We start from the raw sequence: 144,179 nt of genomic DNA on the forward strand, positions 1-144,179 counted from the left end.
GTGGAGGAACTGTACGATTGGTAGAGCGTTCGGCTCGTTTTCTTACAGACACTTTGCGACGTTGCCGTATATCTACATGGATACTCCGCAAATCACACTTAAGTATTTGTTTTGTAAATAAAAATGCCTTCTCTTGCTGGACTGTGTTTTATTTTCCCAGACGCGTTTCGGCTTTTTTCACTTTAAGGCATCATCAGCGGGATCTGTAATGATACAGTTATGATACACTTTTGTTTTGACATGTATTTATTCCTAAATTATAAAACAGTTCACAATTAGCTTCTTATGTAAATATGTGATTACTTACGGTTCTTCCTGTTTTCATCTGGTCACATGAAGGTCGCACTACAGCACTACTTACGAAACGTAAGCGCCGGCCGGAGTGGCCGAGCGGTTCTAGACGCTACAATCTGGAACCGCGCGACAGCTACAGTCACAGGTTCGAATTCTGCCTGGGGCATGGATGTGTATGATGTCCTTAGGTAAGTTACGTTTAAGTAGTTCTAAGTTCTAGGGGACTGATGACCTCAGAAGTTAAGTCCCATAGTACTCGGAGCTATTTGAAGCGTTTTGAACGAAACGCATGTCTTTTGTGTTTCGAACATATTCCTTCCCACTTTCATTTTGTTTGCACTTGTTCTTTTGATGCATTATCAGTCTTCCGTCACTGTTATAGGCGTAACACTAGTATAGACATAACTGCTTTCAGTTCACTGTTTAACTGTATCATTATAGGTCCCACTGATGAAACCTTAAAGTGAAAAAAGGCGAAACGCGTCTGGGACAATAAAACACAGTGCAGCAAGAGAAGAAGGGGTTTTTATTTACGAAACAAATATTTCTGTGTTTGCTGCGGAGGATGGCCACGCAAAGAAACTCGTCACACTTAAGTGCCTGGCAGAGGGTTCATCGAACCATCTTCACAACAATTCTCTCTTATTCCACTCTCGAACAGCGCGCGGAAGACACGAACACCTGTGTCTTCCCGTGCGGGCTCTGATTTCCCTCACTTCGTTAGGAAGATCGTTTCTTCCCAGGCATGTCAGCGTCAAGAAAATATTTTCACTTTCGGAGGAGAAAGTTGGTGATTGAAGTTTCGTGGGAAGATGCCGCTGCAACTAAAACCGCTTTTGTCTTAATGATGACCACCGCATATCCTGTATCATGTCCATGACGCCGGGCAGGGTCTGAGGGCGCCATGCCACGGTTCGCGCGGCTCCCCCCCCCCCCCCCCCCCCCACACCGTCGGAGGTTCGAGTCCTCCCTAGGGCACGGTTGTATGTCTTGTCCTTATCGTAAGTTAGTTTAAGTTAGAATAAGTCGTGTGTAAGCCTAGGGACCGATGATCTCAGAAGTTTGGCTCCATAGTTGTTGTTGTTGTTGTGGTCTTCAGTCCTGAGACTGGTTTGATGCAGCTCTCCATGCTACTCTATCCTGTGCAAGCTTCTTCATCTCCCAGTACCTACTGCAACCTACATCCTTCTGAATCTGCTTAGTGTATTCATCTCTTGGTCTCCCCCTACGATTTTTACCCTCCACGCTGCCCTCCAATACTAAATTGGTGATCCCTTGATGCCTCAGAACACGTCCTACCAACCGATCCCTTCTTCTGGTCAAGTTGTACCACAAACTCCTCTTCTCCCCAATCCTATTCAGTACCTCCTCATTAGTTATGTGATCTACCCATCTAATCTTCAGCATTCTTCTGTAGCACCACATTTCGAAAGCTTCTATTCTCTTCTTGTCCAAACTATTTACCGTCCATGTTTCACTTCCATACATGGCTACACTCCATACAAATACTTTCAGAAATGACTTCCTGACATTTAAATCTATACTCGATGTTAACAAATTTCTCTTCTTCAGAAACGCTTTCCTTGCCATTGCCAGTCTACATTTTATATCCTCCCTACTTCGACCATCATCAGTTATTTTGCTCCCCAAATAGCAAAACTCCTTTACTACTTTAAGTGTCTCATTTCCTAATCTAATACCCTCAGCATCACCCGACTTAATTCGACTACATTCCATTATCTTCGTTTTGCTTTTGTTGATGTTCATCTTATATCCTCCCTTTACTACTTTAAGTGTCTCATTTCCTAATCTAATACCCTCAGCATCACCCGACTTAATTCGACTACATTCCATTATCTTCGTTTTGCTTTTGTTGATGTTCATCTTATATCCTCCCTTCAAGACACCATCCATTCCGTTCAACTGCTCTTCCAAGTCCTTTGCTGTCTCTGACAGAATTACATTGTCATCGGCGAACCTCAAAGATTTTATTTCTTCCCCATGGATTTTAATACCTACTCCGAATTTTTCTTTTGTTTCCTATACTGCTTGCTCAATATACAGATTGAATAACATCGGGGAGAGGCTACAACCCTGTCTTACTCCCTTCCCAACCACTGCTTCCCTTTCATGTCCCTCGACTCTTATAACTGCCATCTGGTTTCTGTACAAATTGTAAATAGCCTTTCGCTCCCTGTATTTTACCCCTGCCACCTTTAGAATTTGAAAGAGAGTATTCCAGTCAACATTGTCAAAAGCTTTCTCTAAGTCTACAAATTCTAGAAACGTAGGTTTGCCTTTCCTTAATCTTCCTTCTAAGATAAGTCGTAAGGTCAGTATTGCCTCACGTGTTCCAGTATAACTACGGAATCCAAACTGATCTTCCCCGAGGTCGGCTTCTACTAGTTTTTCCATTCGTCTGTAAAGAATTCGTGTTAGTATTTTGCAGCTGTGGCTTATTAAACTGATTGTTCGGTAATTCTCACATCTGTCAACACCTGCTTTCTTTGGGATTGGAATTATTATATTCTTCTTGAAGTCTGAGGGTATTTCGCCTGTTTCATACATCTTGCTCACCAAATGGTAGAGTTTTGTCAGGACTGGCTCTCCCAAGGCCATCAGTAGTTCTAATGGAATGTTGTCTACTCCGGGGGCCTTGTTTCGACTCAGGTCTTTCAGTGCTCTGTCAAACTCTTCACGCAGTATCGTATCTCCCATTTCATCTTCATCTACATCCTCTTCCATTTCCATAATATTGTCCTCAAGTACGTCGCCCTTGTATAGACCCTCTATATACTCCTTCCACCTTTCTGCTTTCCCTTCTTTGCTTAGAACTGGGTTTCCATTTGAGCTCTTGATGTTCATACAAGTGGTTCTCTTATCTCCAAAGGTCTCTTTAATTTTCCTGTAGGCAGTATCTATCTTACCCCTAGTGAGATAAGCCTCTACATCCTTACATTTGTCCTCTAGCCATCCCTGCTTAGCCATTTTGCACTTCCTGTCGATCTCATTTTTGAGACGTTTGTATTCCTTTTTGCCTGCTTCATGTACTGCATTTTTATATCTTCTCCTTTCATCAATTAAATTCAATATTTCTTCTGTTACCCAAGGATTTCTACTAGCCCTCGTCTTTTTACCTACTTGATCCTCTGCTGCCTTCACTACTTCATCCCTCAAAACTACCCATTCTTCTTCTACTGTATTTCTTTCCCCCATTCCTGTCAATTGTTCCCTTATGCTCTCCCTGAAACTCTGTACAACCTCTGATTCTTTCAGTTTATCCAGGTCCCATCTCCTTAAATTCCCACCTTTTTGCAGTTTCTTCAGTTTTAATCTACAGGTCATAACCAACAGATTGTGGTCAGAGTCCACATCTGCCCCTGGAAATGTCTTACAATTTAAAACCTGGTTCCTAAATCTCTGTCTTACCATTGTATAATCTATCTGATACCTTCTAGTATCTCCAGGGTTCTTCCATGTATACAACCTTCTATCATGATTCTTAAACCAAGTGTTAGTTATGATTAAGTTGTGCACTGTGCAAAATTCTACCAGGCGGATTCCTCTTTCATTGTTTAGCCCCAATCCATATTCACCTACTACGTTTCCTTCTCTCCCTTTTCCTACACTCGAATTCCAGTCACCCATGACTATTAAATTTTCGTCTCCCTTCACTATCTGAATAATTGCTTTTATTTCATCATACATTTCTTCAATTTCTTCGTCATCTGCAGAGCTAGTTGGCATATAAACTTGTACTACTGTAGTAGATGTGGGCTTCGTATCTATCTTGGCCACAATAATGCGTTCACTATGCTGTTTGTAGTAGCTTACCCGCGTCCCTATTTTCCTATTCATTATTAAGCCTACTCCTGCATTACCCCTATTTGACTTTGTGTTTATAACCCTGTAGTCACCTGACCAGAAGTCTTGTTCCTCCTGCCACCGAACTTCACTAATTCCCACTATATCTAACTTTAACCTATCCATTTCCCTTTTCAAATTTTCTAACCTACCTACCCGATTAAGGGATCTGACATTCCACGCTCCGATCCGTAGAACGCCAGTTTTCTTTCTCCTGATAACGACATCCTCTTGTGTAGTCCCCGCCCGGAGATCCGAATGGGGGACTATTTTACCTCCGGAATATTTTACCCAAGAGGACGCCATCATCATTTAATCATACAGTAAAGCTGCATGCCCTCGGGAAAAATTACGGCCGTAGTTTCCCCTTGCTTTCAGCCGTTCGCAGTACCAGCACAGCAAGGCCGTTTTGGTTATTGTTACAAGGCCAGATCAGTCAATCATCCAGACTGTTGCCCCTGCAACTACTGAACAGGCTGCTGCCCCTCTTCAGGAACCACACGTTTGTCTGGCCTCTCAACAGATACCCCACCGTTGTGGTTGTACCTACGGTACAGCTATCTGTATCGCTGAGGCACGCAAGCCTCCCCACCAACGGCAAGGTCCATGGTTCATGGGGGAGAGGGGGGCTCCATAGTAACTTACCACAAATTAAAAAAGCACGACGCACTCTCGATATTACGAAACATGCGGTACTTCTTTGAACTTTCTCCATGTGCTCCATTAATCCCACACTGCGCAGTAGCATTCTAAAAGAGGACGGACAAACGTAGTGTAGGCAGTCTCCTTAGCATATGTGTTAAAACTTCTAACTGTTCTGTCAATAAAAACCAGTCTTTGTAATTGTAATTCGTAGGTACTTAGTTGAATTTACGGCCTTTAGATTTCATTGATTTATCGTATAACGGATTCCCTTTATCATTCATGTGGATGACCGCACACTTTTCATTATTTACGCTCGGTTCCCAATTTTCTCACCAAACAGATACCTTTTCTAAATCGTTTTGCTATTTTTGTTCTGATCTTCTGATGACTTTACTAGACGATAGACGACAGTGTCGTCCGCAAACAATAGAAGACGTCTACTCAGATTCTCCCCTAAATGGTTTATACAGGGTGGTCCATTGATAGTGACCGGGCCAAATATCTCACGAAATAAGCGTCAAACGATAAACTACAAAGAACGGAACTCGTCTAGCTTGAAGGGGGAAACCACATGGCGCTATGGTTGGCCCGCTAGATAGCGCTACCATAGGTCAAACGGACATCAACTGCGTTTTTTAAAAATAGGAACCCCACTTTTAATTATATATTTGTGTAGTACGTAAAGAAATATGAATGTTTTAGTTGGACCACTTTCTTGGCTTTGTGATAGGTGGCGCTGCAATAGTCACAAACATATGGCTCACAATTTTAGACGAACAGTTGGTAATAGGTAGGTTTTTTAAATTAAAATACAGAACGTAGGTACGTTTGAACATTTTATTTCGGTTGTTCCAACGTGATACATGTACCTTCGTGAACGTAGTATTTCTGAGAACGCATGCTCTTACAGCGTGATTACCTGTAAATACCACTTTAATGCAATAAATACTCAAAATGATGCCCGTCGACCTCAGTGCATTTGGCAATACGTGTAACGACATTCCTCTCAACAGCTAATAGTTCGCCTTCCGTAATGTGCGCACATGCATTGACAATGCGTTGTCGGTGGATCACGATAGCAAATATCCTTCAACTTTCCCCACAGAAAGAAATCCGGGGACGTCATATCCGGTGAACGTGCGGGCCATGGTATGGTGCTTCGACGACCAATCCACCTGTCATGAAATACGCTATTTAATACCGCTTCAACCGCACGCGAGCTATGTGTCGGACATCCATCATGTTGGAAGTACATCGCCATTCTGTCATGCAGTGAAACATCTTGTAGTAACATCGGTAGAACATTACGTAGGAAATCAGCATACATTGCACCATTTAGATTGCCGACGATAAAATGGGGGCCAATTATCCTCCTTCCTATAATGCCGCACCATACATTAACCCGCCAAGGTTGCTGATGTTCCACTTGTCGCAGCCATCGTGGATTTACCGTTTCCCAATAGTGCATATTATGCCGGTTTACGTTACCGCTGTTGGTGAATGACGCTTCGTCTCTAAATAGAACGCGTGCAAAAAATCTGTCATCGTCCCGTAATTTCTCTTGTGCCCGGTGGCATAACTGTTCACGACGTTCAAACTCGTCGCCATGCAATTCCTGGTGCATAGAAATATGGTATGGGTGCAATCGATGTTGATGTAGCGTTCTAGACACCGACGTTTTTGAGATTACCGATTCTCACGCAATTTGTCTGCTACTGATGTGCGGATTAGCCGCGACAGCAGCTAAAACACCTACTTGGGCATCATCATTTGTTGCAGGTCGTGGTTGACGTTTCACATGTGGCTGAACACTTCCTGTTTCCTTAAATAACGTAACTATCAGGCGAATGGTCCGGACACTTGGATGATGTCGTCCAGGATACCGAGCAGCATACATAGCACACGCCCGTTGGGTATTTTGATCACAATAGCCATACATCAACACGATATCGACCTTTTCCGCAATTGGTAGACGGTCCATTTTAACACGGGTAATATATCACGAAGCAAATACCGTGCGCACTGGCGGAATGTTAACGTGATACCACGTACTTATACGTTTGTGACTATTACGGCGCCATCTATCACAAAGCGAAAAAAGTGGTCCAACTAAAACATTCATGTTTCTTTACGTACTACACGAATATGTAATAAAAATGGGGGTTCCTATTAAAAAAAACGCAGTTGATATCCGTTTGACCTATGGCAGCGCCATCTATCGGGCCAACCATAGCAGCATCTGGTTTCCCCCTTCAAGCTAGGCGAGTTTCGTTCTTTGTAGTTTTTTCGTTTGATGCTTATTTCGTGAGATATTTGGTCCGGTCACTACCAATGGACCACCCTGTATAAATAAGAAACAGCTGAGGGCCTCTAACACTACCCTGGGGAACAACAGAAATCACATCTGTTCTACGCGATGACTTTCCATCAATTACTACGAACTGTGATCTTTCTGGAAAGAAATCACGAATCCAGTCGCATAACTGAGACGATATTCCATATGCTTGCAAACTGATTACAAGCCGCTTCCGAGGTAAAAGCCTTCTGGAAATCCTGAAATTCGGAATCAACTGAAAGTCCCTTGTCGATAGCACTCACCGCTTCTTGTGAGCAAAGAGGAAGTTGTGTTTTATAAGAACGATGTTTTCTAAATAGCTGTTGACTGTGTGTCAATAGACCATTTTCTTCGAGGTAATACATAATGTTCGAACATAACATTTCGTGTCACACTAAAATTGCCTCTAAGGCCGAAACGACTCAGTTGTAAAATGTAACAAATTTTAGTTTTCCGAAGAAAGCTCAGAATCCCAATTATTAACTTTAATCAAAGTTTAAAAACGTGTTATCTACGTTCTTGGCGTAAGTTGACTTCTCTGACACATTTCATATTCTGTTCAGTTTTGCTGTCATTTAACATTGCATGAAATTAAAAGAGACGAGACTGTCAAATTCAGAATGGCGAAAAGCTGAACAAATGTCCATCGGCGCTGACATTGTTCTCGCTTTGGGACCTTCCCCGTGGAAGCTAAACATCTTTTGCAGTGCTTGCAGTTTCAAAGCTCGCGACTGTCGATAGAGTAATAAAATTTATGCATTGCACTCTGCTTCGATGTTAATGAAGTATGCATAAACATGAAGCTGCCCTTAGAAAGCCTGGAATACACCTTTTTTTCCTCTGAAGTGCCGACGGGAGCCGCTTCTGCAACAATAATTGGATTTTGTTCAGTGTACACAGGCTTGACTTCCGTCGAAGGAAAGAGCGGGAACTATGTTACGCAAGGAGCTTACGAAGAATTCGACTTCTCTTTTTAAGTCACTAGTCTCTCGACTGTTTTGATGCGGCCCTCCATTTTTTTCCCTTCGTGTGTAATCTACTCCTCTTATACGCCCAACATCCACTATAATCTGTTTCTAACATTCCACTCACTGCTTGATTCCTAGTATTTTTCCCCCTCTATATTCATATCCATATCTACATACGTACTACATTAGCAACCATACGGTGCGTAGCGGAGGGGACTTGTACTACCACTAATTACTTTCTTTCTCGTTCTATTCCGAAATAGAGCGAGGGAGAAACGACTGTCTACATGCCTCCGTATGACACCTAATTATCTTACCTTCGTGATCCATACGCGAAATGTAAAATGGCGGCAGAAGAATCGTTCTGCAGTCAGGCTGGAATGCCGGTTTTCTAAATTTTCTCTGTAGTGTTTCTCGAGAAGAACGTCGCCTTCCCTACAGGGATTCCCATCTGAGTTCCCATACCACCACCGTAACACTTACGTGTCGTTCGAACCCACTGTTAACGAATCTAGCAGCCTGCCTCCGGATCGATTCAGTGCGTTCCTTCAGACTGACGTGGTACGGATCCCAAACACTCTAATACTACTCAAGAATAGGTCGCACCAGCGTCCTACGTGCGGTTCCATTACAGATGAACCACACTTTCCCAAAATTCTCCTCAACCGAAGTCGACAATTCGCCTTCCCTATCACAATCTTCACATGCCTGTTCCATTTATTATCGCTTTGCTACGTTAACCCTAGATTTTTAAGAGACATGATTGTGTCAACCAGGGCATTAATAACGAACACTGCGGATTTGTCTTTTCCTACTCGTCCGCATTAACTTACATTTTCCTGTATTGAGGGTTAGATGCCATTCATCACACCAACCCAGAAATCTTCTCTGTCATCTTTTACCCTCCTACAGTTGGCTAACTTGGACACCACAGCGTCAACAGCAAACAACAGCACACTACACTGCTGCCCACCCTGTCCACCGGGTAATTCACACTTCTGGACATTAAAATTGTTATACCAAGAAGAAATGCAGATGATAAACGGGTATTCATTGGACAAATATATTATACTAGAACTGACATGTGATTACATTTTCACGCAATTTGGGTGCATAGATGCTGAGAAATCAGTAGCCAGAACAACCACCTCTGACAGTAATAAAGCCCTTGATACGCCTGGGCATTGAGTCAGACAGAGCTTGGATGGCGTGTACAGGTACAGCTGCCCATGCAGCTACAACACGATACCACAGTTCATCAAGAGTAGTGACTGGCGTATTGTGACGAGCCAGTTGCTCGGCCACCATTGACCAGACGTTTTCAATTGGTGAGAGATCTGGAGAATGTGCTGGCCACGGCAGCAGTCGAACATTTTCTGTATCCAGAAATGCGGTCGTGAATTATCCTGCTGAAATGTAGGGTTTCGCAGGGATCGAATGAAGGGTAGGACCACGGGTCGTAACACATCTGAAATGTAACGTCCACTGTTCAAAGTGCCGTCAATGCGAACAAGAAGTGACCGAGACGTGTAACCAATGGCACCCCATACCATCACGCCAGGTGATACGCCAATATGGCGATGACGAATACACGCTTCCAATGTGCGTTCACCGCGATGTCGCCAAACACGGATGCGACCATTATAAGCTTGGAAACAGAACCGGGATTCATCCGAAAAAATCACGTTTTGCCATTGGTGCACCCAGGTTCGTCATCGAGTACACCATGAAGGCGCTCCTGTTTGTGATGCAGCGTCAAGGGTAACCGCAACCATGGTCTCCGAGCTGATTGTTCATGCTGCTGCAAACGTCGGCGAACTGTTCGTGCAGATGGTTGTCGTCTTGCAAATTTCCCCATCTGTTGACTCAGGGATCGAGACGTGGCTGCACGATCCGTTACAGCCATGCGGATAAGATGCCTGTCATCTCGACTGCTAGTGATACGAGGCCGTTGGGATCCAGCACGGCGTTCCGTATTACCCTCCTGAACCCACCGATTCTATATCCTGCTAAAAGTCATTGGATCTCGACCAACGCGAGTAGCAATGTTGCGATGCAATAAACCGCAATCGCGATAGGCTACAATCCGACCTTTATCAAAGTCGGAAAAGCGACGGTACGCATTTCTCCTCCTTACACGAGGCATCACAACAACGTTTCACCAGGCACCGCCTGTCAACTGTTGTTTGTGTATAAGAAATCGGTTGGAAGCTTTCCTCATGTGAGCACGTTGTAGGTGTCGCCACCGGCGCCAACCTTGTGTGAATGCTCTGTAAAGCTAATCATTTGCATATCACAGCATGTTCTCCCTGTCGGTTAAATTTCGCGTCTGTAGCACGTCATCTTCTTGGTGTAGCAATTTTAATGGCCAGTAGTATATGTATACAGAAAATAACAGCGCCCGTATCAAACTTTCCTGGGACTCTGTCTTTGATGAACACTCGCCGTTGAGGACAACATAATCGGTTCTGTTTCTTGAGAAGTCCTCGAGTCACTCACATGTCCGAGACCCTATTCCATAGTTCTGTACCCTCATTAACAGTCTGCAGTGGGGCACCGTGTCAAATGCTTTCCGAATACCCAGAGATATGGAATCTGACAGTTGCCCTTCCCCATAGTTCGCAGTATATTACGTGAAAGGGGCAAGTTGACTTTTGTACGAGCGATGCTACCCAAAAGTGTGCCGTTTCTTCTCGACCTCAAGGTAATTTATTGTATTCGAACTGAGAATATGCTCAAGGATTCTGCAGCGAACCGACGTTCGGGGTCCTGATCTGTAATTCTACTGGTCACTTCTTTTACCTCTATGATATACAGGAGTCACACGCGCTTTTTTTTTAACGCTTGGGCCTTACCGCTGGGCGAGAGATTCGCGACAAATGTAAGCTAAGTAAGGAACCAAAGCCGTAGAGTGCTCTTTCTGAACCGGGATTGGTATTCCACCTGGAGCAGGCGACTTGTTTGTTTTCAACTCTTTCAGTGGTTTCTTTAGACCAGCTATGTCGTCCATTCGCGAGTGTTCGATATCACGCGACGGTATGTTTGTACGATTATTCTTCGTGAAACATTTTTTAAACCCGAAATTTAAAACTTCGGCTTTCGTTTTGCTAACATCAACCGCCACAACAGACTGGTCAATAAGTGACTGGATGGAACCTTATACCCCCCCCCCCCCTCTAAGCGATTCTACATAGGACCAGAATTATTTCGGTTTCTCACCCAGATCTTTTCCTAAGATAAGGTGCATTGAGTAACATTTCTCTACATTTACAGCAAGCTTACATTAATCACATCAAATAGAAATTCTAAGTCATTCTGTATCCTCCTGCAGTCACACAACGACGACACTTTCCCGCAAATTACACAGAGTCAAAACAAGTCATAATAAACATCAAAGAACCAATTGTCACTAAAACCGCTCCTCTCATTTATCACCCGTTCACGGTGTCACAATGTATCTCACGTTCCACAGTAGATTCCGTCATTGTATATAGTTGAGCACATGGTCTTTAGGTGTTTTATGCAGTATTTTGACGATTTCCGTGTCAGTATCTAGACTATGCTTCTCGGAATTTAAATGGCTCCCCAATGCAACCCTTCTCAGATTCGTAGGAACATTCGCTACAACTTGTTGCAAAATTCCTGGCATTCTCGTATATGTAAAATTTATCGGAATCGCTTCACTTCAGTTTATACGCTCTAGATCACGATAATTTGTTTTCATTGTTTTCTGAAGGATGACCTAAATTGCTGCCCACATTCCTACCGGTATGTATCCTTCATCAGTTTGTGAGCACGTCTCCTTTGTAGTGATATATGGATTGAGGCATATCCCTTACTTATTTCTTTTTTTTACTTACGACAGATATGATTATGGAAATCTGCCAAAGCGCGAATGTAGAACAAATCAACTGCGACATAGACAGAAAGCTTTTCATATAATAACTTTCAGTGAATAAAATTTTTTCTTCCGTACCAATCTGCTTATGAAATCTTCGTCGTTTCGGTCACCTTGATGCTGAAGTGTGTCTTTTTCGATAGTGATCACATTTGTTGTGATACTGAGTTTCGAAATACCATATCGCATTAATTTGAGAAATTTACAGCAAATAATCTGATCGCTTGGTTCGTTTTATGCACTGCTGTGTATTAAATGTAGCTGTTATATGGAAATGGTTTTTAACGCTGTAACGAAAGAATTATCTCACTACAGCATGAAGTGTTTTATGTGAGCACACTGCCTGCAGCTCAGTCTTTGAGCAGTTCGTGGTAGCAGACGCACTTTTCTCAAAACGAGTGATGTCGATTTCTTGTTCTACTTATCGGAGGAAGAATATGATGATGATGATGAAGACATTCGTCTCCAGCAGTGACATAATGGAAAAGCTTTACAAATGTTTCTTTACGGCACTTATCAATCGTCATTTTTTTTAATTGACGGCAAAGTTTCATGGTTTCTTGAGCTTACACGTAGCTCAGTTTAACTACATACTAGACCTCGTCAAAGAATATCTCAGGAAAAATCATGAAACAAATTTTTGGATCCAGTAACACCTGACGAAAAATTAGCTGTAACACTATGCTAAGATGCAGTCTGGTCCCATCAAGCCCCACAACCCCCCGCTATGGTAAGAAAAGTCAAAATACTTTGAAGCCTGCAGGGGTTTATTTAACGTCTGCTTCGTTGTTGAACAATGAAAACCAAAACCATCAAGAATGAACTGAAATTTGTGACTGTCTTCTTGTGAGTAATCAGTTATGCTCAGCAGCCTTGTAGTACTGGTAACGCCGGTTCCCGTCAGATCAGCAAAGTTAAGCGCTGTCGGGTTTAGCTAGAACTCGGATGGGTGACCGTCCGGGTTTGGCGAGCGCTTTCGGCAAGCGGGCTGCACTCAGCCCTTGTGAGGCAAACTGAGGAGCTACCTGATCGACAAGTAGCGGCTCCGGTCTCTCTGACATACGGCTGGAAGAGCGGTGTGCTGACCACATGACCCTCCGCATCCGCCTCCAGAGACGCCTGTGGTCTGAGGATGACACGGCGGCCGGTCGGTACCGTTGAGGGTTCAGGGCCATTTCGGGCGGAGTTTAGTTTTTAATGTATCAATGTTAACTGTTAGCGAATCATCATGTCGCATCCTATTTTAACGCAATTATGAATAATTTTCAATGCCATGTGCATCTTATTTTCTGTATTTTAATTTAATTTTGTTTTGTTTTTTAGGTTCATGACAACAGGTTAGTACAAAGCACCCAGTACAGATTAGTGCTTGTGCTTTCGCAGCCACCATCATCTGATGATTTGGAGACAAACACTGAGGAATTTGAACGTAAATGGAATTTCCTAAATTGTGTTGGAGCTATCGTTCGAAAGCATGTGCGTTTTTCCACCTGCCCATAGTGGCCTCCTGTTCCATAATTAGATTTGTTTTCCGTTGTGTCGCTAGTTAACTTCGACGCCAATCAAAGGTTTGTGTTCACTGACTGGCTTTCATGGCACGGTTGGCGGTGGCGTGTTTGTTGTTGTTAGTAGTAGTTTAACTTGTCGCGAAATTGAAGTACATACTTCCTGTGAGTTAGTATGGGCAGAGGTCATTGTTGGCAACCTGAATAAAATAATAATTGGATCCTTTTACCGACCTCCCAGTTCAGATGATACAGTTGCTGAAAGGTTCAAAGAAAACTTGAGTTAGATTTCAAACACGACCCGACTCATACAATAGTAGTTGGTGGTGACTTTAATTTACCCTCGATATGTTGGCGAAAATACGTGTTTAATTCCGGAGGTACGCACAAAATGTCATCCGAAATTGTGCTAAACGCATCCGAGCAGTTAGTTCATGAGCCCACACGAATAGTAAACGGCTGTTAAATCACACTTGACCTCTTAGCAACAATAATCCTGAGTTAATAACGAGCATCAAAATCGATACAGGGATTAATGAATACAGGGTTGTCGTAGCGAGATTGAATATTGTAATCCCCAAATCCTCGAAAAATAAACGAAAATATACCTATTCTAAAAATCAGATAAGGATTCACTTGACGCCTTCCTGAGAGACAATCTCCACTCATTCCAAATTAATAATATAAGTGTAGGCCAGATGTGGTTTAAATTCAAAGAAATAGTATCGGCAGCAATTAAAAGGTTTATACCAAATAAACTAGCAAACGACGGATCTGATCCTCCTTGGTACACAAAACGGGTTAGAACACTGTTGCAGAAACAACGAAAGAAACATGCCAAATTTAAACAGACGCAAAATCCCCAAGACTGGCGATCTTTTACAGTAGCTAGAAATTTAGCGCGGACTTCAATGCGAGATGCCTATAACAGTTTCCACAACGAAACTTTGTCTCGAAACCTGGCAGAAAATCCAAAGAGATTCTGGTCGTACGTGAAGTATGTTAGCGGAAAGAAACAATCAATGCCTTCTCTTCGCGATAACAATGGATTTACTATCGAAGACAGTACTGCCAGAGCAGAGTTACTAAACGCAACCTTCCGAAATGCCTTCACAAAAGATGACGAAGTAAATATTCCAGAATTAGAATCGAGAACAGCTCCCAACATGAGTAACGTAGAAGTAAATATCCTCGGAGTAGTGAAGCAACTTAAATCACTTAATAAAAGCAAGTCTTCTGGTCCAGACTATACAAATTAGGTCCCTTTCGGAGTGTACCGATGCATTAGGTCCATACTTAACAATCATATACAACCGTTCGCTCGACGAAAGATCCGTACCCAAAGACCAGAATGTTATACAGGCCACACCAATATTCAAGAAAGGTAGTAGGACTAATCCACTGAATTACAGGCCCATATCGTTAACGTCGATATGCAGCAGGATTTTAGAACATATATTGTGTTCGAACATTATGAATTACCTCGAAGGAAGCGTTCTATTGACACACAGTTAACATGGGTTTAGAAAACATCGTTTCTGTGAAACACAACTACCTCTTTATTCACATGAAGTGCTGAGTGCTATTGACAAGGGATTTGAGATCGATTCCGTATTACTGGATTTCCAGAAGGCTTTTGAGACTGTACCACACAAGCGGCTCGTAGTAAAATTGCGCGCTTATGGAATATCGTCTCAGTTATGTGACTGGATTTGCGATTTCCTGTCAGAGAGGTCACAGTTCGTAGTAATTGACGGAAAGTCATCGAGTCAAACGGAAGTGATTTCAGGCGTTCCCCAAGGTAGTGTTATAGACCCTTTGCTGTTCCTTATCTATATAAACGATGTTTCAGTTCAATAGAGGGCTGACGGCAGCGGAGGCAGTCAGAGGCGGCCGGAGTGGCCGAGCGGTTCTAGACGCTACAGTCTGGAACCGCGCGACCGCTGCGGTCGCAGGTTCGAATCCTGCCTCGGGCATGGATGTGTGTGATGTCCTTAGGTTTAAGTAGTTCTAAGTTCTAGGGAACTCATGACCTCAGAAGTTAAGTCCCATAGTGCTCAGAGCCATTTGAATCATTTGACGTAGTCAGAAACATTTGCACTGTGTATGGAGGTAATGACATTGGACAGAGCAAGGCAAGAAAATGGTTTGCTCGTTTTAAGGAGGATCGTTTTGACATTCACTCTCTATGTTCAGGAAGACTTTCTGTGTGTCATGGAGATTGTTTCAACGCATTCATCCACAGTTATCCAGGTCAGTTTATTCGAGAGCTGGAAATGGGATGAGCTGTGATCATTGCATCATTGTGTGAATTTTCATGCATTACGGAAGGTTCAAAAATCGGGTGTATGGGTACCGCGTGTTTTAACCCAAAATCACCAAAATTAGCCGGATGTGCATCTCCGCTTGCTCGTCATCAACAGGTTCGTGAACAACACCGATCATTCCTAGAAGTGGTGTCTTTCTGCTAACATAAGGAAAATAAAGGAATCGTTGAGTCCAAACAAAGGAACGACTCCCCGTACAAAAATCTGCGCCCATCCACAAAAGACAATGTTACGCATCTCGTGGAACAAAGGGGATGTTCTGTACTACGAATTGCTTCCCCGAGATGTAACCATCACTGCTGAAATTTATTGAGGGCAAAAGTAAACTGTTCCGTACGAGGTGGCGCAGTGGTTAGCACACTGGACTCGCATTTGGGAGGATGACGGTTCAAACCCGCGTCCGGCCATCCCGTGATTTCCCTGAATCGCTTCAGGCAAATGCTGCGATGGTTCCTTGGAAAGGGCACAGCCGACTTCCTTCCCCATCCTTCCCTAACCCGATGAGACCGATGACCTCGCAGTTTGGTCTCCTCCCCCCAAATCAACCAAACCCAACTGAGACGTCTTGTAGCCGCAGTCCAAGATCAACGACCAGGAACGCTGGGTGAAGCTATGCTACTCTACGGTAACGCCCGCCTGCATTCTCCTAGACTAGCAAAAAACATTCTTACACGAGTTGAGCTGGGAAGTCATTCCGCACCCACCATATTCATCTGATATAGCACCCTCAGACTTTCAGCTTTTCAGCCATGGAACAAACTTTAAGGAACTTCCTTTCCGGATGCAACTGCGCCTCAGAATCGCGTGTTTTCTACAGTCGCGTAATCGAAATTCATATTATGTGACGTTTGGTTTGTGGGGCGCTCAACTGCGCTGTCATCAGCGCCCGTACAAATTCCCAGCTCTTATACAGTCCAATTTTTACACAACCGAATCTAACCACTGTCACGAATGAAGCTGATGAAATGATGAGGACAAGACAAACACCCAGTTCCCGGGCAGAGAAAAATCCCCAACCCGGCAGGGAATCGGACCCGGGACCCCGGGATCCAGAGACAGCAGAGCTAGCCACTAGGCCAGGAGCTGCGGACGCGGAATCGGAAAGTTACCCCAGCGTCGTCAGACTGTCGTAAACAGCTGAGCAGAATGTGTTATTGTTGACTAACATCTTTGCTGTGTGTATCTGTCGTGTTTATTAAACTTACGGAAAAATGCTACGAATTTATGCACCACTCTAATACATGGAAACTTGTGCGCCATTTCCACTATCTGCTCGTCTTGTGCAGCATTAAACGTCACTTTCGTAGCGGACGTTGTCAGCGCCTGGTTCTCTAACAGCAGTGTGTGTGCTCTGCTGTGATCAGCGGCTTAGCATTAATTAGTGTCAGTTCCCTCTGCGCGTTCATGCGTTGTCCAAAATTTTCTTTTTAGTTTTCTTTTTGATCATCATAACGACACTGAACCAAAATCCGAAATAGCCGACGAGAACTACATTAACGCATTTTTAATAAATAATCTTATTGTCATATAATGGAAACATCATACAAGCTGAAATCGTTTTTCGTTTCCACATACTACAGCAAATTATTTGCTTTCAACAATGAATATCGTAAAAACAAAATACACGTCTCGATGTAGAGGTGGAAGCGTCGTCTCGCGTCCGGCCGACCGCCGTGTCGTCCTGTGCTACGGCGTACCGTCCCCGAAAAATGAACTTCTAAACAAATGGCGATTACTCCGTAACAGGTGCAAAACAAAACGTATGGTTATAGGTAGGGAATAGTTGCATGAGACACGTTTGGCTGTTACGAGAGCAATGAGTGAAGCTTTCAATGACTACCGTATCAGAATATTATCGAAAGATCTTTCACAAAACCCGAAGCAGTTCTGGTCATCTGTAGAGGTTGTTAGTGTAACTACAGTCAGTGTCGATACGCTCATGGCTAAGAGAGAAACGTAGTGTAGCAAAGCAAAATCACAAATGCTTACCAGTGTTTCCAAATCTCCCTTTATAACATAAATCCCGCGACTAACGAGCAAGTTTAATTCTCCCACCACTGCAAAGAGGACTGAAATATAAATTAGTATCAGTGACCTTGAGAAACAACTGAAATCGTTGAAAACTGAACAAAGCTCCCGAGCCTGAATATTCTATACTGAGATTCCGGATGAGTTAGCATCCCTCACAATCGATCGTAGATTCCTCGAACAAAAATCCGTACCAATAGTTGGAAGAAATCACATGTCACACCTCCCTATAAGAAGAGCAGCAGAAGTGATCGAGAGCACATTCCGGAAACGCTGATTATGTGAAACACAACTCGCGCTTTTGCCACATGTCGTCCTGAAAGCCATGAATCAAGGGAGTCAGTCAGGTGCTGTGTTTCTTTAGTCCCGAAAGGCACTTGACTCAGTACCGCACATACTCTTACTATCGAAAGTACTATCATATAGGGTGTCGAGCGTGATATGTGACTGGATTGGGGATTTCTTCGTGAGGAGGACACAGCAAGTTATGTTGGATGGAAAGTTATAGACAGATGTAGAAGTAATTTCAGGAATGGCCCAGGGAATGTGATGGGACTTTTGCTGTTCATGTCGCATATTAATGAACTTCCGGACGATTTCTTAGTGACCTCTGACTTTTCTCTGGAAACGCAGTTCTCTATAATGGCTCAACTGGATCAAATGGCTCTGATCACTTAACATCTGAGGTTATCAGTCACCTAGAACTTAGAACTACTTAAACCTAACTAACCTAAGGACATCACGCACATCCATGCCCGAGGCAGGATTGGAACCTGCGACCGTAGCGGTCGCGCGGTTCCAGACTGAAGCGCCTAGGACCGCTCGACCACGGCGGCCGGCACAGTTCTCTACAATGAAACACTCTCTGAAAAGAGATACACAAATTTTTAGGCAGATCAAAGTAGTACAAAAGACTGGTAACTTGATTTAAATTTTCTGAAATATAAAACTGTGCGCTCGACAAAACAAAAAAAACATAGTGTCATATGACAACAGTACTAATGAGTCACGGTTTGAAATGGTCAAAAATTTGCAGGGACGTCAAATGGAACTATCACATAGTCTCATTCGTAGATAAAGCAGGTGGCAGACTTCGGCTGAGTGGTAGGACAACAGAGAACTGTAATCAGTCTACAAATGAGATTGCTACAAAACACGCGTATGACCCACTCTAGAATATTGCTCAAGTGTGTGACAGCCACACTAAATACGAGTAACAGAGGATACTGAGCATGTACACAGAAGGGCAGAACGATTGGTTACAGGTTTATTCGACCCACTAAGATACTGAAAGAACTTAATTGGTAGACTCTTGCAGGTAGAAGGAAACTATACCGAAAAGACTGCTTAATAGTGCCTTGAAGCAACGTTCTGTGATTAATCTAGGAATATGCTACATACGCCTACGCATAGCCCCTGTAGGGATCGCGAGTACGAGAATCGACCTATTACAGAACGCTCAGAGGAGGCGTTTAGACTGTCATTCTGCCCCACTCCTCCGCCTATCCCCACGTGAGCCATATGTCGATGGAATGGGAAATAATCCCTAATAACTGATACAACGGGAAGTACTTTTGCCGTGCACTCCACAGTTGGTCTGCAGAGTACAGATGTAACAGCAGATGTAAATGACTACTTACGAGAAGCAGTTTCGTCGTGCTCTCCTGAGTACAAATAATAGACCAATGATTTCCTGAAAATGACACTAAGATTGAGATTTTAAATGTCTTATGAATAATTTATATTCCAGCTTAGCCATTCTATGTGATATATATAGATATCACTTGTTTCCACAAGACTATAAACAAGAGTCATTATATGATGAAATTATGGCTTTTGAATTTAATTTTCTGTGTCCTTTGTCCAACGACAAATTCACCTTATAAAAGTAAAGTATGACCAATTTTGGTAAACATTTTTGGAATACAGTGATCAATTACTTGTTATATTTTTATTAAAATTCAGTCTTGATCACATTATGTCTGTTTTAATGAGTAACCGGTTTCGGTTTTTTTCTATAAAACCATCATCAGACCCATTGGCTCGCTTGGGTTGGTAGGTGGAGCCCTCCTTGTTGCTGTGTAGTCAACTGATCAGTTGACTACACAGCAACAAGGAGGGCTCCACCTACCAACCCAAGCGAGCCAATGGGTCTGATGATGGTTTTATAGAAAAAAACCGAAACCGGTTACTCATTAAAACAGACATAATGTGATCAAGACTGAATTTTAATAAAAATATAAAGTATGACCGTCCCCCGTCTGATATTCCGGAATGTGTTCTTGCGCATAAAACCGACGTAGACCCCTGCTGTAGAGATAGGTGCACTGGCGCTCTTTCGGACATTTACACACGTCATTCTTCAGCACAACAATGCCCAGTGACACATGGTGAAACACCTGTATCCCTTCATTGAATAAGGACAGCCACTGCTGTAATTGTGGCTTGAATGCTCGCATTACATGTCGCTCATCTGACATGTCCCGTATGTGATTGCTTCAAGGATTGTTAGTTTGCAATTGCGCAATGCCGCAAATTATTGACTAGAGCCAGATAGCTAGGACTGTTAAATTTATGAAACGGCGTCCCCTGCACCTAATTTGGTTAGTTCAATGAGACCAGCGGCACAGTGACTGTCAACTAGTTCTCGCTAAATTTCGTAATAGGCGCAGACACAATAAGAATGAAGATTAAGTGGAGAACCAGCGATAACCTGTTAATTGACAGCTTGTGGGCAACACACAGGTCGCTGAATATTCCGCCATAAATTAAGACGAAATCCGTCAGTCAAACGAAAATTTGCATATATTCAGTTGTACATAAACAGTTGTACGTAACCTAACAATCATCGGAGTAAGAATGTTGAATAAAGATTCTGAGAGATTAACTTCTAATTATCTCTCGGTCATTGTTGCCAATAGTTGGCGAGGTGAAGGTGTGGGGAGTGCAGTGGCTATGGCTTCGTACGACACTGAATACTCAGATCTAATGACGTCTGCGCCTGCATCCCAGTTTTGATTCGTGGCTGTTTGCAGTTTTACACCAGAGCCTTATTCCAGAACTGCACATCACTTGTTTACCTTCACCATGACCTTAAATTACGTCATAACCTTTCATTAGAGTATTGTCACCAATCATTACAATTCATCATTTTACAAGCACGTTACGCCAGAGCTTTAAGCCAGAATCTTACACCATAATTTTATGTTACAACATTACACTACAACCTGACACAAAAACCTAAATCAGTCGATCAGTTGTAGAATTCTGGAACACGTATTATGTTCGAGTATAATGACTTTTCTGGAAACTAGAAATCTACTCTGTAGGAATCAGCATGGGTTTCGAAAAAGACGATCGTGTGAAATCCAGCTCGCGCTATTCGTCCACGAGACTCAGAGGGCCATAGACACGGGTTCACAGGTAGATGCAGTCGTTTAATGAACAAAGTAGGAGCATATGGACTATCAGACCAATTGTGTGATTGGATTGAAGAGTTCCTAGATAAGAGAACGCAGCATGGCGTTCTCAATGGAGAGAAGTCTTCCGAAGTAAGAGTGATTTCAGGTGTGCCGCTGGAGAGTGTCGTAGGACCGTTACTATTCACATAATACATAAATGACCTTGTGGATGACATCGGAAGTTCACTGACGCTTTTTGCGGATGATGCTGTGGTATATCGAGAGGTTTTAACAATGGAAAATTGTACTGAAATGCGGGAGGATCTGCAGCGAATTGACGCATGGTGCAGGGAATGGCAACTGAATCTCAATGTAGACAAGTGTAATGTGCTGCGAATACATAGAAAGAAAGATCCCATATCATTTAGCTACAATATAACAGGTCAGCAACTGGAAGCAGTTAATTCCATAAATTATCTGGGAGTAGGCATTAGGATTGATTTAAAATGGAATGATCATATAAAGTTGATCGTCGGTAATGCAGATACCAGATTGAGATTCATTGAAAGAATCCTAAGTAAATGCAGTCCGAAAACAAAGGAAGTAGGATACAGTACACTTGTTCGCCCAATGCTTGAATACTGCTCACCAGTGTGGGATCCATACCAGATAGTGTTGATAGAAGAGATAGAGAATGTCGAACGGAGAGCAGCGCGCTTCGTTACAGGATCATTTATTAATCACGAAAGCGTTACGGAGATGATAGATAAACTCCAGTGTAAGACTCTGCAGGAGAGACGCTCAGTAGCTCAGTACGGGCTTTTGTTGAAGTTTCGAGAACATACCTTCACCGAGGAGTCAAGCAGTATATTACTCCCTCCTACGTATATCTCGCGAAGAGACCATGAGGATAAAATCAGAGGCATACCGACAATCCTTGTTTCCACGAACAATACGAGACTGGAATAGAAGGGAAAACCGATAGAGGTACTCAAGGTACCCTCCGCCATACACCGTCAGGTGGCTTGCGAAGTATGGATGTAGATGTAGATCAGAACCTTATACCAGAATCATTCACCAGAAATTTACACCAGACTATTACACCATACAGTTATATCACATTCTTACACAACAACGTGACACAAAACCCTTCCACCAGAGCATTACACCACAGCCTTACATCGGAGCCTTACACCAGACCCCTACACCAGAACCTTACACCAGACCCTTACACCAAAACCTTGCACCAGATCCATACACCAGAGCCTTACATCAGCCTCTTGCACCAGAACCTCATTCCAGAGCCTTGGGTCAGAACTTCACATCGGTGCTTCCTGCAGGTGTCGTCCAGCCAGGCGCGTCACTCGGTGGCCTCTGCAACTCCCGGTGGCTGGACGGCCGGACTGGGTCTTCCTCGGTCGCTGTCCTCTATGGCGGCGCCCCAGCACCAGAATCCACAGCTGCAGCAGCAGCTGGTCCTCTACTATCCGAGCCCACTGGTCGAGCGCTGTCCAGAGGACCCCTTCCAGGGTGAGTGGAGTGGCCGCCACACTTCTGTCCAGAGCCTGTACTACACATTACCACTTCATCCACACTTTACTCTAGACAGGCTCCCAAATATTCCAATCATGCTCAATTTCGGTCACTGCTTTACTAAGCTGATAATACAATCTGATCTGGTCGAGGCATACATGTCCCTAGCCAGTTGAAGAATAAATTCACAGATTTCCCTCAAAATTATGGCGTATGTGCTTGAGGACCACTTCAGCAATGCTTCCTTCTTCCCCACAACTGATATCGCATGCGCCTGCTACACATTACATGTGTACAGGATGTAGGGAAGCTGACGGATACATAAAAGGAAGCTCCTGGCAGCTTCAGAGGAACGTCCACTCTTTCCTGTTCTGGCACCAAGGTGCTTCCTTGCTTATGCCTACATGGGCCTAGCTCCCAGAGGGTCCATTTAACCTGTGGTCACCTAATGACCCTGTCACAAGTGGCTAGCGGGCTGGCAGTCCACATAGGTTGACCCAATTCTCAAGTAAACTGGCATTTAGAAAAGGAACAGTTCACCTTCTCCATCAAGACCTCGTACAGACCAGAGGGTTTTATAAAGTTTGATGAACAACAACCTCAGGCACTGGTTTGGAGATTGCTTGGTTTCATAATCATCAGGGTGGACTCACGAAGGAGAGATGGTATTCCCAAATATTTTCGACAAAAATTGAACGGAAAGGGAACAGTTAGGGAGGATAAAAAAATGCAGATTTTTTTCTACAAACCTTTACCACACGGTTCGCTGGTGGTGATGTGGTGTAGGCGTTGCACAAAATGTAGTGCCTTATGTGTATAAAGAAACATTTAGCTCAAAAATGAGGCAACATTTGGCAATCTGTACAAAAAGCTCATACTTGAGCATACACTGATCCCAGTGGTACAGTTCTTGCTAAACATCAAAACTGATTCAGACCCAATGTCTGGCGTTTAATTACCAGCTAAACCTATTAACGCTAACTAAGCTACACCTGTTACCATCCTATGTAGCCTTGCTAGCCCAACATTTAATGAATTGGATAGTACACCCACAATTTCTATAGTAATTACTGGGTGCCTGAACGTGCAGCTATATCCCCTGATCACTTACTAGCTAAAATGGAATCTACTTTGAAATAGTTAAATCTCATCTCCAGGCATGTAGAGGATCCCAGCACCCAATCTCATAAGCACAGTAGCATTGGAGATCACAGGCCCACAGAGGTCCTCGAGACTGTGACAACCACCAGCCACGTAACTGGAGAGCTAGTGGCCCGGGTACTGACGAGCGCCTTTGGTTTCCCGGTGGCAGGGCGCAGCGTGACGACGCCCACCGAGGAGCCACCCCCAGCCTACGAGGAGGCCCTCCGGCTGCCCGTGCTGACGAGGCTGCGGAGGTCGCTGACGGAGCGCGGCGACATCTGCCGGCCGGGGTCCCGCTTCCGGTCCTCGACGCCGTGCAGCTCCAGCGTGGTGGCCAGGGCCGACAGCGTGAGGGTGGCGCAGCCCGCGTCCCGGGCGCTGCTCACCATGGAGACCAGCCTGTGACGTCGCCAGTCGAGGGCCAAACTCCACTCGTCAGCCTGCATCTGGGAGACGCGCCACTTGCTGCTCGTCAGGGGCTGACACCTCCCGGACAACAGCTGCCTGAGGGTATCTGAGGAAAATGGTGTCTCGAGCTCCAAACTGATTCTAGCTGCGTTGTTAATACAACTGTGCTCTAGGCCGACACGAGTCGTATTTTGTCTCTGAGTAACGTGTTCACAGACGATAATATCGCAAAGGAGAGTCTATGTGCCACCCATAAGAGACACCCAAATTATTTTGTTTGGATATACCTGAAGATAGCCACCTAATGATCCATATTTGGCTGAATTCTCCACTTGTGAACCAGTACCTCAGAAACCCACCACTTCCTACACATCGTAAGCTGGCACAGGCGTGGCGAGAGCAACTTGAGAGCTTCCAAGAGCTCCAAGAGCTCCTAACTGGATCTCACTGTGTTGTGAATCCAACTGTGCTGGGAACCAATATGAATTGCATTTGTTCTCACTCTCATGTGAGTCAGACGCAAATGCCTTTGTTTTTGTACATATGTAGCGATAGAGTATTGATGAAATGGTACCTCGAAATGAACCATGCCTGTTCACTCACGTACATGATTCACAGAAGGCTCATTTGAAAGGGAAGATGCCTCATCTCCAGTTTATACCTGCCAACCAAATTTGACACCCAAGTTGCTATGTTTCGGACGTGCGTGAAAGTAGCCTACTAATGAAATTGGCGTGGAATCATATTTGTCCCCTCAGCTGTGTGATTCACGGATCACTGTGCCGAACGGAGGAGACAGTGAATCTACAGTGTATACCTGCCAACCACGTTTGACACGCGAACTAGTTTGATTCGACATACCTGAAGGTAAATGGTTGAAGAAATTTTATCTAGAGCCGAAACCCATTTGGAAGCAGACTATAGGATTGCTGTCAGTGTGAAACATTCCTTGCTTTGATAACGAGCGTCAGAGAAAGAAGTCGGACCCTGCAATGTAATAATAATTCCTTAAAACGACTATTCTTACAAAACGAGACAGATTTTTCCATGTTACGGTGTTAAATAATATTCTCGAAAACCCACGGGTGCTAGTGCGCAACCAGTGCTTGAAGAGTACCCATTCTTTCCACCAATCACATAGGAGTATCTCTCCCAATTCCTTCGCCCAGTATTTCAGTCGGTAACTCTTACAGGAGTCGCCATATGCTACCAGAGGACCACGGACGACTTAAAGTGTCCACTCTTGATTACACAAAAATGAACATTTTCTGAGAGATATAAACAGATCGGTCTCAGTGATCATAAAAGCATGGGGACCCAAAGAGATAGAAAGTAAAAATACAAGTAATGTTTTGCACTGTGCCACCTAACATTTTGTAGATTCACGTAGAAAAATAACCGTACCGCCTGTTGTTTCGCCTCTTGATGCCTCAGAACCCTCTAGTCAATGTACGAGTACTTGTTTATGAATGCATGGACATAACAATTAAATGGCTGCCAATGTCTGTGAAACAAATGCTGATCATTCCACCAAAATAATATCTTGCAATTGCCACATTATGCTGTCGTTACCTAAATGGAGCTTTTAGCTACCGTCGAAACACTTCTGCGTTACCATCTTGTATCTACATACACATATGTCCCAATGGGCCATCGAGAGTTGCAACCTGAGTGCTTCGACTTGCTTGGATCTTCAAAAGAGAGTATGACATAGAGGATAAGTTGTACCAACCCTAAACTATTTTCTGCTGGGAATATATCAGTTATAATGTCACTGCAAGTTGATGCATACTGTCAAACTGTAGCTACAGTTATTAAACACTGACTTTTTTAGCAGTAAGTCGGACTCATGGTATCGTAGAGTGGTTAAATTAGAAGAAAACTGAAAACAAATCTAGATTCTGGTCTCGTAGAATCATTCACACTTTTTGACCATTCCATTTATTTGTATCACAGAATTATAGAAATTAAGCAAGTTGTAAAGGATAAAAGATACTCAAGAAGTCACGACACTACAGAGTAGGTTTTAGTTCCATAATCTATTTCCTTAACGTCTCATAATGTGTCCTATCAGACTGTCGCTTCCTTTAGACAAGCAGTGCCATAATTTTTCCCCAAATCTACTCATTATTTATTCAGTCTACCCATCTAATCTTCTGTATTCTTCTATAACACCACATCTCAAAAAGCTTCTATTTTGTTGTTGTTTCCACTGATAGTCATCCACCTTTTACTTGCCTTTCAGACGGACAATTGCAGAAAAAAGTTCCTTAACACTTAATGACGCTTTATATTATATACATTAAGTATTGCATTAAGACACATAAATTGTTCTGGGAACTATTACATTAAATTGGAAACAGTATCATTCAAAACCATCATCTTTCGTCACATAATAAAATGTAACCATGAATTTGCGTTCGAAGTTAATTTATAAATCTTTTTCAGAAAAGCTTATCTTTCTGTTACCAGAGAGCATTTTCACACTTTTTTGCATCTTTCCACATTAGTTTTTTTTTTTCTAGGTAAATAGCGAAACCACTCTACTACTTTTAACATCACATTTCCTAATCGAATACTTTAGTGCATATAAATTTATATAGAGTGAAAACAGATATTTTAAAATCAAACTCAGTAAAATACTGCAATTACTATTACTCTTCTCTAAATGTGTCACAGTTGAACTTGGAGCTTCATAATGGTACATTTTCTTTATCTCACAACCAAGCAAGACAAATAACACGACTCACATACAGAAGGCGCCGTATGTTTAAGCCCTTGACACAGTATTCACATTAGGTTTTCTACCCTGCCCAAAAATTTCTTGGCAGTTTTTGGATGGATTCTTTTGAAAAGATGCTTTTAGTTTTCTTTGCCACCCTAGACCTATCCTTGTTTTTTGGTCCGTTTTAACTATCTCATTGTCAATGGGATGCTAAACTTTATTTTTCCTTCCTCGCTTCTTCATCTAATTCAGTTTTTAAGGTATGATCTCCTAATTTTTAAAACTTAATGGTTATACAACCTTAGCGACATTAACAACTTATTGTACACTACACAGTCAACTTTGGTGGAGTAAGGAAGTGCTTTGAGATTTTTACGGTGTAAATCATGTGAGAACTTGGGCATAAATAGATCTAGAGATGAGAAGCTGAAACTTCTGATAAAATTATACAACTGTTCGGAGAAACCCAGTAGTTCGAAACATCCCGGTATTATCACCTCCTACAACCGAAACTGACAGGATGCTGAGTCGCTAGTGCAAAAACGGCTCACCTAGCTGAAACTTCTTATTCAGGTATTGTTCGGCAGGTGCACTGCTACTTTCTGCCCCTGAGCCTTCCTGTGCACACTTCTACATCTATTTTAAATCATAATCACATCTGTTTTATATATGACTTGCATCACCATGCAACTCAAATTATTGACCTTTTTCTGACAGACACAAGTCCACACATGGACATTTCAATATTTCTACCTCTTGTGGCTGAAATTGGTACCAGGTACAGCAAGTTACTTATTATTTCCTTCAGATGTATTTTGCTCAACGAAGCTCTGATGCACGACATTTGAAAGAAAATTACGTATTACATTAAAAACTCACTCCCAATGCACGTAGAAAGCCCTTTTGCCTCACGAACAAACTTCAGACGTGTAGTAACATACCATTACAAGAAGGAATTTTGAGTATTTTTGTCGGAAAAACATATTAAACTATAGTGTCTCGTTAACACAGAAAAATTATGAATGTTTCTTATTATTCTCAGTTTAAATAAACTATATAACTCGCAACCTTCGCGCATTTTTGTTTACTTCAAGAGATCGTGTTTTGGCCATGCAGACATCATCAGCACCTAAAAATGCAGCGACACAGAGGATGTGTAATCATGAACTGTGAGCTTACAACTATGAGCCCTCTGGTGACACTACTTTTTTGGGAACTGATGGTGATCGCAAAGCTCAAACCAGTTACCCATTCGAATAAAGTAAAATGTTAGCAACATTGCTAATTTTATAGCTTATTTATACTTAAAAGCCACGAGTCCTCTCCAAAAAATTACATAAGTTACATGAATAATACCTTCATGGGGAAAGTCTGGTATACTAAAATTACAGAGAAAGGCATAGTAAACATTTCTTGCTATATGTGGGTATATATGAATGTGTTATCTAATGAATCCCACGTAGTATATTATCATAATGCGAACACTAAATAGGATACCAACATTAAATACATTTTGATAAGTTAACCATCTGGAAAACATATCCCTGTCCTAGACTGTATTGTCCAAGAGAATAGCTGAACATTCCAACTGCACTGGGCACTTTTTACATCCTTTTATAATAAAAATTTCTTTATTTACAGTACATCTCAGATGATTTTAGGCATGAAATCACAATAGATTCTTATAGTAAATAACTGAAACATATCAGATCACAACAGCACAAACGTAAAGTTAGTTACAATAAATTAAAGTACACAAATTCTCTTAAGAACCTGTAGCATACACTGATTTTAGCATGGACATTAACTACTCATTACGAAGACAAATTTTTCCAATATATTTTCTGCCTAATACTTCTAGTATTCCTTTATTTTAGTTGTCAGATGGATGACAAACGATATATCAAGACCAAAAGAACTTCAGTATAATTTGTATTAATGGCTTACATAAAAAATATAGGAATCATGTTTTCAGTACATTCTTTTCTCATTTTACTATCATTATTTATTTGTTGTTGATATGAATACTATAATTGTGTTCTCAATGACGATCTTTTTAAATATATTTTATCGGTAAATAATCCAAAATGAATTTTTTATGTTGCATACATCATTTATTTACAAACATTACATAATTTAATTAATTATTTAAATTGACACCAACTTTGAATGACAGAAGTCACTCTGTCCTATGTATTACAACACTCACTCTCAGCACTTTTAGGTAACTATTGAATTCCATTTTCCTCTCATTCATAAGGTGTGTGTGTGTGTGTGTGTGTGTGTGTGTGTGTGTGTGTGTGTGTGAGAGAGAGAGAGAGAGAGAGAGAGAGAGAGAGAGAGAGAGAGAGAGAGAGAGAGAGAGAGAGAATTAGGATGAGGAAACTGACTCTTGAATTTGTAAATATTTGTGTGGAATTAATCCTATTGTTCTGTGAGTAAATTTGATTTGTGATATGACTTTACTTAGCAAGTTGTGGTTACTTGAAAAATGAATATTAGTATAACTAGAGCAGTGTAAAACAAACCAGGTCTAACTGAACATACTGCAAATGAATTACTCCAGTTAGTGTGACAGAAGCAGCAATGACAAATGTAGCAAATTATGAATGGCTACATGACAGTCCTCATTGAATCCATGTACATTGATTTCTGCAACACTATACACTTCTGAAATACTACCAGAAAATATAATCTCAAATAAAATCAAAGTGAAACCATTATCCAATTCCATTCACTTAAGAAATTACTAGAAACTAAGACTCCTGAGATAAAGCAATTACTAAACGAGTAGCAGTAGCCTGTACAGCATGTCAGGTTTGTTAGTCTCCAACCTGAAAAAAGAGAATTACATTTGTCGATATATGTGATTTCTAAAGTCATTACTTGCCACTTTTCTGGGGCTTTTAAGTCCACACAGTTTATCATGTTTGGTATGTAGACATCCTACATATGGTTTCACTTACCAATATACTACTCAAAAATATTTGTTTCAATTTGAGAAAAAATTGTATTCCTATTCATCATCAGCATGCTGCATCAAAATCTCTGATACATCTTACATTAAATCGAGATAATTTGGTTCAATAATTTTATCACATAATGGTATTTGATCACCTAGTGGAACTTTTTGTTCGATTTCCCTGTGAAAAGTCTTTACAGCTCGTCAAACATTGACGTATTTAGTACTCTTTTTGGTTTGTTTGGTTCTCAAACCATCCAATATAATATTCACAAATTTCACTTCCGTATTTTAATTACATTGCACAAATAAAATTGAGATTGAAATTTTTGTACTATTTGTGCTCTATTAATGATCAGATAACACAATCACCAAATATAGACCCATACATATGCTGCATCATCACACCTTATTTACAATCACTGTTTCACATTTCAATTACAAGATCACCAGTTTCAGTCTATATGATGATCTTTCGTCTCCACAAAGTTGTATGATACATTCGCAGCATGACATTGATCACAATTAATTTTCATTCTACTGTAATTGGTAACCCTGTGAAGACTGAAGATCTCAAGATAATCATGTCTGCTAAAACTTGTAAATCATGTGTACATCTGCAGTTATTAGTAAACGATAGACAATACACTTAAGGTGTACCCCTAATTGAGCTCCTTTAAATGAAAATTAAATACTTTGTCATTGGAATGATCCATTCATACTACAGAGTTTCTCAACATTATAGGTATAAGCATATGTATGTCCTGTAGTATAACTCTTTATTTCTTACATTAGCCACTTTAATGTCAAAGGTCCTGCTTGTTTTTCAGCCTCTCTTTCATGTCATACGGCAAGTCAAAATTTCCAAATTTCTTATTTCACACGTTAATACAATGTTAAGAGGTCATTTATGCTCTTATTCATGGCTCAGACGCATCAAACTAGAAACCTATAAACTAAATTTTGAAATTGAGATTCATTCATTTCTGTCTCAATGGAGAGAATTACATTAACATCCTAAAATTTATGTGATCTGCTACACTGCTATTGTGTAACAGTAGTCATTCGATTCATTAGTGCCTGGACATTTATATTCTGCATAGCACGTCAAAGATGTTGGAAAATTTTGTCGAATCATAGATTTGATGCTTGCAAACGGATTCTGCCTCTGATAGACTAGGTAAGTTAATAATAATAAAATTTAGCGTGCAAAGCTGTATGTCTAACTGCTACTGTCATACTTGATGTGCGATGGTAAATTTAAAGCAAAAGAAAGTTACTTGCACATTCGTATATACTAGTGACATAGCAGCACTTTCAACATACAATTAAAGCTCTGAATATTCTGGGAAAGTATACTTCCAGAAAATAGTAAATATGCTCAAGTAAAGCAAACTGTATCAATCTGCAGCTCTTGTAGAGTTTTTCGTGTCCTGATGAGGGGAAACATCTCAGAAGATAATGATTTCGCTGCTTGTGCTTCAGATTGGAAGATTTTATCTTGCCATGTAAGAGAAACAGGAATTTCTTTGATGAAAGATGAACAACTGAAAAAGAGCTTACTTTTTATGATTGCCACTTTCAGTGCTTGGCAAGAGTGTATTTGTTGTTCTTCTTGTGCAGTGTCTATATTTTCTTTTTTTATGATAAAGATGCATGTAAACTGTGTCAGTTGTGCTACGAGACAATTTTTATATTCACAGAGTTCCAACAAATATATCATTTGCTGGATATATGTATCTGGAAGCATTTAAATATATCTTGTTGCAACACCAAGTCATGGATAATATTAAGCATTCATTTGGCTCCAAGAAAAATTAAGAATACAAAATAGTGAAAATGCGATTGAATGAGCAGTTTATGTTATGAATAAAATATTTGTCTGTGATGTCTAGAGGTGCGAAAGATGCGATGTTCTTATTAAGCAATCAGCAACAGATGAGAATCAACAAAACATTTTCTTGATTTGTAATTTGCACAATATCCATGTATTTACCTTCAAGTATAATCAGATTTTGAAAATCACATTCTAGTTTGAAAGTTTTCTATTGCCATATTACACAAAAAATGTTATTCAATAAATAGCTAATAATGGAAAATGCTGTTTGTTTTTGCAGTTATCCATACTTTCTAAAAATAAACCTAATAACAAATAGAAAAACTGTTTTGCAGCTTAAGTTTATATTTGTTATTTTCTTCAGCCATGTAATTTCTGGAGAAAACAAAAAAATTCCTTGTAGTGACACTTTATTTGCTGCATAATAGGAACTCCTGATTAATTTGTGACAGTTATTATTGATATAAGAAATGGTAAGACTGGAAAAAGTAGCAGCATTGCATTATTTTTATGGTATTGAGAGATTTTATATTATATATACCTTCTAAAGTACTATAACGTTTTGTTGTATGGGAATTTTACTCATGCACAGAGAAATATAAACAGGAAACAATCTACAAAAAAAGATTTCAGCGATATTTAGGCAATGTCTAGACACTGTAATTCTAACAATTATAATTTTTCATCAATTGAACAGTTACTAAATGTGATTGCTAATACTTTGCTAATTTTAAATCTTTCAGATTGTTGAAATTACATTTTCTCCTACCAGAGCACTAAAGGCTGTGATGTTGTAACAAATCTAGTACAAATATGTAAAATTATCTTTCAAATGTATTAAATCTTGTTGAATTTCCGATTTTGACATTCATGCTCTAATTCGTGCTGTATGTTTTGTCTGAATCATTCCTGCCGTTAGTGAGTGAGTAAAAGAAAATGTTGATAGTAACTCTCGTTGCAAAGCTGACACAGAGATATTTTTATATCGTGTATACAAGAGGATTATTCTTGGTGTTCAAAATATCTGTTTTAATATAAAAGAAAACAAAAATATAAATTGCTTGTAATCACATTTTTATAACGCACAATGCCAAACGCCTTAACAACAGCAGTTATTGCACAATTTTAATTGATTTTTTTGTGTGTAGTTTGTAAACAACAACCCAAGTCTTCTAAACCCTCATCTGCTGTAAGTTGCCGTGGGAACATTTCTTCATACATTTGTTTACTTCATACTAAGAAACAAACTACTGTGAAAGATGTGTTCAGAAACATACGTTTTGCTATTTCTGTAACTGGTTTTTACAAGTTAAAATACTAATTTCTCCAAAGTCAAGATGTAAATAAAGAACACTGATTATTCACAGTAATAATTATGCTGTTATTTCTGTTTCTCTCATTTTATGTCCTAAACTGTTGTCCCTGACTACATAAAAATTACTTAATCAGTATTTGTCATGTGTATTCAACAATGAAAAAGATCATCATCTTACTGAAATGGGTTGCCAAATATTGAAATGTGTACTGTAGATTAGTTTTACTAGGGAACATGAATGTATAGTAATCGTTTTTTCCAGCAATGTTATCGAACGATAAATGTGAGGCTCTGTTTAGTACAGTACAGACAGTTACAAATGTCTGGTAAACTTAAATATTGATAACCGCATTTGTGTGTTCACTGGAGGTAATGAAAATAGTGAAAATTTACAACTTCGGTGAAGGAAGTGCGTTTTGTCTTCAGAAATAATTATCTTTCTGTATTATTGCATGAGATGTGTGCCTTGAACACTATTTATTACTTATAACATTACTTTTAGTGCTATAGAATTTATGCCAGTTTGTGCCAAATTTTCGGAAGCCAACCACCAACTCGAGTGCTATACCGTTTTTGTCAGCCTAGGCATATTAGGCTGCTTGTCTTTGAATGACGTAGGATCATTTCATAAGTACTGCAGCACCCACGATACGAACCAGCAGTTCATTTCGCGTATTCATATTTCCCAATAGACTTCTGTCATCTCCGGACCCCTGTAAATAGCTATAAAATGGAATGAGGTAAGAGATATTGGTCGCCTGTGAATAGTGGAAGGAATGTGCAGCCGAAATGAATAAAGCGGTTCTTCCACAGTGGAGAAAGATTGCTTGCATTCCTTGAGTCGAACAGTATATTCTCTCCTTCTTACAATAAAATATTACGAAAAACGAATGAATTACTGGGGCGAAGAGAAGATATACATGGTCTAAAATTTACCTAAATTACCTTAAAAATCACAGGAGGTTCAGTAAGAAATGGCACACAACTAGACAACGCGAAAGAGTTTCAGTATTTGCCTATTCATGACTCTTGAGTTCAACAGCCAATGCCGTCATATCTCGTAATATGGCAGATTTTTCCTTCGCCGCATTACATGTGTGAAACATTAGGAGACAAAAGTAAAGGAAAGCTAAAATTTTATTAATATCTGAGAACGTCAGAAGTTAGCCTGAAAAGAGCACTAACTGCAAGGTGTACAACTTGGCTTCCGCTGTTTTCCCCAACATTTGAGGCTTTAATGAAACAAATTCGTTAAAGATGTATCATTTGAAGTATTTCCCATCGCTGGCCACTACTTTCTCCCATCATTCGGGCATTGTACGAATCCCGCGTCGAAAAATTGTTCATCTTTTGAAGCGATACACGAATCGATCGTGACTTCTTCATGAGATCGGAAGTGTTGGTTAGCCAGGCCACGCGCGATTGATCTAAACAGGTGATAGAGGGAGCAATGTCTGGAGAATACGGCGGCTGGGGTAGGACTTCCCATTTTAACGTTTCCAAGTACGTTTTGACCTCTTTTACAACGTGGGGTCGAGCGTTGTCGTGCTACAAAATCGCTTTATCGTGCCTCTCGCTGTATTGCAGCCGTTTGTCTTTTAATGCTCTGCTCAGACGTATTAATTGCGTTCGATAACAAGCACCTGTCATTGTTTCACTTGGTTTTAACACCTCATAGTACACGACGCCGAGCTGGTCCCACCAAATTCAGAGCATGATCTTGGAGCCGTGAATATTCGGTTTGGCCGTCGACGTGGAAGCATGTTCGGCATATTCCCATGATTTTTTGGGTTTATGATTATCTTAATGAACCCATTTTTCGTCCCCGGTCACAATGTTATGCAGAAATCCCTTCCGTTTTTGCCTCTGAAGCAACTGTTCATAAACACACACACGCCGTTCAACGTCTCCTGGTTTCAGCTCACACGGGACAGAAGTTCCTTCTTTCTGGTTAGTGCCCATAGCCTTGAGACGTTTTGAAATGGCTTTCTGTGTCACGCCCACTAATCGTGCCATTTCTTCTTGAGTCTGACGCTAGTCTTCACTCAGCAATGTCTCCAGATTAGATTAGATTAGTACTTGTTCCATAGATAATGAATACGACACTTCGTAATGATGTGGAACGTGTCAGGTTAATAAAAGGTGTCTATACAAGATATTACATTAGACAAAATATTACATGACACTCAATATTTTTAATTTTTTGTGGGGGTTGGGAAATTACCCACTTACTATATCCAAAAATTAATCTAATGAGTAGAAGGAGTCGCCATTAAGAAGTTCTTTTAATTTCCTTTTAAATGCTATATGGCTATCTGTCAGACTTTTGATGCTATTAGGTAAGTGACCAAAGACTCGCTACGGTCGCAGGTTCGAATCCTGCCTCGGGCATGGATGTGTGTGATGTCCTTAGGTTAGTTAGGTTTAACTAGTTCTAAGTTGTAGGGGACTTATGACCACAGCAGTTGAGTCCCATAGTGCTCAGAGCCATTTGAACCATTTTTGAACCAAAGACTTTTGTGGCAGCATAATTTACCCTCTTCTGAGCCAAAGTTAGATTTAACCTTGAGTAGTGAAGATCATCCTTTCTCCTAGTGTTGTAGCCATTTACACTGCTATTACTTTTGAATTCGCTCGGATTGTTAATAACAAATTTCGTAAGACTACAGTGAATATTTCTAGCTCTTTAAGTGTCTGCAGGATGATCTTGGATGAGCTCCAGCAATTATTCTGATTACACGCTTTTGTGCAATGAACACTCTTTTACTCAATGATGAGTTACCCCAGAATATGTTGCCATACGAAAGCAGAGAACATTCTCTCTTCCACCACTATGCCGGTCTACGACGTTAAAATCACCGTTCTTGAAGCGTTGAAACCACTTACGGCACGTTCTTTCACTAATAGCGTCCTTACCATACGTACTTCAGAGCATTCGATGAGACTCAGCCGCTGCTTTCTTCACGCTGAAACAAAACAGTAACACCTCCCGCAAATGACGAGAATTAGGCTCGTAAACTGACGTTTTCAATCAAGAACAACTTTATGACGCAGACGGAAATCGACAAATGTTTGAATGAGGTTGTATTGACCGAGGTCCAAGCTAACTGCCTGACGGCTGCGATCTGTTTCTTTCGGCCGCTACTTACCGTGGTCGCCACCTATCGACAAATGGCGGAAGCAAAGTTGTACACCTTGTAATAAAATTGTCATTGCGAAGCTAGTGCGTCATACGCTGCCTGGCAATAGTGAGGGAAACACCCAGAAGGGGTGGAGGAAACGAAATGAAACTTCATGTGTTGAGAAGATGTTTGCCGTTACTTTAGCGAGTCAAGTTTACGAGCAGCTTGGCAGTTCATAGTGGCCACTTATGAGGATGACGTCACACTGTCTCTGGCATGGATGTATACAGTGATTGATGTCAGAGATGGTCCCACACCGTTCCAGCTGGGACAGATCGAGTACCTTAACATCACTCAGACAGTTCGTAGGCATACGTGTCAGGTGTGAACGAGCGCAGGCCAACTGAAAATGTCGCCACGTTACTACCGCACTAAAGGTAACACGCGATGACGTAGGATGTCTATGACGTACCGTTGCCCCATTAAAGTTTCTCACTCACTATTAGCTGTGACCTTAAGTCGTACGCAGTGGCTCCCTTAGGATCCAAATTGGACAGACTGGTCATACCACGTGACATACAGGTGTTATGAATGTCAGTGGCCACCTTTGGCGTGTTGCGAGTTACTATAACATACTCTGGAGTTTCTTTGTTTGGTATTGTGCATGCGCCGCTGCAGATACACAGCCCGCTGCCACCAACCTAAATTCAACATTAGTTGAGATCTAGTAAAAGACGAACCTTCGAAGTTGTGAGACCTTGTTATTTAACTGATTTTACAAAAATATTTTTTGAGGTGTCACTGTGAGCCTGGAGTACACACTGTAACTGTTCTGCCGCTGAGTCTGAAGTTCATTTAGGTGAAACTGAGGGAACGGCGTTTTACTAACAGAAGATGCTATACGGGAAGTATTTTTAGTAGAACTCAATTGTCTCAATTGTCAAAGTGACGTAAATAAGATTAGTGATGAAAGTGATTCTGAAGGTGGTGATCGTGGAGCAGTTATGGACAATGGTGGAATTGGTCAGTTTACGGAATCTTCAGGCGGCGATGAAGAAAATACAGCCCTCCATGGCAAGAATGGTCATTGCTGGAACATTTCTGTCCACAGTAATTCAGCCCTACCAGCTGCCGACAACATTGTCAACATTGCAGTCCATATTCCAAGAGCAAGGAAATAACTAACGAATGTGTTTATCAATAATTGGAAACACGTTAAAAAATACAGGGTGAATAAAAAAGAATTATCCGATTAAAGAAAATCATAACTATTACGTTGTTTGAGATCGTGAACACCGTACTGTTGGAAAGAGGAAACTCCAGTTTCACATGTTTCCCGCTAGGTAGCAACACTGTGCGTCCACTTCAGTTCTAGTTAAAATGGTGTCCGGACAACGGAAAGCGTTTTGATTTCTACTTTTTGCGCAGTGCGGGTCAGTAACAACTGATCAACACGATTTTCGTACTAGGTATGGTGTGAATCTTCCTACAGCACAAAGGATTAGACAATAGTATGAACAATTCCGAGAAGCAGGCTCTTTCCGAAGAGGCAAATCGCCGCGCCCTCCGTGAGTGACACAGACGTCGAACGAATCCGCCATATTATTGATTGGCGACTCCATGTTGTCTTGTGCACAACGACCAGATAACAGGTATACTTGAAAAAAGAGACAGCATTGGTCGTATTTTTTTTATACTATTGCAAAATCGATTTTCTGTCACTGAGTGACCATCTTCAGTGCTATATTGTATAACTTAAATTGGGATGCACTGTTGTCACTATGTGGTGTCACAGCCAGACACCACACTTGCTAGGTGGTAGCTTAAATCGGCCGCGGTCCTGTAGTACATGTCGGACCCGCGTGTCGCCACTGTGTGATCGCAAACCTAGCGCCACCACAAGGCAGGTCTCGAGAGACTGACGAGACCTCGCCCCAGTTGTACGGACGACATTGCTTGCGACTAGACATACGAAGCCTTCCTCTCATTTGCCGAGAGACAGATAGAATAGCCTTCAGCTTAGTCCATAGCTACGACCTAGCAAGGCGCCATTATACTTACAGTGATTGTAATTAAAGTCTCCTTTGTGTGATGTACCACAACACCAGATTAAAGTTAAGTATATTATTCCAGCTACGTACTTTTCTTCACCTCATTAATTACGTATCCTGTTCCAGTACTTCACGCCCGTCTGCGTTAGTTTAGCGTGCACCTAGCCACTTCGATCTACAAGGGGTTGGCCCAGCTGCCGACACATCACACTATGCTTACGGCGATCACATAGACTGAGTCTATGTGATCGCCGTAAGCATAGTGACAACAGTGCATCCCAATTTAAGTTATACAATATAGCACTGAAGATGGTCACTCAGTGACAGAAAATCGATTTTGCAATAGTATAAAAAAAAATACGACCAATGCTGTCTCTTTTTTCAAGAATCCGCCATAGTTTCACAAGGAGCCCGCAGAAATCCGTTCGCCGATAGCTCAACATGCACCCCGATGTCAGCCTGGCGCGTGTTGCGTCGACGTTTACAGATGGAACCATACAAAATTCAGTTACTGCAAACTATCCGTGAAGGTGGCAAACAACAACTTGCGGAGTTCTGTAATTTCGTTCTTGGAATGATGGAGGACGACAGTTTTCTTCCAGTCTTAGTGTTTAGTAACTAGGCAACATCCCATTTAAATGGAAAAGTGAACCGTCATAACGTGAAAACATGGGGTACGGACAACCACATGAAGTTATACAACATGAGAGGGACTCTCCAAGATTTAATGTGTTTTGTGCAGTTTCATGGGAACAGGTACACGGTCCATTTTTCTGTGCGAAAACACGGTTACAGGTAGCACATATCTCGATATGCTTCACAACTTACTTTTCCCACAGTTGGACACTGATCCGAACGACTTCATTTACTAAAAGGATGGGGCACCGCCACACTGGCACCTGGAAGTGCAGGAAATTTTAAATCAAAGAATTACTGAACGATGGATCGGTCGCACTGGACCAAATAATTCAGCATTACATTACTGGCCTCCCAGGTCACCAGGCCTGACTGTATTTGATAATTTGCTGTGGATATTTACAAAAAAGAACCCTGTTCATGTGCCTCCATTACCAACAACAATTAATGAACTGAGACATCGCATAACAGCAGCTGTGGAAGCTGTAACTCACGAAATGCTCGCTGCATGTGGCCACAATATGAATTGAAAACTGCATTGACTTATGCCATGCATCTCAAGAGTGGCATATTGAACATCTATGAAAAGGTATTAAAAGAAAATTTTTTGAGCTTGCCATTCATCAAAAAAAAAAAAAAATCGTTGTATATGTTTATTAGTTTCAGAAATATAGACAGGCCAAATCGGATGATTTTTTTATATACTCTGTATTTACTGCCTACAGGAAAATTAAAGAGACCTTTGCAGAAAAGAGAACCACTAGTATGAATATCAAGAGCTCAGATGGAAACCCAGTTCTAAGCAAAAAAGGGAAAGCAGAAAGGTGGAAGGAGTATATAGAGGGTCTATACAAGGGAGATGATCTTGACGACAATATTATGGAAATGGAAGAGGATGTAGATGAAGATGAAATGGGAGATATGATACTGCGTGAAGAGTTTGACAGAGCACTGAAAGACCTGAGTCGAAACAAGGCCCCGGGAGTAGACAACATTCCATTAGTACTACTGACGGCCTTGGGAGAGCCAGTCCTGACAAAACTACCATCTGGTGAGCAAGATGTATGAGACAGGCGAAATATTCTCAGACTTCAAAAAGAATATCATAATTCCAATCCCAAAGAAAGCAGGTGTTGACAGATGTGAAAATTACCGAACTATCAGTTTAATAAGTCACAGCTGCAAAATACTAACGCGAATTATTTACAGACGAATGGAAAAACTGGTAGAAGCCGACCTCGGGGAAGATCAGTTTGGATTCCGTAGAAATATTGGAAAACGTGAGGCAATACTGACCCTACGAGTTATCTTAGAAGCTACATTAAGAAAAGGCAATCCTAAGTTTCTAGCATTTGTAGACTTAGAGAAAGCTTTTGACAATGCTGACTGGAATACTCTCTTTCAAATTCTAAAGGTGGCAGGAGTAAAATACAGGGAGCGAAAGGCTATTTACAATTTGTACAGGAACCAGATGGCAGTTATAAGGGTCGAGAGACATGAAAGGGGTTGGGAAGCGAGTGAGACAGGGTTGTAGCCTCTCCCCGATATTCAAACTGTATATTGAGCAAGCAGTAAAGGAAACAAATGAAAAATTCGGAGTAGGTATTAAAATCCATGGAGAAGAAATGAAAACTTTGAGGTTCACCGATGACATTGTAATTCTATCAGAGAAATCAAAGGACTTGGAAGAGCAGTTGATCGGAGTGCACAGTGTCTTGAAAGGAGGATATAAGATGAACATCAACAAAAGCAAAACGAGGATAATGGAATGTAGTCGAATTAAGTCGGGTGATGCTGAGGGAATTAGATTAGGAAATGAGACACAAAGTAGTAAATGAGTTTTGCTATTTGGGGAGCAAAATAACTGATGATGGTCGAAGTAGAGAGGATATCAAATGTAGACTGGCAATGGCAGGGAAAGCGTTTCTGAAGAAGAGAAATTTGTTAACATCGAGTATAGATTTAAGTGTCAGGAAGTCGTTTCTGAAAGTATTTGTATGGAGTGTAACCATGTATGGAAGTGAACATGGACGATAATTAGTTTGGACAAGAAGAGAATAGAAGGGTAGATCACATAACTAATGAGGAGGTATTAAAAAGAACTGGGGAGGGGTTTGTGACAACTTGACGTGATGACTGGGTGTTGTGTGATGTCCTTAGGTTAGTTAGGTTTAAGTAGTTTTAAGTTCTAGGGGACTGATGATCATAGATGTTCCATAGTGCTCAGAGCCATTTGAACCATTTGACAACTTCACAAGAAGAAGGGACCGGTTGGTAGGACTTGTTCTGAGGCATCAGGGGATCACAAATTTAGCATTGGAGGGCAGCGTGGAGGGTAAAAATCGTAGAGGGAGACCAAGAGATGAATACACTTAGATTCAGAAGGATGTAGGTTGCAGTAAGTGCTGGGAGATGAAGAAGCTTGCACAGGGTAGGGTAGTATGGAGAGCTGCATCAAACCAGTCTCAGGACTGAAGACCACACAACCTGTATTTATGTAATAAGTGCATTTCGTTAAATGAATGGCATCTTCATCTAATTAAACTGCAAATAAAGTCTTATGATCTGGATCACTTTCACGTTTCTTCATTGGAAAGTTGCCATGTCAGTTTTAACTCGGTCTCAAATTTTGAATATACTGAATGAAAAAGTACATGTGAGAGATCCAATAAAATGAGTTTGTACATAAGAGCACAATTTCATGACGAAAATATTCTATTTTCTGGCAGTTTCTCCAGAAAATGATTGAGGGTAACTGTGAACCTGGTGTGCACTTTGTGTGACAATTTCAGGTGTGTACACTACTAGAGTTAAGGCCTTTAGTGCGCACCTTTTCACTGATTTACTTATTTTCCAAGGGCCCTGCGCAGAGCCGAGCGTTTGCTATGTGAGGCGGGCGAGGCGACTAGTGTGACGTCACGAGTTCATCGAGGAGCCCGTGTGTCTCGTGCGCCCCACTCCCCACACAGCGACGCTAGCAGCAACGCCACTCTGGCTCTGCGAAACGTTGGCATAGTGGCACATCTCACCGTGCCGCCGCCACACTCAGCGACGGAGGTAGAGCAGCGATTAGTCTCTGACCACAGAATTTGTCAACAGTCCAGGATTCCCGATCACTCAACGACGTTTGCTGAAAATACGTGGAGACTATACAATGGATGTGGACGAGGCGGTGGGTACTGCAATTCAGTTGTGGTGGGAAGGAGATTCACGACAAGCTAAGCCGCCAAGGAGCCTGTGCAGCTCCCATCTCCCGTAATGATCAGCATCTCTATCACCTTGTCTGCGATTTTCACTGGATTACGACCGACGAATTGCGTGCACAACCGAATGTGGGCTGCAGTGGCTTAGGCTTCAGTCACAGCCGCACCGACAACCTGTATTGGTATCACAGACTACATCTCAACCACACTGTTTATGGTAAGTGTCCGCACTAGTTTTGGTCACGTAAATACTGGGTGATCAAAAAGTCAGTATAAATTTGAAAACTGAATAAATGACGGAATAATGTAGATAGAGGTAAAAATTGACACACATGCTTGGAATGACATGGGGTTTTATTAGAACCAAAAAAAAAAACAGAGTTCACAAAATATCCGACAGATGGCGCTGGACAGCAAAACGTCAGTTACTGCGCATGACAATCGTCACGCTTGGCCTCCCAGGTCCTCAGACCTCAGTCCGTGCGATTATTGGCTTTGGGGTTACCTGAAGTCGCAGGTGTATCGTGATCGACCAACATCTCTAGGGATGCTGAAAGACAACATCCGACGCCAATGCCTCACCATAACTCCGGACATGCTTTACAGTGCTGTTCACAACATTATTCCTCGACTACAGCTATTGTTGAGGAATGATGGTGGACATATTGAGCATTTCCTGTAAAGATCATCATCTTTGCTTTGTCTTACTTTGTTATACGAATTATTGCTATTCTGATCAGATAAAGCGCCATCTGTCGGACAGTTTTTGAACTTTTGTATTTTTCTGGTTCTAATAAAACCCCATGTCATTCCAAGCATGTTAGTCAATTTGTTCCTCTCTATCTACATTATTCCGTGATTTATTCAGTTTTCAAATTTATACTGACTTTTTGATCACCTGGTATTACAAGAGTAGCTTGATAAGTCTGGCAAAGGGGCAATAAAACATTATTTCTTTCGTAAACATCTCACCTTACTTCGCCACATAGCCTCCTTTGACGGGTATACACTTGGTCCAGCGATCTTCCAGCTTTTTCAGCGCATTAGACAAATAGGTCCTGCCTAACACTGCAAAATACTCGTTTACTGCAAATATCACTTCTTCGTTCGATGAAAATTTCTTCGCAGCAAACCAAAGTTTGACGTCAGGGAACAGGAAAAAGTTACTTGGGGCTAATTCTGATGAACTGCGTTGATGAGAAACCAGTTCTAAGATCAATTAATGAACATTCGCCATTGTTATCGCTCATGTGTGTGATGGTGCATTAACTCCGTGAAAGAGTACTTTTCTTTGTGCGGGGCCACGCGGGGTAGCCGCGTGGTCTTGGCTGCCTTGCACGGTCCGCGCGGCTCCCCCCGTCCGTGGTTCGAGTCCTCCCTCGGGCATGGGTGTGTGTGTGTGTGTGTGTGTGTGTGTGTGTGTGTGTGTGTGTGTGTCGTCCTTAGCGTAAGTTAGTTAAAGTTAGATTAAGTAGTGTGTAAGCCTAGGGACCGATGACCTCAGCAGCTTCGTCCCACACCCCTTACCACAAATTTGCAAAATTTCTCTGGGCGAACCATGGTCTTTTTTTTTCAGCCAATGCAAGCTTCAGACGACCCATCAATGAAGCGTAGTATGGTCCAATAATGGTTCTGCCTGTTTTCTATGAGGATTTTTCCTCGGGAAACCAACAAAACAGTGTCCATGAACTTAGCAGCTGACAAAATTGCCTTTGCCTTCTTCTGTACACTTTCAATAGCCTTTTTCCATTTTTTTTTTACTCCGGTGTGTAATGATGAATCCAGGTTTCATCGACAGTCACAAATCGGTGCACAAAGTGTTGCAGATTGCAATCAAACATCGCCAGACATTGTTTTGACGTGTTGTCCCACACGCGGTTTTGGTCGACTGAGCGAAATCGCGGCACCGACCTCTTACACAGCTTCTGCGTAGCCAGTCCTTCGTGCAGGATATTATGCACTTGTTAAGCTGGAATGCCTGCAATCTGAACAATTTCACGATTTTTTTTCGGTGGTCTTGCGCTACCATAGCACGAATTTCGTCAATGGTTCCTTTTGTGGTGATCTTAATTGGACGGCAAGAGCGCGCTTTGTCTTCGGTGCTTGTCCGACCACGTTTAAATTCATTAATCTATAAATAAATGGTCTTCAGTGATGGTTCAGAGTCCAAGTTAACCTCATCCAACTCCGGTTTGATTTGTGCGGCAGTCCAAACCTTGAAATTAAAATGTTTAATAACAGCACGAATCGCGGTTTTTCCATTGTTAGTTCCAGTCGACACATTGACCAATTCAAGCGGCTGTCAACAATGAACTGTAGACTGTTCCTTGTTGAAATTCTGTATACTTTCCTTCGAATAATCAAGCTTACCAACCACGAATGCGTAACAAAAATTTTCCATTCATTTACGAAAATTACCAGACTTATCAAACCACGCACGTACAATAACTCGTTCATGACAAGAGGAAGTCAGTCTGATAGGATTATTCAACAATATTTGTATCCAGTAAGCTCAACTAATATCTCACGATCATTTTGTATCAATTACGTCCTCGAGGGATAACAGTAAAACTTCAACTCTTGGTACATTTTTTAATCCTTCTGCTGCTAGACCCAATACGTATCGTCTCTCTGCAGAAATTATTAAATATTGCACGCCTAATTTCCCCAGATTAGGGGCACAAACTCTTGTAATATTATTAATGAGCAATATTTAATTCGAATCTCGTGACATTATCGTAATGTAGATTCTATGGTTTCCAGAGGTCACACACACACACACACACACACACACACACACACAAGTACCACAGCAATATCTCTGTTTTTACTTAATGTGAAATTATTTAAACAACATTCCCTCTTGATTGAGCATATTTTAAGCTACTATGACATACTTTTATCGTAATTCTCTGGCCGAATATTCTTATTACAGGAAGATCATTCTATCTAACATAAATTTCTAGCTCTCGTAAGCAGTACTTCTCAAAGACGTGAAACGTCGTAGTAACTTCCAGGAGTCAAAATAACAGTCATTGTTTTTCTTGATATCCTCTTGTTCACTTGGATAGGTTGAAACATTGTTCAAAGTAAATACTCATATTTGGTAAATAAAATACACAATTCAAGTATATACATTTCTAATATCGAATTCGTTACGATTTTTTACTTCACAACAGCTGTATACGGTACTAACGAAAGAAATCGTAATACCAAAAAATTCTTAACGTAGGGTAATGAAATTTCGGGAATACGTTTAATAAAATTTTCTCGGGCTTCCAGCTGCGTCAGGTGGTTGAAATCCCACGAGCTCTCGACCGAGCTCTCCCCCGTCACTGTCTAGCGGTAAGACTGACTGCTGTGTCGCCGTGGCCGCGTCATTATATAGCCGCACTGCTGGCTGTGACGTCACTGGTGCTCTCTTCCTCGCCATATATGGTAATGTTTTCATTACGCGTCCGTCATGCCCGTTTTGACATCGCGATAGCCGCGTCCCATGCTGTGCTGAGCTGCAAACCTCCGTCCTTGCTGATGGTGTTGAAGGTTTTATTTCAGTAGCTTCTTTTATGACGCTATCCCAAAATCCCTTCGTCTTCCTAACGACAGATGTTTCGTCGTATAGAATTCGGTGTCCATTTTCTAAGGCGTGTTCTATCACGGCTGATTTTTCTGGATAGCGTAGGCGTAAGCACCTCTCGTGTTCCGTCCGGCGCCGCTCCACAGTGCGTACTGTTTGGCCGACGTAGTAACAGCCACACTGACATGGTATCTGGTACACTCCAGGCGTTCTATGCCCTAGATCGTCCTTCACAGGCCTCATGAGCTGACGAATTTTTGCTAGGGGCCTGAACACCGATGAAATGTTATACCTCTTTTTTTTTGTGGTTTTAGGGCGCACAACTTCAATGGTCATTAGCGCCCTGACTACGTTAAGAATGCACCGCGAGGCACAAGTTTAAAACAACAACTAAAAGGGAAAACACGATAAAAGACAGACTGACAGGCAAAGGATTAAAAAAACAGCATCATCAAATGTCCTTAGAGAGGTTTGTCAAATTGATAAAACGAAGAACGCGAGCAGCTGCTCGTGGGTCATCCGCTAAAATGGCATCTAGAGTACATGGCAGGTTAAGATCTAGACGCAGTGTGTTAAAATCCGGACAGGACATTAAAATGTGGCGGACCGTCAGCAATTGCCCACATGGGCAGAACGGCGCCGGCGCAGCCGTCAGCAGATGGCGATGGCTGAACCGGCAGTGTCCAATGCGTAACCGGGACAAAACGACCTCCTCCCACCGAGAAGGGCGGGAGGAGGACGTCCAAGCCGCGGGAAGAGGTTTCAAGGCCCGAAGCTTGTTGTCTGTAAGTGCAGCCCAATCGGCATGCCACAGCGATAAAATGCGCCGACAAATTACCCTGCTACAATCCGACGAAGGGATACAACAAGAAGCTGTCCGAGGCTGGAGGACCGCAGCCTTGGCCGCGGCATCTGCAGCTTCGTTCCCAGGGATACCGACATGGCCAGGGACCCACATAAAGCTAACCGGTGAACCGACGTCCACCAGCTGCTGAAGAGAGCGTTGGATCCGGTGCACGAAAGGGTGAACCGGATACGGATCACTGAGGCTCTGGATGGTGCTCAGGGAATCGGAGCAAATGACATATGCAGAATGTCGGTGGCGGCAGATGTAAAGAACAGCCTGGTAGAGGGCAAAGAGCTCAGCTGTGAAGACCGAACAATGGCCATGGAGCCGGTATTTGAAACTTTGTGCACCGACAATAAAAGAACACCCGACCCCGTCATTGGTCTTTGAGCCATCTGTATAGATGAAGGTCATATTGATGAACTTCGAACGAAGTTCAACAAAACGGGAGTGGTAGACCGAACCGGGGGTAACCTCTTTTGGGAGCGAGCTGAGGTCAAGGTGAACGCGGACGTGAGCCTGGAGCCAAGGTGGCGTGTGGCTCTCGCCCACTCGAAAGGTTGCAGGGAGTGAAAAATTAAGGTGTTGAAGGAGGCGACGAAAGCGAACTCCAGGGGGTAGCAGGGCAGAGACATACAACCCGTATTGACGGTCGAGAGAGTCATCAAAAAAGGAACGATAAGACGGGTGGTCGGGCATTGACAGTAGCCGACAGGCATACCGACAAAGCAGTATATCGCGCCGGTAGGTGAGTGGCAATTCGCCAGCGTCAGCATGAAGACTCTCTACGGGACTAGTATAAAACGCTCCGATCGCAAGTCGTAAACCCCGATGTTGTATGGAGTTGAGGCGGCGTAAGATGGATGGCCGTGCAGTGGAGTATACGAAGCTCCCATAATCCAGCTTGGAGCGGACGATCGACCGATATAGATGAAGCAGGACGGTTCGATCCGCTCCCCACGACATACCACTGAGAACACGGAGGACATTTAAAGAACGGGTACAACGGGCAGCCAAATATGACACATGTGGAGACCAGCTAAGTTTCCTGTCAAATGTAAGATTGTTGTCTCCATGATTGGGAGAGCAACGGGACCGAGTCGTAAGGACGGTGGGAGAAACTCTTTGTAGCGCCAGAAGTTAATACAGACTGTCTTCTCGGCAGAAAAACGGAAGCCATTGGCGACACTCTAGGAGTAAAGACGGTCAAGAGAACGCTGAAGACAGCGCTCCAGGACACGTGTACACTGCGCGCTGCAATAGATGGTAAAATCGTCCACGAAAAGGGAGCCTGATACATCAGCTGGGAGGCAATCCATTATTGGATTGATCGCGATGGCGAAGAGAGCGACGCTCAAAACTGAGCCCTGTGGCACCCCATTCTCCTGGCGAAAGATGTCGGACAGGACAGAACCCACACGTACCCTGAACCGTCGATCCATTAAACAGGAACGAATAAAAAGAGGGAGGCGAACGCGTGGGTCGGCCTTCAGGCACGCACAGGGAGGAAGGAAGAAGAGGAAAAAGAAGAGAGAGAGGGAGAGAGAGGACAGACTGTCTCAAACGCCGAGGCGGAGACTAGAGAAGGCAGGGTGAAGAAGGCAATGAGAAGGCAAGGAGAAGAAGGCAATGAGAAGGCAATGAGAAGGCAAGGAGAAGAAGGCAATGAGAAGGCAAGGAGAAGAACACAATGGAAAGAGTAAGGAAGACAGTGAGGTGGAGAAGAGCAAAGAAAGGAACCAACCAAAGGAAGGAAGAAACGAGAAGTGAAAAAGGAAAATGACCGCAAATAGAGGTCGTGGAACCATCCGTCTCCGGACGCAGGCGCTAACGACCCCCTTGAGGGGGAGGGACTCCTTTTAGTCGCCTCTTACGACAGGCAGGAATACCTCGGGCCTATTCTAATCCCCGGACCAGCAGGGGGGATACCTCTTGAAGAGGCAGAAACACAAGTTTCTTGCTTTCTTCTTCGATGGTGTTCTCTTCTCCTTTGGAGTGTTTCTTGCGTGTCACACCAGATATAGCCTGTGACACCTGTCCGTGGCTGTACCCGTTTTCCCGGAAGATTTTTCGGAGGTGGCTCATTTCTAGTGGCAGAAGACTTTCAGCGTGTGAGAAGACTTTAGCACGACGGAAGAGGGTATCCAGAACGCCACGTTTTTGCGCCGGATGGTGGTGGCTGAGAGCGTGCAGATACCGATCTGTGTGTGTCGGTTTCCTGTAGACACTGTGGCTGAGGTGCCCATTGGTTTTCCGTCGAACGAGGACGTCGAGGAAGGGCAATGCACGATCTGTCTCGACTTCCATCGTTAACTTGATGTGGCCGTGAATGCTGTCCTTGGAGTAACCGATTTGTGACAGTTTGTGGCATCACTGTGATGGAAAGTGCACAGAGGGACGCAGCAGGTTGTGCCGGAGCCCTACGCCGAACACAATGCTCTTCTCTCTCGTCAGCGCCACGTGGCCGTCCAGAGCCCACTCATCAAATCGCTTGATACGGGCAAGTCTTCAGGTCCAGATTGTACACCGATTAGGTTCCTTTCAGATTACGCTGATACAATAGCTCCCTACCTAGCAATCATATACAACCACTCTCTCACCGATAGATCTGTACCTGCAGATTGGAAAATTGCGCAGGTCACACCAGTGTTTAAGAAGGGTAGTAGGAGTAATCCATCGAACTACAGACCTATATATCATTGACGTCGGTTTGCAGTAGGGTTTTGGAGCATATACTATATTCAAACATTATGAATCACCTCGAAGGGAACGATCTATTGATACGTAATCAGCATGGTTTCAGTAAACATCATTCTTGTGCAACGCAGGTAACTCTTTATTCGCACGAGGTAATGGCCGCTATCGACAGGGGATCTCAAGTTGATTCCGTATTTCTAGATTTCCGGAAAGCTTTTGACACCGTTCCTCACAAGCGACTTCTAATCAAGCTGCGGGCCTATGGGGTATCGTCTCAGTTGTGCGACTGGATTCGTGATTTCCTGTCAGGAAGGTCGCAGTTCGTAGTAATAGACGGCAAATCATCGAGTAAAACTGAAGTGATATCAGGTGTTCCCCAGGGAAGCGTCCTGGGACCTCTGCTGTTCCTGATCTATATAAATGACCTGGGTGACAATCTGAGGAGTTCTCTTAGGTTGTTCGCAGATGATGCTGTAATTTACCGTCTAGTAAGGTCATCCGAAGACCAGTATCAGTTGCAAAGCGATTTAGAAAATATTGATGTATAGTGTGGCAGGTGGCAGTTGACGCTAAACAACGAAAAGTGTGAGGTGATCCACATGAGTTCAAAAGAAATCCGTTGGAATTCGATTTCCGCGCGCTGTTCGGGAATGGAATGGTAGGGGGATAGTATGATTGTGGTTCGATGAACACTCTGCCAAGCACTTAAATGTGAATTGCAGAGTAATCATGTAGATGTAGATGTAGATCTTGCGACCGCACATTCTCGTGGTGACCACTGCCAGCAGTCATCTACATTTGCTACATTCCTGCCACGTCTTTCTGCAGTATCACAGAAGCCACATCCATCTTGCCTGAGCGCTATGACACGGCCACGTCGCGTGCTGTCGATGGCGTCTTTGTGGCCTTAAAGGCATTCATCAACTCACCACATCCAGTCTCAAAGGTAACTAACCCCCACGACTGTGTATTCAAAGCAAACCTGATTTGCATCCTCATTGTGGCGCTACTACCACCAATCGTACGCGACTGGCGCGAAAACAGAGCAGGCATCATCTTCCAGGTATACAAACACGACTACCGACTTTCGTTTATATTGCACAACTCTTTTTTGGTGTTGCTATTTCTTTTCGTTAGTGTATTTAAATCATTCATCATTTATTATAATCAGCTCCTTTATTAACTGACAGTGCTGTTGTCTGCAAGTATGTGCCATCGTTGGGCGATAGTAAGGAAATGCACGAAGATTTGGACAAGATTTAGAAGCGGCGTAATGAGTTTCGGCTCTCTTTAAATGTAAATAAGTGCAAGTTAGAGAATATAAAAGATCCCCGAGGTGCCTGATTACAGGGTTAGTGGTGCGCATCTTGAGCAGACTACACCACACAGTTGTTTAATGGTGACCGGAGTTGTAAAACGACCGTTAACTAGGCCAGAACGTCGTAAGCAGGCGTACACTGCGGTACTTTTCCTAGGAGCTTTGGTAAGTTAAGGTCACACCTGCGTTACCTGTACGTTAGGTGTGTTGCATACGTGTCGGGAGATACTTCGTAATGATCGCTTTCTTCACGTATGTGATCTGTCTTACTAGTCCCCTAAAAACCGGAAGCAGTGAACCGTCTAGAAGCTGAATGAGAATGTATAAAGAGCTGGGTAATCTATTGAACATTTGTGTTCTACATGGCTATCCTTCTGTCTGTTACTTAATAGAAAAGAGTGCTTACAGAAAAATTGGTTCTGAGGCCAGCAGTCCTCTAAACTTAGAACTACTTAAACCTAACTAACCTAAGGAGATCACACACATCCATGCTCGAGGCAGGATTCGAACCTGCGACCGTAGTAGTCGCGCGGTTCCGGGTTGAAGCGCTTAGAACCGCTCGGCCACCGCGGCCGTCCAGAAACACTGAAATCGTCCATGTTTAATTCAGGTTTAATACAGATTTATCATACAGCGCTAGAAAACACAATTTCCTCAACAAAAAAGGAAAATAAAAAAACGCAAAACAGAAATATATCAAACAGCTTGCAAATACTTCATCGAACTTATATTTAAACCATATACTACGGAAGGAATTCAAGTTGGCTGAGAATTTAATGAACACTAAGGAGTATAATTTTTGCACTGCTCTTTACGGGCTGGGAGTGGCTCGAAGGCACATCAGTTACAATTGGAGGAATGTCCGATTGTTATCCGGTTCGGAGAAGCTTGCATGGTAGTGCCTCGTTTGTACAGAGCGGTGCCATTTTGTCTTACGGCTGTAGAATTTCTTACAGCACACCGTATTCGCCGTTGACTGTAGAGTATCTTTATTTCACAGATGCAATTTCGACTTTTGAGCCATTATCGAGTCGTATTGCAAAAAAGATTCTGCAGTATCACTTGGTAATGGCCCAAAAGGAGAAACTGGAACTGTGAAATAAAGACACTCTCCTGTCAACGGTGAATATTACCTCGTACAAAGGACCGTAAACCCCCACCATGAGAAACTAATCGGTTGCAGAAGTGTGTCATTTCCCTTGAGTGCTTCTAACACTCTCAAGTTATTTGCTGCGCAAACGATAAGGGATTCTGTTACCACCGGACAGTTTGAATTTCGGATGACTGGACTCATTTTCTAGAAACTCGTTTACTCAAAGCCGTTTCTATGAATGTACGGAACGACTGGAGGTTGGAGAACTGCGCGTTTGGTGACTTGGGGTTGAAGCTCAATCGACTTTCCTCAGTCTTCTGTGTCAGAGCTGTGGGATCAGTACAGTAGATAGTGTCCAATGTCTGAAGTGTTTAAGTTTGCTAATTCTAATAACGGACAGCGTCAACAGCAAACAACAGCACACTGCTGCTCCCTCTGTCTGTCAGATAATTTATACTACTGGCCATTAAAATTGCTACACCAAGAAGAAATGCAGATGATAAACGGGTATTCATTGGACAAATATATTATACTAGAACTTATGATTACATTTTCACGCAATTTGGGTGCATAGACCCTGAGAAATCAGTACCCAGAACAACCGCCTCTGGCCGTAATATCGGCCTTGATACGCCTAGGCATTTAGTCAAACAGAGCTTGGATGGCGTATTCAGGTACAAGGTGCCCATGCAGCTTCAACACGATACCACATTTCATCAAGAGTAATGACTGGCGTATTGTGACGAGCCAGTTGCTCGGCCACCATTGACCAGACGTTTTCAATTGGCGGGAGATCTGGAGAATGCGCTGGCCAGGGCAGCAGTCGAACATTTTCTGTATCCAGAGAGGCCCGTATAGGACCTGCAACATGCGGTCATGCATTATCCTGCTGAAATGTAGGGTTCCGAAGGGTCGTAACACATCTGAAATGTAACGTCCACTCTTCAAAGTGCCGTCAATGGGGACAAGAGGTGACCGAGACGTGTAACCAATGGCACCCCTTACCATCACTCCGGGTGATACGCCAGTATGGCGATGACGAATACACGCTTATAGTCCGATGCGACCATCATGATGCTGTAAAGAGGACCTGGATTCATCCGAAAAAATGACGTTTTACCATTCGTGCACCCAGGTTCGTCGTTGAGTACACCATCGCAGGCGCTCCTCTCTGATGCAGCGTCAAGGGTAACCGCAGTCGTGGTCTCCGAGCTGATAGTCCGTGCTGCTGCAAACGTCATCGGACTGTTCGTGCAGGTGGTTGTTGTCTTGCAAACGTCCCCATCTGTTGACTCAGGGATCGAGATGTGGCTGCACGATCCGTTACAGCCATGCGGATAAGATGCCTGTCATCTCGATTGCTAGTGGTACGAGGCCGTTGGGATCCAGCACGGCCTTCTGTGTTACCCTACTGAACCCACCGATTCCAGATTCTGCTAACAGTTATTGGATCTCGACCAACGCGAACAGAAATGTCGCGAAACGATAAAACGATATCGCGATAGGCTACAATCCGACCTTTACCAAAGTCGGAAACGTGATGGTACGCATTTCTCCTCCTTACACGAGGCATCACAACAACGTTTCACCAGGCAACATAGCGGCTGGTAAACCATTCGGGAAGTCGTGGTTCAAGAAACTCTTCTGTTCCTGACGTTTCGTCCAGGACTGCACTGGACATCATCACAGGCGCTCCTCCGCTGAGTCTTGCCGACCGGCCGGTCGGACGTTCGAGAGAGACATACATACTGTAGAAAATGGGGCGTGGTCGATGTAACACGTGATGAACTGATATAATCCTTGTCAGCTATCTATTGTCTTCTTCTCAAAGATAAAATTGTCTAGCGATTCTGCAGAGCTACTGTCCGTATGTCGCCGAGTTTCATTGGCTCCTGCTTCCTATTAAAATTATCCTCTACATAGTCGCGGATAATAATTTAACGTTGTAGATAAAATTTCTGGTTCAGAAAACTCCACTTCGTGGTTTCCTGACTGAAGAGCGTGCTCTGCTACTGCTGATTTCTCTATTTTTCCTAGTCGGCAAAGACTTTTGTGCACTTTTAGCCGTGTATTTACGTTTCTCTTGGTAGTTCCAATATAAACTTTAGCTCACGTACACGGAATTTTGTATCCACCACATGTCGACAGAGAAGGGCGTTTATTCTTCACAGATCCCGGTGCTTGACTTATTTTCTTTGTTGGTGTAAATACCGGTCTGATGTTATATTTCTGTAACACCTTACCTGTCTGTTCCGTTACTTTTTTCATAAAAGGGAGAGAAACTATATCAGTCGTTCTGCTTCATCCTTTACCTTCGGTCTTCTGTTCCTTGGCCGCAAAATTCTCTTTCTCTCTTTCCCTGAGCAGGCATTTTATTGTATTTTATTTTTATTTATTTATTTTTTATTTTTTTATTTTATTTTATTTTTTTATTTTTTAGCACATTCACAGTTCGATTACGCTAGGCAGACCAGCTCTCACAAAGACTTTCTACTTTACAAGAGTGTACATCCGCTGTCGGATATCATCATACAGTAAACAAGGTACTGTTTTCATGGTCGGATAACCTAAATTCAAAACCCTGGGATGTGGATGCTCTGTACCTTTCCGCTTCCACGACGAGCTCTGAACTTCGCCAGCTTGAGACGCGGTGACCCCCAGCACCCCACTACGCCCCGTACCGCACCAGCAGGCCGCAGAATGGCAGCAGCAGCAGAAGCAGCAGCAGAGGCAGAGGCCGCCCTCCACCGAGGCTGGCGCCACTCCTCCGTCCCTGGAGAGAGAAAGACAGAGCTCAACTCGTCCGTTCGGCACGGAAACTTCGTCAGTAAGTCGTAAAGATGTAAGCCAGTATACACTGAAGCGCCAAAGAATCTGGTATAGGCATGCGTATTCAAATACGGAGATATTTAAACAGGCAGAATACGGCACTGCGGTCGGCAACGCCTACATAACACGCAGTAGTTAGATCGGTTACTGCTGCTGCTGCAACGGCAGGTTATCAAGATTTAACTTAGTCTGAACGTGGTGTTACAGTCGGCACACGAGCGATGGGACACGGCATCTCCGAGGTGGCGATGAAGTGGGGATTTTCCCGAACGACCATTTCAGGAGTGTAGCGTGGATATCAGGAACCAGGTAGAACATCAAATCTCCGACATCGCTGCCAGCGGAAAGAGACCCTGCAAGAACGGGACCGACGACGACTGAAGAGAATTGTTCAGCGTGACAGAAGCGCAACCCCTCCGCAAATTGCTGCAGATTTCAATTCTGGGCCCCCAACAAGTGTCAGCGTGCGAACCATTCAACGAAACGTCATCGATGTGGGCTTTCGGAGCCGAAGGCCCACTCGCGTGCTCTTGATCACTGCACGACACAAAGGTTTACGCCTCGCCTGAGCCCGATATTGGACTGTTGATATCTGGACACATGTTGCCTACTCAGATGAGACTCGTTTCAAATTGTTTCGAGCGGATGGACGTGTATGTGTATGGAGATAACCTCATGAATCCATGGTCACTGCATGACAGGTGGAGGCTCCGCGGGGCGTGGGCAGTTGAGTAATATGGGACCCCTGATATGTCTACATACGACTCTGACACGTGACACGTGCTGAAGCATCCTGTCTGATCACCTGCATCCATTCACGTCCACTGTGCATGCCGACGGACTCGGGCAAGTCCAGCAGGACAGTGCGACACTCCACACGTCCAGAATTGCTACACACTGGTTCCACGAACTTTCTTCTGAGTTAAATCACTTCCGCTGGCCACCAAACTCCCCATGCATGAACATTATTGAGCATATCTGAGTTGCCTTTCAAAGTGCTGTTCAGGAGAGATCTCCACCCGCTCGTACTCTTACGGATTTATGGACAGACCTGCAGGATTCAGGATGTCAGTTCTCTCCAGCACTACTTCCGACATTAGTCGAGCCCATGCCACGTCGTAGTGCGGCACTTCTGTATGCTAGCGGGGGTCCTACACGATATTAGGCACTTGTACCAGTTTCTTTGGCTCTTCAGTGTATGAAAAGAACTCACCACGTAGCGGAAATGCTGCATCGCAGACAGGCACAACAAAAAGACTGCTAAACAAGTAAGCTTTTTTTCTAAATTAGACAAAAGACACCAACACATACAAATACACACACACACACACACACACACACACACACACACACACACACACACACACACACACACACACACACACACACTCTACACAAATGCAACTTTCATACACATTAACATTAATACACTTGTTCAAACGTTCATTCCAGTGTTCGAAGCACCTTTCAAATTTGTCCTCTTTGATACCTGCTAGCACTTTCATGACATTGCGTTTTACGTCTTCCACATCTGCAAAACGCTTCCCTCTCAAGTCTCTTTTCATCCTCGGGAATAGGAAGAAGTCCGAGGGTGCTAAATCCGGCGAATAGAGCGCGTGGATCAAGGTAGTCGTCTTCGTAGAGGCCAAAAACTGGCGAACGCTGAGAGCCGTGTGTGTGGGAGCGTTGTCGTGATGCAGGAACCATACTCCAGAATCCCACAAAGCCGGACGTTTTTGTGACAAATTTCTGCGAAGCCATTTCATAACCTCCAAATAGAATTGTTACTGGCTGCCCAGCCATGTTCTTCAGAGTTACATTTCCGTGAAACTGTGTGTGTGTGTGTGTGTGTGTGTGTGTGTGTGTGTGTGTGCGGGGGGAAGGGGGGGGGAATGTCTCTTGTCTAATTGCCGGCCGAAATGGCCGTGCGGTTAAAGGCGCTGCAGTCTGGAACCGCAGGACCGCTACGGTCGCAGGTTCGAATCCTGCCTCGGGCATGGATGTTTGTGATGTCCTTAGGTTAGTTAGGTTTAACTAGTTCTAAGTTCTAGGGACTAATGGCCTCAGAAGTTGAGTCCCATAGTGCTCAGAGCCATTTTTTTTCTTGTCTAATTAAAAAAAAGCTTACTTGTTTAATCTTTTTTCATATTTTGTCATTATTCCATCTTAAATATTCCAGGCTGACAGAATGAATCTTTCAATGCCGCTTTTAATTGTGAAATGTTCGACACCATTCTCGTTCCTTAATATGTGAGACATGGATTTTGTGGAAGCCTTTGACAGACTGGAGCATTTTCAGCTATTACCTTCTTTTTTTTAATTAACGAGAACATTTTCGTAAGTTACAGTTTGTATACATAAAACCTTAGAAAGATGTTCATCCTATAAATTTCTGAAACAGAAGTTCGAACGGCAACATAGGTTTGAAGACACTTCCACAAACTAAAGTAACTTTCCGTTGCTTAATTTTTTTGAAACACAGTACATATTACATAAATGATGAAGTTCTGTAGGGGATCTTTGCAGCTACTATTCGCTGTCTAAACAATGCTCTTTTCTTAACGAAAACCTAATTATCTGACGCAAAACTTTTTTATTTATTAAAAAACTACTTACTTGCAAAATGTTTACAATATTTTACAAACGCGATATACATAGAACTTCGATTTCTAATTCGTGATTTCTTAAAAAATCTTGAATTTTTGTTTTGCTCCTACGTAAAAAACACACAGGATTATCTAAATTTTCACTGATAAGAAAACCGGATATTAATATAAGAATGGAGATTTGCATTCTGTTCTCTTGTAAATACTAGTCAAATGCGCGGAATAAGACAGTTCGTAATTTGTATTATTACACACACAGTCAGAAATAAGATCTACCTTTTCAAGCAATCCATACGTCTTTTGTTTTCCAGAAATGAACGCAAATAGCAGTGCTTTGTACAATCAGTTTCGCTTTGTTCCAATGCCGTGATGTTGTCGGTTTTCGATATTGATCAGTAAATTATCACGAAAACTGTTGTCATGTGAGCTTTTGGTGTGATGAAACTAGTTGAAATGTGCTCCATTATGCAACTAACAACCAGCCAAGTCGTTCACGGGAAACAAATTGGAAATTCGAAGCCACGTGATGTCTCAGTTCTCATTTCAAGACCAGCAAACCTCAAGAGAACGACCAATTTTCTTCAGAGACACTGAAAAAAGCTAAGTACTGGATTTATCTAACTGAACTATTTCTCTTACCCATGAATATCATATACACCAAGTTAGCAGAGAACTTGTCAGAACTTGTATTGACAGTTAAAGGCAATTTTCAACATCCACGCGCAAGAAAGCATTAATTTTCATAGCTACGTTTAATTGAGCAGGGTGCAGCTTGATAGTGCAGTTTACGGCTGCAACCAGTCACTCAGCGTTATTAACTGACGAAGCCTTACTGCTTACTGTGCCGCAGCTTCGCGCAGTTCACACCTTCGCCTACGATCTGCTGCCTAATGTCTGACACAAAACACAGCTATACGCTATAAAACGTATGTAATCAGACATGTCCTAACTTAAGCTATCCTAGCTGACTGTTTCCTACCGAGCGAGGTGGCGCAGGGGTTAACACACTGGACTCGCATTCGGGAGGACGACGGTTCAAACCAGCGTCCGCCCATTCTGATTTAGGTTCCCCGTGATTTCACTAAATCGCTTCAGGAAAATGCTGCGATGGTTCCTTTGAAAGAGCACGGCCGACTTCCTTCCCCGTCCTTCCCTTATCCCATGCGACTGATGACCTCGCTGTTTGGTACCCCCAGACCAACCAACCAACCCACCCAACTGTTTCCTGTTGCTGGTGTCTATTCTTTGTTTGGAGCCAGCTGATCTATATTCCACATAACGGCACTGAAGCCATATGTTACAGTAGTGACCATAATACTTCAGCTGATCGACGAAAGAAATACAAAAATTTCCAGGGAAATACAGAAACACAAGTCATTTAGGAATGAAATAAATACCAGTGCAAGGGAGCTATCACGAAATGGCTGCAAGAAAAATTTGAAGAAATCGAAAAATAAATGGTTGGCGGAAGGACTGACTCAACATACAGAAAACCAGAAACAACCTTCGTTGAAATTAAATGCAAATGTGGCAACATTAAGAGGGCAATGGGAATCCCGCAGATGCAGAGGAGGTAGTGGATAGGTGAAAGGAGTACATCGAAGGCCTCTATGAAGGGGAAGCTTTCTCTGATGTGATAGAAGAAGAAACAGGTGCCGATTTAGAAGAGTCGGGGGTCCAGTATTAGAATCAGAATTTAAAAAACTTTGGAGGACTTGAGATCAAATAAGGCAGAAGGGATAGACAACATTCCATCAGAATTTCTAAAATCACTGAGGGAAGTGGCGACAAAACGACTACTGATGTTAGTGTGTAGACTGTGTGAGACTGGCGATATACTGTCAGCCCTTCGGAAAAAAAAAATCATCCAGACAGTTCAATAGACTGCAAAATCTGACAAGTGCGAGAGTTATCGCACAATCAGCTTGACAGCTCATACATCCAAGTTACTGACAAGAATAATATACAGAAGAATGGAACAGAAAATTGAGGATGTGATAGATGACTATCAGTTTGGCTTTAGGGTAGGTAAAGGCACCAGAGAGGCATTTATGACACTGCGGCTGGTAATGGAAGCAAGACTGGAGAAAAATCAAGACACGTACATAGGATTTGTCGACCTGGAGAAAAGTTTGACAATCAAAATCGTGCAAGATGTTTAAAATTCTGAAAAAAAGTAGGGGAAAGTTATACGAAAAGGCGGGTAATACACAGTATGTACAAGAGCCAAGAGGGAAGAATACGAGTGGAAAGCCACGGACGAAGTATTTGGATTGCGAAGGGTGTAAAACAGGGATGAAGTATTTCGCCCCTAATATTCAACCTATTCATCACAGAAGCAATGACGTGAATAAAAGGAAGATTCAAGAGTGGGATTAAAATTCAAGGCGAAAGGATTTGAATGATAAGATTCGCTGATGAGAGTGCTATCCTCAGTGAAGATGAATTACAGGAGCTGTTGAATGGAACAGTCTAATGTGTACAAAATGCGGACTGGTAGCAAATCTAAGAAAGGCAGAAGTAATGAAAGTAGCAGAAGGATTGCCGATGACAAAGTAGATGAAGTTAAGGAACTCTGCTACATATGCAGCAATATAACCCGTGATGGACGGAGCACGGAGGACATAAAAAAGTAGACGAGCACTGGCAGAAAGGACATTCGTGGCCAAGAGTTGTCTCCTAGTACCAAGCATGGGCCTTAACTCCAGGAAGAAATTTCTGAGGATGTACGTTTAGAGCACAGCATAGTATGGTAGTGAAACATGGACTGTGGGAAAATCTGAGCAGAAGAGAACGGATTTGAGATGTGGTGCTACACAAGAATCTTCAAAATTAGATGGACTAACAAAGTAAGGAATGAAGAGATCCAAGCAGAATCGGCGAAGAGAGGAATATGTGGAAAAAATCGACAATGTGAAGGGACACGATGACAGAATACGTGTGAAGGTATCAGGGACTAGTTACCTTGTAAGAGAGGGAATGCAGAGTATAAAAACCGTAGAAGAAGAAACATTTTGGAATATATACAACATATAACTGAGGACGTAGGTTGCAAGTGCTACTCTGAGATGAAGAGGTTGGCACAGGAGAGGAATTCGTGGCGGGTCTCATCAAAAGACTGATGTTTCAAAAAAATAAAATAAAATAAACGTCGTCAGAAAAACTGCAGGCAGACGCATTGTTTATGTTCTGGTCCAAAGATGTATCCTTCTCTAAGCGATGGCGATCAAAGACATAACTTTTGACAGTGTGACTTAGGTCTTTTCTCTCTCATGTTCTTTTAAAAAACTAACATTTATTCGGAACAGAGAAATTTATTAATCTAAAACTTCACCCCCGAAGGGTTTCCTCGTTTTCTATATTATGCTATGGTATGAAAATTACGTTTCACAGGTTTGCAGTAGATTTGTTGTATTTGCCAGCGATATGTAACAAGAAAGTGCTGTTAGAAGATTACTCTAGGTCGAAATTTTTCTCATAGCTTCATTCCTTTTTAAAGACTTTTTAGATCTCTTTTTGCTACATAGTTCATTGGTCCTAAAAGCGTGTCAAAATCTAATGAGACGCAGATTCTGGTATAATTTCCCTCTGAAAATTGAAGTAGTTGATGTTGTTGTTGTTCTTGACGTCAGGCCGATGACTGGTTCGATGTAGCTCTCTATGCTGCTCTTTGCTGTACAAGCCTCTTTACCTCCGAATAACTACTGCAACCTAAATCTCTCTGAATCTGCCTATAGTATTCATCTCTAGGTCTGCCTCCATCACAAATAGTTCCCTCCAGTACTAAATTGCTGATCTCTTGATGCCTCAAAATGCGTCGTGTCAACCGATCCCTTCTTTTAGTCAACTTCTGCGAGGGATTCATTTTCTCCCTAATTCTATTCAGCACTTCCTACTTAATTATTCTATCTGCCCTCCACTCTTCATCATCCTTTCGTGACACCGAATTTCTAAAGCATCTATTCTTTTTTCGTCTAAACTCTTTATCGTCTACGTCTCAATTCCGTACGAGGTTAGCAGCCCAAACAAATTCCATTAAAAATGACTTATTAAGGCTTAAATTTATATTCGATGTTAGGAAATGCCTTCTTTTTCAGAAATGCTTTTTTGCTAGTGTGAGTCAGGATGTTATATACTCATTTCTTTGCCCTTCATTTATTATTTTGTTACACAAATAGAAGAACTCATATCCCAGTTTTCGAGTCTCCTTTACTTGTTTCGTTTTGTTTACGTTCATCTTATAACCTCCTATCGACTCACTCCAAGACCTTTGTCGTTTCTGAACGAATTATGGTGCGATCGGCAGACGTCAAAGTTTTTGTTCCTTGACCATAAACTTTAATCCCTTTTCCAATTTTGCTCCTTGGTTTCTTTCAAAGCTCGCTCATTGTACAGACTGAATAACGTGGGGGATTTCTACGACTCATAAGTGGAGTCCGGGTACTGACAAGTTGTTAATAATGTTTTACTCCTTTTATTTTATTTTCCACAAACTGGCAATGCTCGTAACTTTAAATCTAAAAGTGATGAATATTATAATGAAAAATAACCCTAAAACGCAAATAATAAATGTTTACTAATTTCATATTCCAGTTCTTATACTACTGTCCATTAAAAATGCTACACCAAGAAGAAACGCAGATGATAAATGGGTATTCATTGGACACATATATTATACTAGAACTGACACGTGATTACATTTTCACGCAATTTGGGTGCATAGACGCTGAGGAATCAGTACCCAGAACAACCACCTCTGGCCGTAGTAACGGCCTTGATACGCCTGGGCATTGAGTCAAACAGAGCTTGGTTGGCGTGTACAGGTACAGCTCCCCATGCAGCTTCAACACGATATCACAGTTCATCAACAGTAGTGACTGACGTATTGTGACGAGCCAGTTGCTCGGCCACCATTGACCAGACTTTCGCAGTTGGTGAGAGATCTGGAGAATGTGCTGGCCAGGGCAGCAGTCGAACATTTCCTGTATGCAGAAAGTCCCGTACAGGACCTGCAACATGCGGTCGTGCATTATCCTGCTCAAATGTAGGGTTTCGCATGGATCGAATGAAGGGTACAGCCACGGGTCGTAACACATCTGAAATGTAACGTCCACTGTTTATAGTGCCGTCAGTGCGCACAAGAGGTGACCGAGACGTGTAACCAATGGCACCCTATACCATCACGCCGGGTGATACGCCAGTATGGCGATGACGAATACACGCTTCGAATGTGCGTTCACCGCGATGTCGCTGAACACGGATGCGACCATCATGATGCTGTAAACAGAACCTGGATTCATCCGAAAAATTGACGTTTTGCCATTCGTGCACCCAGGTTCGTCGTCGAGTACAGCATCGCAGGCGCTCCTGCCTGTGATGCAGCGTCGAGGGTAACCGTAGCCATGGTGTCCGAGCTGATGGTCCACGCTGCTGCAAACGTTGTCGAACTGTTCGTGCAGATGGTTGTTGTCTTGCAAACGTCCGCATCTGTTGACTCAGGGATCGAGACGTGGCTGCACGATCCGTTACAGCCATGCGGATAAGATGCCTGTCATCTCGACTGCTGGTGATACGAGGCCGTTGAGATGCAGCACGGCGTTCCGTATTACCCTCCTGAACCCACCGATTCCATATTCTGCTAACAGTCATTAGATCTCGACCAACGCGAGCAGCAATGTCGAGATACGATAAACCGCAATCGCGACAGGCTACAATCGGACCTTTATCAAAGTCGGAAACGTGATGGTACGCATTTCTCCTCCTTACACGAGGCACCACAACAACGTTTCACCAGGCAACGCCGGTGAACTGCTGTTTGTGTATGAGAAATCTGTTGGAAACTTTCCTCATGTCAGCACGTTGTAGGTGTCGCCACTGGCGCCGACCTTGTGTGAATGCTCTGAAAAGCTAATCATTTGCATATCAGAGCATCTTCTTCCTGTCGGTTAAATTTTGCGTCTGTAGGTCTCATCTTCGTGGTGTAGCAATTTTAATGGCCAGTAGTGTATATACTAGTAATCTTACTAACTGAAACCAAGTAAGAATAAAATACACATTGCAAAAAAAAAAAAAAAAAAAAAAAAAAGAACAAAGAACGGGAAGCACACCTTCCACAGAAGGTAAGGTAGCCGCAACGTAAAGTCTTTCTTTTCCCAGCGCGAAGATAAAGAATGTTGAACAGATGAGCCGATCGCAAGTTGCTCTTAAGGCACGAAGCAAGAAAAATGTCTAGTATCTACTCAGTAAATTCTACTTACAAGAGGAAATGTGTGTTTACTGTCATTGTGAGACTGAGAAATATAAATACGCTATCAAGTGAAAAGTATCTGGGGGCCTCCATGTAATGGGGAACTGGCCACTATGTGGCCCAAGAAGCGACCCACCAGTGTAAAAGAAGAGGGGGAGGGGGGAGTATTGTGAAGCAGGAGAACTTTGCGGGCTTTGCGGAATGTGATTGGATCGTAAAACCAGTCACGTTGAAGTAGCGGAAGGAACCATTAGTGAGCTCCAGTGTGCTACGGGGCAGTCGAGCTAGCGCTAAGACTGTGAGAAGAAGCTACAAACAATGGTGTGCAACGATTGGGCAGTCCCTCATGAGCCACACATGTCGGCGGTCAGCCCTAAGCGGTGCTCGAGTTGGTGTAAAGAGCGACACCGTTGCACAGTGGGTGACTGGAAGCGAGTGGCACGGAGTGATGAATCGTGCTATGCCCTATGGCAATCGGATGGATACATTTCGGTTCGGCAAATACGTGGAGAAAGTCACCTGCCATCATGTGTAGTGCCAAGAGCGAGGTATGGACGAGGTATTATTACGGTATGGCGGCATTTTTCGTGGTCCCCTTATTTCGCTCAATATAAAACACTCAAGGTGCAAGTGTATGAGCACGTTTTACGTAGCTTTGCGCACTGCGTACAGCAGAGGAACTGTTCGGAGATGATTCTTTGCGTCAGCATGACAATGCACCCTGTTAGGCAGCAGCATCTGTGGGGCAATGGTTGGGGGACACTAACGTTCCCAATGTGGACTCACCTATCCCGAGTTCCGAAATGGACCAAATGGAATACGTTTCGGATAAGTCAGACCGTTGACTTGGCTCCAAACCCGAGCGTCCAACGTCACTAACCCTTCTGGTCTCGGCTCTTGGACAAATCTATGGTCTCGGCTCTTCAACAAAAAAAGGCATGCCGCTCCTCTTACACACAAAGTATCTCTGACATAATTCAGATCGCCATATTATACGAGGGTCGTTCAATAACTAATGCCCCACTTCTTTTTTCTCAAAACATATTTATTGTCAGGAGTCAGAATTTGGTAACAATATACATCAAGAGGTCTTGTCCATGTCCTATTTCTCTACGTACTCTTCATTACGATCTATAGCCCTACGGCAACGTTATGGAAGAGCATGTGTAAGGTGTGAGGCAAATCCAACACCTTCCATGAAAACCCTGACATGATAGCAAATCCGGCAGTATGTCACATAGCTGCAAATAAATTCTGACATTAAATTAACCAAAGTAATACGATCAACGAGTGAGCAAATGGAATACCACAGACTAACACAAGAGCGCCTAAATGCATATCATACCTTCCCACCGTAAGACAGACGCAGCTCCGAGGGCAGAAACGAGAACAGAAGCCAAGAGCAGAGTCGTGTAGGCTAGGAGGCCCTACGATAAGGGAAGGACACCCACGTCGCCAGCCGACATCCAAGAACACCCCCAGCCCATGTTAAAAGCTAGAGCCCTCCAGAAGAACAGTATAGATCTTACGATAACACTAAAAGGGCCACACCAGCTGCAAGCTTTAGCGTGAGACTTTTTCGCGTCTCTGTTACGTAGCAAACATTAAAAACATTGCCTCACCACGAAAAGTATAACGTTTCTCATTGGATAGACAGAAGTTTTGTAGGTGGAGCTTAAGGTTAACATTGAGACCCTGATTGGTCAGTTGAAAACACAGCCAGATAGCTTTTCTAAAACCAACTTCGGTAAATTGTAGTACGGAGAAGTTAGGAACGAGTTGCTTCCGAGACGGCGAGGTGAGCAGAGCTGTGCTGCCTACCACCCCCTGACGCTGTCTAACCAACTACAAGGTAATGAACGCACGCGATGCCACACAACAGCGCATAGGCCTTCACTCATAACTGCAGAAGTATCATCTGTTACACCCCCTTTTTACGTAATACTAGTGTTGATCGTCAATTAAACTTCGTGGTATTCACATTTGCTATTAGAAGTTAAAATCTGAAATGCCATGATTTTTATGTTATATAATTATTGAGAAGCCACATCAGCCACTGTAATTTATGACAAGTTAAATAACTAAAGATAATTGAGGGTCACTGTAGACCATTTTTGATAGTTTTCTCTTTCATGAAACTTAATTTAAACGTAGATTATAGATATGGCATAGGTCATCCTTCGATCCATTATATAACTTGGAAACCCATTCAGGGAATATTCGTTCACATTTTTGTTGAACGCAGTTGGTTTTTATCATCCTGTATTAAAATATTTCCTTTTATCAATAGTGCAATTTATAAACAATGTTTTGTGAGTAGAATAAAATTTCCAGTGGTAAACTTAACTCCTTTTTCGACGTTATTTTACCAGCTGACTAAAAATAGGAAAGCCTTGAACCGCTTCCACTAAATTTAGTTAGTATTAAGATTCTTTTACAGGGAGTGCAGTGGAGCTGACGCTGAAATCATTAAGTATTTTATTATATCATCGCTAGTCTCACTGAACTCTACAGGTCATGTGTGGTCTGGCGTCTCCTTACCAGCAACAGGTCCCAGGTCCAAACTAGTCAGTTCCCTAAAAAACACGCTCAGAGCGTCGTTGCGCGAAAGTCGTAGGGAGACACGACTTAGAACCCAACAGACACCACGTAGAATGTTAGAAAGAGCATGTATTCCCTGCTGGTAAAAGCTCTTGTCCTGTAGGTGTAGCCATGTTCTCACTGCATGACTGACACTCTCGTCATCTTCAAAGTGTCTTCCCCGTAGGGAATGTTTAAGCGGTCTGAAGAGATGGAAGTCCGAGGGTGCCAGGTCTGCACTGTAGGGTTCACGAGGCAGTGATGTCCGACATGTTCCCGGTGTCGCAGCCACGTGTAGTAAGCGTTGACAGTGGAGAACGGCAAAACAGAGGCACGCCGGCGACCGAGGCGTTGCAAAGTAGGCAGACACAGATAGCCTTGCTGACAGCAGCAGTCTACCAGCAGGCTGAGGCAAGGACGCACGCAGACCGAGCGCCGAGCGAAGCCTGGGTAGTGCTGAGTAAGGGAAGTGAGGCCAGCACGCCAAGTTACACTGCTATATACTGCGGTAGTAATAACAAAAAGCTGCCACTGAGGGTAAAAAACGTCCTCCTGCCGGATATAAACAGTGGAGCGCAGGCAGCAACAGGTAGAAGGCATTAGGAAGCAGTTCGGATGTGAGGACAGACGTGGTCCGTGTCCGAATGTTCAATTTTCGTAGGTGACGATTCCGGAAGTCTGTTCCAGCTCACAGGAGTCATAAGTTCGCCGCCAGATGTCAACTCTGGAGGTCGGCCCGAGTTCGGTCGGCACCATGGCTGACTAACTACAGCGAGAACTTCCAGCAGGACCGGCCGCAGCGCGATCTCGGTCACAGGCGCCGCCGGGGACTGACGCCCGGACTTCACGGCAACCCGGCCCCACGGCGCGTCGTCCGTCCGTGACGGGACCTCGCGGACATCGCGACTGACGGCTTCCCAGCCGCCGGTGCAGCAGGCGTCGGCAGCTGACGCCACGGCGACGTGGATCCGTGGGCGTACCTGTACTGAGGCGCCGAGCGGCGACGAGTTCATCTCAACCACAGGGCATCCTGGCTTCAGCGGAGCATTGGTGGTCTGAGGCTCCCAAGTGCGATCAGCGGCGCGCGTTGCGCGCATTGTCGGAGAATCTACACAGCAGCAGCCAGGCGGACGGATCCGCAGGGCTGGGCAGCGACGACGAGGGAGAAATTGTAAAGAAAGTTCAATAAATAACTGTAAAACTCCACGCCGTCCCAGTCTTTGGCGCAGCCACTGCGTCTGCTGCTAACAATTGGTGCAGAAGGCGTAACACCGGGTTCTCAGACTTGTGTGTGGGCGTGCATTATCGTGTTGGAGCAAGATTTCTCCTGGATTCTTGTCTGATGGAACACGTCGGAAACGGTTCTTGAGTTTATTCAGAGTCTTCAATTATGTCTCTGAATTGATGGTTGACCCTCTTGGCTTCACATCCACGAGAATGACGCCATCACAATCTTCTTTTGTGGTGAATGAGGATAATGCCACTCAATGGACTGCCTTTTTGTTTCCGGCACAAAGTCGTGCACCCAGCTTTCGTCCCCCTGTAACGATCCGTGACAGAAAGGCCTCTCCGTCGGTCTCAAATTGCTCCAGCAGTTCAGATGAAATGGCCTTTCTTTGAATCTATGAGCATTCGTGGAACCCATCGTGAGCACCTCTTTGAACATGAGAGAGTCTCGATCATCGCAGACGCACCTCCAATGCTGACCGACAACTGTAGAGCCAATTGTCGTGTTGTGACGCGCCGGTCGGCACGAATAATGGCAACCGCACGATTCAGCATGTCTGGAGCAGTGGCTGTGACAGGACGTGTCGACTGTGGCTGATCCCGGAGCTCTGTTTCTGCATTTCCTGAGGCTGTAACTTCCTTTACACATCGCTCAACTGTACTCTTATCAACTGCAGCATCGCCATACACTGCACACATACGTTTACGGATGTTCACCACGGTTTCTTTTTCTGTACACAAGAATTCAATAACAGCGCCGTTGCTTGTAAAGTGAGTCGTGTGTAGACACCATTCTGACGCTGTACTGCGGCTCTGCCATCGGCCAGAACGGTTCTAGACTTCACCGGCGCACAGAACAAACACCAAATGTGAAGTACCAACAAGGACGTTTGTCTATGTATATAACTGCTTCTTGAAAAAATGCGGGGCATTACTTACCGAACGACCTTCCTATAACGCCCACCAACACGTATCCGGATTTCATCAGGTAGTGTATTTCATTCAATTCTGACTTATAAAATGGGAAAATGCAAATGAATTACCTCAGATACTGCACCATCTCGCTCAGTGCAGCAGGAGAAGAGACCAGTTAAACCTGTTTCGACTGTCAAACCTGGACTGGAGACTGATGTTTAAACGCCGCCTGGAACGACTAACGAGATGGTACTGCAAGGAAATGGAGAAAAAACTACTGTTGCTCAGTTATCAAGCGATAATTTAGTTGGTAAAGGACAGGAAATCGTGTGTGGAGGGGGGTAGGTGGGGTAGGGGGAGGTGGTAAAAACTGACGACAGTAGGTAGGATTTCGTGGATGTATGTTGCAGTATTTATGCATAGATGAAGAAATTAAAACTTCCTCCTTTTCTTCCGTCATCTTTCTCCGATCCCGTCTAGTACGGGGTCCGCTGCGCTCAAGATGTGGCAAAACTATTCCATGTGACTTTATGGCTGGATACCGTAATTACGTAATTTACGAAACCCTACACTAATACATAAAACGCTACAAACTTTTAAAACCTCGCGGATTCAATTTAATCAGCAGGTACACACGTCAGTCATGTAGGACACATAACTTTGAACAGTGACTTGAAACGAAAATGGGTTTACTTACTGTTTCTTCGGAGAGTTTAACAACTTCTTCCCAGAAGTCATCCAAGATGGCGGTCTGGTTGCCTCTGTTCTGAAAAAGAAGTAAAAACAAAAGATGTAGGAGTGCGCAAGAGGAACAATTCAACCTGACTCAACACCAACAGACTGTATTTTAGGGACCATGTGGTACAAATATCCTCGAAACGACCCCGGTAACATGGGTCACCAGCCGTCTCGCCCTTGAACATTAATGCTGCACCGGTCGGTTAAACCGCTTCTCTACAAACTTAGGGACATAAAAGCTTTTGTGAAAGAGCCAAGTTACATATATGGTGAAATATATTTTCAAAAGTAAAAAACGAAAAAATTTGCTTCATATCCATATCTCTAGTGCCTCCAATCTTCTTCCATCTTCCTTCCTCAATGTCCAGACCTTCGCAACATATAGTGCTACGCTCCAGATGTAACATTTGGCAAGTCTTTTCCTGAGATCTTTTACCATTGCAATTCTTTTCGTAATTTCTATTGAGCAATACATATCATCCATTATTACACTTCCCAAGTAATTGAAGTTATTCACTTGCTCTATTTTCTCTCCCCCTATTTTCATACGACATATTCTCCCCTTTCAATCAATTACCACGCTTTTCGTTTTCTTCTCGTTAATCTTCATTCCATATTCTTCTAATTTTGTGTTTAGATCATCAAACATTTGTTCCATCTCTCTTGCACTCTGTCATCACAACCATGTCGTCTGCAAATCTTATACACTCCACTCTCCGACCCCCTATACAAACTCCTCTCCTTCCATCAAAACTTTCACTAATAATTTCCTCCAGATATATATTGAACAGTTTTGGTGATTAACAACAACCTTGTCTTACACCTCCTCCCAGTTCAATTTCTTCACTCATCACACCTCCTATTTTTACTCTTGCTCTCTGGATCAAATATAAATTTCTAATTCTAATTCAACAAGAGAGTTATCTTAGCCTCTCTCACCTCAATTCTCCACAATCCTACCTACACGTGGTGCCCCCGTTAAGCTGAGCAACCCAGTGGAAGGTTGGGTAACCAACTCCAGCGGCAAACTGGGTCAGTGAGCCGACAGGATGTGGAGGACAGTGGAAGGCAATGGGAAACCACCACTGGAATTACTTCCCTAGACGTTCATGGGATGGACCTCTTTGTACTCCAGAAGTAAACCTTCCCCTCAATCGGATCTCTGGGAGGGGAATACAACGAGGACTACAGAGATTAGGTCAAATGGAAAAGGAACGAAGGAGAAGAAGAAGAAGACGAAGAAGACGAAGAAGGAAGACTTATTGAAGGGTTGGGACTTGGAATGTCTTAACCCTTCTCCAGTAAGGGAAATTAGAAAACGCCAAACATGAAATGATAACATGAGGGGGGGGGGGGGAAATCAGGAATTGAAGTTACAATGTTACTGGAAGCTTTCACAACACAGAACCGTTTGGCATCTTTCAGCTGCAAGAAGAACAGTGACTAACGGTGAAATAGTTTTGAGATTTCACGACAAGCGAATCTAGATACGTTGCTACTAGCGTGTAGCCATTACATACTGTCTCTCTCTCTCTCTCTCTCTCTCTCTCTCTCTCTCTCTCTCTATCTGTGTGTGTGTATGTGTGTCACTGCGTGGACGTGTGTGTGTATGGGGGGGGGGGGGAGGGAGGGGAGAGTGCAGGGTATCATGTGGGATCAGGTCGCCCAAAATTGAATTTTCTTCTGTACTGTGTAATCAGTGGATGAGAATATTTAGAAAAAAAAAAAAAACAGAGGAAAATTATGAACGGAGACAACTGAACAAGGAAACAATTTCAAATACATAATCACCTAAATAAAGTAGGATATCATACAACCACAAAAAGAAAGTATAATTGCGGTGGTCAAGAAAAGAATTGAACAGGAAGGAGAAGCTGGGGTGTGGAATGCGGTACAGGCAGTGAGGAAATATATCGTTTAAATACTGTAAGTATGGAGTGGTTTTGCACAGCGCTGAAACCTCGACGAGAAGAAAGTAAAGACTGAAGTCGTCTGAGATGTGGATTTGAAGACTGATGGAAAAAATAATAGTAAGAGTTAAGGAGAAGAAGTGTTAAGGAATAAGAACATTTTTGTGCTATCTCGAATGAATTTGACGGGCAACTTTGTTAGCCTTACTAAACGCCGGTGTTAATAGCAACAATGATGTAAGGAACGCCTTTCTCTTTACGTAGAGTGCTACTGGAACAGAGCGTGTTGTACTTTGTTCGACTCACCCCGTTCAGTGTGACTGTCGGTACACTTGTCAGCGGAGGACTCAAGTCTTTCGTGGTGTTCCCGTACGCCCTCATCAGTTCGCTACCAGCTGTACCGTTTGCGCACTCGGAAATGGTTGAGAACGGCAGGCCCAACTCGTCGGCACACTGTAAGAAGAAAAAAAAGTATGTCAGTAAAAATATTATAATGAGAAACTGAAGTGGGTGTGCAAGTACGCAGCTACTCAGCAACCACTGCAAGACGACTGTGCGCTATTAGACTACTTTTTTTAAAAAAAAAAGCATAAACTTAACTTCAGTACATACAACGCAGGAGTAAATACATCAGCAGAACTGAAAATTACTGTGTACTCTTCAGAAGGAACTGTAGGGGCTCACTGTATTTACGCACACGACGTTCTTGGAACCGCTTGGATGTGCGTAACTCCGTCAGCAGAAGGTAGATGAAGCTGTAGCACATAATGTAGTCTTTAGAAAGCTGAGCAGGTCGCAAGGCAGTAAGTCATTAACTGAACACAAAATGACTTCATTGATCCAAAATGAAGCGTTTTGGCGTGTGCCATGATCGGATAACCTGTCAAAACTAGAGCATTACATATAAAACTACACATGAAGTAAAATAAAAGAAAATCAGTTACAAAACCAGTACGCGAAGTGAAACGTAAGGCATACACCCTGACCGTGCGCTGTGGCCGAGCGGTTCTAGGCGCTTTAGTCCGGACCCGCGCTGCTGCTACGTTCGCAGGTTCGAATCCTGCCTCGGGCATGGATGTGTGTGATGTCCTTAGGTCAGTTAGGTTTAAGTAGTTCTAAGTCCAGCGGACTGATGACCTTAGATGTTAAGTCCCGTGGTGCTTAGAGCTATTTGAACCATAGACCCTGGCAACGAACGTAACCAGTGTGAACCTGATAGTCACATGATATTAACGTAACCAACATGAACAGGCTGAACAAGAATCCTGAGCTGTGTAATTTTTTTTTTGTTTTTTTTTTTTTTTTTTTTTTTTTAAGGACTATGGGACCAAACAGCTGAGGTCATCGGTCCCTAGGCTTATGGACTACCCATGCCCGCCGACGGCGCTGTGTACAAAGTACACAAATTTTAACACAAGGTGGCGGTACGGCAATGGCTATGGGATATTACAGCACCGTAAAGGTTGGCGCAGACTTTATTATGAATAACAATAAGACAGCACAATATTTCAGATATGTGGTAGAAAGAGGCAACAACGTTCGGAGCTATGCTTCATCCCCTCCGCTCCCTTCTATCCCCTACCATCACCCCTCCCCCTACCCCACCACCATCAGCCTTCAGTACTCCCTCCATTGTGGTTTGTTTTTCCTTTTTTCTTCGCATGCTGGCACTAAATGTTTTTATTTATTATAACTTACGTATCACATTTTTATGCTATGTCTCACGATGCCTTGGTTACATGTAGTACTCACCTGTCGGTATCCAAATTTGAGAATTTTAGAGTATTTCAGTTATTAGCATACACTGACCGTTGGTATAAAAGCCTTTGTTTGGATTTCGTATATTTTCTTCCCCCCTCACAACAACATACCCTCCCTCCCTCCCTTCCTTTCCACCAGCACCCCTCTTCCCCTCCCCCCCTCCTTTTTCCCCCGTCACGCCTAATAATTTATTAGCATCTTACCTTGTAATGGTGTATAGTACTTGTTTTTTACTCCTCTACCTGTCTTATACGGTTGCTGTGTGTTGCTTTGCTAATAGTTTATCAGTATGTTACATCTTGTCTATGCTGTTGTGCAGATCGTGTGCGCTCACTAGTATAAGCCATAAACGTTGCTATTAGCGGTCCAGTCTACTACGATATGGTGAATTTTTGACGTCATATGATTGTTTATCCTTACCATGCACTTTTGGCAGTGCATTTAATATATTATGACGTTGGATTCTGCCACACCATACAAAAGATCAGTGATTCTGTACTTTAGGTCACATGTACTACATCCGCCATTTCAATAAATAATGTTTGGCTGTTAGTACTTCTGTATTTTACATTTTGCATGCGCTGTGTATAAAAACTGTAACTCCATAGAGTAATCGACCATGCAGCAGCGTATGGTCACGCGTAGTTGAGTTTACCCCAGATTGTACAACACTTCAGTTAGCACTTGCAGCATTATTCGGCTGGAATAACTGTGACCCAAAACTAGCAATAGGTCTGAGATTTGTCAGATCTCGCCATAGGACCGCTTACCCACTCCCCCACCGTGCGTACAGAATAACGTGGAGGATATACACTGAAGACCCAAAGAAACTGGTACACCTGCTTAATATCCTACAGGGCCCCCGCAAGCCCACAGAAGTGATGCAACACGACGTGGCACTGAATCGACTAGTGTGTGACGTAGGGCTGGAGGAAACTGACACCACAAATCTTGCAAGGCTGTCCATAAATCCGTAAGAGCACGTGACGGTGGAGGTCTGAACAGCACGCCGCAAGCCATCACACATATGCTCGATAACGTTCACGTCTGGGGAGTTTGGTGGCCAGCGGAAGTGTTTAAACTCAGAAGAGTGTTCCTGGAGCCACTCTGTAGCAATTCTGACGTGTGTAGTGTCGATTTGTCCCGCTGCAATTGCCAAAGTCCGTCGGGATGCACAGTGGACATGGATGGATGCAGGTGGTAAGACGGGATGCTGTATCTAGACCTCTCACGAATCCCACATTACTCCAACTGCATATGTCCTACACCATTACAGAGCCTCCACCAGCTTGAACAGTCCCCTGCTCACATGCAGGGTCTGTGGGTTCATGAGGTTGTCTCCATACCGTAAACGTGCATCCGCTCGATAGAATCGGAAACGAGATTCGTCCGACCAGGCAAAATATTTCCAGTCATCAACAGTCCAATGTCTGTGTTGACGGGCTCAGGCGAGGGGTAATGGTTTGTGTCGTGCAGTTATTAAGGGTAGACGAGGGGGCCTTCGGCTCCGGAAGCCCATATCGATGATGTTTCGTTTAATGGTTCGCACGCTGACACGTGTTGATGGCCCAGCATTGGAATCTGCGGCAATTTTCAGAAGGGTTGCACTTCTCTCTCTTCAGTAGTCGTTCGTTCCGTTCTTTCAGGATATTTCTCCGGCCGCAGCGATGTCGGAGATTCGATGTTTTGCCGGATTCCTGATATTCACGGTACACTCGTGAAATGGTCGTTCGGGAAAATCCCCGCTTCACTGCTACCGAGCGAGGTGGCGCAGTGGTTAGACACTGGACTCGCATTCGGGAGGACGACGGTTCAATCCCGCGTCCGGTCATCCTGATTTAGGTTTTCCGTGATTTCCCTAAATCACTCCAGGCAAATGCCGGGATGGTTCCTCTGAAAGGGCACGGCCGACTTCCTTCCCCATCCTTCGCTAATCCGATGAGACCGATGACCACGCTGTCTGGTCTCCTTCCCCAAAAACCAACCAACCACTGCTACCTCGGACATGCTGTGTCCCACCGCCCGTGCGCCGACTATAACGGCACCTTCAAGCTCATTTAAATCTTGATAACCTGCCATTGTAGCAGCAGTAACCGATCTAACAACTGCGCCGGACACTTGTTGTCTCATATAGGCGTTGCCGACCGCAGCGCCGTATTCTGCCCGTTTGCAAATGTCAGTATTTGAATACGCGTGCCGGCAGCAGTTTCTTTGGCTCTTCAGTGTATTTATACGACAGCATCACTGATCGTCGAATATTAAAAAATGTGCTCGGCACGTGACTCGTGTTGCAGCTTTTCGTAACCCATCGCAAACAATGAGTGTACTTAAAACAGTTGTATACAGAGCTCATGTAGTGTCAGAGGCAGATACTTTGCCTGAAGAGCTTGCCCACCTGAAGAGGGTTTTCAAAGAGAATGGATATTCTACCCGGAAAATTAGCAAGGCACATGCAATTAACCCAAAGAATCAGGGTGTGGAAAAAGAGGAAAGCACGCCTACTAAATCTTTAGCTTTTCTTCCCTTTGTTGGCAACATTTCCTTCAAAATTGCAAGAATCCTCCACGGTTTCGAAGTGAAAGTGATTTTGCGTCCACCATAGAAGATTTCCGACCTGCTGGGATCAGTGAAAGACGATCTGGTAATGCGGAAGGCGGGAATTTATAAAATACCTTGTCAGTGTGGCATGTCATATATAGGACAGACATTGCGAACAGTGGAAGAACGTTGCACTGAACATCAACGCTGTACTCGCCTTTTGCAACCTAGCAAGTCTGCAATTGCTGAGCATTGCATTTCCACTGAACACTCAATGGGGTATGACAAGACAACAATTTTGGCCACAGCAACATCCTTTTGGGACTCCGTCGTAAAAGAATCAGTGGAAATTCGCATGACAGACAATCTTATGAACCGTGACAGTGGCTACCAGCTAGATAATGCGTGGAAACCCGTCATCTCTAAGATCTGCTTGTAACACCATAGCTCTAATGTTCTACTGATTTATTTTGCCTTTTGTTTTACTTAATGTTACATCGTTGAGCTTCTGTAAATGTGTTTGAAACGATAACAAAAATTGTATACTCCTTTCTTTGTTAAAACTTTGATGTCATGGTTTGATTCTATGCAATGCAGTATATCTGTCATTTAAATTATTTGTCCCAGTTGGAGGGAGACAGAACTTACTATATATTTGGAATTTCTTTAAATAATTTTGTTTAGAGCTACCTATATGTGCAAATGATATGTTTTGTTTAAAATGATTATTTGCTGTTATGTAAACTGCTGACCTTCACTTAGGATTCTTAGTTATTTTGTTCCCCTCGGGAACGGAACTGTGTAGCGTGCGCAAATTGTGGTTGGCCTAGGTAGAAAAGGTGGAACAAGAGGCAGTCGGGGACGAGCTACCAAACTGTGAACTACCGCCGGCCGGAGTGGCCGTGCGGTTGTAGGCGCTGCAGTCTGGATCCGAGCGACCACTACGGTCGCAGGTTCGAATCCTGCCTCGGGCATGGATGTGTGTGATGTCCTTAGGTTAGTTAGGTTTAATTAGTTCTAAGTTCTAGGCGACTGATGACCTCAGAAGTTAAGTCGCATAGTGCTCAGAGCCATTAGAACCTTTTTTTTTTTTTTTTGTGAACTGCCCATGTAAAAAGTTCTTTATTGTGCTGGTTTCGAGAGAGGCTTTTCCTGACGCTTTACAATGCCTCGGATGCATGGATGAAGAGCTGGAATTTTTCTGAAATTGGTATCTATCATCGCCACCAAGAAATGACAGAGTCCAGCAATTCTGCCTGCAAATCCACCTACCAACATGCAATCGCCACCACATTGCGCAATCACTGTAACGGAATACTATAATGATGTACAGTGAAGGACCAGCTTATTGGATGTGTTAGAGTGCTCAAATACAAGGTAATTTATAACTGAATTTATCCACCTACCTTCATTTTTTTTCCTTATCATAACATCTCTCAAGTTGCTCTCCGTTTGAACTAAAGTGATTACCGAATGTCCTTACTGAAAGAACATTAAAGCCCAGTGTTTTGCTAATTAGTGCCTCTTGAACATAACAAACAGAAAGTTAATGTGGCAAGAGATTGAGTTAAAGTAAATGATGCCTGCTGAAAATAATTATCCTATTAAAACTGCTTATTAATATGTTGTTGCCAACTTCAAAATTAAAAGTTCTTAAGACTGAGGCTTATAAAGTTTTGCTTAGTAAATGATCACACTGCTGCCTGTGGTAAATCGCACAAGGTGAGTCTGTATCTTACAAGTGCAGAACTGCTGTTGTGGAAAGTTATATACTCATGCTTGCTAAGCACTGGTTTCTTTTGTGTATTGAAAATGCATATTAATGTTGTAACAGGATCTATAGTTTGTCTATTGTGCTCATACTAAATAACAATTAATAGAACGACCACTATCTACGAAAACAGTAACTTCTTGTATTCAAAATTCAATGAGAAATTTTTTGTTAATGAAAGGGGACATTTAACTTTAATTCTAAATAGGAATGTATTTAGCTGAGAGAGAGACTTAACTTATGACCAGTTCATAATTTTGCAGTGAACTACATTTATATTTTTTTTATAAGATAGGAAAATGTTTGAAAAGTAATATTGAACCTATGCCTATTTTATGATTCTACAGTCAATATTGATAGTAATATTATTGAGACCATTCAGTTTGAACAAGCCTTGAAGGCAAAAGTATATGTCGTTTTCTGTTGCCATTATCCAAATAGCCATGTTATCTTATAACTGTTAGCATTTTTTTTAACGTGAACGTATGCCGGTGCCAGAGTTCATTGCACTCGCGTGTGGCAAAATATAGCTTGTGTTTGTCCGTTTAAGTTACTCATACTTGTTTTCTTAAACAAGAACGTTAATTTTTTTCTTGCCTAGTTAGGCAGGCGCCCGTTTTCATTATTCTTTAAACAGTGTAGCTAGGTAAAACATTATTTGTTACTGTTGGAATATTTACGTAATTCTGACTTTCACTTCCGATAAGCCACCTCCGTTAGGTACAACACGGTCAACTTAACAAAATTCCTCTCAGAGGGTAACACTGCTCTGTTGCTTTATACCATAATTTCTTTAACAAGATAGTTTTTATTTCACGACCTGCCTCCAACTTTAAGGTTATGGTACAGCAGTAGCAGACAGGAGTTTTATATGCTCCAAACGAAGACGTCAGAGTACTCCGATGGCTGAGGCAATTGACAATGCCGAAGACAGCTGAGTTCTGCAGTTCTACCAGCGAGGGCGCTGCCGGCGGGCGGTGTGGTTCGTCTGTCAATACGATTTTGACGCATGCGCGGAATACTCGCTGCACGCTATATATTGCGGAACGGAGGGCGTCTTGTCCGCCCCATCCTTTGTTATGCCAGCATCGCTTGGATTTCCGCTCCTCCCCGGTTCTATAAAGCCCTCGAACGCCATGCACTCCGCCTCGCCTTCCGCATCCGCCTTCCGTCCCCCACGCGCATCCTCTACGACCTCATCCCCTTCCCCCACCTTCTCCTTTTCCTTGAACACATCCGCACACTATATATTGTCCGCAGCCTTGATCCCCCTCACCCCCTGGTGTCTCCCTTCCTCTCCATTCCCAACCAGTTGCCCAGCCTTTACCGTTGTGTCCCTCCCTCTCTCCATCTCCACACCCTCCATCTCCTTTCCCAACGCAACTTCCACCATCTACCCCTCCCGGATGATGAGCTTCGCCCTGACATCTACCCTTCCTACCAACTCTAACCTCCTCTTCCTGCCTCCTCCTCAGGGCTCCCTCTCCTCCCCCTCCCTCCTCCTGAGCGGCTTTCCCCTCCTACTCCCCCTCCATCTCTTGTGCCTCCTTTCAGTGTCTCTGCGCTCCCTCCTGTCCTGTCTTCCCTTTTCCTCTCCCGCCCCACGTGTCTCCTGTCTCTTCGTGAACCCACGGTTGCCCCTCCTCTCTTCATCCCGCCGCTTCCTCAGCTGCCCCATGCTCTCCCCTCCTTTTCCATCCTGTCTGACCTTTCCCTCGGCAGGTCCCACCTGGTAGTTTTACTCCTCGTCGTGTGTGCTCGAAGTGGGTTTTAAGTGTGTTGTTTCGGAGTGTTTTTAATACTGTGGCCAACTTTTAACCTGTGCATTCGCATTCAGTGTCTTCTCTGTGTTTCAAGAATCGCCAACTGTGTTTTTTAACTTTCTGGTGACTTTTTTTTAACTGTTCCCCATGAACGTCTACATGTCCATGTCTTTTTACCTCCATTTTCTCCCCTTACTCTGTTTTATGTCCCCCTTTTTTATCTCCTTATGTATGTATCATTTTATTCTTGTTTTAGTTGTCGTGTCTCTCGGCTGAAGAGCGGCGGATTGTGCCGCTGACAGCCCTCCCCTGCCCATATGGGGCAGGGAAATGAAATCACAATAAAGAAAAGAAAAAAAAGGCGTCTTTGTCATTCTTCGATGGCTCACCTGAGGATGGCTGGCAGTTGTTCAGTCGAAATATCGTGGCTGGAAGCTAACGACGACCGGCTGCAAGCCCGAAATCATTTTGAATAATTTCTGAACGGACGTACCTCTTGGGCGGCGGCCTGGACGTCGGTGTAGTTGCTGATGAGGCAGGCTGCATACGAGACCTGCAGCGTGCGACTGGAGGCCAGGGCGATGCCGCAGGCGTGCAGCCGGTTCCCCAGGCACTCGGACGGTCCATGCTGGCACGTGAAGTCGTAGCCCTCTGGGGTCGCAGTTACCTGGAAACCAGAGCGAGCTGCACGCGTGGAGCCGCACCCACAGACGAGGTTGTCCGAAAACAAGAGGAGGGTGAAGACAGTGCGTGAGCCGTGGTAAAAATTGCTGTTCTGAAGAGCACGCCGCAGTGCGGAGTGTGAAGCAGTCGCCCTCCGTTTCTGGCGGTGGCGCCGCTGTGGCAATCGCAGCTTTGGTGTCTCCCTCTGGTGGGAAAGGGGAAAGGTTGCCTGTTAACGTGCATTTAAGGGGCGCTATGAGCTCGCCAGTCGGTCAGTCTGGGGTCAGTCTGGGTCAGTCTCTCGTCCGTATTTGTTAGGCAGTTAGTGTCTGTCTGTCGTCCGGAGTGTTAGTGTGTCTGTCGTTCGGATCAACTTTTAAAGCCGGCAAAATGAGAGCCTTTCCACTCCGCCAGTAAGAGAATCAGCGAGTGGTCGTCCGGTCGGGGCTTAGTTCCTGCATCTGAGTCTGCGCGTTAGGCCGCCATTCTGCTCGAGTTTGCTCAGGCAATGGTCATTGGCGGTTGGATCGGTCGGTTGGTCGGTCGCACACTGAGACACAAGATGACTTGTCCACCTTGAGCGTCGGCGCATGTGAGGTCGCCACGTGAGTCCAGTGGGCCGCGCAGTATAGCGAGGGGTAGTGGCTTCGCTGCCGACACGAGAGCAACAGGAGCCAACCCACGACATCGGTCTGGCCGGTGCGAGCTGCGACGCCGTGACACGAGAGATAGGCGGGCCTTGAAGCGGCTCAGAGGACGGTTTGGGATAGCGATTTGGGGGTGCTGCGCCAGGTCTTCTCGAGAAATCGCAGTTTATTAGAAGTTAAGTGATTGGTGATATGTTTGATTTACTCTTGTTAAATTCTACTTGGTTTCTTGGTGAGGCCACCAGCCGTTTTGCTTTGGGGTCGTCCCACCATTATTCTCCGTTTTCCCACCCTCGGGAAGGTGGTTATTTATGAATTGGGTGGTCCGTTTTTTTCCTTGTGGAGTAGGAGCAGGTTAGAGCAGCCTGCGGTTCGGGTTGTTCGGTAATCTCCCTATCAATCTACCGTACGTCAGTAGCTGCCTCTGTCGTTTTTGTCAGATTTGGTGTGTTAACGAATTTATTGCTTGGAGTGTAACGGCCTAGTACCTGAAATATGTTTTGATATTTGGAAACTTTGATATTATTGCCTACGATCTTGATAGGCGGTATCTGTGCACTGTAGAGCATCTTAACTATTGTTTGGCCAACCTTGTAGAATTTTATATGTTGTTGTTGTTGTCTTCAGTCCTGAGACTGGTTTGATGCAGCTCTCCATGCTACTCTATCCTGTGCAAGCTTCTTCATCTCCCAGTACTTACTGCAACATACATCCTTGTGAATCTACTTAGTGTATTCATCTCTTGGTCTCCCTCTACGATTTTTACCCTCCACGCTGCCCTCCAATGCTAAATTTGTGATTCCTTGATGCCTCAGAACATGTCCTACCAACCGGTCCCTTCTTCAAGTTTTGCCACAAACTCCTCTTCTCCCCAATTCTAGTCAATACCTCCTCATTAATTTGTGATCTACCCATCTAACCTTCAGCATTCTTCTGTAGCACCACATTTCAAAAGCTTCTATTCTCTTCTTGTCTAAACTATTTATCGTCCATGTTTCACTTCCATACATGGCTACACTCCATACAAATACTTTCAGAAAGGACTTCCTCACACTTCTATACTCGATGTTAAATTTTTCTTCTTCAGAAACGCTTTCCTTGCCGTTGCCAGTCTACATTTTATATCCTCTCTACTTCGACCATCATCAATTATTTTGCTCCCCAAATAGCAAAACTCCTTTACTACTTTAAGTGTCTCATTTCCTAATCTAATTCCCACAGCATCACCCGACTTAATTCGACTACATTCCATTATCCTCGTTTTGCTTTTGTTGATGTTCATCTTATATCCTCCTTTCAAGACACTGTCCATTCCGTTCAACTGCTCTTCCAAGTCCTCTGCTGTCTCTGACAGAATTATAATGTCATCGGCGAACCTCAACGTTTTCATTTCTTCTCCATGGACTTTAATACCTACTCCGAATTTTATATAAGATTTGATTTCATGGGCTTTTATTTAAATGATCATTTTAGTATATAAAGTTGCCACCCTTTCACCGTAATGCCTTTCTCAGAAGCTAAAATCAAGTTGCACCTTCGGTGGCAAGGTTAATATTTTAATTGTTAGTGTTTTGTATCATTTCTATTCCTCCTACGGGGGGTGCATAGTTTGTGTGCTTGTGTAAATTGTTACAACTCTTAGTTTAAAGTTATCTGGTGTGTTGCATTTTTGCAACAGTGTAGTCTTTCAGGGGCTGTTGTGAGCGGTCCTAACTATGGCCGTTTCAAAAGGGAGTGGCAAGGTTCTCTGCCCGAAAGCTCAGTCAGTCAAAACTTGTTTCTTTCTGCCTCTGAGTAATTTGTAACTTTGATATTTAGAGGGTGCTTTCTGATTATAATTTTAAACCTGCTTTTAGGCACTATTAAACTGAATAAAATTCCCATTTGTTAAAAGGAATTTGGTTATGATTTCATCAGTTACTCCTGGCAACTACTTCCATGCTTTCATAATGTGATGAAATGTGTTAGTGTTCTTGATGAATCGCTAATAAATAAAATAAATTCTTAAGAATATTCTTTGACAATAAATCACGGTTCAGTGCGCGATCACATTCGTCCAAAATAATACCAGAAACACTAGTGCCCTCTTTATTTCACGGACTCACGACACGTAATTGAGAAACTCAGTTGTCGAACGAGTCGCCCTCTAGCCATAAATGGGTGTAAGTAGGGGCAGCAGCCTCTTACGCAGTTTGGTCCAGATAGGGTATCACCTTCACTATCGTAAGTCTGCCTTTAATATTCCCGATGCCATTTTCCGGGGAGGATGACGTTTGTCAAGTTTCCAGTTCATCATGACCATCTTCAGTGGTGTACTCTCGGTTTAAAAGAAAAGTGAAAATGACGTCAGGCAAAAGGTTAGTAGAGTAGTCGTGCTCCTGTGAAAAGATCTGTGGACGAACCATACAACAACTACGACCGTCATACCTTATCAAAATATCTGGCCCAGAACTCGAAATTCACAAACACGAGAACAATTTTAATAGAAAAGAGGAAGTTTTAAAGTTGGACAAAATATGGATGTCGACGTTGCGCCAGCAGAATGACAGTCGATTACTCTTAATCGAGAATGATGACGCCTTCCAAAGATAGGCATACCGTCGGCATCACGTGACCAATGGTGGTGCCCTCTGTGCGCTCCATAAAAGCGAGAGTACCTGGAGCCTCAGTGGCTGTAGCCCGACGACATCAGGTGTCTCCTGCAGATGGAGGCGAAACGTCAGGTGGAAATTTTATACATCGACCACGGCCTCTCAGCCCGGAAGTTTCAACTGAAGAGTGTGTGTTGAGTGATTGTAGCGGACTGTCGTTACAGGTGACTGGGACGAAAAATGACGAGGACAACAGCTGAAAATGAGTGACTGTTGCACTTGCTAGGGGAGCTGGTAGCTGGTATTCCAAAACCAATCATCAGTGATGCAAATGGGCGCGCGAGGGAAACGTGGTGCCGGAACACCAAAAGTTGGACTTTGAAAGAAAGTCGTGTGGTCGGATGAGCCTCGTTGCTCACTGTTTCCAATTTCTGGTCGAGTTTACGTCGCAAGAGTGAACGACGTCAGGGGTTCGGTGGTGATGCGGGCAGCGCCGTGGCTACTCTGCAGGGTCGTACTACTGCCAGGGACTGCTGTCGCCATTTTCGCTGCACCCATGGTATGATGTTTGTTTTCCCAATGGTGACGCTGGGTTCCAAGACGACAGGACTCGTTATGTGGGCACGGGGGTGAATTGTCGCGTCTCCCGTGGCGACCACCGTCAGCAGATCTCAACACTGTTGAGCATCTGCGGTCTTCTGTGGAGCGTGATCACTGTCCACCTTCATCAACATTACCTGAACCAGCTATCATTTTGCAATAAGAGAGCAGCATAAGATTCGCTTGAAAAATGTACATGACCTGTTATGTTGTCTTTCCCGGCATAATAACTGATAACAATCTGTTCGGTTCTGCAGCCGGACCATGAAACCATCTTGAAATATTGTTTCGGCAGTCCACCTGGCCGCGATCTTCAGGTGAATAGGCAGTGGCACGAACTCCCCGAAACTGAATTATTCAGACTGAGAACGGCGGCTGTCTTTCATGTGCCGCCTAACGCCGACAGCGGGAGCGCGAGAAACCGTCGTTAACGGCCCTCTAGCACTAATGAACCTATGGGGTGGAAACTGGAGTAATCGCTAAATCACTGTAAGTAGACTGTTTAGGTTTTTATGTTGGTAACGCCACGTAGCGCTCTGTATGAAAATCACTGACTGTGCTGTGTGCAGTCTGTGCCTTGTTGGAATATTCGCTATTGTAGTGTTGGGCAGTTGGATGTGAACAGCGCGTAGCGATGCGCAGTTGAAGGTGAGCCGCCAGCAGTGGTGGATGTGGGGAGAGAGATGGCGGTGTTTTGAGAGCGGAGGATCTGGACGTGTGTCCATCAGAGAGAGTAAATTTGTAATATTGTATATCATGAACTGGTATATATATGATGACTTTTGAACACTATGAAGGTAAATGCATTGTTTGTTCTCTATCAAAATCTTTCATTTGCGAACTATGCCTGTCAGTAGTTAGTGCCTTCAGTAGTTAGAATCTTTTATTTAGCTGGCAGTAGTGGCGCTCGCTGTATTGCAGTAGTTTGAGTAACGAAGATTTTTGTGAGGTAAGTGATTCATGAAAGGTATAGGTCATTGATAGTCAAGACCATTCTATTGTAGGGATTAATGAAAGTCAGATTGCGTTGCGCTAAAAAAAATATTGTGCGTCAGTTTAGTGCTGATCAGAATAAGTAAAAAGAGAAATTTCTGAGTACGTTCAGTTCTGCTCAGCTGTTTCAAAATCAAATACCGAAAGAGGTTTATCAGCACAGTAATTCACTAATTTTTCCACGGGGATGTTTCATCACTATCAAATACTATTCTGATGGCTGACCTTTATTATTTTTAATGTTTGATATAATAGGGTTTCAAATCTTATTTGCTGCGTAAACCTTGTCTTTGTTATTAAGATTGACAGATAGCGGAATTTTCAGTGCATTCTTTTAAAAAACATTTCCAATAGCGAGACGCACACCTTTGCGTCTGTTCGTGCATCTTTTTGCGCCCCTCGGTAAGACAGTGCTCTGCCACTGCACGTTTCTCAGGCTGAAACAAAGTGGTGTAGTGATGGTTCTCAACACATCGGTCCTCAGTGGTTCGAGTTGTCTCACCAATGTAAGCTTTCCCACAATGGCAGGAGGTACACACAGGGCTTCTTCAATCCCCAGTCATCCTTTACTGAGCCAAGGAGCGCTCTAATTTGGCCTCGCGGCCGAAAAAGACATATCTTTTTAAAACTCTGCCTATTTTCGAAGGTATGCTCCTCGTAAAAGGTAGAAAAGTCACCGATTAACATCCATCTACCAATGGTTCCTGCGAAGGCCCAAACTAGAAACTGTATGGCCATTCTGCTTGGACACAACTTTAAGGTGATCCAGCTCTTGTGTGAAGTTTTCTGCGTTTGAAATGGCATTAGCTTTTCTTGCCAAAGTCCCCGAACGATGGATAACAGCTCGACGCATGCAAGCAACGGTCCGTGTGCGTGGGCTTTCGATAAACAGTATATCTCAGTGACCTATCATACTTTCTGTAAGCCAAGACATCTACAAACTGAAGTTTTCCATCCCTTTCAACCTCCATCGTAAACTTGATGCCAGGATGAGGTCAAAAGTGTTTTCCGCCGCCAGCCAAGATTAGAGCGTTCCTTGGCTCAGTAACGAATTACTTGGGCTTGATGACTCCCGGTGTGTACAAAATCGCCTGGCATTGTGTGAAAACTTATACTGGTCAAACAGAATGAGATTTTCTCTCTGCAGCGTAGTGTGCACTGATATCAAACTTCCTGGCAGAATAAAACTGTGTGCCGGACTGAGACTCGAACTGGCGACCTTTGCCTTTCGCCGGCAAGTGCTCTACCAACTAAGCTACCCAAGCACGACTCACGCCCCGTCCCCACAGCTTTACTTCTGCCAGTACCTCGCCTCCTACCTTCCAAACTTTACAGGAGCTCTCCTGCGAACCTTGCAGAACTAGCACTACTGAAAGAATGGATATTACGGAGACTAGGCTTAGCCACAGCCTGGGGGATGTTTCCAGAATGACATTTTCACCCTGCAGCGGAGTGTGCGCTGGTCAAACAGTTCATACCATCCAGGTTCGATGTGTTGACTACCAAAGCCACACACGTTTGTTTCAGCCTCAGAAACCTGCGGTGGCAGAGCGTTTAAAGGCACATTTTTAGCCATAGTGTGTAAATCTATTTTTTTTTTAATCAGAGAACCCTGTTTAACAAAGCATGAAAGTCAATGCAAGTTATCTTGTGCGCCGTCGCATGTGATCGCTGGTGAGACACAGAAAGGGTGTCTAGTCTTTTGTTAATTACTTCTTCTGTTATCTGTTCTGGAATGGAGTCGAGGAAGAGCCTCGCGCGTTAGACTGGCCGCTCTAATTTAAACTCTTTAATTTTATAAAAAGTCACTGCGTACTGCAAGGCGCATACTCGCGCATACTAGTAATTATATAAGGTAATGTCCACTGTGCACGGACAAGATACCGACGTGCGGATAATCAACATATCACTAGTGATTAATATTGTATTCCCAGTGTAAGTAGCATAGTGCACTTCAGTAATTACAGTTATGATTAACGCTATTGTTATTTCATTATTTGTTTAATCCATTATCCTAAAATTTCAACATTATATGTAAACAGTATTTTCAGTATTTATCTCATTTTAGCTCAGAAATAACGTGGCCCACGAACCTCCTTCCTACGGTGACGAAATTCTCAAAGTATATGTCCCATGCCACCTTATCATGGTTTCAATATATTCACTTATTTTTAAATATTTTCATCTATCTCAATTCACTTCAACAAAAATTATATAAAAAAACCAATATAATATAAATAATCATATATATATATATATATATATATATATATATATATATATATATATATATATATATATAATTTAATTATTTACAAGCACCACTTACCGAGGGATTCAAAATGTTGCATCAAGAGAGAGAAACGGTTGCCCCCCACGTATCGCTATTGCAATTGTCTTTGAAAAGCATCCACTGCAGTTCGACTATCTGACAACCTTAGAAACAATGGTTAGCATTTAAGTGAGATTTGGAGCCCCGTTTTATGATACATTAAAAATCAGTGGTCTTTGATTCGGCCATCAGAATAGTTTTTTATAGTGATTTGCCGCCTTTGGCAGTTTCCTCCACTGGGGAGGTATATGTTCACTTCTGCTAGAGGGCAGTTAACGACGATTTCTTGCGGACGCGCTGTTGGCCTTACGCGGCGTACAACGGAGCCGCCGCTCGCAGTTTGACTAATTCAGTTGCGGTAGTTGGTGCACCACGTTACTCACGTGATGATGGTGGCCAGATGCACTGCCGAAACACTGTGTCAATATGACTTCACGATCCGGCTGCAGACCCGAGGAGAATGATATACGTTACCTGTATATATTCATTCTGAGAAGCTGTTTTGAATGCCAATAGTTTTCCTACAGACAGGGTAACGCGCTGCCATATTTTAGTCCGCCCCCTGTACAGAACTTGCGCATGAACGGAGACTTCGACGACACCGCTGCGGCGGCGATGTTTATAAAGTGCAGTCGCTGAACAAACCCTCGTGAAGCCAACTGAGGAACTACTCGACCGAATAGTAGTGGCTTCGGTCAAAGAAAACCATCGTAACGACCGGGAGAGCGGTGTGCTGACCACACGCCCCTCCTATCCGCATCCTCATCTTAGGATGACACGGCGGTCGGATGGTCCCGATGGGCCACTTGTGGCCTGAAGACGGAGTGCTTTTTTTTAGTGCTGAACAAACGCACGTGCCGTAACAACATTCACATGCTGTGCCAAATGTCGGCAGCAACGTAAGTAAGTTGGAGAGGAGCTGAGACTCACGTTCGCCTTCCCGAAAGGCACGAGCACTGGCCGGACCAGCTCCGGGTCTCTCAGGACGGCGGGCAGCAGCTGCTGGACCACGAAGTCACGTGAGTAGGGGCACTTGGCCTCGTAGTAGACGGTCGCCAACACCGGCTCGCAGTCCACGCCCTGGAAAAAAAAAAGGCAGTGACAGAATAGCAACAACAGCAACGCTGAAGGACGGTGTAACGGTTTCCAGACAGCAATCAAAGGCCAGCAAAGAGATGTCAGTTACTTTATTAGCACCTTCCTCTAAACGTGAAAAAAAATGAAACTTGTTACGTGCCTCGTGTGTTACGTATTGATCTGCTGACATACGTATTAGGTTGGTGCATAAGGTAGTAACATTTTTGTTTTCACTGTTGGCATTCCGGTTGCTATAGGTTTATTTATCGAGTGCCATTTTTTATATGTAGTTATCTGTTGTAAGTAGACTGTTTAGGTTTTTATGTTGGTAACGCCACGTAGCGCTCTGTATGAAAATCACTGACTGTGCTGTGTGAAGTCTGTGGCTGGTTTGCATTGTTGTAATGTTCGCTATTGTAGTGTTGGGCAGTTGGATGTGAACAGCGCGTAGCGTTGCGCAGTTGGAGGTGAGCCGCCAGCAGTGGTGGATGCGGGGAGAGAGTTTTCAGAGCGGACGATCTGGAGGTGCGTCCCCCAGAAAAGGAAGTTTGTAATGCTGGATATCATGAACTGATATATAATGATGACTTTTGAACATTATTAAGGTAAATAGATTGTTTGTTCTCTATCAAAATCTTTCAAAAAATGGTTCAAATGGCTCTGAGCACTATGGGACTTATCTTCTGAGGTCATCAGTCCCCTAGAACTACTTAAACCTAACTAACCTAAGGACATCACACACATCCATGCCCAAAGCAGGATTCGAACCTGCGACCGTAGCGGTTGCGCGGTTCCAGCATGTAGTGCCTAGAACCGCTCGGCCACCAAAATCTTTAATTTTCTAACTATGCCTATCAGTAGTTAGTGGCTCAGTAGTTAGAATCCTTTATTTAGCTAGCAGTATTGTCGCTCGCTGTATTGCAGTAGTTCGAGTAATGAAGATTTGTGTGACGGAAGTAATTGATGAAAGTTATAGGTTATTGTTAGTCAGGGCGATTCTTTTGTAGGGATTATTGAAAGTCAGACTGCGTTGCTCTAAAAATATTCTGTGTCAGTTTAGTGTTGATCAGAATAAGTAAAGAGAGAAATGTCTGAGTACGTTGAGTTCTGCTCAGCTCTTTGGAAATCAAATAACGTAAGAGGTTCATCAGCACAGTGATTCATTAATTTTTCTAAGGGGATGTTTCACTGTTGATAACATACTTTAAATATTGGAGACACTGAGAGGAGCCGTGGACGCTAGAAAATGGAGCGACGACTGGAGAAATCGGAACATTTCTGACGTAACATTCCCCTGCTTCAGTTCAGTAGGGGGCTGGCACCAGAGGAGGCAGCTAGAAATATTTGTGCCCTGTGTATCGGGATAATGTCACTGGACACAGCACGGAAAAGAATGGTTTTCTCATTTTAAGGCGAATCGTTTTGACATTAGTGACCCATCTTGTTCAGGAAGACATTTGGGGTATGATAAAGACCGTTTAAACGCTTTAATCCTCAATGATCAATGTCAGTGTACACGAGAACTGGCAAATGTGATGAACTGAGGTCATTCCACCATCGTGCGAGATTTGCATGCACTGGGGAATGTTCAGAAATAGGTTATATGGGTTTGCACGCCCTAAGCCAAAATCACGAAATTCAGCGGGTGGCCCTGTGCGCATCTCTGCTTGCATCTTAATTGGCTTGTGAACAATACCGACGATCCCAATACTGCATCGTTACTAGTGAGAAGAAACAGTGTCTTTATGCTAACACTGGGAAAATAAAGAAACGGTTGAACGCAAACGAAGCGTCAGCTCCCCACACACAGACCTGCGTGCGTACACAAAAGATAATGTTCTGCATGCCGTAGCAGAGCGACGGAGCGGTATCCTGCGAATTGCTTCAGCAAGGTGTGACGTCACTACCGACATAACAGCTGAGACGTACCGAAGACGCAGTCCAAGAACAACTGTCAGCAAGACTGCGTGAAGTGATGCAACTTCACGATAAGCGTTCTGCTTTATTGACAATAAACACTGTACAGGAGTCGGTTTGGGAGTCATTCCGCATCCACCTCATTCACTTGTGCCCTCAGAGTATCCCCATTTCCGCTTTGTATCGAACAACCTTCAAAGAACTTCCTTTCAGGATGAAAAAGCGCTCCGAATATGCCTCGAGGAATTGTTCCCCTCAAAACCACGTGATTTCTACAGTCGCGGAATTGAAAAGTTCCCACAGAGTTATAACAATATTAAAAATAGTGAAGTAGAATATATTACACTACTGGCCATTAAAATTGCTACACCACGACGTGCTGCAGACGCGAAACTTAACCGACAGGAAGAAGATCCTGTGATACGCAAATGATTAGCTTTTCAGAGCATTCACACAAAGTTTGCGCCGATGGCGACACCTACAACGTGCTAACATGAGGAAAGGTTCCAACCGATTTCTCATACACAAACAGCAGTTGACCGGCATTGCCTGGTGAAATGTTGTTGCGATGCCTCGTGTAAGGAGGAGAAATGCGTACCATCACGTTTCCGACTTTGATAAAGATCGGATTGTAGCCTATGGCGATTGCGGTTTATCGTATCGCGACATTGCTGCTCGCGTTGGTAGAAGTCCAGTGACTGTTAGCAGAATATGGAACCGGTGGGTTCAGGAGGGTAATACGGAACGCCGTGCTGGATCCCAACGGCCTCGTATCACTAGCAGTCGAGATGACAGGCATCTTGTCCCCATGGATGTAACGGATCGTGCAGCCACGTCTCGATCCCTGAGTCAACAGATGGGGACGTTTGCAAGACAACAACCATCTGCACGAACAGTTCGACAACGTTTGCAGCAGCATGGACTATCAGCTCGCAGACCGTGGCTGCGGTTACACTTGACGCTGCATCACAGACAGGAGCGCCTGTGATTGTGTACTCAACGACGAACCTGCGCGCACGATTGGCAGAACGTCATTTTTTCGGATAAATCCAGGTTCTGTTTACAGCATCATGATGGTCACATCCGTGTTTGAAGACACCGCGGTGAACGAACACTGGAAGCGTGTATTCGTCATCGCCATACTGGCGTATCACCCGGCGTGATGGTATGGGGTGCCATTGGTTAGACGTCTCGGTCACCTCTTGTTCGCGTTGACGGCACTTCGAACAGTGGACGTTACATTTCATATGTGTTACGACCCGTGGCTCTACCCTTCATTCGATCCCTGCGAAACCCTACATTTCAGCAGGATAATGCACGACCACATGTTGCAGGTCCTGTACGGGCCTTTCTGGATACAGAAAATGTTCGACTGCTGCCCTGACCAGCACATTCTCCAGATCTCTCACCAATTGAAAACGTCTGGTCAATGGTAGCCGAGCAACTGGCTCGTCATAATACGCCTCACTAATATTGATGAACTGTGGTATCGTGTTGAAGCTGCATGGGCAGCTGTACCTGTACACGCCATGCAAGCTCTGTTTGAGTCATGCCCAGGTGTATGAAGGCCGTTATTACGGCCAGAGGTGGTTGTTCTGGGTACTGATTTTCAGTATCTATGCACCCAAACTGCGTGAAAATATTATCACATGTCACTTCTAGTATAATATATTTGTCCAATGAATACCCGTTTATGATCTGCATTTATTCTTGGTGTAGCAATTTTGTTGGCCAATAGTGTATTGATGGCTGAAGTCTGCGTTATGTTTATCTCTTGCATTTATTAAAGTTTTGGAAAAACGCTACTAACTTATGCAACAGCCCTGATTTATTGAAACTATGTCTTGTTGTATCAATGGTCATGATCCAATAAGCAGTTTTGTAAATCTATCCAACTTCGAAGTTACGCAAAAGAAATAATCACAGTAGAACACACTTACAAGAAATCCTTGCCAGGAGAAACTGGCAGCCATAGCTTGTCTAACGGAACAGCAAACTGAATGAAATTGCTCTTGAAACGCTATCGAAATTACAGGTTGTTGATGTGGTCAGTTCGTAACTAAACACCCTGAAATGGGATGATTTATCCTGAATGTAACCACAACACCTTAATATGGAAACTGTCTAGCACTGACAATATGTCACCAAAGTAAATGAATAATTATGTAGCACATCAACAAAATCTCTGCGTACTGTTGTAGAAGCTGAAGGCCTCGCTACAGAGTCCTGCACACATTACTGAATGGAGACCTCAGTCTACACACTTCACAAATCTGCGACGGCCAGGCTTAGTTCCAGAGCCACCATGTAAGCTTACCTTTCACAGTCTGAAAATTTTTCACGCAGGGACCGGGATATTTATTACCAGTGTCTGAGAGAACTGAATACGACTAAAATATTTCACTGTGTCTACCATGAATAATCACAGAATAGTGAGAATGCATGCAAGTGAATGCATGCAAGTGAATGCATGCAAGTGAATGCATGGAAGTGAACAAGAAGAGAATGGAAGCTTTCGAAAGAAGAATGCGAGGAAGAGATGGGTTGATCACGTAATAAATGAGCGGGTACTGAATAGAATTGTGGACAAGAGAAAATTGTGGTGCAACCTGACTAAAAGAAGGGATCTGTTGGTAGGACACAATCTGAGGGATCAAGGATCACCCATATAGTACTGGAGGGAAGCGAGGAAGAGGGGGGGGGGGAAGGTTAATCGTAGAGGGAGACCAACAGATGAATACACTAAACAGATTCATAAGGCTGTAGTAGTTACTGAGAGATGAAGAGGCTTGTACAGGATAGAGTAGCATGGAGAGCTGCGTCAAAGCAGTGTTTGGATTGAAGACAGTAACAACAACAGATAGAGAGGAAGGCTGGTAAGGTCAACATGACGTCTCAGAACACATGCCTCGTCACATACGAGAATTAATTAAATGATTGAGCAGAGCATAAATGTCTAACCAGAATACTCCTTTGATTCCATTAACCCCAAAATAATCCAACTAGATACAAACCGCGTGGGATTGACGATGTACGAGGTAACGAGATCGACAACACTGTGTTGTCCTACTCGTGTGTACTGGTGCGTCCATCCCTTCCAGACGCTCAGACCAAATTTCAGCTCTGTACGGCCATCACGTGAATTTTAGAGCGCCATATGTGTAGTTGTGTTACCAAAATGGAACACGGGAATTTTAGAGCAGCGTTATGTCACGAATTTTTTCTGTTAAACTTGGGAAATCCGCGATTGTGACTTACGAAAGTTGAAACAGGCTTACAGAGAACATTCCTTGTCAAGAACACAAGTTTTTCGCTGACAGAAGTCAATTTTGGAAGGCCGAGAACAGGTTCAATATGAACATCGCTGAGAGACCATCACCTTCAAGAACCGACGGAAACGTCGACCATGGGCGTGCTCTTGAGAGAGCAGACCGACGTTTAGCAATAAGGACGATGTGCGACCCGTTAAACACTTCCACCGTATACCACATTCTGACCGAAGTTCTGAACAAGCGAAAGGTTTGTGCCAAAAAATGACAACTCGGCAAAAGGACAATCGAAGAAACGTGCGCGTTTATCTCTTTGGGAGGATAACCAGAGACGGCGAATGGTTCAGTCGTGTTATCACGGGTGACAAATCCTGGCATTTTGGGTACGATCCTGAGAAAAATCGACACATTGACGAGTAAAACAATGAGTCATCTCCTCGACCGAAAAAAGCTCGACTGATCAAATTAAAGATCAAAACAATGCTGATTTGATTTTTTGACAGCAGGGGTGACGTGCGTAATGAATTTGTTCCTCCAGGGCAAACAGCCAACCAAGTTTTTTTACAAATGTATTCATGAAACGCTCATGAAAAGGGTGAACCGAGTTAGACCGGAAATTCCTGACAAGTGGATGCTCCACCATGACAACGCCGCATGTCAGGCGGCCACTACCGTCGCGGAACTTTTTACCTCAAAAGGTATTCCTGTTGTTCCACAGACGCGCGGGATTAGCCGAGCGGTCTGAAGCGCTGCAGTCTTGAACTGTGCGGCTGGTCCCGGCGGACGTTCGAGTCTTCCCTCGGGCGTGGGTGTGTGTCTTCGTCCTTAGGATAATTTAGGTTAAGTAGTGTGTAAGCTTAGGGACTGATGACCTTAGCAGGTAAGTCCCGTAAGATTTAACACACATTTAATTTTTTTGTTGTTCCACAGCCCCCCTGTTCACCTGATATGAGTCCTTGTGATTTTTTTCTTACCCCGAAATTGAAAAATGTCTTAAAAGGAAGTCATTTTGGGACTCTGTAAACATTCAAAACAATGTTACCGATATGTTAAACGCCCTACCAGTTGAAGCCTTTCAGCGCTGCTATCAAGACAGGGAACAACGACTACGCCTGTGTATAAGTTCCAGAGAGAACTACATTAATAACGACTGTAACTGCCGGAATGTTGACTCCAAGCATGCAAACGTATATGCATTGCGTTGCACTAGCACCGGTTGTCAGTCTGTGTGACTCCCTGGCTGTTGCATTTGGTCAGTCAACACAGAGACGATAACGATGATTTGGGGATGACACTGGAGCTGTCGTCGGAAAATTTCCCTTATGTGATCGATTGAGGACTGATCTGGTGATCCAACAGACCAAAGCGACACTGTGTAGAGCACGTGCGTTACAACAGCGGTACGTGGTTGAGCGTGATCCTGTTGGAAAACACACTCTGGAGTGCTTTCCATGAATGGCAGCACTACAGGTCTACTCACCAGACTGAGGTACAGGTCTGCTGTCAGCGTGCGTTGGATAACGACGACAGGTCTCCTGCTGTCATGAGAAATCGCACCATACCTTCAGGTGTGGGCCCAGTGCGTCTACCACCCACACAGATTTTATTTATTTATTTATTTATTTAGCCTGATCAGATTAGGGCCATCAGGCCCTCTCTTACATCGGACCAGTGTTCCACACATGCAGCATTTCACACATCAAAGTTACATCAAGACAATAGTTTAAATGAGAAAATTAGATTACTCTAGTGACAATATGAATAAAGATTAGTGACTAGGACCTAATAAAGTAAATGCGGCAGTATTTTTACAACAGGTGCTATACATAATGATTATGATAATAATAATAACAGTAAAAAAATCAAATAATGATGACAAACATGAGAAAAATTGGCAATAGTAATGAAGGTTTCTGCAGATGTACATTAATATCTTGGTGTGTAAAGTAGATGTTTACTAGTTTAGCGAGTTTTGGGGAAGGGAGATTTAAGGAGGGGGAAAGAGGGAAGTAATGAGGTGAAGTGCATTCACGTACAGAGGAAGGCATTACTGTTGCGTAAGTAGATACGTCATTAACTGTTTTTTGAAGCCGGACATGTTTTTAAGTTCTCTAACAAAACGAGGGAGGTTATTCCAGAGTCGGGTTCCCGCTACTGTAAAGGACGTGGAGAAGGTGACTAAGCGATGCAGTGGAACAGAGAGGATTTTATTATAATGGGATGGTGTGTTTCTGTCATGATGTTCCGACATGAGCGTTAGGGACGAGGAGAGATATGAGGGACAGTGTGCATTTATAAGGCAGTAGATGAGACAGAGTGTATGGAAATATCTGCGTTTGTCTGCACGCAGCCAGGACAATTTTGCATATGCTAGTGAAACGTGATCAAAAAGTCGAACGTCACAGATACACTCCTGGAAATTGAAATAAGAACACCGTGAATTCATTGTCCCAGGAAGGGGAAACTTTATTGACACATTCCTGGGGTCAGATACATCACATGATCACACTGACAGAACCACAGGCACATAGACACAGGCAACAGAGCATGCACAATGTCGGCACTAGTACAGTGTATATCCACCTTTCGCAGCAATGCAGGCTGCTATTCTCCCATGGAGACGATCGTAGAGATGCTGGATGTAGTCCTGTGGAACGGCTTGCCATGCCATTTCCACCTGGCGCCTCAGTTGGACCAGCGTTCGTGTTGGACGTGTAGACCGCGTGAGACGACGCTTCATCCAGTCCCAAACATGCTCAATGGGGGACAGATCCGGAGATCTTGCTGGCCAGGGTAGTTGACTTACACCTTCTAGAGCACGTTGGGTGGCACGGGATACATGCGGACGTGCATTGTCCTGTTGGAACAGCAAGTTCCCTTGCCGGTCTAGGAATGGTAGAACGATGGGTTCGATGTCGGTTTGGATGTACCGTGCGCTATTCAGTGTCCCCTCGACGATCACCAGTGGTGTGCGGCCAGTGTAGGAGATCGCTCCCCACACCATGATGCCGGGTGTTGGCCCTGTGTGCCTCGGTCGTATGCAGTCCTGATTGTGGCGCTCACCTGCACGGCGCCAAACACGCGTACGACCATCATTCGCACCAAGGCAGAAGCGACTCTCATCGCTGAAGACGACACGTCTCCATTCGTCCCTCCATTCACGCCTGTCGCGACACCACTGGAGGCGGGCTGCACGATGTTGGGGCGTGAGCGGAAGACGGCCTAACGGTGTGCTGGACCGTAGCCCAGCTTCATGGAGACGGTTGCGAATGGTCCTCGCCGATACCCCAGGAGCAACAGTGTCCCTAATTTGCTGGGAAGTGGCGGTGCGGTCCCCTACGGCACTGCGTAGGATCCTACGGTCTTGGCGTGCATCCGTGCGTCGCTGCGGTCCGGTCCCAGGTCGACGGGCACGTGCACCTTCCGCCGACCACTGGCGACAACATCGATGTACTGTGGAGACCTCACGCCCCACGTGTTGAGCAATTCGGCGGTACGTCCACCCGGCCTCCCGCATGCCCACTATACGCCCTCGCTCAAAGTCCGTCAACTGCACATACGGTTCACGTCCACGCTGTCGCGGCATGCTACCAGTGTTAAAGACTGCGATGGAGCTCCGTATGCCACGGCAAACTGGCTGACACTGACGGCGGCGGTGCACAAATGCTGCGCAGCTAGCGCCATTCGACGGCCAACACCGCGGTTCCTGGTGTGTCCGCTGTGCCGTGCGTGTGATCATTGCTTGTACAGCCCTCTCGCAGTGTCCGGAGCAAGTATGGTGGGTCTGACACACCGGTGTCAATGTGTTCTTTTTTCCATTTCCAGGAGTGTATATCGGACGCAGGCATTCATGACCAGTTCCAGACGTCGCGAATTTTCCTGAGAGAGGCCTTCTAGGATAATATCGCTGTAGTCAATGATTGGGACTATAAGCGTTTGTACTAATTTCTTTTTCAGATCGAAGGACATGAAGGGATGCCGATGCTTATTTGCACACTGCAGTTACGTGCTCTGTCCAATTTAGATTTTCATCCATTATTACTGCCAAACTCTTTGTTGAGGATTGGCTGCAGGCAATCAGCTGGCCTCCCCCTAACCAACACACGGCCATTACTGGCGCCGAGGCAGAACCAGCTTCCAACTGAAAACACATCGGACCTCCACGCTGCCCTCCAACAAGCTGGCACCACCGAAACAAGAAAGGCGGTGGTTTGGGGTCTGTGGAATGCGCGCTGTAGGTAGTCTGTCTCGGAGCTGTCATGGAAGTAACCGATTTTTAACAGTTCGTTGTGTCACTGTGGTGCCAACTAGATTTCTGCTGCAGATGCAGTACGATGCGTCAGAGCCAAAGACCAAAAACACGACGGTCTTCCCTCTCCGTACTGTCACGTGGCCATCTGGAGCGCAGTCTCCTTGAGACCGTGCATTCTCGCGACTACCGCTGCCACCAGTGGCTACGTTCCTGCCAAGTCTTTCTGCAGGGTCGCTGCAGGACCAGCCTGCTTCTCGTAGCCTCGTTAGACAACCCGGTTCGAACTCAGAGATGTGTTGATACAGCATCTTTGTCGCCTTAATGGCATTCTTGACTAGTGTCACCTAACCACGTCTAGTACCAAAGGTAACTAACGCTCTCGACCAGTGATCTCCGTACAACCTGGATGATGAACTTCAGCTGTCTGACCGTGCCAGTCATAGATGCTCATACTACGTTTCTTGCCAAATTACAAAATGGCTGGTAGGCTATGTCACGAGAACAAGAAAAGAAAATACTTTTAGATTCCGCTCCCACATCAGCCTATTACATCACATATCGACATAAAGCTCAAAATAATAAATCAGTCTGCAATTCTTTGTCACGTACAGACCGATGGACATTTGTTTGCCAAACTACAACATGGCAGACGATGCAAAGCACACGTGTAGATTAGATTAGATTAATACTTGTTCCATACATCATGAATACGACACTTCGTAATGATGTGGAACGTGTCAGGTTAATAAAAGATGTCTGTACAAGATATTACATTACACAAAATATTGCATGACACTAATGTTTAAGTTAGTTTTTTTCCCCTCAATTTATATCTAAAAATTCAGCCAATGAGTAGAAGGAGTTGTCATCTAGAAATTCTTTTAATTTATTTTTAAATGTTAGTTGGCTATCTGTCAGGCTTTTGATGCTGTTTGGTAGGTGACCAAAGACTTTTGTGGCAGCATAATTTAACCCTTTCTGTGCCAAAGTCAGATTTAACCCTGCATAGTGAAGATCATCCTTTCTCCTGGTGTTATAGCTATGCACACTGCTATTACTTTTGAACTGGGTTGGATTATTAATAACAAATTTCATAAGTGAATATATATATATATATATATATATATATATATATATATATATATATACTGTGAGGTTACTGTGACGATCCCTAGATCCTTAAATAGATGTCTGCAGGATGACCGTGGGTGGGCTCCAGCTATTATTCTGATTACACGTTTTTGAGCAATCAATACTTTTCTACTCAATGATGAATTACCCCAGAAGATGATGCCATACGAAAGCAGTGAATGAAAGTAGGCATAGTAAACTAATTTTTTGAGATTCTTATCATCAAAATTTGCAATAACCCTAATAGCATACGTAGCTGGACTCAGACGTTTCAGCAGACCATCAATGTGTTGCTTCCAGTTTAACCTCTCATCAATGGACACACCTAAAAATTTTGAAAATTCTACCTTTGCTACAGACTTCTGTTTAAAGTCTATATTTATTACTGGAGTTGTGCCATTTACTATGCAGAACTGTATATATTGTGTTTTATCAAAATTTAAAGAGAGTCCGTTTGCTGAAAACCACTTAATAATTTTGTGAAAAACATCACTTACAATTACATCACTTAGTTCTTGGTTTTTGGATGTTATTACTATACTTGTATCATCAACAAAAAGAACTAACTTTGCATCTTCATCAATGTGGAATGGTATGTCATTAATGTATATCAAGACCAGTAAAGGACCTAAGACCGAACCCTGTGGGACCCCGTACTTGATAGCCCCCCAGTTTGAGGAATCAGCTTTTCTTTTAACATTACATGAACCACTTATTTCAACTTTCTGCAGACACGCTCCAGTCCTATACTCAGAGATCAGACTTCTACATCCAGGATGTGTAGGGATCACTGCTCACAACCGTTAGGGTGGGTGTTTAAAACGAACTTGATTCGGATTCTCATATTGGTGATAATGGTGGAGTTACCTGCAGTTCACACGAGAAGAGAATAGAAGCTTTTGAAAATAGACCGTTGAAAATTAGATGTGTAGTAAGGATTCCCAATGAAATGATAGTAAACAGAATTGGGGAGAAGAGCAGTTTCTGTCACAACTTCATTAAACGAAGGCTTCGGTTAATGGAACATGTCCTGAGGCATGTGCGCGATCGTCGGTTTCGTAATGGAAGCAGCTCTGCACCCGGGGTGGGGAGGGAGAGGGGGGGAAGAGTTAGAAATTGTGGAAGCAGACATGTACAGTAACTTGATGAGTACAGTAATCAGGTTCAAGTGGGTGTAGGTTGCGGGAGTTTTTCGGAGATGGACAATCTCGAATGACGTAGGCAAGTGTGGAGAGTTGGTCATACCAGTCTTCGTAACAGAGAGCACAACAAACAAACGACAACAACAACAGCAACGACGCTGTAACTGCGCTCAAACAGTTCAGAGGCAGTATGGATAACTTTTAGGTCCAGTGCACGGCTCTCACTGGTAACAATACCTGTTCGCAGCTGTGGTACCCACCTGTGTGACAAGTGCCGAGAGCAGACACAGAAACGCTAGAGGCTGCAGAAGGCGCATTTTTAAAACCACCTGCTGCTACAGTTGTTCGACGTCTTGTCGGTCGGCCGCTACACTGAACGGACACTACGAACACTCGCGAATATATGCCAGAGAAGAGCCGATCGAGCTGAGTGTGATGGCGGGGTTCGCTTGCTGCTGTGTCCGTGGCAGGCTGAGCGAGCGCCGTTTTGTGCCTCCCGGGAGCCGCGCAGGAAGGCCGGGAGCTCCCTGGCGATAAGATAAATGCATGTCACGTCTAACGAATAGCTGTTGTCAGGTACTTGAAAAACTGGACTGCATTAAGCAAGTAATAATTCAGAGTATCTGCGTCTTTGTATTTCCCACTTGGACACTTCATTATCAATTTTATTAACTTGGCAATTTTGGCTGATTTTGCAGATAAGGACGTGATCGTTTGAAAGATTAACAAAGAAACGTCTGATCAAAGAAGTGTCGTTATCACCCTTTTTGCGGTTGCTCAATAAAGGCCTGTGTCTGTCTTTGACTTCATGTAACGCCGGCTACAGAAAAGTGGCTTTCTATATCTACGAGCAGTAACCCATGAAAGTACAGGCTGACAATTGTTGAACTACATGAAATAAAATCGTCATAACTTCTGAACGGTTCGTATCAGAACGTTCGAGCAGCACGGTAGGCCACGGGGCATGATGGGAATTGATATGCGCATGCGCACACGCCTTGTTGCTGTCGGCCATGGTCATTTGGATGGCTTCGTCAATAAGCAAATTTGGCGGATTTGCGAGACTGAGTAGCCGCATGTCGCGATTGTCAAGGCTCTTCACCCACAATGGGTGACTGCGTGCTGTGCAGTGTCCAGTCACGGAATAATCGGTGCGATATTCCTTGATGGCACGGTGAATATCGAATGGTACGTGAAGGTTTTGGAAGATGACTTCATCCCCATTGTCCAGAATGACCCTGATTTCGAGAAGGTGTCGTTCATGAAAGACGACCCCATCGAAGCAGGAGAGTATGTCCTGAAGGAGCAGTTTGGGGACCGCATTCTGGCTCAGACGTACCAAGACGCCCATCGCATGGGTCTCGATTGGTCGCCATATTCTCTGGATCTGAGCACGTGCAACTCCTTTCTGTGGGGCTATATTAAAGACAAGGCGTACAGCAATAACCTGAAATCCGTTGCTGAGCTCAAAACAGCCATTCAGGAGCTCATCGACAGCAGAATTTCGCTATTTGTCTGTGTCTCACCACCGCCAATGATGGGAGGCATATCTAACATGTCATAACCTAAATCAGAATACCTGTAGTCACGTTCACATGTTGAATAAAGTGTATGGACAGCGTAGTTTGTAATTAATTTACGTTTTTTCATGCAGTTCAGTAATTGTCACCCTGTATTACACTACTGGCCATTAAAATTGCTACACCGAGAAGAAATGCAGATGATAAACGGGTATTCATTGGACAGATATATTATACTAGAACTGACATGTGATTACATTTTCACGCAATTTGGGTGCATCGATCCTGAGAATTCAGTACCCAGAACAACCACCTCTGGCCGTAAATAACAAACTTGATACGCCTGGGCATTGAGTGAAACAGAGTTTGGATGGCGTGTACAGGTACAACTACCCATGCAGCTTCAACACCATACCACAGTTCATCAAGAGTAGTGACTGGCGTATTGTGACGAGCCAGTTGCTCGGCCACCATTGACCAGACGTTTTCAATTTGTGAGAGATCTGGAGAATGTGCTGGTCAGGGCAGCAGTCGAACATTTTCTGTATCCAGAAAGGCCCGTACAGGACCTGCAACATGCGGTCGTGCATTATCCTGCTGAAATGTAGGGTTTCGCAGGGATCGAATGAAGGGTAGAGCCACGGATCGTAAAACATCTTAAATGTAACGTCCAGTGTTCAAAGTGCTGAGAACGTGAACAAGAGGAGAGCGAGACGTGTAACCAATGGCATGCCGTACAATCACGCCGGGTGATACGCCAGTACGGCGATGACGAATACGCGCTTCCAATGTGCGTTCACGGCGATGTCCCCAAACACGGATGCGACCATCATGATGCTGTAAAAAGAACCTGGATTCATCCAAAAAAAAATGACGTTTTGCCATTCGTGCACCTAAGTTCGTCGTCGAGTGCACCATCGCAGGAGCTCCTGTCTGTGATGCAGCGTCAAGGGTAACCGCAACCATCGTCTCCGAGCTGATAGTCCGTGCTGCTGCAAACGTCGTCGAACTGTTCGTGCAGATGATTGTTGTCTTGCAAACGTCCCCATCTGTTGACTCATGGATCGAGACAGGCTGCACGATCCGTTACAAGCCATGAGGATAAGATGCCTGTCATCTCGACTGCTAGTGATACGAGGCCGTTGGGATCCAGCACGGCGTTCTGTACTACCCTCCTGAACCCACCGATTCCATATTCTGCTAACAGTAATTGGATCTCGACCAACGCGAGCAGCAATGTCGCGATACGATAAACCGCAATTGCCATGGGCTACAATCCGACCTTTATCAAAGTCGGAAACGTGTTGGTACGCATTTCTCCTCCTTACACGAGGCATCACAACAACGTTTCACCAGACAACGCAAGTCAACTGCTGTTTGTGTATGAGAAATCGGGTGGAAACGTTCCTCATGTCAGCACGTTGTAGGTGTCGCCACCGGCGCCAACCTTGTGTGAATGCTCTGAAAAGCTGATCATTTGCATATCACAGCATCTTCTTGCTGTCGGTTAAATTTCGCTTCTGTAGCACGTCATCTTCGTGGTGTAGTAATTGTAATGGCCAGCAGTGTATAAGGTGCACTAGAATGAATGTTTCTAGGACCGGGTAACACTGCTGCTGTAAACGTTTCAGGGTATATGGTCACGGTAAACGAAACTCTTCTCTTCCTAACGTTTCGTCCACTACTGTGCTGGACATCGCCACAGGCGTTGCTCCTCCGTTAAGTCTTGACGAATCAACGGAGAAGCAACGCCTCTGAAGATGTCCGGCGCAGTTGCGGATGAAACGTTAGAAACAGAAGGGTTTCGTGGGCCACCACCGCATAGCCCGAAAGGCTTACCAGCAGCAATATTACCAGGGGCATTCAGTAAGTAACGTTTAGCATTTTCTGAAAGCAGGTTGGTTTTCTTCACGTTTAGAATACACCATATTATTCCCCAGTATTTTGCCAAAAAACCATGTTTTTCAGCGTAACATCCGTTTAGTGCGACGACCTTACGACACCTCCCTGGGACCACCCCTATGGCCGCATACTATCACTCTACGGGTCGACGTCGGAGCCAACATCTCCCCTTCATCCGCGTACTGCTTCACGCAGAATGGATCTTTCATCTGACCATACAGATGGAAGTCGGAAGGTTTGAGATACGGGCTGGAGGGCAGACGAGTCAGAACAGTCCGGCTGACGGTGCGGCTTCGTATTTTTCTTCGTGGGACAGATGGTGGCAGGCCGGAGTGGCCGAGCGGTTCTAGGCGCTACACTCTGGAACCGCGCGACCGCTACGGTCGCAGGTTCGAATCCTGCCTCGGGCATGGATGTGTCTGATGTCCTTAGGTTAGTTAGGTTTAAGTAGTTCTAAGTTCTAGGCGACTGATGACCTCAGAAGTTAAGTCCCATAGTGCTCAGAGCCATTTTTTTTGACAGATGGTGTGACATCAGTCCATGGATTGCCGTTTAGTTTTCTGTTCGAAGTGATGAACCCATATCTCATTACCTGTTACGATGTTCGAGAAAAAGTTGTCCCTAACGATCAGGCAATTCTGCACAGATGGCACTTCGGTGCTCCTTATGGTCTCCTGGTGGACGAGTGTGTCAGCACCATCAACACAGGTGTCCAGTTGTGCAGCGAGATGGTTGGTTGCGACCCGTCGATCATCTCAAATGAGGGTGTCCGCACGTTCCAACAATGTAGCAGTCGCAGCTGTGTTAGGAGTTGGCCGTCGCGCTGTACACCGGACAGCTTTCTGCCATCTTGTTGCGATAACGATAGATGTCTCACCCAACGACTCGCCGTGCTTTTGTTCACTAACAAGTCTCCGTAGACAATCTGCAAGTGCCTATGAATATGTGCGATGCTCTCGTTTTCCGCCGAAAGAAAGTCAAAGGCAGCTCTCTACTCGGGACCCACCTGCTTTACAGACGCCACTTCGAGGGCTACATATTGTGCCGACACCTATCGCAACTTCATGGAACAGTACGGGCTGAAGCGACAATATTCCGCGATGCCCCAAAACAAATTCCGCATTTTTTAAACCGCAATTGGCCGAGAAAAAAATTTGTTCCATTCTTTACCGAATGCCCCTCGTGTTATAATGCGATCTGGCTTCAGTTCAGGAATAAGTTGACACAGGAATCACGTATTTCGCACTACTATAATCACTTGCCTCGAAAGAATATTTAAGCCTTTCGGGACGCGAGGCCCGTATTCCTAGCCCGATTGTCGCGTCACACACCCAGCGCTGTATCTAGGGACTGGCTCGGAGTATCAACACAGGACGGGGCGCTTCCTGACAAAAGGGTAATTGTTCTGGCTAATATCAGGTGGGGATCGTCAACGCTTTCTTGCTGTATGTCATCATAGCAAAGAAAAGAGGAGAGACACCAAACAGTCACTTGCACTTTTGGAAGAGTCTCTTCAAGGAGCTTGTGGGCAACGTCAGGGCTCCACGAACCCATCGAGGAAGAGGCCACGCTCTGAGCATGGTGACCTACACAGGATGGACGGCCTGTACCATGCTATCACAAGAAGAGACACACGAAAACAGGGTGATGTGTCGTTTGCAGTGATCGCTCCAAACCAGGATAGAGAAAACGGTCCCCCTTTTTTGCGAAGCTTGTCCGTCCAACCATTCTCTTCTCTTGCCTGAGCACTTCAACAGGTATACAAAGTAGCAAAGTACCGAAAGGACTTGTAAAATATGGTTGCCTATCGAAAAATCGATATGCTTAAATTTTAAAGTTTGTTTTAAGCAAATTTTATGAAAATTTGTAATTTAATGACAAATTAAATTTTTCATCCCTCAAAATGGACTTTTTATTTTTCTTCCAACGGACGTCCCATAAGAGATGAAGTTGTGTTTTATATGTCGTTTTAAAGATAAAACTTTAAAGAATAAGATACAACTAATTTTAATATGTCTAATTCAATGCTTCACCTCTCAACTAAAAAAGCAACAAAAACTAAATTTTTCATTTTTTTCTATTTTAACACCACCGCCACATAAAAGTGCGCGATATGGACTAACGAAAATAGTCTGTCAGTAAAGAGCGTGTTTTAAGCTTCATTTACAAAAGAATTACACCGGTAAGTCGAAAACTGTAGATTATATAAGCGATGAAAGAAACCTAAGGGATGTGGAACCCACACAGCGCCGCCGAATTGCTCCGCTTTGGGGAAACGCGCTCCGCCCCGAAAGAGTTAAGTGCTATTTAATGATCCAGTTTCCTATTCTTAAGATCATCTCTTGAGTTACGAAATGTTTAAAATGCTCTACCTTACGAACGATGCCTGTGCACTGCGCAATTTTCACTTAAACTCTATTTTAGTGAGACTCAAAATACTGGATAACACGAGTATTGAACGTAATTTGATGTATCATTTGCTACTCCGAAGGCCTCGAAGAAGACTTACCTTTTGAAACCAGGAATAAGCGTACGAATAACACTGCTAGTAATTCTTACACCAAACGAAAGAATGCAACTTGTCCGAAACAACTCTCACTGAATAAATACACTTGTTGCTATTGATCATGGTAGGCGCACCACTAGCATGAGCACACGGCTTTTCCAGAAGAACATTATGTTAATTGTCTCAAACTGACAATGGAAATGAGTGTGAATAAATGCAGAACTACCGTGTATCACTTACTAATTATGTCCAATCAAAAACATAGTTCGTATTACAAGACTGAACAGTTATAGTTACACGAACCATGTGGGATCTGTACCAGTGCGTAACAAAGACTTCGCTCTCGAAGTAGTCATGAAATCGACAAAAATACTAGGAATCATTACACGAATGAAGAACGGATTTATATCTCGCCTCAACTCAGATACATAGCATAGAGAAAATTAATTCTGGTCCACATTAATCGTAACTGGTTGCCGCACAGTACAAGTCATATCATATAGTGTCACTTATAATGTCTCAGTACAGACGTGAATACTTCGCGTCAAAATGACACGCCAAAATGCGCATTGCAATACGTTACCTTATTACTTGTTTCTCGTGACCAGGGAATGCACGAAGAAAATCTCGTAATAAGTTTTCTTAAACCCGAGCGAGTTGCAACCGCCAATCAGTCTCTCTCTCTCTCTCTCTCTCTCTCTCTCTCTCTCTCTCTCTCTCTCTGTATAAGACCAGCCGCAGCTCTCCATCTTACACAACATACACCACACAACAGAGCAGAACAGAAACTTTTGTTCTCCATTCTAACGCCGAGCATGCTACCACGCACTGGACGTGTTGATTTCCTATTGGCTGAGCCTTACCACTCTGCAAAGGCTACCCATTGCAACTGACCAAGGACGGACTATGCTACAGATATTGGACGGTGGTAACTGATTATCGTAGTAAGAGCTCGCGATTTATCAGTCACGTAAAATGTGAGAAAATGAAAGTTGACTAATATCACGGGCTGTCTTACACTCAGTCTACTGGTTCAGATTAGAGTTGTAAAACTTCCGTAGCTACCGTAAACTACCACAAGTAAGCGTAGACTATGGTAGTTTCCGCCTAGTAGATTTGGTCAGTTGAGGTCGCACCCGCATTTCCTGCAAGTTAAGTGTGTTGCATACCTATTGGGCGTTACCTCATAACGACCGCTTCTTTTATGTATGCGATCAGCTTCTTACCAGGTTCTCCTAGAAGCCGGAAATGGTAAATCGTCAACAAATTGAGCGACGATAGCACCTACTCAACATTTTTGTTCTACAAGGTTATTGTCCTGTGTGTTATTTAAAAATAAACAGTATTTATAGCAAAATTGTACTTGTCAATGTTTAATTCATGTTTTTTCGAAAAAATTTTGTTTATAATGTGAAACAGGAATGTTGTAAAAATGAGGAAAACAATACAGGTCTCACATAAAGCGAAAAAAACGGGATTCTCTCAACAAAAAGGTAAAATAAAGAAAAAAGTGAAAAGAAAAAATATATCAAACATCGCTTCAATACATTGTCGAACTTACATGAGACAAGTCTCTGGTGTTTGTGAACAACTTTTGCATTTACTGATAATAACAGCATACTCTTGCCTTTGATCATGACTCTTCATGTTCTGTTGGATACAAAATAACAACAACTATGTACATTTTTTAAGTTTGTGCAAGAAAACTTCACTTGCATCAAAAGTAATTGGTTACACGAAAGCGCAGAAGTTACATAATCAATTTTTATTACTTATAAAATGCAGTTTATATTCTGCATTGATACAAAACACACAATGTACTAATATTGAATGATGTGCTGTTTTAATTATGTGCAAAAGAAATAACGAAAGAAACAAAGAGAAATTGTCGGCTGCTGGTGTCTCTCTTACACATTCATTTATTTTTCTTTCCCTCAGAGTGCTACCATTACCACGATTCATTATTCCACGTCTTCTCTAATCCTCCTTGCAGTGTTACATTTCCTCCTGTCTCTTGAGTTCTGCACATATTATACTTCCCATCTCGCTTAATGTTTCACACTCACCAGATTGCCAATGCAATGTTTCGCCTCTATTCTTTTTATTCTATTGTCAGATGGCTCAGTAGGTAGTCGACTAATCCAAGTCTTCTGCTAATAATGATTTATCAGAGAAGTTTTCACTTGTCTATTCATTCCACTGTTTCTCAATTTCGTGCAATAGCCACGGTAAACACAGTAGATCACTTAACACAACACACATGTCACTGCGCAATCTTAGTCGACTGTATGCTTTGCGGCCAGAACGTGGACATTCAGTTTGAGCCTTTCCACTGACAGAACACCTGTTAGCCGCAGGCAAGGGAGCTGCGTGTTACTTATGCTGTACTGAGTTTTAGAATCACATCAGCGGAGGTACGCTTCGTGATCTTAGGAGTATACCCGATAGATTACAGCATAAAATATCGGGCCACAGTATACCAGCTGGGTATGGGAAGACTGGGCAAGGGAACTGCCGTAACTGGAGAAGGAATGAGAGACAAAAGCCACTTACAGTAGTGGCTGGTGGAGTGCTGGGAGAGCAGTGATAAAATCTCCCTCCTTATAAAACATAAAGTGACATCTGCAAAATTAGCTGCAGTAAGGTTAAATATTTAATATTTTACAGGACATCCCAGTTTCCTATTAACTTTCATTATCAAGTGAGCAGCGAAAGTAATGCTGATAAGGTAATCTGTATTTAAATTGTGTCTGTTTATGTTTACATTTGCATTGGTACTTGTTGAAGTTGACGACCATATTACACCTACAACAGGTTTTTTTCTGTCAAGTCGTGGTAAATATAATATTTTTTGAAGTTATACGACGAAAAAACTCCTTTTTGAAAGATGCTTTGACAGTTCAGTATTTCGTCAGTTCTTTACTGCGATGCTGTTTGTTTACAAAGTATGCACAGCTTACCGGCGATGATATTACATTTATCTTGATTTTCCTTTGAATTTTACTTATCGTTTGTGTATATTTTATTTTCCATGTGACTATCACTTTTTGTGTTCTGTTATGTCAATAAAGTTTTAGAGATAGTATTTATGTTTAAAGTCTGTGTGTTCATTTAGTATTTCGTGTGAATATTTTCTTGTATGAAGACACTGGCTTTAAACAGACGTACAATGTCGAAAAATTTATCGATAATAGAATACAAAAAGGGGTAGTCATGTCGAAAACAAAACGTTTACGAACCATACATAAAACTGAATGTAAAATAGAAACAACGAAATGTAACATCATATCTGGTAAGCTGTACATGCTTTGTAAACATATAGCATGGTAGTGCAGAATTATCAAAATATTGAACTGTCAAAATATCTTTAAGCAACTTATTTCTTACGTTTTGCAAGTGCAAAAAATATTATACTTACCACGACTTTACAAAAAAAAAAAAAAAAAAAAAATAGATGCAATACGGTCATCACATCCTATACATATGTAAACATAAAATAGGAGCGATTTACGTACAGATTATCTTATCAACTTTAGTTTGATAGGTCACTTGATAATGGTAATTAAGCCAAAACAGGCCTCTCGTGCAAAACGTTAAATATATTACCTTCTTGCAGCTGATTTTGGAGTTTTCATTTTCATTATCTATTATAATGACGTATACTATGGTGCGGACCAAACAGAACGTAAAACCTGTTCCCATCCGAATAGGTGTCGGAAGGCCAGATGCTACCGACCGACCGCTGTGTCATCCTAAGCCAACTGACGTCATCGGAGGCAGACACGAAGAAGCGGGCGTTCAGCACGCCGCTCTGCCGACCGTTGCCAGTTTTGGTGACCTGGAGCGGCTACTGATGGGTCAGGTAGCTCCGCAGTTCGCATCGTGATGCAGGAGCGCTCTGGAAGGCCAACAGTACAGGGCGGCTGAGGTGGTCACCCATCCAAGTGCCAACCACGCCCGACGGTGCTTAACTTCAGTGATCTGACGGGAACAGGTGTATCCACTGAGAGCAGTGGTAAGTGTATACCTTATGCCCCAACATCAAGGTATGTCGAGCAGAGTCTAGGCAGGGTCTATTCCCTCACTGGACACGACCCTCGTCCCATGCATCTGCACTGCATGAGCCTCACGCTGTAACAGCATTTGTACTCTGAAAACCAATGCGAAGAGTGTTCAATAAGGTAAATCCCATTGAACCAGTAATCAGGGCTTTTTCGTGTTATACTCGCGTGTGGAGCACAGGAAGAATGAGTGCTTAAATACTTCCGTGCGTGGCGCAGTTAGTGTAATCTTGTCCTCGCGATCGCTGTAGGAGCAGCATGTAGAATACGATACTGCAGTGCGTGTGTTGTTAAGAGGTACTGTGCAGCGCTGCTACGGACACGCATAAAGAAAGAAAATGCCAGGCAGCGACTTTCAGTTAAAATATCCTCCCCCTGCACAGTAATTACACAATGGACGTACGAGTACAGGTTGTGGTGCAGAAACGACGACATATGGGAGTTTGGGCCTGGCCGTGATTCGTGCACGGATAGCCGAAGTTGTTAAGATGGCCGCTGGCGTAAAGCGCCAAATCTGGGTTCGAGTCCCGGTCCGGCACAAGTTTTCACTGTTGTCATTCTCTTATACAGCTGATGGTTGTCCGCATTCGCAACTGCGGATACATTTCATGCGTACAGTATCCACAAGATTACGGTATAAGGCGCAGTCAGATGAAAACGACACGGATGGGATAGCAGTGATCGCTATAGCTGTTAATACACCTGTCCCTCTGCGAGAGAAGATACTCAGTGCCTTCATGGAAAAATGTTAGCGGATGCCTACACAACCATAATGGTGCACAGGTGCTTCGTAAGAAGCAGATCAGTGGTCACGAATTTCTTTCTTTCGCGCTCCAAAAACAGCGCAAGGAGAGAGCTCGGGATGGTACAGGGTTCCCAGTGGAACTTCTCCACCGTAGTCGAAACAAATGTGACCACATATGTACAAGTATTACCCTGCAACACAATGATGTCGCCAGTCAACATTCTTGCTGTTTGGTGAACTTCGATTTGTGCGAAGTGTCCACGTACCGCTGCGTGTTAACTGTGGCGCCGCGTTCCAGTCAGTCAATGAGTAGCGAAAAAAATTGAAATTTTGGTAAGGTCTTATTGGACCAAACTGCTGAGGTCATCGGTCCCTAAGCTTACACACCACTTAATCTAACTTAAACTAACTTACGCTAAGGACGACACACACACACCCATGCCGGAGCGAGGACTCGAACCTCCGACGGGGGGAGCCGCTCGGACCGTTACAAGGCGCCTTAGACCGCTCGGCTACCCCGAGCGGCAATGATCAGCGACCCCCTGCGCTCAGACATAAAACTCGTCATGACTTTCCTGGAGCTGGCGTGCCTGTTTCGTGTACGCTGCGCAGGTTTCGTTAGGAAGCCATTACAAATCCTCCACACAGTCCCGATCTCTCCCAATGCGATTTTGATATTTTTGGAGCCATGGGGGAAGGTATTCGTGGTCGTAAATTTGCTTGGATTAAGATGGGATGTGTGTATGAACAATGTGTGTATGGAACAATGAAGAGTTAAGTTACCTTTTTCCATCTGTCTCGTTTCCATTAGACTGTTCCTTAAATATTCCTACATTTACCACTTAAAGTTAGTTTAAGAAACTCCCTCTTCAAGCGCCTGCCATTTCAGTTCTTTGAACATATGTGTGACACTATCCTGTGGGTCAAACAAACCTGTGACCGTTCGTGCTGCCCTTCTCTGTATACATTCAGTATGCCCTGTTAGTCCAGCTTCGTATTTGTCCCACGCGCTTGAGTAATATTCTAAGATGGACTGCACAAGTGGTTGATAAGCAGTATCCTTTGTAGACTGTTTGCATGAAAAAGGAGCGTTTTGTAAGAAATATATAAATGCTAAATTGTCCCAAATTGACATTTTTGTAGTTACACGTTAAGCTTGTTGCCTGCTGAAACGGTTTTGTCAAAAGCCAGTATTTGATGTTCTTATAGGGAGTTGAAAACTAAGAGTTTTTGCAAAACTCCACATTTGCTCTCAGCTACTAAAGTGAAAGTCGATAAATGCAAACTGTGCTTTTCTTCTGAGAGACCAGAAGAGAGAATAACAAAAGTGGGACGCCGTTGTCAACGATAATGTGGGACAATGAACTGTAGAACGAACCGCAGGCAAGCACTTGCGCCCAAAACCAACAGAAGGAAGAAATTAGTGGCTTACAGAACAGCATTAACTCCTGCTTATTGCTCAGTGCGAACAGCTTTGACACAGAGAAGGAACGTCAGGAAAGAAGCAAAAATGAAGAATACTGTGTCGATAAAGAACAGCACAAAGAAGAAAGATAGACAGTACCTCTATGTGCCACAACATTTGAAGCAATATCAGGGATGTCCAAAGACACAAACCCGAAAGGGTATTAGACCAGGAGCAAAAGAATCAACTAATAACAAACCACATGTTCCACAAACTTCGTGTAAGAAAGTTCTACGCAATAACGAAAGAGGAAAATCAAATTGTGGTTAAAGTATGTTTTGCTGTACGGCAATACAACAAAACTGGCCCATACCAAAGTTCTCCGTAAGTGAAGTATCTATTCAAGACAGGTTTGGATGTACACAGGCAAAGGGAAGGATTGCTTTTTATAGTTGGCTTGAGACAGGAAGGATTGAAAGCGCGTAACGAAGCAACCTCTGCCCTACTGGATTTCCTCGGAAACCTTGACGTGTCACAGCCAGAAAATGGTCCAAATGAAATTTATTTATCTGCTTCAACCCGTACCGATCAAATTAAAAATACAGTAACTACGTGCAAATTAATGACCTTCACGGAAGGAAGCGAAAAATTTTATAAGCTGGTATATCATTTCCCTGTTCGTCACAGCTGTAATCCTAACAGTGTTTGCCAGAGTGTGGTGGTGTTTGGTTTGTGGGGCACTCAAATGTGCGGTCATCAGCGCCCGTACGAAGTCCCAATCTTTACGCAGTACAATCTAGCCACTGTCACGGATTTGGGGGAAGGGGGGGGGGGTGAAAAGATGAGGACAACACATATACCCATTGTGGTGTCACAGCCAGACACCACACTTGCTAGGTGGTAACTTAAATCGGCCGCGGTCCTTAGTACATGTCGGACCCGCGTGTCGCCACTGTGTGATCGCAAACCTAGCGCCACCACATGGCAGGTCACAAGACACGAACTAGACCTCGCCCCAGTTGTACGGACGACATTGCTTGCGACTAGACATACAAGCCTTCCTCTCATTTGCCGAGAGACAGATAGAATAGCCTTCAGCTTAGTCCATAGCTACTACCTAGCAAGGCGCCATTAGACTTACAGTGATTGTAATTAAAGTCTTCTTTGTGTGATGTACCACAACACCAGATTAAAGTTAAGTATATTATTCCAACTACGTACTTTTCTTCAAAGCATTAATTACTTCTCCTGTTCCAGTACTTCACGCCCGTCTGCGTTAGTTTAGCGTGCACTTTCAGCCACTTCGATCTACAAGGTGTTGGCCCAGCTGCCGACACATCACATGGCGACGAGGATGGGATTACTTTTTTTTTTTTTCCTTGTTGTGCTCTGATTTGCTTGTGTCATGGCTTCGCCACAATCTCCAGATGTACTGTCCGAATTTTTTCGCTTGCAGAATCAGCAGACGCAGGCGTTATTGGAAGCCCTTGGACAGCTCGTCCAGGGTCAACGTGCGCTGCAAAACGATGCGGCAGCTGCCGCTTCATCGCTACAGCAGCCACACCATGCTGTTGCACCGCCATTTAGGCCCTTTGAGGCCATGTGCGAAACATGGCAAGAATGGTCTCGCCAGTTCAACTTGCATCTAGCAGCCTACAGAATTCAAGGTAAAGAGCGGCAGCCGTTTTTGCTTTCTTGTGTAGGTGTGTCTACCTACCGTGTGATAGTGAAATTGTTTCCCCGACGCGACGTAGCAACTCTGTCCTACGACGAAATTTTGTCTGCTTTAGATGCCTATTTCAAAGAAACAGTTAATGTGGTTGCAAAACGGTATACGTTCTTTCGTACAAAACGTACGGCCGGTCAGACTAATAGGGAGTGGGTTGCAACTTTGCAAGGACTTACTAGGGAGTGTGCCTTTGAATGTGACTGTGGACTTCCTTATTCAGACACTATGGTGCGTGATGCAATAGCACAGAACGTTTCTGATGTTCGTATACGGGAACAGATTTTGCGACTAGTAAATCCCTCCCTTCAACAAGTGATAGACATATTGGATAGGCAAGACACACTTGACTTTGCTCAGGCCTCATTTGAAACTTCGCCGGCAGTGTGTCACAACCGGCCCGCCGGGCCCGCTGCACGGGACGCTAGGCGGCCCTCGCGCCCGTCACAGCAGCGGCAGCCTACCTTGCAAACACGTGCGCCGCGTAAGCAAGCAACTGCAGTGAAATCATGCCCGCGGTGTGCAACTAGACATTCGCGTGAAAATTGCCCGTCACGCCAAGCTATTTGCTATTACTGTCAAAAGAAAGGACATGTTCGAAGTGTTTGCCAGAAAAAGCTTAGATCCGACAATCACAATAATTCCAGGCCCATTGCTTCGCGCTGGAATCGAACCCAGGACCATCAGGCTCGTGGACCTTCGCCCATGGACATTCATGTAGTTCATTCCCACCCGTCCAGTGACACTTTAGCTAACAGTGACTGTGTTCGTCCCACCAAAAGTGTGCGTCGACGTCGCCGGAAATCCCGTAAAGTCGCAAGTGCTTCTGTACCTGTATCAGTTCAAATTGCACGTGACAGTCGCTCTTGTCGTCAACAGGGCAATAAACTTTTTGTTGACTTAGACTTTGAAGGCAAAGTGATACCATTCCAGCTCGATACCGGAGCTGCAGTTTCATTGATCAATCACGACACGTACAAACAACTGGGCAAACCGCCATTGCGTGCCGCAAATGTTAAGTTAACTAGTTACTCAGGACAGCATATACCTGTGTTAGGACAGTGCAGCCTTATTGCAACATACAAGGGACAAACAAAACTTGTGTCATTTTACGTTCTTCGTTCTTCTACTGCAGTGAACTTGTTTGGTTTAGATTTGTTTCAATTGTTTACTTTGTCTATAGTAAATCAGGTCCTATCAGTGAATCAGACTGTGCCTTCCGCCAGTGTTTCTAGTCTTTGTGAAGAATTTGCAGACATTTTTGCACCGGGCCTTGGTTGCGCTAAGAACTATGAAGCACATTTGGAACTGAAAGAAAACGCGCAACCGAACTTTTTCAGAGCGCGCAATGTTCCGCACGCATTGCGTGATGAGGTCGCAAGAACATTCGCCGATTTAGAATCTCAAGGTGTAATTGAACGTGTGCAGGCTTCTCTCTGGGCCTCACCCTTAGTAATTTTGCCAAAACCTTCCGGAAAACTGAGACTTTGTGTGGACTTCAAGGCAACTGTGAATCCACAACTTGTGACTGCTACTTTTCCTTTGCCCCGCCCGGAAGATCTTTTTGACAAACTGTGCCCGGGAAAATATTTTTCAAAATTGGACCTCGCAGATGCGTACTTGCAAATACCTGTGGACGACGAATCCCAGCGCGTCTTGGTGGTAAACACGCATCTTGGCTTGTATCGCTTCAAAAGACTGCCATTCGGGTGTGCATCCGCCCCTGCTTTGTTTTAGCAATATTTTCCAACAGGTTTGTGCCGCGCGCTTCTTCCATTTCAGCTCCGCTTCATCGCTTACGCCGTAAAGGTGTTCCGTTCGTCTGGACGACGGAATGCGAACGCGCCTTTCGCCAGTTGAAATCGGCGTTACTTTCAAATACTTGCCTTACGCCATTCGATTCCCGAAAACCCCTTTTGTTGATGGTAGATGCATCGGATTTCGGGATCGGTGCTGTGCTTGCGCACAAGGATGGCTCGCATGATCGCCCTATTGCCTTTGCGTCCAAATTGCTCTCATCTGCGCAAAGAAATTATTCACAGATCGAGAAAGAAGCTTTAGCTCTCGTGTTTGGTGTTACAAAGTTTCATGATTTCTTGTATGGTCGTCACTTTACCATCATCACGGACCACAAACCTTTGACATCGCTTTTTCATCCGAACAAGCCTGTACCTCGACGTACAGCGCAGAAATTCATTCGCTGGTCACTTTTTCTCTCGCAGTACCGCTACGAGATCTTGTATCGGTCCACTGCTAGGCACGGAAACGCTGATGCGTTGTCCCGTTTGCCTGTTGCTGAGGATAAAGCATTCGATTCTTCCGAACTTGCTTGCATGTTCATTGATTCGGAAGCCGATGACGTGGTCGAATCGTTTCCGATTGATTTTCGTCGTGTAGCTACAGCCACAGCTGCTGACCCTGTCCTTGCTACTGTTTTGCGTTTTGTTGCTACGCAATGGTCCTTGTGAAAGTCACGGATCGCGGATCCTTTGGTTCGCCGTTTTTTTGCTCACAAGGAGAGACTTTTTGTACGACGTGGTGTTTTGTTGTTGCGTTCCGATAATGATCAATCCCGAGTCGTGGTCCCACGATCGTTACAGTCCTCTGTCTTAAAGCTTCTTCACCAAGGACATTGGGGTATAGTGCGAACGAAACAACTTGCTCGTCAGCACTGTACTTGGTTCGGAATCGATGCTGCGATTACGAATATGTGCTCCTCTTACGTGGCGTGTGCCGAACAACAATCCACACCGCCGCGGAAATTCTTTGCATGGCCGAAAGCCACTTCCCCTTGGCAACGCTTGCACATCGATTTTGCTGGTCCATTCTGGAATGCTCGATGGTTGGTTGTGGTCGATGCTTTCAGTAATTTTCCTTTTGTTGTCCGGATGTCTTCCACGACGTCTTCTGCCACAATCCAAGCCTTGTCTGCTATCTTTTGCATTGAAGGTCTTCCGCAGACTATTGTTTCCGACAATGGCCCACAATTCATGTCCGCAGAATTTCAGTCATTCTGCAAGGCCAATGGTATTCAACATCTGACATCCGCGCCGTTTTCGCCTCAGTCAAATGGTGCCGCTGAACGATTGGTCCGGACTTTCAAGTCACAGATGTTGCAATTGAAAGAGTCGCATTCTCGGGAGGACGCATTATTGCTCTTTTTGTCCTCGTATCGCTCTCAGCCCCGCGATGGTCGCTCGCCGGCTGAGTTGCTCCATGGTCGTTCTCATCGCACCTTGCTGTCTTTGCTGCATCCGCCGCATCCGGTTCCTGTGCAGCGGCAGACTCCTGCTTTTGCTCCTGGCGACGTTGTCTATTATCGCACCTATCGCGGTTCACGGCGTTGGCTCGCGGGGCGCATTCTTCGCTGCCTCGGCCGCGCGATGTATTTGGTTTTGGGGGCCTCTGGTGAGGTGCGTCGGCATCTCAATCAGCTGCGCCTCTGTCGTCGCCTGGGTTCTGCCGCTCCCCGTCTGCTTTCAGCGACGGAGCCGTCCGGTCAGCGCCTTGGGGACCCATCTACTGGCTCGCCTCATGCCCAGGTGTTACCGACGCTGCCTTCCAGTTTGCCTCATGGCGACGCGCCGCCGCCGCCGCCGTCTGTTCTCCCGCCGGCGCCGCCCGCAGTGGACGCGTCGCTGCAACAGCATGGCGCCTCCCTGGGTCACGCGCCGCCGCTCGCTTCCCGTGACCAGCCGTCCTCCGCCATGGACCTCTTGCCCGCTCCGGACCAGATGTCGTCTTCGCCCGTCGGGTGCTCCGACCACATGGAGGTCGACCCTTCGGCCCCTCCTGTCTCATTACGTGCGCATACACCGCATGTTGACGTGCACCCTGGACTAGGTTTTCAGGCGTTTCCTAGCTCCCCTCGGACCGAATGGCCGGGTGCGGGTGGCACAGCCTCGCCTGTTGTTAGGCTCCCCACCTCATCGCATACGTCAACATGGGGTCCTCCCCACGGCGGGCGGAAGCCTTATCTCACGACCGTTCGCCGATTTGCGGGGGAGGAATGTGGTGTCACAGCCAGACACCACACTTGCTAGGTGGTAACTTAAATCGGCCGCGGTCCTTAGTACATGTCGGACCCGCGTGTCGCCACTGTGTGATCGCAAACCTAGCGCCACCACATGGCAGGTCACAAGACACGGACTAGACCTCGCCCCAGTTGTACGGACGACATTGCTTGCGACTAGACATACAAGCCTTCCTCTCATTTGCCGAGAGACAGATAGAATAGCCTTCAGCTTAGTCCATAGCTACTACCTAGCAAGGCGCCATTAGACTTACAGTGATTGTAATTAAAGTCTCCTTTGTGTGATGTACCACAACACCAGATTAAAGTTAAGTATATTATTCCAACTACGTACTTTTCTTCAAAGCATTAATTACTTCTCCTGTTCCAGTACTTCACGCCCGTCTGCCTTAGTTTAGCGTGCACTTTCAGCCACTTCGATCTACAAGGTGTTGGCCCAGCTGCCGACACATCACCCATTCCGCGGGCAGAGAAAATCCCCAACCCGGCCGGGAATCGAACCCGGGACCCCATGATCCAGAGGCAGCAACGCTAGGCACCAGACCACGAGCAGCGTGAGGACTACACCTGAATACTGCTGGAACAACACAGCATCTTCGAGATGCTAAGTAAAGTTTGGGAAGAAAAGGATCTAAAGACCAGTGCACTAAAGGCCCTGAGATGTGAGATGCCTTTAAAAATAGCTGCTCAGCGAATGATGGCTTATGAAGGTCTAACGAGAAGCTGTTGCTGTCAGTGTGGGGTACTTATAATGGCAGTCTCGTTGAGGTATAGAAACGACAATCCAGAAACTGCAGCCACGAAGTGAGAAAAGGAACCACCTTGGAAAAGAAGAACACGGCCAGCAAGGAAAGAGAAAAGATGTCTTAATACTTATGAGGGAGTTTAACGTAATGAACCGCAAGGAGCAGAAGAGTTTCGTAAGGATATTGTTGAAAGCGCTCGATGTGTTTTAACTTTGGTATTGTTGCAGCCAGTATGTTGCGCTGTATTTCAATACCGTTTGTTGCTATTTTCCACTTTGCTCATCAAACATTTATGGAATAGCGTGACACTAAACCGTTACATTGCGGTATATTATTGTATTTCTATGCAGAATGAAGAATAAAGTAACTTTATTTCTAATGAATGTTAACGATAAAAGAAACGGCAAAAATGAATTTGAACGTGAATATTAACAAAACTTTTAATTTTCATCTTTGCATTGTCGACTTTTGAAAAAAAACTCAGAAACTTTGTGTTCCTATTCTGAAATAAACAATGAAAATTTTAGAAAAGTCGAAAACACAATCGGAATGGAGCCTAAAAAACTTGTGTAAATGTTAAATTATTTCGTTAATGTAATTAGTCTTTCGTATGATACTTAAAAAATTCCTTTCCTCAAAAATGTACTTTTTTCTTTTATCGAGTTTTGAAAAAACACTCGTCTTCATTTCCCTACTATTTTACCAATACCTTACCAACGAGTGAGCCTATGTCATCATTCAATTTGATATTCCTACAGATTTTTACATTCTGTTATTTGTACGCGTTGATCGGTTCCAACTGCACATCTGTCATACTGGAGACTACTTTTTCAACGTTTTGCCAAGTTCACAATTTTACATTACCGAACATTTAAAGCAAGATGACAGTCTTTGCACCACCTTGAAATCTTATCAAGATCCGACTGAATGTTGGCGCATCTCTTTTCAGTTCCTCATTATAGATAACTGAATCATTTGCTAAAAGTGTAACGAAGAATTTGCTTGTGGGGAGGGAGGCTGCCCAGAGCACGTCGTAATACAGCGCAACCTTCTCACGCAATCCGCACGACTTCAGCACACGTACGATGACTTACAGAAACAGACCTTAAATGCGACACGGGAGGCAACGAACAAACACAACAGAGGAAGACGACGAAACTGTTACAAGCGACAATACAGATGAAAATGCCGATAACTATTAGCTTGGTGCGTGAGTTGGCAGTGTTTCTTGTTTTGCGTATTAATATTCCGCTTGTAGTTCACTGTTGCTGCGTTTACATATTGTCGCTTTGTCATCTGGAGACAGTGAGTAGAGCGGTGGTGGAGCAATCTGAACAATCCCGACATATTCGAATACCATCGTGCGACATGTGAATGCAAAACAACAGAAACCAGCGAGTGGACTTACGATGCATCTCTGCTTGTTCGTCATCAATTCGTTCATGAACGACGTCGACAGTTCCCGCCCTGTATCGTTAGTGGCGACGAGAAATGGCGTCTTTGTGCTAACAGCAGGAAAAGGAAGGAATGGCTGAGCCCAGACAACAGACAAAGCAGCAGTTCCCCATACGAAGACTTACTCGCATCCTCAAAAGACAATGTGGTATGGAACAGCGACGGTCTGGAGGGCTACGAAGTGCTTCCTCCAGGGGTGACCATCACTGATGACATTTACTGTCAACAGCTGAGACATCTTGGACGAGGAAGACCGCGTGAAGTGACGTCACTCCACGGTAACGCCCGCCAGCCATTCTGCTAAACTGACAACGAACACTGTACAGGAGGTGGATTGGGAGGTCTTCCACACCCACCTTATTCACCTGATCTTCCACCCTCAGATTTTCACCTTTTCCGCTCTCTATCGAACAACTTTCAAGGAACTTTCTCTCCGGATGTATATGACCACCGAATATGGCTTGAGGAGCTATACGATTGAAAACCACATGATTTCTAAAGTGGTGGAATCGAAAAGCCAGCGCAGCGTTGGCAAACTGTTGTAATTACTGAAGAAGAATATATTGTTGATGACTAAAGTCTCTTTTATGTGTACCTGTTTTGTTTATTAAACTTATGGAGAAACGCTACGAACATATACAGCTACCAAATACATAGCTTGAAATTATTTAGTCTATAAATCCTGATGGGCTATTGTATCTTGAACCACTTTAAACATATAACGTAGATTTAGGTATAATAGATAAGTGACGATATGGTGTAGATCGACATTTCGAGGTAACTCCCCCCCCCCCCTCCAACCCTTCCCCATGACGCACCATTGATGGATCGAGTCTATAACGCTCCTTTATTTTTTGCCGTCTTTACGCTTTTTTCAGTTACAATAACGCAATTGTAAAGTTTCATCTTCCGGCAGATGTAAGTTGTTTTTGTTTCAATAGTAATGTAGTGTCGCAGAATAGTAAAGAGTTGGAAACGTGGAATATTGTCAAAGTTGCGTTGCCTATGCCGAGAGCCAGAGGCAGTAGGTTAGCCAAGAGGTAAGAGGATTGCACATGTGTCGGAATGTGTCGTCACGCAGGGGCAGTGGCCTGGTTACACACAGAAGGCGAGAGAGAATTGCTTTGCACGCAGGTTTGTGATAGACGGAGACTTTCGTAGAGTGCAAGACAGAGGTATAGCGTCAGCTGTACTGCATTTCACAACTTCGCGTAAGTCTGCTGTAACAACACGTAACTCTGTCGCAAGAACACCTAAGGGGCGAGTACGACAGATGAATCAGCAGTGTAAGTGGAGTGAATGCGGCCATTACAAACGAGCGTGACGTCAGGACATCGCTCGTGCTTCCTTTAAATACGCCAGCTTTGATATTAACAGGGCACTCGCAGTTAGACTTGCACTTAGAGGTGTACTGGGTCGCTGCGTAGCGCTCAGCTCGGTGACCGACATGTTAATCTTTATTAAGGAGATGTTGCAGTAAGGGCGGCCCATCCAGCAGCAGACGTGAGGGGACAGTACCAGCTCTGGTCCTCTCTGCTGCCGCTGTCGATCATCGACCCAGGATTAGCAGACATCGTGGCAGACTCGCTCGCCGCCAATGCTGACCACATCAGTGAGCCATCGTCGAGATCGTGCGTGGACTAGGCCCTGTGCATCCGCCGTCACAACCGGGTGAGCCGACGACGCTGGGGGACTGCAGCCCGTTCCGCCCGTCCACCGCGGACGAGCCACCAGGAGGAGCAGGGCAGAAGACGGGGTGGGATAGAGTACACTCCGCACCACGAGAACGCCTCTCGTGCCGACAGCGCCGGGACTCCAACCAGGAGCCTCCTGCTATCCGCCGTCGAGCGGCCCGGCCAGCCGCGCGCCACCAGCCACGCGCAGCCAAAGTACGGAGTAAGGACATTCCTCCGCTACGTCACAGCACGCGGCAATGCGCTAGCAAGACTGGTGCGGCCCGGAGCTGGTGTCATCGCTACGAGTCAGCGAGGACTTGGGGAAGGTCGTTGATATCACCAAGCCACATTGTACTCGGCAGGAATAAAGTTGTTACTGATTAATAATGTTTCTTTGGCGTTTCTGACGCGTCCACAGTCACTTCCTAGCATCCTGACAACTGGAGAGGTCACTGTTCGGCCACCCAGTCCACCGTAGGCGTCCGGGACCACCGGGGCGCCTACAGATTTGGAGTCAGAAGTCCTCGCGCCCACCGCCTACAGTAAGAAGTTGTGGGTGAAAGAAAATAGTATGTGACACCTAAATATGTGGTCCGCCTCCCAGGTGGACACTCCTCGAGATCTTCACCGTGAACAAATCGGGTCGGTTTGCTAAATGAAAACTATGTCTCCCTGTAATTCTTCAAACATACGATATTTCTACGATATTTCATGTGTCTCCGATTTTGCTTGGTCCACATTGGGCTTCTACACGACGCCATGAATACATACATAATTTCATATCATCATTTCATACATCTCCTCGTATATGACCTCTTCACTGTCCGCCAACGTAGCTGAGTGGACCAGCACGCCAGCTTGCCATGCCGGAGGGCCCGGGTTTGATTCCCATCTGGGTTGGAGGTTTCCTCCGCTCAGGGACTGGATGTTTGTGTCACCTCCATCACCTCCATCACCTCCATCACCTCCATCACCTCCATCACCTCCATCACCTCCATCACCTCCATCATCCTGATCGACGTGCAAGTCACAAGTCACCGAAGTGGCGTCGCCTTAAAAGACCTGCACCAGGGGATCAGGTCTACCCGCCGGGAAGCCCTCGCCACACGACACCCCATTTCGTCTCTTCGCTTTCCTCCGCATGACCGGCTAATCGAGCGTTTTCTGGTGTACGTCCGAATTGTTGATACCATTTTCTGCACGACAGCCGCCGGCCGAGGTGGCCGCGCGGTTCTGGCGCTGCAGTCTGGAACCGCGAGACCGCTACGGTCGCAGGTTCGAATCCTGCCTCGGGCATGGATGTGTGTGATGTCCTTAGGTTAGTTAGGTTTAACTAGTTCTAAGTTCTAGGGGACTGATGACCTCAGCAGTTGAGTCCCATAGTGCTCAGAGCCATTTGAACCATTTTTTTTTGCACGACAGCCAGGCGAAGCGACCAAACCGTGTGCTTCAGGTGCTGCGAGCTGTGCTTTTATATGTACTGTGTGGCACTGAGCCGAAGTATCTTTGAGTCTTTCATTTGAGGTTGTACACAAGTGACCCGCCAAATATGAGCCGAATGTGTTGGCCGTGTCTGAAGCTTTGTCCTGGTTACTGAGCCAAAGTTGTCTAAGATTTTATAAATAATAATAATAGTGTACTATAATTATAGATTGCTGGAAGAAAAGGTAACACGCTTAAGCATACAGTCAGTTTATTGGCAGATGAGATGACAGGTAGGTGATCATCGCTGGAGTCGACACTGAGCTAATAAAGTCATGACACACCACCTAGTACCGTGACGAACCACTACTAGCCCGGCGTAGTGCACCAACTCGACGTCGAGTGGACTCAACAAGCAGCAGCTTAAGGTGGAAAAGCTAATAATGATTGACTGTATCAGCCGCTACGGAAGATGGTCACACAGTCGTTAAACACTAAGCCGTTTGCGGCTCGCAGTGGTGCCGCTCATAGCTTGGCATCTTGGAATAGCGATAGAGGCGTCTCCTTAGTGTGGTCACTGGCGCCACTACGTTTGCTCGCCTTGTCTGTCCGTGAGTGGCAGCAGCAACGCTTATCGACTGCACGAACTGTGTTACCATCTTTGGAGCGGCCTCCAGTATTTTGGGGTCGTCCTGTGTCGAGCGAGGAGAGTTGGGACGGAGCAGCAGTGAGGTCCGGACAGCCAGCATTCACCGGACCGCTGGCGACACACGTGCACTGTCCGACGGAAGGATGTGGTCGTGAGAGTGCACGACCACGTCAAGAACCAGATTTTCAGCGAGTTTTAGTTGAATGGACCGTGATATTCGTGTAGTGCAACTTTCACCTGTGTGTATGTGTCCGCCCGTCGAAGCGACCTCATGGCAATAAGTTGTCAGTCGACGATTTATGCTGGGATCAGACACACCCATGCCCGAAGCAGTACTCGAACCTGCGACCGTATCAGTAGTGCGGTTCAGGACTGAAGCATCTAGAACCGCTCGGTCGAGGCATTGCGGAAGTGCAACGAAATGAGAAAGAGGCTTGGGATAATTATCACACTGAATACTGATGCCACTGTTTGGGCGTCCTTTGCTGTGAAACTTGTTTCATTTGGCCTGAATTTATTGTTACACCGAGGTGACACGAAATTATGAAACCACAAAATTAATCAAAGGTAGACTGATTGACGTCTTTCAAGACGTTGCGGAACTCAGAAGATGTTAATGCATTGAGAACTTTCGAACAAGTGTGAATCCAGCAGTGGATGGAAAATAGCTGCTGCTGTTGATGACGACGATGACGCTAATGAACTGAAAATTTGACGTCACGCATATTCCTCCACATTACCTCGCATGAGGACCATGATATTTGGACTGAGGTGGGATAGCAATATGGACGTATACAGATGGTGGTTGTATCGCGTACACAAGGTATAAAAAGGCAGTGCTTTCGTGAAGCAGACATTGTAATCAGTTGATTCATGTGAAAAGCTGTCCGAGACGATTATGAAGGCTCGACGGGAATTAAGACTCAGAACGCGGAATAGTAGTTGGAGATAGACGCATGGGACATTCCATTTCGCGGAATTGAATACTCCGACATCCACAGTGTCAAGAGTGTGTCGAAAATACTAAATTGCAGGCATTATCTCTCACCACGAAAGCCGCAGTGGCCGAGGGCCTCCACATAACGACGGAGAGCAGCGGCGTTGGCGTAGAGCTGTCAGGACTACCAGACAAGCAATACTGTGTAAAATAACCCCAGAAAACAGTGTGGGACGTACGGCGAACGTATCCGTTCGGACAGTGAGGCGGAATTTGGCGTTCACGGGCTGTGGCAGCAGACGACCGACCTGAGACTCTTCACTAACAGCACGACATCGCCTGCCTGCAGCGCCTCTCCTGGGCTCGTGACCGCATCGGTTGCTCCCTAGACGACTGGTCAGATGAGTCCCAATTTCGTTTGGTAAGAGCTAATGGTAGGGTTCGAGTGTGGTGCAGAGCCCACGAAACCATGGACATAATTTGTCGACAACGCACTGTGCAAGCTGGTGGTGGCTGCATAATGGTGTGGGTTGTGTTTACGTGGAATGGAGTGCGTCATCTGGTCCAAGTGAACCGATCATTGACTGGTAATGATGATGTCCGGCTACTTCGAGTCCATCTGCAGTTACTCATGGACTTCATGCTCCCAGACGATGATGGAATTTTTATGGATGACAACTAACCGTGTCACCGAGCCACAATTGTTCGCTGTTGGTTTGAACAACATTCTGGACAATTCGAGTGAGTGATTTGGCCATATAGATTCAACGTTTATGACACGTGGTCCGCAGCTCGTGGTCGTGCGGTAGCTTCCCGTGTTCGATTCCCGGCGCGGTCAGGGATTTCCTCTGCCTCGTGATGACTGGGTTTTGTGTGATGTCCTTAGGTTAGTTATGCTTAAGTAGTTCTAGGGGACTGATGACCATAGATGTTAAGTCCCATAGTGCTCACAAGGGAACCTCCCCATCGCACCCCCTCAGATTTAGTTATAAGTTGGCACAGTGGATAGGCCTTGAAAAACAGATAAATCGAGAAAACAGGAAGAAGTTGTGTGGAACTACGAAAAAAATAATCAAAATATACAAACTGAATAGTCCATGCGCAAGATAGGCAACATCACGGATAATCTGAGCTCAGGAACGCGGTGCTCCGGTGATTAGCGTGTGCAGCTGTGGAACCAGAGGTCCTTGGTTCAAGTCTTCCCTCGAGTGAAAAGTTAAATTTTTTATATAATCAACTTCGCTCTACAAAATTCCAGGACGTGTTCAGATTTGCTTGGATATATGCAGAATTTGACAGTCTACGCACAGAAAAACTTGAAAACGTTAAAAACATATGTTTTGACAGAGCACAGGGAAAACTGTGCGACTGTGAAACTGTTACATTCATTTGTTGCAGTTTATGTGACAGACTTTTATGTTTTCATCACTTTTTTGGGAGTGATTATCATATCCACAAGAAAACCTAAATCGGCAAGGTGGTAGAATCTTTTTACCCATTCGCCAAGTGTACAAGTTAGGCCGGCCGCGGTGGCCGTGCGGTTCTAGGCGCTTCAGTCCGGAACCGCGAGACTGCTACGGTCGCAGGTTCGAATCCTGCCTCGGGCATGGATGTGTGTGATGTCCTTAGGTTAGTTAGGTTTAAGTAGTTCTAAGTTCTAGGGGACTGATGAGCTGAGATGTTAAGTCCCATAGTGCTCAGAGCCATTTGAACCAATTTTTTTTTTTTTTTTTTTTTTTTTTTTGGTACAAGTTAGGTGGGTCGACAACATATTCCTGTCATGTGACGCACATGCCGTCACCAGTGTCGTATAGAATATATCAGACGTGTTTTCCTGTGGAGGAATCGGTTGACCTACGACCTTGCGATCAAATGTTTTCGGTTCCCATTGGAGAGGCACGTCCTTTCGTCTACTAATCGCACGGTTTTGCGGTGCGGTCGCAAAACACTAAACTTATTACAGTGAACAGAGACGTCAATGAAAGAACGGACAGATCATAAATTTGCGAAAATAAAGAAAAGAAACTTTTCCCTCGACGGAAGACTTGAACCAATAACCTCTCGTTCCGCAGCTGCTCACCCTAACCACGGGACCACGGCGCTCCTAAGCTCACATTATCCTTGATGTTGCTTACCTTGCGCATGGACTACTCAGTTTGTATTTTTTTTTTTTTTTGATAGTTCCACACAACTTCTTCCTGTTTTCTCGATTGATCTGTGTTCAGTTTTTCAAGGTCTATCCACTGTGCCGACTTATAACTAAATCTGAGCGTGTGTGATGGGGAGGTTTCCTTGTCAGAGACATTTGAGCAATTTGACACGTAATCGGAAAGTCAGTTCGTGCAAAAAATCCTGCACCGCCAACGCTTCCACAATTATTTGCGGCTATAGAGGCAGCATGGGTCAGTATTTCTGCAGGGGACTAGCAACGACTTGTTGAGTCCACGCGACGTCGAGTTGGTCCACTACGCCGGGCTAGTGATGGTCAGTCACTGTACTAGGAGGTGTGTCATGACTTTATTAGCTCAGCGTATACTCCAACGATGATCACCCACCTGTCATCTCATCTGCCAGTAAACTGAAGAGTACGTTTCTCCTTTATTTACAAACCTCCTTCTGTAGTCATTGGTTGTTCCTGCTACTTCTTTATATATATTCTGTAAACCACGGATTTTTCAAACTCAACCTCCGATAAATGCAGTGGTTTGCAGAAGACGAAAAGCATCAATGATCACAGGAGTAGCTTTGCAAATAAAAGCGAATTGCATGTCGTGTAAAACACTCTTTAACTGCAGTAAGCTTCATCCGGAAAAACCAATAACAACTAACGATTGTAAATTTTTAGAATTTTTTGCCACTTGCGGACTCTTATTACTGAAGAAACCATATACCTCATTAGCTGAAAATAAAATTATGTAAAAATACAAACGCCTTTAGTAAAGTAGCAGTAAACATCCTATGCTCTAACCAATCGAAACGTCATTTATAAAACGGCTTCAAACGCCTGATGACTTTACAAATGAGTTAATGTGTTAAATATTTGAGAAACATGTATGCGAGAGAAACTTTAGGAAAGGTTTGAAATTACGCTCGGTGTTTCTTTGACATCGATTAGTGCCCTTACTGTGAAACGATTGATTAATATATTCTGGATAATTTGTGCTTCATTTTGAGCAGAAAGTAATTATTCACGTATCTCCATTTATGACGTCATATATCCTGCACTATGGGGCGTACAACGATACAGTTTCGCAGGTAATTTGACTCATACGTTGGTACAGTCCGCAAAATGTGTTCACGTGGAGACGGTAGCAACGATGTAATAAATTAAAATGTAATGTTCCATTGTGAAGATTTGCTGCATGAACAGAGAAAATGTATACAAGCGATAAAATTTCTATCTCTAACCATTTTGCACGGGGTGTCAGCGAGTAAAAGTTTCGTAAGTGTTTGAAATTATCTTTAAAGTGTGTTTCAAGTCGTAACTTCTCTCACTTTCAAATTCTTGGTGCATGTACTTCCGGTATTTCCGCAGAATCACGACGACTTGTCTCATTATCTTAAAGATTCAACGTGATGCACAGAAGAGCCAAAGAAACTTGTACACTTGCCTAGTATCGTGTAGCGGCCACGCGAGCACGCGGAAGAGCCGCAACACGACGTGGCGTGGACTCGGCTAACGTTTGAAGTAGAAGGGAATCGACATCATGAATCCTGCTGGGCTGTCCATAAATCCATGAGTGTACGAATGAGTGGAGATCTCTTCTGAACAGCACGTTGCAAGGCATCTCACATGTGCTCAATAATGTTCACGTCTGGAGAGTTTCTGGCCAACGGAAGTGTTTAAACTCAGAAGAGTGTTCCTGGAGCAGCTTCGTAGCAGTTCTGGACTGCTGGAACTCCCCGAGTCCGTCGGAATGCACAATCGACATGAATGGATGCAGCTGATCAGACAGGATGCTTACGTACGTGTCACCTGTCAGAGTCGTATCTAGACGTATCAGGGGTCCCGTATCGCTACAACTGCACACGCCCCACACCATTACAGAGCCTCCACCAGCTTCAACAGTCTCCTGCTGATATGCAGGGTCCATGCCTGCACAGGTCTATCCGCTCGATAGAATTCGAAACGAGACTCATCCGACCAGGCAACATGTTTCCAGTCATCAACAGTCCAATTTCAGTGTTGACTGGCCTAGGCGACGTGTAAAGCTTTGTGTTGTGCAGTCATCAAGGGTACACGAGTGAGCCATCAGCTCCGAAAGCCCATATCGATGATGTTTCGTTGAATGGTTCGCACGCTGACACTTGTTGATGGCCCAGCACTGAAATCTGTAGCAATTTGCAGAAGGGTTGCACTTCTGTCACGTTGAACGTTTCTCTCCAGTCGTCGTTGGTCCCGTTCTTGCAGGATCTTTTTCCGGCCGCAGCAATTTCGGAGATGTTTTAAGGCATTCCTGATATTGACTATGTTGTTGTTGTTGTTGTGGTCTTCAGTCCTGTGACTGGTTTGATTCAGCTCTCCATGCTACTCTATCCTGTGCAAGCTCCTTCATCTCCCAGTACCTACTGCAACCTACATCCTTCTAAATCTGCTTAGTGTATTCATCTCTTGGTCTCCCTCTACGATTTTTACCCTCCACGCTGCCCTCCAATACTAAATTGGTGATCCCTCGATGTCTCAGAACATGTCCTACCAACCGATCCCTTCTTCTAGTCCAGTTGTGCCACAAGCTCCTCTTGTCCCCAATCCTATTCAATACCTCCTCATTAGTTATGTGCTCTACCCATCTAATCTTCAGCATTCTTCTGTAGCATCACATTTCGAAAGCTTCTGTTCTCTTCTTGTCCAAACTATTTATCGTCCATGTTTCACTTCCATACAAATACTTTCAGAAACGACTTCCTGACACTTAAATCTATACTCGATGTTAACAAATTTCTCTTCTTCAGAAACGCATTCTTTGCCATTGTCAGTCTACATTTTATATCCTCTCTACTTCGACCATCATCAGTTAGTTTGCTCCCCAAATAGCAAAACTCCTTTACTACTTTAAGTGTCTCATTTCCTAATCTAATTCCCTCAGCATCAACCGACTTAATTCGACTACATTCCATTATCCTCGTTTTGCTTTTGTTGATGTTCATCTTATATCCTCCTTTCAAGACACTATTCATTCCATTCAACTGCTCTTCCAAATCCTATGCTGTCACTGACAGAATTACAATGTCATCGGCGAACCTCAAAGTTTTTATTTCTTCTCCATGGATTTTAAGACCTGCTCCAATTTTTTTTTTTTTTGTTTCCTTTATTCCTTGCTCAATATACAGATTGAATAACATCGGGGAGAGGCTACAACCCTGTCTCACTCCCTTCCCAACCACTGCTTCCATGCCCTCGACTCTTATAACTGCCATCTGGTTTCTGTACAAATTGTAAATAGCCTTTCGCTCCCTGTATTTTACCTCTGCCACATTTAGAATTTGAAAGAGAGTAATCCAATCAACATTGTCAAAAGCTTTCTCTAAGTCTACAAGTGCTAGTAACGTAGGTTTGCCTTTCCTTAATCTTTCGTCTAAGATAAGTCGTAAGGTCAGTATTGCCTCACGTGTTCCAACATTTCTACTGAATCCAAATTGATCTTCCCCGAGGTCGGCTTCTACCAGTTTTTCGATTCGTCTGTAAATAATTCGCGTTAGTATTTTGCAGCTGTGACTTATTAAACTGACAGTTCGGTAATTTTCACATCTGTCAACACCTGCTTTCTTTGGGATTGGAATTATTATATTCTTCTTGAATTGTGAGAGTATTTCTCCTGTCTCATACATCTTGCTCACCAGATGGTAGAGCTTTGTCAGCACTGGCTCTCCCAAGGCCGTCAGTAGTTCTAATGGAATGTTGTCTACTCCCGGGGCCTTGTTTCGACTCAGGTCTTTCAGTGCTCTGTCAAACTCTTCACGCAGTATCGTATCTCCCATTTCATCTTCATCTACATCCTCTTCCATTTCCATAATATTGTCCTCAAGTACATCGCCCTTGTATAGACCCTCTATATACTCCTTCCACCTTTCTACTTTCCCTTCTTTGCTTTGGGTTTCCATCTGAGCTCTTGATATTCATACAAGTGGCTCTCTTTCCTCCGAAGGTCTCTTTAATTTTCCTGTAGGCTGTATCTATCTTACCCCTAGTGAGATAAGCCTCTACATCCTTACATTTGTCCTCTAGCCATCCCTGCTTAGCCATTTTGCACTTCCTGTCGATCTCATTTTTGAGACGTTTGTATTCCTTTTTGCCTGCTTCATTTATTGGATTTTTATATTTTCTCATTTCATCAATGAAATTCAAAATTTCTTCTGTTACCCAAGGATTTCTACTAGCCCTCATCTTTTTACCTACTTGATCCTCTGCTGCCTTCACTACTTCGTCCCTCAGAGCTACCCATTCGACTTCTACTGTATTTCTTTCCCCCATTCGTGTCAATTGTTCCCTTATGCTGTCCCTGAAACTCTGTACAACCTCTGGCTTAGTCAGTTTATCCAGGTCCCATCTCCTTATATTCCCACCTTTTTGCAATTTCTTCAGTTTTAATCTATAGTTCATAACCAATAAATTGTGGTCAGAGTCCACATCTGCCCTTGGAAATGTCCTACAATTTAAAACCTGGTTCCTAAATCTCTGTCTTACCATTATATAATCTATCTGATACGTTTTAGTATCTCCAGGATTCTTCCATGTATACAAAATATTGACGATACACTCGTGAAATAGTCGTACGGGAAAATCCTCACTCCATCGTTACCTCGGAGATGCTGTGTGACATCGCTCCTGCGCCGTCTGTAACGCCACATTCTAACTAAGTTAAATCTTGATGACATACCACTGTTGCAGCAGTAATCTATCTAATAACTGGGCCAGGGAGTCGCTCTCTTATACAGGCGTTGCCGACCGCAGCGCTTTATTCTGCCTGTATGCATATCTATTTGAAAACGGATGCCTATACAAGTTTGGCGGTTCAATGTATTATATCTCTCAGTGAGTACATTATGACAGTATCTTAAATTTCTGAACTGTCAAGAATTACGTAAAATATTGAAAAACAAGTGGCGCAGTGGTGGAGATTGTTGCGGGTTTGCGAGGGGGCAGCGGCGGGAGTGTCGCGACTCAAATAACCCTTTGCCCTTGCATACTACACAGAACAGTTCTTTGGACAAAAGAAATAAATTACACTACTGGCATTAAAATTGCTATACCACGAAGATGACGTGCTACAGACGTGCAATTTAACCGACAGGAAGAAGATGCTGTGATATGCAAATGATTAGCTTTTCACAGCATTCACACAAGGTTGGCGCCGGTGGCGACACCTACAACGTGCTGACATGAGGAAAGTTTCCAACCGATTTCTCATACACAAACAGCAGTTGACCGGCGTTGCCTGGTGAAACGTTGTTGTGGCGCCTCGTGTAAGGAGGAGAAATGCGTACCATCACGTTTCCGACTTTGACAAAGGTCGGATTCTATGCTATCGCGATTGCGGTTTATCATACGTCGACATTGCTGCTCGCGTTGGTCGAGATCCAATAACTGTTAGCAGAATGTGGAATCGGTGGGTTCAGGAGGGTAATACGGAACGCCGTGCTGCATCCCAACGGCCTCGTATCAGTAGCAGTCGAGATGACAGGCATCTTATCCTCATGGCTTGTAACGTATCGTACAGCCACGTCTCGATCCCTGAGTCAAGAATGAGGACGTTTGCAAGACAACAACCATCTGCACGAACAGTTCGACGACGTTTGCAGCAACAAGGACTATGAGCTCGGAGACCGTGGCTGCGGTTACCCTTGACGCTGTATCACAGACAGGACCGCCTGCGATGGTGTACTCAACGACGAACCTGGGTGCACGAATGGCAAAACGACATTTTTTCGGATGAATCCAGGTTCTGTTTACAGCATCATGATAGTCGCATCCGTGTTTGGCAACATCGCGGTGAACGCACATTGGAAGCGTATATTCGTCATCGCCATCTGGCGTATCGCTCGGCGTGATGGTATGGGGGTGCCATTGGTTACACGTCTCGGTCACCTCTTGTTCGCATTGACGGCACTTTCAACAGTGGACGTTACATTTCAGATGCGTTACGACCCGTGGCTCTACCCTCCATTCGATCCCTACGAAACCCTACATTTCAGCTGGATAATGCATGACCGCATGTTGCAGGTCCTGTACGGGCCTTTCTGCATACAGGAAATGTTCGACTGCTGCCCTGGCCAGCACATTCTCCAGATCTCTCACCAACTGCAAAACTCTGGTCAATGGTGGCCGAGCAACTGGCTCTTCACAATACGTCAGTCACTACTGTTGATGAACTGTGGTATCGTGTTGAAGCTTCATGGGCAGCTGTACCAGTACACGCCATCCAAGCTCTGTTTGACTCAATCCCCAGGAGATTCAAGGCCGTTATTACGGGCAGAGGTGGTTGTTCTGGGTACTGATTTGTTAGGATCTATGCACCCAACTTGCGTGAAAATGTAATCACATGTCAGTTCTAGTATAATGTATTTGTCCAATGAATACCCGTTTATGATCTGCATTTCTTCTTGGTGTAGCAATTTTATTGGCCAGTAGTGTATTCGTGAGATTCATACACAGACAACTTACAGAATAAGTAAGTGTACATCGTAGGCATGGCCTTGCACTGTATTTCAACGAGGATTAAGCAGAAGTAGTGCAGCACAAATTGCACTATATAGGGGCATGAGCGTGTTACTTTAAAAAGGAGGTGTACACCTTTCAGTTCACTGTACATTCTGCAACGGAATGTTCATCGTGAACGCGATGTATTGTACACGCAGCTAAGTGAGCACATAAGCGTACAGCTGCGGTATTACGGACATGGGAGCGGCTTGAGTGAGCAGTCAGCTGCGGCAGTGGCCGTCATCCGGAGCGACGCGCAGTGGCAGCTGGCGCTTACCGGTTAAGCCTGCCCGATATCAGCGAACACTTGGGCACCGCATGATCACACGTGACATCGACACACTCGTCTTATCGGTAAGGACAGATATCTGCTGCCGACACTTCGCCCTGATGGTGTTAAGATAGCACGTTGCAATGTCACTCTGAAACAGTAATATCACAACACGATGCAATACGATCGGTCTCCACGTTTATGAACTCACCATGAGAATTTGAGCTCAGTACAACCACAGCCCATTCCGATGGTCGCAGTTTGCACTACTTACATCTCTTGTGTGATCACTTACATAGCTCCCACTACTACTCAAGCCTCTAACTCACCCCTCAATTTTGAAATTGAGTCTTTACGTCCCACTAACTTGTCCCCTAAGTTCATCGCACTCTTATACGCTAATCCGTCCCTTTTCTCTCTCTTCCTTTTAGAACAGTATAGCATTTCTACATTATACATCAGCATCTCTGCACCCCAAACGTAACACCCACAAGGTGACTCGTCAGAAGAAGAAATTTCGGGTACAGAGTTTATGCCATATGTTTCCAGAGAGACACACATTTCTCAAAAATTACGTATAGACCGTAGATTATTTAAACCGGTCCAGAATGTCAAAGCTTCTGCTGACGGGACCCATTCTTAGCACACCGTGTGCGTGTGGCAAGTGTGTGTTGGAATGACTGTACGATGCGTCAGTGCCAGGATTTCGGAACAGAAACGGTACCGCAGGTTGGGACAGGTGGAGAAATAGGCCGTAAACGGACCATGCGCTGCGTTAGACTCACCACGTTATGAAATTCGCCGTTACGCAGCTTTTCACTGTGGATGAGACATACCACCCATTTGTTCAGGAAAGCCATGGAAATACCCAAACATCACAATAGTTTCTATAAAAAAATATACCCACAGTGTACAGATCGCAACGCCAAGAAGGAGTTATGCGACACGAACGACACTTGGTACACGTGTTTCTAAAAATGGCTCTGAGCACTATGGGACTTAACATCTTAGGTCATCAGTCCCCTAGAACTTAGAACTACTTAAACCTAACTAACCTAAGGACATCACACAACACCCAGCCATCACGAGGCAGAGAAAATCCCTGACCCCGCCGGGAATCAAACCCGGGAACCCGGGCGTGGGAAGCGATAACGCTACCGCACGACCACGAGATGCGGGCTACTCGTGTTTCTACATATGAAAGATGACATCTACTCAAATTTCGCGCTAGCTGCGTAAGATAGGCGCTAATAGCGGAGCGATGACGATGTAAATCATATTTGCTCTGAAGACACACCGTAACGACCGAGAGCGTTAGTTAGCCTTGGGATTGGGCATCGTGGATTGATGTTAGTTATGAAAGCCTTTAAGGCTACAAAGACGCCATCTCAACAGTATTGGGAAACTTAGTAAATCACAGTTCGGATTTCAAAAATGCTGTTCCACTGAGACAGCAATAAACAATTTCACTGTCCATATAATAGAGTCTTTAAATAGTAAAATGTCACCAATAGAAATTTTCTGTGACTTGTCCAAAGCATTTGATTGTTTGAACCATGTCATTATGTTACAGAAATTACAGATCTATGGTATACATGGAATAGCGTATGAGTGGTTTAAGTCGCACCTACAGAACAGGATGCAAAACGTTTCCTTATAGCGGTCAAGTGATGTAAATAAGTTTGCCACTTCATCTAACTGGGGTGAAATTACATTAGGTGTTCCACAGGGCTCAATCATGCGTCCCTTTGTGTTCTCGATACATGTGAACGACCTCCCTTCCTACCTGAAACGGGAAGTTCAACTGAGACTGTTTGCTGATGATATAAGCATCATTATTAATCCAGTAAAATAAAGTCCGATAGAAAATGATACAAATAAGGTCTTTGGAAAAGCCGTTCATTGGTTTTTCTGCAAATGGGCTTGCTCTAAACTTAGAAAAAACACGGTACATCAAATTTTCTGCTGCAAGAAGTACAGTTCCTTCAATAAATATAACACATCAACATAAGTCAGTAGACAGTTTTTGGGTGTACACATAGATGAAAATCTTAATTGTAAAATTCATATTTTGGATCTTCTAACGCGACTAGGTTCGGCAACTTTTGCAATCAGAATAATTGTCAATTTTGAGAATATAGAAATTAGTAAGCTAACACACGCTGTATACTTTCACACTCTGATGTCAAACGAAATAGCATTTTGAGGTAACTCAACATTTAGACAAAAAGTATTCACTGCTCAAAAGAAAGTGCTTAGAATAATGTGTGGGGTTCATAGTCGCACATCTCATAGGCACCTTTTTAAAAGATTGTGAAGTCTTACAACAACCTCACAGAACATTTACTCACTAATGAAATTTGTTCTCATCAACATGGACCAGTTTAAAAATAACAGTGACATTCGTGATTATAATACCAGAAAGAAGAAAGACTTCCACTATCCTTTACTCATCCTATCTTTGACACAGAAAGGGGTAAAATATGCTGCTATAAAAATTTCGACAAATTACCAGATGAAATAAAATGTCTGACAGGCAGCGGTAATAGCTTCAAAAATAAATTTAAATCATATCTCCTTCACAACTCCTTCTGTACCATACATGAATAGGAACAAATAAATCTATAAATGTGTATTTTGTCCCATTTAAGGGACTGGGGTAAATAGCAGAAATATTAATCCTGAACTCTGTATTGTCATTATATATCACATACTACTGGCCATTAAAATTGCTGCACCACGAAGATTACGAGCTTCAGACACTAAATTTAACCGACAGGAAGAAGGTGCTGTGATATACCTACATCGTGCTGACATGAGGAAAGTTTCCAACCGATTTCTCATACACAAACAGCAGTTGACCGGCGTTGCCTGGTGAAACGTTGTTGTGATGCCTCGTGTAAGGAGGAAAAATCCGTACCATCACGTTTCCGAGTTTGATAAAGGTCGGATTGTAGCCTATCGCGATTGCGGTTTATCGTATCGTGACGTTGCGCCTCGCGTTGGTCGATATCCAATGACTGTTAGTAGAATATGGAATCGGTGGGTTCACGAGGGTCATACGGAACGCCGTCCTGGATTCCAAACGGCCTCGTATCAGTAGCAGTCGAGATGACAGGCATCTTATCCGCATGGCTGTAACGGATCGTGCAGCCAAGTCTCGATCCCTGAGTCAACAGATGGGGACGTTTGCAAGACAACAACCATCTGCACGAACAGTTCGACAACGTTTGCAGCAGCATGGACTATCAGCTCTGAGACCATGGCTGCGGTTACCCTTGACGCTGCATCACAGACAGGAGCGTCTGCGATGGTGTAAACGACGAACCTGGATGCACGAATGGCAAAACGTCATGAATCCAGGTTCTATTTACAGCATCATGATGGTCGCATCTGTGTTTGGCGACATCGCGGTGAACGCACATTGGAAGCGTGTATTCGTCATCGCCATCTGGCGTATCACCCGGCGTGGTGGTACGGAGTGGCATTGGTTACACGTCTCGGTCACCTCTTGTTCGCATTGACGGCACTTTGAACAGTGGACGTTATATTTCAGAAGTGTTACGACCCGTGGCTCTACCCTTCATTCGATCCCTGCGAAACCCTACATTTCAGCAGCACCAACTGAAAACGTCTGGCGAATGGTGGCCGAGCAACTGGCTCGTCACAATACGGCAGTCACTATTCTTGATGAACTGTGGTATCGTGTTGAAACTGCATGGGCTGCTGTACCTGTACTCGCCATCCAAGCTCTGTTTGACTCAACGCCCAGGCGTATCGAGGCCGTTATTACGGCCAGAGGTGATTTCTCATGATCTATGGAGCCAAATTGCGAGAAAATGTAATCACATGTCAGTTGTAGTATAATATATTTGTCCAATGAATACCCGTTTATCATCTGCATTTCTTCTTAGTGTAGCAATTTTAATTGCCAGTAGTGTATTAAGAAATCTTGTTTCGTATGTGCATTTCCTGTGCGCTTGACACGTTCCACATCACAACGGGTACCGTACCGTGCGATTCATCAATGGAACACGCAGTTAACTAACACCTCACTGAGTTTGAAGCTGGATGTTTCTTCTGCGAAAGACTTTCCAGGAACGCTGGTAGGCACTGTACTTGACTACTGGCAGCAGTGGTCACAGGAAAATACGGTCGCAAGAAGACCGGGCTGCGGACGGCCACGTGGCACCGCCGAGAGCGAAGACCAGCGTGTTCGATGTTTGGCTCTGGAGCGTCGTACTGCGTCTGCAGCAGAAGTTGCCTTCGCAGGCAGTCAACGAGCTGCTGCAAATCGGTTACTTCAAGGACGGCACCGAGCGAGACGGCCTGCAGCGCGCATTCCTCTGACCCCAAACCACAGCCCTTTGCTGCTTGAGTGGCGTCAAGGGAGAGCTCATCGGAGCGAAGGGTGGAGGTCTGTCTGTGTTTTCTGACGAAATCTGGCTCTGCCTCTGTGGCAGTAATGGCCGTGTGTTGGTTAGAGGGAGGCCAGTTAAGGGCCTGTCTGCATGCCAGATACACCTGGAGCTGCGGTCTGGGGTGCGATTCCGCGTGACAGCCGGAGCACTTTTGTGGTTATCCACGCACCCTGACGGCAAATCGGTGCGTCAATCTGACGATTCGACCTGTTGTGCTGTCATTCATTAACAACATACTAGCGGGTGTTTTCCAACAGGATAGCGCTCGCCCACAGACCGCTGTTGGAGCCCAACATGCTCTGTAGAATGTCGATCACTAAATCTGTCTCCATTCGATCACATATTGGACATCATCGAACGGCAACTCTAGCATGACCCACAACCAGCATTAACCGTCTCTCTACAAGAGGCTTGGAACTCCATTCCACAAACCGACATCCGGCACCTGTGCAACACAATGTACGTACGTTTGCAGCGGCTGGCATTCAACATTCTGGCTGTTAGACCGGTTATTAATATACCATTTGCTGTGGCTTATCTCAAGCTTGCATTAACCTGTGATCCTGCAGTATTAATCACTTAGATATGTTAACTAGATAAATGTACTTCCTAAACTTCAATACTCTACGTTAATTATTTTTTCATCTTATGATTATTCCCGTCAGTGTAGCGAAGTCTCGATATATAGATCTACAGCGCCTAGATTCTACCGTTGCATGTAACAAGGGAACGACCACATCAGTAACTACTACGAAAAGACTCTCACCTTAGACACTTGCACGACAGGTACATTCGTATAACCTCCGGCCGCGGAATCGACTCCTGACAGCCACCAATAGTGGAGGTTCTGTCTTTGACAATGGCGCAACGTTAGGACAACCACTCAACGGTCCACGGTCGATATCCCGAGACGAGCGTCAACGAGCAACACGTCAACAAGTGGCTGCGAAAGCCTCAATAATTGTCTACATTTACACCGCCACCCTGGAGGCCTCTGAAGCGTACAACACGGGCTACTTACGATGGTACCATACGTTACGGTTCCTTCCCGTTCGGATCGCTTATGCTGCACCGTAAGAATCACGTTGTTTGAGTGCTGTGACTAGACTAATCTATCCTTCACGACCACTAAAGGCATGATGTTAGGGGTATGAAGAATATCTCTAGTCTTCACGTTTCACTGGCTCTCGAAAAATTGTAAATAGTCTTACGCAGGATAATCGAGAATTTGAGAATGTAGATTGTTCAAAACATCTATAACGCTCAAGTACATTTTTTTGCAATGTGCCGCAATGGCCGTTCTCCAGAATGTGTTGAACAGCCTGCAGATTCCGTAAGCGCTCTTCTCACGTTGACCCCGTGGCTAAAATTTCATTAAGTTAGTTCAGAAAGTAAGGAATGTTCTGAATCAACTGATCCAAATGTTATTGATAAATTCCAGGTGCGTCTGATAAGGGCTAAGGACTCCAGGAAGCGGTGTCCAGTGGCAGCTCCTGATACCCATCATGCAAGTTGATGCATAAAGAATGCTGGCCCTTGACAACTTTGACAACAACACTTCTGACCACGGAATCGAATATGAGTCTGTGAAACAGTGTGCGTTGACTTTGTTTAAAATCGCCACAGAGGAGCACGGCGCCGTCCAACTTGTGAATCACTACCAAAGGGGTGACCCGCTGACTCCAGGGAACAGGAGAAATGACACAGGGGTCCTGGAAACGCTACAACCCTGCCTCGACCGTGTTACATGTGGCGAAAGGAATGGGGCGCGGGAGGGGGGGGGGTGACAAAATTTAAGTATTGTGGACGGGTTAAGGGAGAAATGTCCGTCTAAATTTTCTGGTTAATCCAAGGTACTCTCAAACGACTGATAATACGACGTTAGCAAAGAGTCAACGTCTTGGAAGGAGATCGACTGAAACACTAAATTTACTATGTCAACTATCTTGAAGGCAAAACAGGATAGACGTCTAATCTACTTTGCGTCAACGGTGAGTTAACCACTAACGATGTAAGTTGCCGTTCCACATTCTTACGTCTTGCAGAAACGGAGAATTGTTCCTCAAAGAAATACACTGTTTGCAATAGGACACAACCTGATGTAGTAGTCATTGCAACGCAGGGCAGCCCAAGAGCCGGTATGTACAGTGTCTTAGATAATGACCTGACTGTCGCTCGCGTGTCCACCTGAAACTCGACTGATAGGCCATCCTCTACCGACGGCAGCATAGTACACAGGGGTGACGCTTGTAGGTCGTCATAGACCCTCCCCCCCTCCCCCTCCCCCTCCTGCAGGGAAAGCGCTACGGCCTCCAATGATCGTCCCGCGGCTCACCCAATGTCGCAAACTGTTGCCAAGTGGCCTAGTTCGCGGTTCACACACCGCACGGCATTTACATGCCTGCACTCTTGACGAATACTCAGCAAACGATATTCGGGATAGGACCGCGTGCCTGCCTGCGCAGCGGAAACACGTGCTGTGGAGAAGCAGGGCAGAGAATCCGGAAAACATCGTGAGCGCGGGTTACGACGCTTCGGTGGACTCGCACACGCCGACCTGGACACGGGTCGTGACATCGTCCACGGTGTCAACACATGCCGGCTCGGCGGAAGACCTGGCGACCTGGCTCACCCCACAGGGCACTGGGTGCTGATCACCACACCCGTCTCACTTTGCCACCTGCCAATTGTGTGTAATAACGGTAAAGCCCACTGCCCTGGTTTGGACATGTGCTTAACACCGGACGATTACCCCCCTAATTGGCAAGTCGGAATACGCACACTGGAGACACTCAAACCCAACTTGCCTCAGAGATCTTGTACGTTGGCCTATCCACCTACGGTTGTACTTAAACTGTAACTGTGTCGCCGCCCCCGTTTGGCTCCGATGAGCGAAATACCGCGTGACCAGCTGAGAAAGATCCCCAAAGTCAGGTCTCTCAGTGTCGGTAGAGGGTTTCAAACTGTGCACAACAGGGCGGTGTTATCAGCGAGATCGACGATGCGCCTTCCCTGGCAGTCCAGAGAGAAGGGCCACAGCTGATCCTCCAACCGTTCCGTCGAAGTAGACCAGTGGCGTCGGGGGGCGGACTCGCCGGCATGCACCTCGCCCGCTGTCACCGCAGATCCGCACCACCGCTCAGCAGTTCTCAAACCTGCTCCTGCTGCAGCTTTTGTTGACGCTCCTGGAGGCGCAGCTGCTTCTTCCAGCACTGAAGAAGTGCTGGATCCGCGGAGGCCACAATTTAGCACTACGAGAAAAAACAGAGGAGTGTCAATCCGTAAGATGTGTGGCAGCGCTGTCGCTGGAGTGCAAAGTGCACGAGCCGACGCTTGCTCAACAATGAGCCAAAAGCTGAACCCTGGAGGAAGGCGCGAAAGTCGACGGAGAGTCAACCCACAGGGGAACAGTTAATCCCATTTCAGTAGCAGTAATGTGTCATCCACACATCTGCTGCAACATTTAGTTTTCTGCAGCTAGTGTTCTTAGTTGTTGAATAATTTTTCTTAGAAATGATTTCTGTATATGTCACCTATGAGACAAGGTATAAGTACATGATCACATTGATCGGTCAGCTCAGCGTGAAACAACACTCATCCGTTCCAGTGACTTTCTTCCATTGCTTTGTCCAGGTTATATACCTACCAGACCACGTTTTACTGTTACGAACCTTCGTCCAGGTTATATGCCCACTGGAATACGTTTCACTGTTACGAACATTTGCCCACGTTATATGCCTAGCGGACAACGTTTTACTGTTACGAACATTTGTCCAGGTTATATGCCTTCTGCACCAAATTTTACTGTTACGAACCATTGTCCAGGTTGTATGCCTACCGGTCCACGTTTTACTGGTTACGAACCTTTGTCCAGGTTATATGCCTGCCGGACCACGTTTTACTATTACAAACATTTGTCCAGGTTATATGCCTTCTGCACCAACTTTTACTGTTACGAGCCTTTGTCCAGGTTATATGCCTACTGGATCATATTTTACTGTTACGAACCTTTGCATCACAGTTGAATGCTTTTGGAGTTCCACTTCGCCCCGTAATTCCCTGTTTACAGAACACCCCTCCTACTGTTTTGTTGCTGAGAGAATCCTCCAGTGCGGAATCCAGTTCTGCAGTGACTTTCGCGTAACCCGCAGGCTTCACTAGCACCTGCATTCACGTTCAACTACGCATTTTCCGCGGTGTTTCCAGTTTTTCTTGTCCAACACCTGTTTTACTCCGTGCGTAGGTAACTGCTCAGAAATTGCCATCACTAAATGCTTTGCAAGCTGGTTAGTCCGCCACTGATGGCTTTATTCAAATTCGCACTATTATACGCTGACTGACAAAAGTCTTGGGGTAGCGATGTGAACATACAGAGATGCCACTATGTGATATGGTAGTCGGAGCTGTACGCATGGGACTTTCCACTTCGGGAATCGTTAGGGAGTTCAATATTCCGACATCCACACTGTTGAGACTGTGCCGAGAACACCACGTGTCACGCCCCACCTCTCACGACGGACAACGCAGTGGCTGGCGGCCTTCACTGAACGACCGACAGCAGCGGCGTTTGCGTAGAGCTGTCAGTGCTAACAGACAAGCAAAAGTGCGTGAGATAACCGCAGAAATCCATGACGGAGGAGCGACGAACGTATCCGTCAGCACAGCGCCACGAAATCTGGTGTTTTTGGGCTATGGCTACAGGCGACACAGACGAGGAGTGCCTTTGCTAACAGCACGACACCGCCTCCAGCGCCTCTCCTGGACTCGTGACCACATCGATTGGTCCCTGGAGGACTGGAGGACTGGAGGACCGTGCCCTGGTCACTTGAGTCCCGATTCAGATTGCTAAGAACTGATGGTAGAGTTCGAGTGTGGCGAAGACCCCACGAAGCCGTGGACCGTGGTGGATCTGTAACAGTGTGGGCTGTGTTTACATACAACGGACTGGGTCCTCCGGTCCAAATCAACCGGATGTTGACTGGAAATGTACTTCGTGTACTTCGAGACCTTCTGTAGCCATTCAAGTACTTCACGTTCCCATACAACGATGGAATTTTTATGAATAACTATGAGCCAAGTCTCTGAGCTACAATTGTTCGTAATTGGTTTCAGGAACATTCTGCGGACTCAGCTGTTGACCGGGCCCTGGGAAATACAAATAATGAAAAGTAGAATATCTTTGCCTGTCGATTGGCTTTCAGGCGCTAACAAAAAAGAAACGTAGGTCGTCGTAAGCTGGTATACAGAATGCTGAAGTGTTATACCCGACTAATGTCACGTTATGTATGAAACGAATTCGAGTTGCAAAGTACTCAACCTGAAAACCATTTTGAGTTTGTGTGTACACACAGGGGGAGGCAGCCCTATAGTAAAGCTGGACCATACTATCGGAAAGGCAACACATGTGCAAGTAATCTGTCTGATTCCTAAAGCTGTTCATTTGTATGCTACTTAGACGCATTACAATATATAGGCCCCATTTCTTTTCGTTGCACTGAATGCACGAAATTGTGTGCTGTGTGAATAGTTCGGTGTACTTTACGAGTCACATTGCGTTACTAAGTTGTTCTTTTTGGCGCCATAAATCTACAAACTCCATACCTTCGAAGTATCACAGCTTGTTGACCACTGTCTACAAGACTAGTCTATGCTCCTTTATAAATGCACTTTTTCGAGAATGGTGGGTTTTTAAGACACTACGTCTACCTTCAAGCTACCAACGGCCTCTCTATCGTGTGTGGGAGCTGTTTCTTCAAAAACTCGAAAACTAATGAAGAACGATAAAGTGGACGTGATCTTGCGTCCAAAGACGTCAGCTCCTCTGGCATCTGCTTTTACGAAAGTGGGCGCATATGATGTTCCTTACCAGTTAGGTAAAAGGTATGCACTGTACAAACACTGTCCAACGGTGATACATTCGCCTGCTACAGCCCAATACATCTGCAGTGACTAAGTGTATTCCCATTGGCCATCGCACGGATAACAACGTACCGCCCACAGCCTCATCCTACAGGCATCCAATCATCAAGGAAGCTGCGGAAGTACGGCTGGCGAGGAAACTGCTCGACCGAGACGAGAGTTTTAAGCTCAACGAATCATGGAATACCGCTCTTTCCACTTCTGCGAACTCACAGGAATTATTGCTCTGAGTCTCGGCTGCCTGGTATTCCAACACATGCCACCCATTTTAATCATCAACCACATCAATCTTAAGCATCGTGGATTTGTTGACTCTGTGCTTGCTTTGTTTCACTCGCATAACGTTTTATCTGTGCCCGACGCTTTTGTTGCCGTTTCCTTCTCAGTATTGTGTCAAGTGGTTTAGATTCCGCCAGCAACTCACCTTGAAGGTAAGTGTACTTTTATCAGGCCAAATATCGGGAGATGAAGCGATACGTCCGAAAGATGTCGTAAGGTACAGTTTGTCAGCAGTGATAAGGATATAATGTCAAACGGCGTAAAAGAATACAGAGAATACAATGAAGAAGGCGACAAATTTTCAAGTCAGCGCCCTGAAATCATTGCAAGTATACTGATAAAGTGTCAAGGACAGAATTACTTAAATAAAAAATTCTTTTACCTAATACTTCAGTACGTACGATTTCTTCAAAGATAAAAGTACGAGGAGGTTTTTTGTTTTCAGCAGATTATAAATGATGGATTCGTCCATTACAAAGATTCGTTCGAAATTAAATTACATGAGACTGGGGAACTAGCTAGGACGGTTATTAAGAATATGTCATGTCCCAAAAATAAAGTCCACTGAGAATGCAAC

The 144,179-nt window shown here is 44.3% G+C and overlaps 1 protein-coding gene across 2 annotated transcripts; it reads right to left on the bottom strand.

The window, feature by feature from the left end:
- Positions 1 to 29,213: 29,213 nt before the first annotated feature.
- Positions 29,214 to 99,706, bottom strand: LOC126210566 (GILT-like protein 1). Of its 2 annotated transcripts, XR_007540704.1 has the most exons (7): positions 99,492 to 99,706; positions 87,374 to 87,523; positions 79,111 to 79,284; positions 71,091 to 71,237; positions 68,834 to 68,902; positions 54,336 to 54,505; positions 29,214 to 29,908 (listed from the first exon to the last, which is right to left on the bottom strand). XR_007540704.1 is itself a non-coding variant. In XM_049939830.1 (6 exons), the coding sequence occupies exons 1-6, from the start codon at positions 99,546 to 99,548 to the stop codon at positions 54,401 to 54,403; spliced, it is 702 nt and encodes a 233-aa protein (XP_049795787.1). In that variant the 5' UTR covers positions 99,549 to 99,706; the 3' UTR covers positions 54,182 to 54,400. The 2 variants fall into 2 exon arrangements, 1 of the variants encoding a protein (XP_049795787.1); XM_049939830.1 differs by lacking the exon at positions 29,214 to 29,908 and having other exon boundaries at positions 54,182 to 54,505.
- Between the last annotated feature and the right edge of the window lie 44,473 nt (positions 99,707 to 144,179).

The sequence above is a fragment of the Schistocerca nitens genome, chromosome 10, assembly GCF_023898315.1.
Source record: "Schistocerca nitens isolate TAMUIC-IGC-003100 chromosome 10, iqSchNite1.1, whole genome shotgun sequence".
Taxonomy (NCBI): Eukaryota; Metazoa; Arthropoda; class Insecta; order Orthoptera; family Acrididae; genus Schistocerca; species Schistocerca nitens.

Excerpts from the sequence above, each read along its gene's own strand:
- LOC126210566 (XM_049939830.1), bottom strand. The coding sequence starts at position 99,548 with ATGCGCCTTCTGCAGCCTCTAGCGTTTCTGTGTCTGCTCTCGGCACTT. Across the intron at positions 87,524-99,491 it reads TCTCGGCACTTGTCACACAG|GGCGTGGACTGCGAGCCGGT; the intron begins GTGGGTACCACA and ends TTTTTTTTCCAG. Across the intron at positions 79,285-87,373 it reads TGCCTTTCGGGAAGGCGAAC|GTAACTGCGACCCCAGAGGG; the intron begins GTGAGTCTCAGC and ends TCTGGTTTCCAG.